The 112,853-nt window shown below is 52.8% G+C and overlaps 1 protein-coding gene and 1 long non-coding RNA gene across 7 annotated transcripts; one reads left to right on the top strand and one right to left on the bottom strand.

Moving 5' to 3' along the window:
- Nucleotides 1–26,892: 26,892 nt before the first annotated feature.
- On the top strand, nt 26,893–37,236 carry LOC129528832 (uncharacterized). The gene is made up of 3 exons (XR_008674108.1): nt 26,893–26,989; nt 31,036–31,281; nt 36,991–37,236. It is a non-coding gene; the product is annotated as an uncharacterized lncRNA (long non-coding RNA).
- Nucleotides 36,914–111,338, bottom strand: CELF5 (CUGBP Elav-like family member 5). 6 transcript variants are annotated; one of them, XM_055371218.2, is made up of 12 exons: nt 110,981–111,337; nt 83,209–83,291; nt 60,497–60,545; nt 58,436–58,564; nt 56,201–56,280; nt 52,974–53,120; nt 52,051–52,192; nt 51,820–51,966; nt 49,343–49,405; nt 48,284–48,367; nt 43,621–43,764; nt 36,914–40,658 (listed from the first exon to the last, which is right to left on the bottom strand). In XM_055371218.2, exons 1-12 carry the CDS (start codon nt 111,237–111,239, stop codon nt 40,531–40,533), a joined length of 1,455 nt encoding a protein of 484 aa, XP_055227193.1. In that variant the 5' UTR covers nt 111,240–111,337; the 3' UTR covers nt 36,914–40,530. The 6 variants fall into 6 exon arrangements, with proteins under 6 accessions (XP_055227193.1, XP_055227192.1, XP_055227190.1 ...); XM_055371217.1 differs by having other exon boundaries at nt 60,494–60,545; nt 110,981–111,336; XM_055371219.2 differs by lacking the exon at nt 36,914–40,658 and adding an exon at nt 40,668–40,773 and having other exon boundaries at nt 43,621–43,723; nt 60,494–60,545; nt 110,981–111,338.
- Nucleotides 111,339–112,853: the final 1,515 nt, after the last annotated feature.

The following is a 112,853-nucleotide window of genomic DNA, read 5'->3' as shown; positions in this document are numbered from 1 at the left end:
GGGAGGGAAGGAGGGAGGGAGGGAGGGAAAGGAGGAAGGAAGGAAGAAAGGAAGGAAAGGAAGTAGCGAGGGAGGGAAGGAAGGAAGGAAAGAAGGAAGGAGGGAGGGAGGGAAGGCAGGCAGGAAGGAAAGAAAGAAGGAAGGAAGGAAAGAAGGAAGGAAGGACAGGAGGAAGGAAGGAGGGAGGGAAGGAAGGGAGGAAATAAGGAAGGAATGAAGGAAGGAAGGAAAGAAGGAAGGAAGCAAGGAAGGAAAAAAGGAAGGAAAGAAGGAGGGAAGGAAGGAAAGAAGGTAGGAAGCAAGGAAGGAAAGAAGGAAGGAAGGAAGGCAGGCAAGGAAGGAAGGAAGGGCACATCTATATACTGAAAGACATGCATGGAAATGTTCATATCAGTTTTATTTGTAAGAGCCCAGAACTGGAACTAAATGAAATGAACATCCACACTAGAATGGGTGGAAACAGGAATGAAAAAAAAAACCTACATGGACAACAGGGTGATTATGCATTGAATTGTGCTGCCCCCGAAATTCATATGTTGAAGTCCTAACCCCCAGGACCTCAGAAGGTGACTTTATTAGGATGCAGGGTCTTTACAGAGGTAATCAAAATAAAATGAGGCCATTAGAGGCCAGGCACGATGGCTCATGCCTGTAATCCCAGCACTTTGAGCGGCCGAGGCGGGTGGATCACAAGGTCAGGAGATCGAGACCGTCCTGGCTAACATGGTGAAACCCCGTCTCTACTAAAAATACAAAAAATTAGCTGGGTGTGGTGGCGGACGCCTGTAGTCCCAGCTACTCGAGAGTCTGAGGCAGGAGAATGGTGTGAACCCGGGAGGCAGAGCTTGAAGTGAGCCGAGATCACGCCACTGCACTCCAGCCTGGGTGACAGAGCGAGACCCCGTCTAAAAAAAAAAAAGAAAAAAAATGAGGCCATTAGTCCAGAAGATCCTAATCCAAACTGACTGGTGTCCTTATAAAAAGGGGGAAAATTTGGACACAGACATGCACTTAGGGACACCGTCACGTGTACATGAAGGCGTCATCTTACAGGTCAAGGACAGAGAAGGGTGGGACAGACTCTCCCTGCCAGCCCTCAGGAGGAATCAACCCTGCCAACACCTTGAATTTGAACTTCCAGCCCCCAGAACCATCAGGAAATACATTTCTGTTGTTTGAGCCACTCAAGCTGTGCTACTTTGTTAAGGAAGGCCCAGGAAACGAAGACAGATGATTCCAACATACGTTTTTTTCTTTTTCTTTTTTTTAAAGATAGAGTCTCACTCAGTTGCCCAGGCTGGAGTGCAGCAGGGTGATTCTGGCTCACTGCAGCCTCTGCCTCTGGGGTTCAAGTGATTCTCCTGCTTCAGCCTCCTGAGTAGCCAGGATTACAAGTGTACACCACCACACCTGGCTAATTTTTGTATTTTTAGTAGAGACGGGGTTTCATCATGTTGGCCAGGCTGGTCTCAAACTCCTGACCTCAGGTGATTCGCCTGCCTTGGCCTCCCAAAGTGCTGCAATTACAGACATGAGCCACTGTGCCCGGCCAAGATGGGGTTTTATGATGTTATTCAGGCTGCTCTTGAACTCCTGGCCTCAAGTGATCCTCCCACCTCAGCCTCCCAAAATGCTGGGAATATAGGTATGAGCCACTGCACCCAGCTTAAATGCATTTTTGAGTTATGATTTTATTTTTTTGAGATGGAGTCTCGCTCTGTCACCTGGGCTGGAGTGCAGTGGCACAATCTCAGCTCACTGTAACCTCTGCCTCCCAGGTTCAAGTGATTCTCCCGCTTCAGCCTCCTGAGTAGCTGGGACTATAGGCACACACCACCACGCCCGGCTAATTTTTTGTATTTTAGTAGAGGCAGGGTTTCACCATGTTGATTGGGGTGGTCTCGAACTCCTGAGCTCAGGTGATCCACCCGTCTCAGCCTCCCAAAGTGCTGAGATTACAGGCATGAGCCACCGCACCCGGCCGACTTATGATATTTTTAACTTATGAAGAGTTTATCAGGACATGGTCCCATCCTAAGCCCAGGAACACATGAACACTGGAGCTGTCAAACCATGGCCCCGGATCAAATCCAGACTGTGATGGTTGATTGCATGGGGCCATGGGGAGAGACCATGGTGCCCGGTTGTTTGCTCCAACAGGCATCTGCATGTTTTGCTCTGAAGGTATTCTGCAGATGTGCTGAATGTCTAGAGTCAGCTGCCTTTAAGTGAAGGAAACGACCCTCTGTAATGTGAGTGGGCCTCGTCCAATCAGTTGAAGGATGTAAGAGCAAAATTCAGGTTTTCCCAGAGAAGAAGGAATTCTGCCTCAAGACTGGGACATAAAAATCCTCATTTCGCCAGGCATGGTGGCTCATGCCTGTAATCCCAGCACTTTGGGAAGCTGAGGCGGACGATTGCCTGAGCTCAGGAGTTCGAGACCAGCCTGGGCAACACAGTGAAACCCCGTCTCTACTGAAACACAAAAAAATTAGCCGGGCGTGGCGGCGTGTGCCTGTAGTCCCAGCTACTCGGGAGGCTAAGCTGGAGAATCGCTTGAACCCGGGAGGTGGAGCTTGCAGTGAGCAGAGATTGTGCCACTGCACTCCAGCCTGGGTGACACAGCGAGACTCCATTAAAAAAAAAAAAAAAAAAAAAAAAGGTCCTCGTTTCCAGACTGCGGGGACTGCCCTACGGTTTTTGGACCCAAGACTGCAAGACTGACTCTCTTTCTGTTTTTGTTTTTTTTTTTTTGGTTTTTGTTTTTCTTTTTTTTTGGAGACAGAGACTCATTCTGTTGCCCAAGGTGGAGTTCAGTGGTGCAATCTCGGCTCACTGCAACCTCTGCCTCCTGGGTTTCAAACAATTCTTGTGCCTTGGCTGCCCGGTTAATTTTTGTATTTTTAGTAGAGACAGGGTTTCGCCATGTTGACCAGGCTGGTCTTGAACTCCTGACCTTGTGATCTGCCCGCCTTGGCCTCCCAAAGTGCTGGGATTACAGGCGTGGGCCACCGCGCGCGGCCTGCAACATTGACTCTTACCTGAATGTCTGGCCTGCTGCCCTGCTCTATAAATTTTAGACTGGCTAGCCCCCATATCAAGTGAATCATTTTTTTTTTCTTTTCCTTTTCTTTTCTTTCTTTTTTTTTTTAGACGGGATCTCGTGCTGTCACCCAGGCGTGAGTGCAGTGGTGTGATCACAGCTCACTGCAGCCTTGAGCTCCTGGGTTCAACTCTGCCTCAGCTTCCCAACTAGCTGGGACTACAGATATGTACCACCACACCTGGCAAATGTATTTTATTTATTTATTAATTTGTTTGTTTGTTTGTTTGTTTGTTTTTAGAGATGAGGATACCATGTTGCCCAGGGTGGTCTCAAACTCTTGGGCTCAAGAGATCCTCCTGCCTCAGCCTCCCAAAGTGCTGGGATTATAGGCGTGAGCCACTGCACTCAACAATTCCTTAAAATCACTCTCTCTCTGTCTCTGTGTCTCTCACACACACAAACACTCCCCATTGGTTCTGTTTGAGAGCCCTGACTAATACACAGCCCATCACTTATTTTTATAACTAAGTTTTATTGGTATACACACCACACCCACTCACTCACATATTGTCTGTGGCTGCCTATTGACTACACGGACAGAGGTGAGTAGCTGCAACGGGGACTGCCTGGTCCACAAAGCCTAAAATATTTACGATACGGCCTTTTACAAGAAAAAAGTTGCTGATATTCAACCTACAAAAACATTTAACAACACAGATGAATCTTACAAGCTTTCTGTTGAGGACAAAAAGCCTGTCATTACGGGATTTAGTGTAATGTAGTTCACAGTGGGCAGTACTGATTGATTAATTTACTTTGTTATTTATGTTTGAGATAAACATATGTTCATGTTTTGGGTCTCACTGTGTTGCCCAGGCTGATCTTTAACTCCTGGCCTCAAGTGATCCTTCTGCTTCAGCCTCCCAAAGTGCTGGGGTTACAGATGTCAGCCACTGTGCCCTGTACTAATTTATGAAGACAGAAATCGGGCCAGTGCTTAACCATGGGAAAGTTAGAGACCAAGGGGGAGGATCAGGGTGACTTTGTGGGTGGTCGGGGAAGCAGAAATATTATTTTTCTTGATGAGTTCAGGGACCTGATTACACAAATCATAAATGTGTTTGGTTTGGGACAATTTTTGAGCTGTACCTTTATACTAGATATACTTTCCTATTTGTAGGTTGAATATCTATCAAAAGTTAATACAGGGCCGGGTGTGGTGGCTCACACCTGTAATCCCAGCACTTTGGGAAGCCAAGGCGGGTGGATCACTTGAGATCAGGAGTTCGAGACCAGCCTGGGAAACATGGTGAAACCCCATCTGTACTAAAAAATATAAAAATTCGCCAGGCATGGTGGTGTGAGCATGTAGTCCCAGCTACTTGGGAGGCTGAGGCACAAGAATTGCTTGAACCTGGGAGACGGAAGTTTCAGTGAGCCGAGATTGCACCACCGTACTCCAGCCTGGGTGACAGAGCCAGACTCCATCTTAAAAACAAAAAACAAAAGACAAAAAAAAAAAAAACAGTTAATATGGGCACGGTAGCTCACACCTGTAATGCCAGCACTTTGGGAGGCTGAGGCTGGGGGATCACTTGAGGTCAGGAGTTTGAGACCAGCCTGGACAACATGGCAAAACCCTGTATCTAGGCCGGGCGCGGTGGCTCACACCTGTAATCCCAGCACTTTGGGAGGCCGAGGCATGCGGATCACGAGGTCAGGAGATCGAGACCATCCTGGCTAACACGGTGAAACCCCGTCTCTACTAAATATACAAAAAATTAGCTGGGCGTGGTGGCGGGCGCCTGTGGTCCCAGCTACTCAGGAGGCAGAGGCAGGAGAATGGCGTGAACCCAGGAGGCGGAGCTTGCAGTAAGCCGAGATCGTGCCACCGCACTCCACCCTGGGCGACAGAGGGAGACTCCGTCTCAAAAAAAAAAAAAAAAAAAAAAAAATTAGCCGGGCGTGGTGGCAGGCACCTGTAATCCCACCTACTCCGGAGGCTGAGGCAGGAGAATCGTTTGAACCCAGGAGGTGGGGGTTGCAATGAGCCAAGATTGCACCATTGCACTCCAGCCTGGGAGACAGAGTGAGACTCCGTCTCAAAAAATAAAAAAATTTAAAAAGAAAGAAAGAGAGAGAGAAAGAAAAAAGAAAGAAGGAAAGAAAAGAAAGAAAGAAGAAAGAAAGAGAAAAAGAAAAAGAAAAAGAAAACGGATAGAAATGCATGGGGTAAATAAAAGGGAAAAGAAAGGAACCGAAGAATGAAAATCACAGGATAAACCCTTCAATAATTTGAGACGGTCATAGAAGCTTTCATGGTCATGTGCTTCCCTCTAGTGACAACCACAAGCATCGCGGCCGTTCATCACTTAAATTTCAGAGGGCTGCCCATCAGAATGGCTGATACTCAAGCGCGTTTAAATGCTGCAGCGATTTATTGCACGGATGCATCGCTTACAAAAAAAAAGAAAAGTGCCTCTCAATGCTTATTCTGTTTATTTCCAGTCTTTTCCCACCACAAACTAGGTGGCACTGAATATTCTTTTTTCTTTTTTTTTTGATGGAGCCTGGCTCTGCCCAGGCTGGATGGAGTGCAGTGGTGCGATCCCGGCTCACTGCAACCTCCACCTCCCAGGTTCTAGCGATTCTCCTGCCTCAGCCTCCCGAGTAGCTGGGATTACAGGCGCCCGCCACCACACCCAGATAATTTTTGTGTTTTTAGTGGAGATGGGATTTCGCCATGTTGGCCAGGCTGGTCTCAAATTCCTGGCCTCAGGTGATCCGCCCATCTTGGCCTCCCAAAGTGCTGGGATTACAGGTGTGAGCCACAGCACTCAGTCTTAATATATATATATATATATATATATATATATATATATATATATATATATATATATATATATGTGTGTATATATATATATACGTATATATACAGATATACGTATATACACGTATATATATGGATATCCGTATATATACATTTATTTATTTATTTATTTATTTTATTTTGAGACAGAGTGTCACTCTTGTCACCCAGGCTGGAGTTCAATGGCATAATCGTGGCTCACTGCAACCTCTGCCTCCCAGGTTCAAGTGATTCTCCTGCCTCAGCCTCCTGAGTAGTTGGGATTACAGGTGCCCACCACTATGCCCAGCTAATTTTTGTATCTTTAGTACAGACAGGGTTTCACCATGTTGACCAGGCTGGTCTCGAACTCCTGACCTCAGGTGATCCACCCGCCTCGGCCTCCCAAAATGCTGAGATTACAGGCATGAGCAACCGCACCCCATATTTATAGAGCCACGATCTCCCTATGTTGCCCCGGCTGGTCTTGAGCTCCTCGCCTCAAGCAGTCTTCCTGTGTCAGTCTTCCAAAGTGTTGGGATTATCGGTGTGAGCCACTACACCTAGCCTTATTGTAGTTTTAACTTGAATCTACCTTCCTATGAATCAGGGTGAACATTTTCTCATATATTTTAATTAATTTATTTATCTATTTTTTATTATTTATTTTTGAGACAGCATCTCTCTCTGTTGCCCAAGACTGGAGTGTAATAGCGTGATCTCGACTTACTGTAACCTTCGCCTCCCGGGTTTAAGTGATTCTCCTGCGTCAGCCTCCTGAGCAGCTGGGACTACAGTCATGAGCCACTATACCTGGCTAATCTCTGTATTTTTTGTGGAGACAGGGTTTCACCATGTTGCCCAGGCTGGTCTCAAACTCCTGAGCTCAAGGAATCCTCCCAACTCGGCCACCCAAAGTGCTGGGATTATAGGTGTGAGGCACTGTGCCCAGCTATTTTCTCACAGATTTAAAGTCCATTTTTATTACTTTTAGGTATTTTCTGTGGTGATGTGTTCATATCCTTTGCATATTTTTTCAGTTGATCTTTTCTTATTGATTTGTAGGAACTCTTTACATATTTGTTGCCCAGTAAAATTCTTTTGCTAGTACGTTGCAAATATTTCTATAATGTTTGCTGTTGTTGAGGATATATATATAATGTGTGTGTGTGTACACATAATTGGATTAGAAACCAAAGTATAACATTAATCTGTACAAATCCATACTGATAGAGATTTTTTTTTTTTTTAGATGGGAGTCTCACTCTTGTCACCCAGACCAGAGTGCAGCAACACGATCTCGGCTCACTGCAACCTTCACCTCCCAGGTTCAAGTGATTCTCCTGCTTCAGCCTCCCAAGTAGATGGGATTACAGTTGCCTGCCACCACACCCAGCTAATTTTTGTATTTTTAAGCTAATTTTTGTATTTTTAGTAGAGATGGGGTTTCACTATGTTGGTCAGGCTGCTCTCAAACTCCTGACCTCAGGTGATCCACCTGCCTCGGCCTCCCAAACTGCTGGGACTACAGGTGTGAGCTACTGCGCCTGGCCCTTCAGTGCCAATTATGAGCCATGCTCTCTGATGTGGGGTGCTAGAGGCCCTGAGAAGGCTAGGACAGAAGTATCTCCCTCCCTGCAGTTGAGTGAGGAACAGAGACGCCTGCCAAGTCACATACAGCATGACTGCAATGTGTGTGTGTGTGTGTGTGTGTGTGTGTCTGTCTGTCTGTCTGTCTGTCTGTTACGTTCACAAGAATGGGGCTGGGTCAGACACCACAGCAGGAGGACCTCCTTTAGTTGGGGGAGGGGTGTTCTGGATGCCATTTGAGTTGAGGCCAGATGGAGGAGGCACAGCCAGTTTGTCTAAGGGGAGGTGGACGGGCATCTTGAGCAGAAGGCACAGCCTGTGCAAAGGCCCTGGGGCAGGACCATGCCTGGCATGTTGGAGGAACAGCAAGGAGGCCCGTGTGGCTGCAGCAGAGAGAGTTAGTGGGAAGAGAGGGAAGAAGGGAGGGCAGGGAGAGGATGGGGCAGGTCATGTGGACCATGGGGAGGACTTGGGCTTTGACCCTGAGGGAGGTAGGAGCCATGGAGGGTTGTAGGTAGAGGAGGGACAAGACCTGATCCAGGTGCTCACAGGTGCCCTCTGGTGGCTGCTGTGGGGAGGACAGACTGTGAGGGGTGAGAGCAGAGGGAACTGAACTGGTCCGGGCACACAGTGACGGTATTAAGTGAATTTGTCTCATTCCTAGGGGCCTCAGTGATTCCCTCCCTAAAATGGGGATGAACATCTTGCTGGCACTGATTGGCTTATTTTGAGAATTTGAGGATCAGATTCAACCCTGTGCCCAGTACATAATAAAGGCTCAGTAAATACCAGTTTACCCACAATTGTTCGTTTAATCCTCCCAACAGGGGCCCAGCGAGATGGCTCATGCCTGTAATTCCGCCCTTTGGGAGGCCGAGGCGGGAGGATCACTTGAGGTCAGGAGTTCGAGACCAGCCTGGGCAACATACTGAGACCTCCCATCTCTACTAAAAAATTAGCCAAGCATGGTGGCATACACTTGTAGTCTCAGCTACTTGGGAGGCTGAGGTGGGAGGATCGCTTGAACCCAAGGAATTTGAGGCTGCAGTGAACTGTGATCGTGCCACCGCACTCCAGCCTGGATGACAGAGTCACATCCTGTCTCTAAAAAAGAAAAAAAATTCTCCTAACAGCCTTATTTTACAAATGAGGAAAACAAGGCACAGAGAGGGAAAGTGACTTCTCCAAGGACACACAGCTAATGTGGCAAAGTGAGGTTTTGCTCTCAAGGCCTCCAGGCAAATAGGAGTATAGATAAGGGTGGTTGGATACTTCTGAGGGGATTTGACCTAGTCCAGGAGGGCTTCCTGGAGGTGGTGACATTGGACCTGAGACCTACAAGATGAGCTGGAGCCATCTAGCCAAACTGAGGGAGAAAGGACATCCCAGCAGGGGCCACAGGGGTGCAGGGGTCCAAGTGGGTTCATCCCCGGGGCTCAAGGTCATCCCTTTCCCTACCTAAGCTCTTCCCAGCCTTGCCATCACTGCCACCCTCTGGCTTTGTGGGCTGCACCCCCTCTCCCAGGGACCACCCCCTACTGCTCAGATTGGGTGGCTGGTGAAGACCCCCCACCCCCCACCACCTCCAGCTGGTAACAATCCCCAGAAAGGGATCATTAAGTGCCCGGCTGAAGCCGCCGATCACCAGTGCACAGGCACTATTTTAATTTTCCACTGATTTGTCTGCGGTAGGCCCCCCAGAGCTGAGCCATGTGTGTGTGTGGTGGGGTGTAGGGGGGCGGGGATTTCAAGTCCCAAAGCCATTTCTGGGGAAGAGGGGTAGAGGAAAGGACTTGGGTGGGGAGGCCTCACAGAGAGGCAGTTACAGGGGGAACTGGCACAGTTCCTGCTCCCTCCCCAAATCTCCTCTTCCTGGCCCTGATGTGGGGGCTTCCCAGGGCTGTGCCTTTGCCTTCACACTCAGGGCAGCCACTTCTGTCTTCAGGCTCCACCTACCCATTGATCCACCCACACATGCAGCCAACCAACCATCCATCCATCTATCAACCACTCCCTTCAGCTCTTTATCCATCTATCTATCCACCTTCCCATCCATTCACCCATCCACCCATCCATCCGTCTATCCATCCATCCATCCATCCATCCATCCATCCATCCATCCATCTATCCACCACTCACTTCATCCCTTTGTCCATCTATCCATCCACCTTCCCATCCATTCACCCATCCACCCATCCATCCATCTATCCACCACTCCCTTCATCCCTTTGTCCATCTATCCATCCACCTTCCCATCCATTCACCCATCCACCCATCCATCCCTCTACTCATCCATCCATCCATCCATCCATCTATCCAACACTCCCTTCATCCCTTTATCCATCTGTCCATCCACCTTCCCATCCATTCACCCATCCATCCATCCATCCCTCTACTCATCCATCCATCCACCCATCCATCCATCCCTCTACCCATCAATCCATCCATCCATCCACCCACCCATCCATCCATCCATCAACCCATCCATCCATCCACCCATCCATCCATCCCTCTACCCATCAATCCATCCATCCATCCACCCACCCATCCATCCATCCATCAACCCATCCATCCATCCATCCCTCTACTCATCCATCCATCCACCCATCCATCCACCCATCCTTCCAACACTCCCTTCATCCCTTTATCCATCTATCCATCCACCTTCCCATCCATTCACCCATCCTTCCCTCTATTCATCCATCCATCCATCCATCTATCCACCACTCCCTTCATCCCTTTATCCATCTATCCATCCACCTTCCCATCCATTCACCCATCCACCCATCCACCCATCCATCCCTCTACTCATCCATCCATCCACCCATCCATCCATGCATTCGTTCATCCATGCATCCATGTACCCATCCACCTACCCATCGATTTGCCCATTCGTGTGTCCATCCACCCATCCATGCATCCATCCATCAGCCCATCCATTCATCTCTCCACTCATCCATTCACTCACTCAGCCATACACTCATCCATCCTTCCATTCATCCATCCATCCATCCATCCATCCATCTATCCATCCATCCATCCACCCACCCATCCATCCATGCATTCATCCATCCATTCATCCATGCAACCATCCACCTACCCACCCGTTTGCCCATTCATCCATCCATCCGTCCATCCATCCAGCCATTGATTCATCTCTCCATTCATCCATCCACTCATCCACTCATCCATCCATCCAACCATCCAACCACTTATCAATCCATCCATCCATCTCCCTCCCATTCATCCACCCACCCATCCATCCATCCATCCATCCATCCATCCATCCATCCATCACTCTACTCATCTATCCATCCACCTGCCCACCCATCCATCCCCTCATCTAGCCATCCACTCATCCATCTGTCCACCCATCAACCCACCCACCTATCGACTCCTCCCTCCCTCCCTCCATCCAATTCACAAGCAGTTACTGATCGCAGATGTTCTAGTCATTATCTTAGACTCCAGCGATCTCTCTCCCTTATTCAGCTTCTTCCAGGACATTCCTCAAGGTCTCCAGACTCAGCGTCTTCCTCAAACCCCCTCCTCCTTCCATGTCCCCATCTCAGGGACAATTCCACCATCACTTCCCATCCCTGAGGTAGGGATCTCTGGCATCAGCCCCATCTTCTCCCTCCTCCTGGCTCCCCATAGTCTGTCCATCCCAACATCTGCTCACTCTCCCCTTAGATCCTCTCTCCCATCTGTCCCCCTGGTCCTGTTCGCTCAGACACCTCCCATGGCTCCCTATTACCCTGGAGAGAAAGCCCCACCTCCACAGCCTGGCATTTGAGACCCACCCATCACAGCCTGGCTTTACATGTCTCTCTTACCTGCCCCCGCTCAGGCCCCGTTTTAGCTCTGTCACACGGGGGCACATTCGCACCACCACACCTTTGTCTGAGCAGTTCCTTCTGCCAGGAATGCCCTCCCTGCTACCTTCTTGTGTTGAAAGCTTTAGCATCCCTCTGGGCCTGGCTCAAATGCCACCATCTCCAGGGAGCCCCTAGCCAGTGGCTTCTCCCTGCCCAGTGGGTTTCTATCAAAGGACAAGGTGCCTCCGCCCTGCTAGGGGTTTCATGGAACCTTGCAAAACCACCAGCTGCAAAGGTGGGCAAAACCACGTGGCCAGGCAGCTATGAGGACCTAGCGTGTGGCTGGGGTAGACACACGACACCTGGGTGATATGACCCCTGGCAGCCATGGCTTCATATCACCCCCATCACAGGTGGCAGAGTAACAAGTTGGTCCCTCTGCTCAGCTGATCCAGAGAGTGGCCACATTACCCTGGTCGCTTCCCGGCCACCTCCTGCAGTGGCTGCCCCTTGCCAAGCCTCAGTTTCCCCATCTATAAAATGGTGATAATAATGGTTCCTTCCCTATCAACTTGTTGGGAGGATTGAAGGAGATACAACATGGGAGGCTCAGCCGGCCGTGACTCTAATTGGGCGTCATCTCAGGAATCGTTCAGGGCTCTGACGTTACAAGAATTTGCTGTGTGACCTTGGGGAAAGTACTGCCCCTCTCTGAGCCTCAACTGTCCCTTCCCCAGTGACTTCCGGGGTGAGCAGTGGCTGGGCTCTGCCCTTCTCCTGGAGGGACAGACTCAGCGGCTTGCAGGGGAGGGTGTGAACGCCTTGCCATTTATCTGCCCTGGAGAAGAAGAGAGTGAGGAAAGATCTAGGTCGGATACAAGGAGGGACTTCCAGATGGTAGTGGGAGTGGTGGGAACTGGAGGCTGGGGGCTGGTGTGTTTCAGCATGTTCTGCTTGGTCTGTGGCTGGGGTGGGAGGCCTGGCTGGGCGGAGTGGATGAGCCTTCATTCACTCACTTACAAAACCCATTCATTCATTCATTTATTCATTCACTGAGTTGCCGCTGACCTCTTTGCTGTGGGTTAGTGGGCAAGCCCCTGAGGTCTGTGGCCAGGAAGTCTGGGTTCGAATCCCAGCGCTGCCTCTCCCAAGCCCTGTGGACATAGAAAGTCGCTTCGCCACTCCGTGCCTCAGTTTCCCCATCTGTAAAGCGGCGGCATCGTGGTGGCCCCTCTCTGGGGTTGAGGGTGACGATGATTCTGCGTCCCTCGCGTGGCAGTGCCCACTGCCCCGGCCCATCTCTCTGGGTCTCCCCACCCTTCCCCTCCTCACCGCCGACATTCCCGGCCCGGCGCTCCGGGAAACATTCCGTGGTTTGCGGCAGACTGTCCGGCTCCTAGGCGCCTCAGATGTGGGCAGAGTGGGCGGCGGCCGGGCGGGCGCGGGCCAGGGGGCTGGGGAGATGAAGCATCTCGCGGCCCCCCACCAGCGCCGGGCACACAGAGGGGGAGGTGGCGGGTGGCACTCACGGATGGGCACAGGGAACAACTCAGTGGATGGGGGAGGCCCTCTCTGCCCACAACCCTCCATGGCTCCCTAGGGTTTCTGGTCCCAAACACCACATCCACCCCGGAGGCCACAGTGCCCTGCACAACCTGCCCATCCCCTCCCTACCCTCCCCTTCTCCCTCTCTCTCCCTCCTCACTCTGCTCCAGCCACATGGGCCTCCTGGCCATTCCTCTAACGCACCAGCCCAGTCCTGCCTCAGGGCCTTTGCACGGGCCATGCCCTCTGCCCCCCCCAAGACTTTGGGTCCCTTGAGATGGCTCAGGCCGCAACATCACCTTCCCGGCCCACCGGCTGCCTCTTCTAATTTCTTCACCGTCCTCCTCTCAATTTAAAATTATCTCATGCATTATTCATTTTCTCTTTTACTGTTCTCCATGCTGGGCCAGGAGCCCAGGAAGGGCAGGGCTGGGTCTCTCTGGTTCACCGCGGACTCGTAATAGGCACTCATGGCGCATGTGGAGCCACCACGGAAGTTCTTCTGGAATCTAACCACAATCTCTGTCGCTTTATCTTTGTGACTACTACTCAGTTCCTGACCTGGGCAGAGCCCTTAACAGTTTGCAAGATACCTCCGTGGTCATCAGCATATTGGATTTCCCACAAAGACCCTACTGGGGAGAAGGGGGGGCTCTGCTGTGCATACCTCCGCCTGCTTTACAGATGAGGAAACTGAGGCACGGAGAGCTGACGTGACTTGTTCTTTTTCTGTTTTTTTTTTCTTCTTTTTTGAGATGGAGCCTCGCTCTGTCACCCAGGCTGGAGTGCAGTGGTGGGATCTCGGCTCACTGAAACCTCCGCCTCCTGGGTTCAAGCGAGTCTCCTGCCTCAGCCTCCTGAGTAGCTGGGACTACAGGCACCCACCACCACCCCCGGCTAATTTTTGTATTTTTAGTAGAGACGGGGTTTCGCCATGTTGGCCAGGCCGGTCTCGAACTCCTGACCTCGTGATTCACCTGCCTCAGCCTCTGAAAGTGCTAGGATTACAGGCATGAGCCACCGTGCCTGGTCTCTTTGTGTGTGTGTGTGTGTGTGTGTGTGTGTGTGTGTGTGTGTTTGTCTGTTTCTAGAGACAGGGTTTCACTCTGTTTCCCAGGCTGGAGTGCAGTGGCACAATCATGGCTCACCATGGCCTCAACCTCCTGGGTTCAGGCGATCCTCCCACCTCAGCCTCCTGAGTAGCTGGGATTACATGCATGCACCATCACGCCTGACTAATTTTCGTATTTTTTTGTAGAGATGGGGTTTTGTCATGTTGCCCCGGCTGGTCTTGAACTCCTGGGCTCAAAGGATCCTCCCATCTCAGCCTCCCAAAGTGTTAGGATTAAAGTTGTGAGCGACTGCCCTGCCATGACTTGTTCTTGGAATGAATGAACAGATAAATGAATGAACTTAGCTACATCATGATTTTCCCAGGCCCGGAGAACTTTTGCTTTTGTGGGCTCTTTCCTTCATAAAAAATAGAATTGTTTAAAATGATCTTTTATGGGCTGGGTGCAGTGGCTTATGCCTGTAATCCCAGCACTTTGGGAGACTGAGGCGGGTGGATCACCTGAGGTCAGGAGTTCAAGACCAGCCTGGCCAACATGGCGAGAACCCATCTCTACTAAAAATACAAAATTTACCCAGGCGTGGTGGCGGGCGCCCGTAATCCCAGCTACTCGGGAGGCTGAGGCAGGAGAATCGCTTGAACTTGGGAGACAGAGATTACAGTGGGCCAAGATCGCGCCACTGCACTCCAGCCTGGGTGACAGAGTGAGACTCTGTCTCAGAAAGAAACAAACAAACTTATCTTTTATGGCTGCATGGGCACACAGATGAATAGAATCCAGACGGGATGCATAACCATGTATTCATTATTATCATAGTTATACGATACATTAAAATGGAAATATTTCCATGAGCCCTAAAGGTCTCAGGAGCCCTGTGCTGTGCCTCCTGTAGCTCTGGGAGATGTTAACTCTGCCTTGAGATTTAGAGGCTAAGGTTGAACGCCCGCCCAGTATCCTCTCTCTCCATCCAGCCCCACATTTTGAATCCTTCGTGGATCCTTCATTCGCCTTGGGAGCCTGGCTGCTCTGAGTGTAAAGGCATCTTTTGAAAATCACCTGGTCCACTCTATTTAAAAGAATGGAGGCTGGGGCTGGGTGCGGTGACTCACGCCTGTAATCCCAGTACTTTGGGAGGCTGAGGTGGGCGATCAGCCCACCAGGTCAGGAGTTCGACACCAGCCTGTGGTGTGCTGGCTAACATGGTGAAACCCTGTTTCTACTAAAAATACAAAAAATTAGCCGGGCGTGGTGACAGGCACCTGTAATCCCAGCTACTTGGGAGGCTGAGGCAGGAGAATTGCTTGAACCCGGGAGGCGGAGCTTGCGGTGAGCCGAGATTGTGCCCTTGCACTCCAGCTTGGATGAAAAGAGCAAAACTCCGTCTCAAAAAAAAAAAAAAAAAAGAATGGAGGCTGGGTGCAGTGACTCAGGCCTGCAATACCAGCACTTTGGGAGGCCAAGGGGGCAGATCACCTGAGGCCAGGAGTTCAAGACCAGCCTGGTCAACATGGTGAAACCTCGTCTCTACTAAAAATACAAAAATTCACCAGGCATGGTGGTGCATGCCTGTAATCCCAGCTACTTGGGAGGCTGAGGCAGGAGAATCGCTTGAACCCAGGAGGCGGAGGTTGCAGTGAGCTGAGATCGCACCACTGCATTCCAGCCTTGGCAACAGAGTGATACTTCATCTCAAAAAGAAAAAAAAAAAGAATGGAATTTCCACCAACAGAGGCTTGCATGCCTCCTGTGACGGATGCCTCATTACCTTTCACACACTCAGGAGAAAGCACTTACGGAGGTCAAGCTGATCCCTGCAGAGGCCGGGCTCTGCCCTCTGCCCTCTTTAGCTTCTTCTGCCCTAGGGCAGCCCTGCCTAGGGAGATTTTGAGACCTGAATCTTGGGTCCTGCTGCTTCAGCTCTTGTGTTTGGGAACGCCCTGCATGTGCGGTTGATCCTGTGGGAGGGTGCAGGTGACCCAGCTCTGAGCTAATGCCAGAGAAATGTCAGGGAGAGCTTGGAGAGCTGAACTGAATTCCACCCCTAGGCATCTTCTTTTCTTGGGCTAAAGCCCTGAGTCTCTCAGTCTTTCCCTGAAGGCTGCCCTATCCGCTTTCCCTGTCTGGACATACTCCGGTTTGATACCTCCCCTTGACTAATGAGTGGGTCCATAACCTCCCCTATACTGGGGCTTCTACCTCTATTGATAAGACCTCAAGTTTGCGCTGAAATGTTCTCCTTTTCTCAAACTGCCAGTTCTGCTTGGCTCGCTAAGGACCCAGGAGATGGAGATGAGGAAGGGCTCCCCACCTCCCCCGCCTCTGACCTCTGACCTCAGGCCCTTCTCCCACTCCCAGCTCTGTTCTTCACTTGCTGGGTGACTTTGAGCAAATCACTCAACTTCTCTGGGCCTTCAGTTTAATTGCCAAGTCCCAGCCTTTTTTCATCTGAAACCCGCTCCCTTCCCTGCACCTCCAAGTCCCCATCATCCCTCGCCTAGAAGCTGCCTCAGCCTCCCCTGGTCTCTGGCTGCCACATTAGCCCCAGCCACCCTTTCTCCCCACAGAAGCCCAAGGAAGCTTTAAAAATATAAAATAGGTCCCGTCCCTCCTCTGCCCGCAGCCCTCCATGGCTCCCACCTTCCTCAGTGTCACAGCCCAAGTCCTCCCAGAGGCCATCAGGTCTGCATAACCTGCCCCATCCCTTCCCTGCCCTCTCCTCCTCCCTTTCTCCCCCTCCTCACTCTGGTCCAGCCACACAGGCCTCCTCGCTGTTCCTCCAAGAGGCCAGGTGTGGTCCTGCCCCAGGGCCTTTCCACATGCCACGCCCCATGCCTGGAACTCTATTCCCATTTCTCTTATCTGAATGAATTCTGTCATCCACCAGGTCTCAGTTCAGATGTCACCTCCTCAGGAAAGCCCTCCCAGATTGCCTGGGCTCACTCAGGACCCCAGCGCCTTCTCACTGCTTCCTCCTACAATCGTAGTTCACTCCTACTTTGTGCACAGATATTTTTATCCTCTGTCTCCCGCTCTGGGACATTGGCCCCAAGAAGGCAGGGACTTTTTTTTTTCTTCCTGTCTGGGTCACTGCTGTGTCCCCCGTATGGAGAAATGGGGCCTGGGGTACAGCGAGTACTCAAATGTTGGTTGTATGAAGAATGAAAAGTGAAACCAATGCAGGACACTCCCCAGGGCTATGGGAAAGGCCTCTCTGTCCTTGTAAACCCCAAGACTTTGGTGCTCAGAGACTAAGGAAATGACCCCAGAGGCTCTGACCCCACCTGAAGCAGACACACCCCAGAGACAGCAGCTATGAGAGGTCACAGCAGGTCATGAGGTGCCATGTCCCACCTCGAGGCCCAACTTTCCTTGGCGACCCACAGAGCACCTGCCATGAAACCCGAGAAGTCTAGGCCGCTCATCATTTCCCTGATGGGAGAACCCGCGGGCCAGAGAGGGTGAGCCACTGTCCCAAGGTCACACAGTAAGCCCAGGTTGAAACACACATGTGTGTGATACAGAACTGTGTTGACGGGTTTTCAAGTTCCCCACGGATCACCGGCCAGCTCCCAGACAGCTGGATGGACTGACAGACTGAGAGGCGGACAGTGTGACGGTCTCGCGCCGACCCCAAGGGCCGTGGACACTGGCCTCCAGCCAGGCTCCATAACTGTGCCCTGTCTTACACCCAGAGCTGCCCCGGAATTGCTTCTTACCCCATCCGGCTGGGTCCCAGTTTCAAGGGACGTGGCCTTAACCGCCCCCCACCACCACCACTGGAAGCTTCCGGAAGGGTGCCCAATCTTAGGGGTGATGCCATAGTCCTCCTCTGGGCCAAAGCAGGCGACAGCCCCACCCCACCTTCCCTCGGCCCTTGGCCATCATCCAGCCAGAGCGAGGAGGGTGTCCACCCCGTTTTCTGGGACCACAGGGCACAGAGGCAGGCGGGGGCTTGGCCGGGGTCACACAGCAGCCCAGTCCCTGGGCCTCACACTCCCCAGCCCGCTGAGACCTCCCCACTCTCAAAACATCCCATCATAGGCCCTGGGCCCAGCACAAGCATCTCCAGGACCACTGATCCTCTGCAAAACCGTCCAAGGGAACGGCCACCCTGGTGCCCTCGTGGGCCACAGAAACAGGCACTTTCGGGCCCTTAGCGGTGCCTGGGCAGCCCCGGACTCGTCTCCAGGTGGAAGATGCAGGAATTATTCTGCTCTCCATGATCTGGGCTCGGTTTCACCACCTCTGACCACCTTCCCCGACTTCACAGCTCCCCGGTGGGGGGGTCACCGCCGCCCCCAACCACGCCTGGCTGGAGAAGCCTCCTCGGCCGGCCGCCCCCTCCTGCCCCCGGCCCCGGGCCACGGCGGGCCCCGCTCCACTCACCATCCACCACATTTTAGCCGTCGTGTCGTAGCACAGTTGCCATTTGACCGAGGTCTCCCCGGGCTTGCTGGACACGGGGGGCCCGGGCACCTCCATGCTGGGGCGGACGGCGAGGGCGGCCCCGAATCGCCTTATGGAGACCGGAGTGCGGGCTGGGCCGGCCGCCTGGGAGGCAGGTCCGGGCACCCGGCTTCCATGATGCCGTCACACAAGCAGCTTTTCTCTGGGGAGTCGGAGGAGGGTGCCGGGGACACTGGGAGCTGGAGAGCATAGACGAGAGAGTGAGAGAGACAGCGAGAAAGAGAAAGAGAGGCAGAGAGAGGAGAGAAGAGAGAGAGAAGAGAGTCAGGAGGGCTTGGGATGCGTTAATCTCAGACACACCAGGCCACTCTCAACTGAGTGACCACCCACAGCCCGGCAAGGCTGTCACAGGCCGTGTGTGTGTGTGTGTTTGTGTGTGTGTGTGTGTGTGCAGCAGCCGTTGGTGCAATCAGACGGGGCCATGGATTTGTGAATGAAGCTCAAGCTCTGATTGGAAAATCCCCCCTCCCGCCCCCCGGAAGGAGCGTGGCTTCTCCCGCCTGCCCACCACCTCCATCAGGGACAGACGGATGCGCAGGACCCGGCAGCCTGGGGCGGGAGGGGGAACGCCCCCCCCAACCGACCCCCCCCCCCACACCCACCCACCTCCCCTTCCCAGATGCTAGCCGGGAGGGTGCCCCTGTGAGCGTGCTCCAAGGCCTCCGTTAGCTCCGGGCAGGGCTCGGCTGTCTTCATGGGACCCTGGAGGGGTAAGTCTTTTTTTTTTTTTTTTGAGACAGAGTTTCACTCTTGTTGCCCAGGCTGGAGTGCAGTGGCGCAATCTCGGCTCACTGCAACCTCCGCCTCCCAGGTTCAAGCAATTCTCCTGCCTCAGCCTCCCAGGTAGCTGGGATTACAGGCACCTGGCCACCACACCTGGCTAATTTTTGTATTTTTAGTAGAGATGGGGTTTTGCCATGTTGGCCAGGCTGGTCTCAAACTCCTGACCTCAGGTGATCTGCCCGCCTCGGCCTCCCAAAGTGCTGGGATTACAGGTGTGAGCCACCACACCTGGTCAAATCAAGGTACAAAGGGTAAGTCTTGAGAGATAAGATAGGAAAGGGTCTCTCTGCATGCAGGAAAGGGGTGGGGTATGAAGCCCCTGGGTTTGGAAAGAGGACGCCTGGTGTTGGTGTTCTGGCTGTGTGATCTCAGACGAATCGCTAGATCTCTCTGGGCTTCAGTCTCTCTCTTGAAAATGGTAAGAAGGCCAGGTGCAGTGGCTCATGCCTGTAATCCCAGCACTTTGGGAGGCCAAGGCGGGAGGATCACTTGAGCTCAGTTTGAGACCAGTCTGGGCAACATAGCAAAACCCCTGTTGCTACAAAAAATAAATGTATAGCTGGGCACAGGGGCTCACGCCTGTAATCCCAACACTTTGGGGCAGCCAAGGCAGGCAGATCATTTGAGGTCAGGAGTTCGAGACCAGCCTGGCCAACCCATCTCTATTAAGAATGCAAAATAATTAGTCAGGCATGATGGCGCTTGCCTGTAATCCCAGTTACTTAGGAGGATGAGGCACAAGAATCATTTGAACCCGGGAGGTGGAGGTTGCAGTGAGCCGAGAGTGCGCCACTGCACTGCAGTCTGGGTGACAAGAGTGAGACTCTGTCTGAAAAAAAATTATAAAATAAAATAAAAATAAATAAATAAATAAATAATTTTAAAAAGAAGACAGCAAATAATTGCTGAGAACAAGGGTGGGACAAGATGTAAACCTCACAAAGGAGATATGACTGTTACTATTTTTTTTTTTTTTTTTTCCTGAGGTGGAGTCTCACTCTGTCTCCCAGGCTGGAGTGCAGTGGTACGATCTTGTCTCACCGCAACCTCCGCCTCCTGGGTTCAAGCGATTCTCCTGTCTCAGCCTCCTGAGTAGCTGGGACTACAGGAGCCCGCCACCATGCCTGGCTAATTTTTGTATTTTTAGTAGAGATGGGATTTCGCCATCTTGGCCAGGCTGGTCTTGAACTCCTGACCGCGTGATCTACTCGCCTCAGCCTCCCAAAGTGCTGGGATTACAGGCGCGAGCCACTGCTCCCGGCGTGACTGTCACTATTTTATCTTCTCCTTCCTTCTCCTGGCCTCCAAGCAGAGACAAGTTGGGGGGTTTGGGTGGTGGGGGGTGGGGGGGATTCCTTTTGTTTCATAATGTAACAGTCCCTGTGCATTTATGGAGCATGAAGCGTATGCCCAGGCGAGGCGAGAAGGGGCTGGTCACTGGTGTGTGTGCGGGGGCTGGATGTCCTGGCCGGCAGGTAGCAGGAGGGACTGCAGATAGACTGCAGGAAGAACTTCCCTGGGGAGGGACTGCCCCTTAGCTCTGAAATGGCAATGACAGGGCCTGCCCGGAACTCCTCTGGCCTCCGCTTTTCTGTGTCCTCTCCGAGTGCTCGGAGGGAAGTGGAGGCTGAGCAGCTGGCGCAGGACATGAATGGGGACCAGGCACCTCGCTGTGTCATTGGGGCTGAGGACGGGGTGGCGTGCTGGGGAACGTGCCCGCCCCAGTCTCGTCTCCTCTGCTCAGTCCCCGGCACCGTGGGGGAATCTTCCTAAAGTGCAGCTGTGGCTGGTTCCCTCCTCTCTTGGCCTCCCTTCGTGGTCTCCAACGTAAGAACCCGACGGAGACTGGACCTGGCTTCCCACTCATCCCCCCTCTCACTAATGCATCTCACCGTCCCACTTCCTGATGACACCACGTTCCTCTACAGCTCCGGGCCTTTGCTTCTGCCTGGGACGCCTTTCGTCTTTGCACCGCTGAGCAACTCCTATGCATCCGTCAAAACCCAGCCCCGACATTGCCCCAACCCTTGAGGACAGAGACAAAGGCAAACAGACACAGAGACAAATGGAGGGACAGAGATGGGGAGAAAGTTGGAGAGAGACAGAGAGAGGAAGGCGAGACACCCAGCCACGCCACGCCCACTGTCTGGACCACAGGCTCTGAGTTTCCACCCTGAAAAGCCTGGATTAGCAGCCACATTCTGCTCAATAGGAAGGTTCCCACAAGACCCAGCCCTAACCCCAAGGGATTGAGATTGTCTGCATCCAGTACAGCCTCCCCAGCATGGGGGGCTCCTGGAGGGCAGGACCCGGGTCTGAACCCTCACCGGGACCCCAGCATCCCCTGGGACTCAGCTGTGCACACAGTAAGCACCTACGATGCTTGACAGGGCAGGTGTATGGGAGAGACCCTATCATTTGAATCATCGATATTAATAGCAATGGCTTGGCCGGGTGCAGTGGCTCACACCTGTAATCCCAGCACTTTGGGAGGCCGAGGCAAGTGGGTCACTTGAGGCCAGGAGTTCGAGACCAGCCTGGCCAACATGGCAAAACCCCATCTCTACTAAAAATACAAAAATTAGCCGGACGTGGTGGTGCACGCCTGTAATCCCAGCTAGTCGGGAGGCTGAGGCAGGAGGATTGTTTGAATCCAGGAGGCAGAGGTTGCAGTGAGCCAAGATCGTGCCACTGCACTCCAGCCTGGGTGACACAGCGAGACTCTGTCTCAAAATAAAAATAAAATAAAATAGCTGGGAGTGGTAACTCAAGCCTGTAATCCCAGCACTTTGGGAGGCCGAGACAGGCAGATCACGAGGTCAAGAGACAGAGACCAACCTGGCCAATATGGTGAAACCCCATCTCTACTAATAATACAAAAATTAGCTGGGTGTGGTGGCATGCATCTGTAATCCCAGCTACTCAGGAGGCTGAGGCAGGAGAATCACTTGAACCCAAGAGGCGGAGGTTGCAGGGACCCGAGATCGCGCCATTGCACTCCAGCCTGGCGACAGAGTGAGACTCCGTCTCAAATAAATAAAATAAAATAAAATAAAATAACTCCCCTGGGCCCCCAAGGTCACTTTCCTGCTTTTTCTTCAAAGCACTGATGACTATTCCCTATTTCTTGCCTGTCTCCCCCAGTGGGGTGTTGATTTCAGGAGGGCCGAGAATTGTGTTGGTCTCATTCACTGCTTTGGCCTCAGTGCCTGGAACAGTGCCTGGCTCAGAGTAGGCGCTCAGTAACAGATCTGTTGAATGCAGGAATGTACGCATGAATAGAAAGTCAGGGTTTTGCAAATATTGGAGTTTCCTGCTGATTTTTGCAGAAGGCATTTTCATCCTGGCACTAAAGATGGAGGCCTGGCAAAGGACTGGCTGGTGTGTGGGGAGGGGCGAGGGGAAGGGCTGGGCGTGAGCTTTCCTGGCCCTAGTGGGGCCATGCCTCGGCCATCCTGCCCAGCTGAGGCCGGCAGAGCCCGGCCCAGCGGACGCAGTTCGCCCACATGGAGGCCCCCGCCCCGTAACTATAATTTGCCTCAGTACCTTGTGGTCGTAGGAGACAATTACCCCACAGATGTGCGGTTGGAGTCAGGCATTCAGACGGCGGGTCAGAGCCCGGGCCTTGGCGGAAGGCAGATGTGGGAGGCAACCTTCAAACGGGAAGGGAGAGAGAGAGAGAGAGAGAGAGAGAGATGGAGAGAGAGATGGAGAGGGAGATGGAGAGATGGAGACAGGGAGATAGAGAGAGATGGAGAGATGGAGAAAGAAAGATGGAGAGAGAGATGGAGAGAGGGAGAGAGAGAGAGATGGAGAGAGGGAGGGAGAGAGAATGAGACAGAGGGAGAGACAGAGATAAACGGAGGGAGGGAGAGAGAGGGAGGGAGGGAAGGGGAGAGAGAGATGAAAGGAGGGGGGGAGAAGGGGGAGAGAGAATGAGAGAGTGATGGGGAGAGAGAATGAGAGAGTGATGGAGAGAGAGATGGAGAAATGGAGAGAGAGAGATGGAGAGAGAGATGGAGAGAGGGAGGGAGAGAGAGATGGAGGGAGAGAGAGATGGAGGGAGGGAGGGAAGGAGGGAGACAGAATGAGAGACGAGATGGAGAGAGGGAGAGAGAGATAAAGGGAGGGAGGGGAAGAGAGAGGGAGGGAGGGAAGGGGAGAGAGAGATGAAAGGAGGGAGGGAGAAGGGGGAGAGAGAAAGAGAGATGGAGAGAGAGATGGAGAGATGGAGAGAGAGATAGATGGAGAGAGAGATGAAGAGAGAGATAGAGAGAGAGATGGAGATAGATGGAGAGATGGAGAGAGAGAGAGATGAAGAGAGAGATGGAAAGAGGGAGAGAGAGAGGGAGAGAGGGATGGAGAGAGAGATGGAGGGAGGAAGAGAGAAAGTCAGGGAGATGGAGAGAGGGAGAGAGAGATAAAGAGAGGGAGGGGGAGAGAGAGGGAGGGAGGGAAGGGGAGACAGATGAAACAAGGGAGGGAGAAGGGGAGAGAGAATGAGAGAGAGATGGAGAGAGAGGAAGAGAGAGATGGAGATAGGGAGGGAGGGAGAGAGAGATGGAGGGAGAGAGGGGGAGAGAGAAGGGAGGAGAGAGAGATGGAGGGTGGGAGAGAGGGATGGAGAGAGGGAGGGGGAAGAAGGAGAGAGGGAGAGGGAGAAAGGGAGAGAGGGAGGAAGAGAGAGAGAGGGAGAGAGAGAAGAGAGAGAGAGAGGGGGAGGAAGAGAAAGAAACAGAGACATCACGGAAAAAGACAGAGATGAGAGGCAGAGAAACAGAGACATGCACAGAGAGGCAGGGAAAGACAGAGACACACAGAGACATGCAGAAAGAGTGAAAGAGAGAGATAGAGAGAAGACAGACAAAGATACAGAGACAAGGAGAGACAGCAAGATTTAGAAGGAGATAAACAGTGATAGCGAAAGACAGAGATATAGAGATAATGAGACAGAGAGGGAGAGAGTTAGGGAGAGAGAGAGACAGTGAGAAAGACAGATGGGAAAGACAAGCCACCAAGCCGTGCCCAGTCAACAGGGTGGGCTGTGGACCGTCCACTGTGTAGCACAGCTTATGCCCCCACCAGAGACACCCGATTGACCAGCCACATTTTCCACTCTGAGAACTGAGGCCCAAGAGGGTCAGCCCAGTGATCAAAACTTCAGCAGCTGCTGAGCTGGGCCAGCACCTGGATCTTCGTGAGGATCCTCCATCTGCACCACACCCCCAACCCCAGTTCCTGTCCCCCAGTACCAAGGACAGAAGGCCCAGGTCTACACATCTCTTTTTGTTTTTTAGATGGAGTTTCACTCTTGATGCCTAGGCTGGAGTGCAATGGCGTGATCTCAGCTTACCGCAAACTCCACCCCCCAGGTTCAAACGATTCTCCTGCCTCAGCCTCCCAAGTAGCTGGGATTACAGGCACCTGCTGCCACGCCCGGCTAATTTTGTATTTTCAGTAGAGACGGGGTTTCGCCATGTTGGCCAGGCTGGTCTCAAACTCCTGACCTCAGGTGATCCACTTGCCTCGGCCTCCCAGAGTGCTGGGATTACAGGTGTGAGCCACCACGCCCGGCCTGGTCTACAAGTCTTTACCCACTCCATGCCTCAGTTTCCCTAGCTGAAAAACCAACAAGCCAGATTAGGGCAGCCTCTCAATGCTGTCACTCACAGACCACCCTTCTCGTTTTATCTGTGTCCAAGTATTAGTGAAGATTTTTCTTTGGATCAAACTGTTTGTTTTAAAAGACTTAGATATATTTAAAGAGAAAAGAATAACGCCTCCCCCGCACTACAGTCTGCCGTGAATTGAGGGCAGGTCCAAAGAGAAATGCAACAAAAACCTCCTCAACCTTATCATAGTCTAACCAAACATCAAGCCCGAAGCCTGCTCTGTTTGTAAAAAAGAAAAGCAAGAATTAGAGAGGTGTTAGACAGGTTAAGAGCATCCCAGAGCTGCAGGTGAAGAGCAAGTGATCTAACACAGGTGTAATTGGAATCCCAGAGGAGAAGGAAGACTAGGGCAGCTGAATGTTTTCACAGAGAATAGCCAATAATTTTCACAGATCCATGAGGCTCAGAAAACACCGAACAGAATAAATATCCTCTAAGAGACATACCCAGACATACATTCAAAATGCAGAAAATTGGCAGGGCGCGGTGGCTCACGCCTGTAATCCCAGCACTTTGGGAGGCTGAGGCGGGCAGATCACGAGGTTAGGAGATCGAGACCATCCTGGCTAACACAGGGAAGGTCTTGCCAGCCTTATAGGTCACAGGGAGGCTTTGAGCCAGAGGAAGGTGGGAGCCTTGGAGTGCTGTAGGCAGAGGAGGGACAGGCCTTAACTCGGGTGCTCACAGCCCCCCTCTGGTGGCTGCTGCAGGGAGGACAGACTGTGTGGCAGAGGGTGGAGCCTAGGACCAAGGCAGAGGCAACTGCGCCAGGTCCAGGTGGGCAACGATGGGGCTGGACCCAGGCAGAGGAACAGGAAGAAGTGAGCGTTTGAGGATGGAATAGTGAGGGCAGGGGCGACAGGACCTGCTGATAGATTGGAGTTGAGCAAGAAACAAAAGATCCAGGATAGCGTCGATGTTCGGCTCCAGCACCCGGAAGAATGGAACTGCCAGGCCGGGCGCGGTAGCTCACGCCTGTAATCCCAGCACTTTGGGCGGCCGAGGCGGGCGGATCACGAGGTCAGGAGATCGAGACCATCCTGGCTAACACGGTGAAACCCCGTCTCTACTAAAAATACAAAAAATTAGCCAGGAGTGGTGGCGGGCGCCTGTAGTCCCAGCTACTCCGGAGGCTGAGGCAGGAGAATGGCGTGAACCCGGGAGGCGGAGCTTGCAGTCAGCCGAGATCGCGCCACTGCACTCTAGCCTGGGCGACAGAGCGAGACTCCGTCTCAAAAAAAAAAAAAAAAAAAAGAATGGAACTGCCATCAGCTGAGATGCAGACGACGAGGGAGAAGGAGGATTGGGGACCAAGGACAGAGTTTTGTCCTTACTAGCAACCCCTTAGCTGTCAGAGATTAGGGCTGAGTTCATTTGAGGATTTGATGGAGGACAGACAGGCAGAGAAAGCTCAGACCCTTGTCCCCAGTCATCCTGCATGGGAGCCCCTGCGACCAGAGCCGGGAGCTGTCCGCGACCCCCGGTGCTGAAGCTCCCATTCTAAGCAGGAACTCCGGAGCCCCCGCTGGAGTAAAGTGTCTGGCATGGAGTGCACGCTCAAAACGTATCCCTGAATTTCACCCAAGGTGGCAAAGCGATTTCAGCGTCATCGTACTGCGCTGGTTTCTATGTCCCGCACGCCCCAACCTGTATTTTACGGATATGCAAACTGAGACCATGAGAGGTTGCTGCACCTTTAAAAATCACGCAATGCATCACTTTATTATTATTATTATTATTTTTGAGACGGAGTCTGGCTCTGTGGCCCAGGCTGGAGTGCAGTGGCACGATCTCGGCTCACTGCCACCTCCGCCTCCTGGATTCAAGCGATCCTCCTGCCTCAGCCTCCTGAGTAGTTGGGATTACAGGCACTCGCCACCACACCCGGCTAATTTTTGTATTTTTAGTAGAGACGGGGTTTCACCATATTGGCCAGGCTGATCTTGAACTCCTGACCTCAGGTGATCTGCCCACCGCGGCTTCCCAAAGTGCTGGGATTACAGGCATGAGCCACGGCGCCCGGCTACATAATGCATCACTCTTGACGTCACAATCAGCTAGGCTCTGAAGACAAATCCGAGTTCAGGCTGTGGATTGGCTGATCCCTCATGAATATGTAGATTACTCTCAACCTTCACCTCGCTCTGGTAGGTTCAGAAAAGTGAGGGGGTGGAGAGGAGGCGGGGCTGGGGGCGGGGCTGGAAACTGTTCCTGTGACGGTTGGGGCAGGTAGTGGGGCGGGGCCAGGCACTATGGACGTGGTCAGAATTTTTGTACATTTCGTTCCCTGCCTTCTCCCCAGTACCTTTCTACAACAGCTCCTAGTACCCAGTAGGTGCTTCATAAATGTTTATTGACTCTGGAATCCAGTAGGAGTGATGCTGAGAGTTCACTTTTCTGACCGGGGAGAAGGTCCTATTTTGCCTAGAATGTGATAGTATCATTGGTATCATTCATCTTGATCTGCCCAGTTCTGGATGTTTGCATAATAACCTGAGCCCAGGCCGGGCGTGGTGGCTCACGCCTGTAATCCCAGCACTTTGGGAGGCCGAGGCGGTTGGATCAGGAAGGCCGAGGCGGGCGGATCAAGAGGTCAGGGATTCGAGACCAGCCTGACCAATATGGTGAAACCCTGTCTCTATTAAAAATACAAAAATTAGCCGGGTGTGGTGGTGCGCACCTGTAATCCCAGCTACTCGGGAGGCTGAGGCAGCAGAGTCTCTTGAACCTGGGAGGCGGAGGTTGCAGTGAACTGAGATCGCGCCACTGCACTCCAGCCTGGGTGACAGAGTGAGACTCCGTCTCAAACAACCAACCAAAAATTATGTGTATACACACACACACACACACACACACACACATACATATATACACACATATACATTATATGTATATGTATATCATGAGCCCCGTCTTACAGATGAGGAAACTGAAGCTTGGAGAGAGAATGCAAGGCTTAAGGGCATGCATGTCTTAGGTCAATCAGCAAATATTGAGGACCCAGAGGTGAGGAACTCCAGCTCCCTTGGTCGGGACTCAGCTCCTATTTGGCCCTCAGTTTTACCCCCACACACCCTGCTTCAGTCCTCTGTGTGGTTTCGAGGCCACAGTTGAGGGGCTCTCTGTTTTCTAACTCGGACCTAGGTAATTCCTACTTTTTTTTTTTTTTTTTTTTTTTTTTTTTTTTTTTTTTTTTAGACGGCGTTTCACTCTTGTCGCCCAGGCTGGAGTGCAGTGGCGCAATCTCGGCTCACCGCAACCTCCGCCTCCCAGGTTCAAGCGATTCTCCGGCCTCAGCCTCCTTAGTAGCTGGGATTACAGGCATGCACCACCACACCCGGCTACTTTTGTATTTTCAGTAGAGACGGGGGTCTCTCCATGTTGGTCTGGCTAGTCTCGAACTCCCGTCCTCAGGTGATCCACTCACCTCGGCCTCCCAAAGTGCTGGGATTACAGGCGTGAGCCACCGCGCCCGGCCAGTAATTCCTACTTCTACCCCCACCTTTGCTAACGCCATGCCCTGTGCCTAGCAGGTCACGGGTGTCTCCATCCCAACCCAGCATCTCCGACCTCCAGGGTGGGAACAGAGTGTTCCAGGCTAGGGAAACCGCACGTGCAAAGGCCTGGCAGCCAAACCACATTCAGTTACTGGAGAGAAAAGGGGAGGAGGAGCGGGGCCGACCTTGCAGGCTAGAAAGTTTGCACGGGGCAACTTTTGCGTCCCAGGAGAGAAGCCAGGGAGTCCCCTCACAGTCTCCCTCCGAGCTCAATAAATCTTGCACATTTCAAGCCAAGGCACAGAGCCTGAACGAAGGCATGGGTTTTTGCTGCCCCCTGCTGGTTGCTGGAGCAAAAGCATCCGGAAAGTAATTTTAAAAAAAAGTCTCGTTCTGTCGCCCAAGCTGGAGTGCAGTGGCGGGAACTCGGCTCACTGCAACCGCCGCCTCCCGGGTTCAAGCGATTCTCCTGCCTCAGCCTCTCGAGTAGCTGAGATTACAGGTGCGCACCACCACACCCGGCTAATTTTTGCATTTTTAGTAGAGTTGGTGGTGGTGGGGGGGGGGTTTGCCATTTTGTCCAGGCTGGTCTCGAACTCCTGATCTCAAGTGATCCGCCCGCCTCGGCCTCCCAAAGTGCTGGGATTACAGGCGTGAGCCACCGCACCCAGCCGGAAAGTGAATTTTTAAGGGTTGATTTATTTTAAAGCTTCTGCAGTGCTTTCTCCGGGCCAGGAAGGACTTTATACATATTAACGCTTTGTGAGCTGGATTGGCCTCGTTTTCCAGAAAGAGAGAAAAACTGATCCCCAGAGGATTCAGCTGCTGGCTCAAGGACACACAGCCATTCAATGTTATAACCCGGTTTCAAACCTGGGACAGTCTGGTTCTAAACTCAACCATTATGTTTTCAGTGCATTTATTAATGGTAAGCAGGTATCATGTGCTAGGCAACAGGGAACAGAAAAACAAAATTCAGCCAGGTGTAAGGGCTCATGCCTGTAATCCCAGCACTTTGGGAGGCCAAGGCAGGAGGATCGCTTGAGCCCAGGAGTTTGAGACCAGCCTGGGCAACATAACGAGTCCCCGTCTCTACAAAAAATACCGAAAAAAATTAGCCAGGTGTGATGGTATGCATCTGTAGTCCCAGATACTTGGGAGGCTGAAGCAGGAAGATTGTTTGAGCCCCGGAGTTGGAGACTTCAGTGAGCTATGATTGTGCCACTGCATTCCAGCCTGGGTGACGGAGACCCTGTCTCAACATAAAAACAGGCTGGGCGTGGCGGCTCAAGCCTGTAATTCCAGCATTTGGGAGGCTGAGGCGGGTGGATCAGCTGAGGTCAGGGGTTCGAGACCAATCTGGCCAACATGGGGAAACCCCATCTCTACTAAAAATACACACACACACACACACACACATACACACAAAAAAATTAGCTGGGCATGGTGACCCATGCCTGTATTTTCAGCTACTCGGGAGGCTTAGGCAGGAGAATTGCTTGAACCCAACAGGTGGAGGTGGCAGTGAACTGATACCACACCACTGCACTCCAGCCTGGGCGACAGAGTGAGACTCTCTTTCAAAATAAGTAAATAATTAAAAAAAAAAAACCCATAACATTAAAACAAAGCCAAACACACTTACTGTGCACTCATACCATCCTGTCATGAAACCCGCCATAAGGTTACGCTGGGTAGACAGACATCAAACAAGCCAGCGCATACATAAGCAGGGGGTTATAACTGTGATCCCTGCAGTGAATGAGAAGGGAGGGGAACCGAGGCAGGAGTTAACGGGTCACAGTTTCAAATCCTGGCTCCACCACGTACCAACTGTGTGGCCTTGGGTTTTCCTCTCCACAAACCTGCCCTTCCGTTTTCTCATCGGCAAAGTGAGAATTATAATCGAAACCTACGTTGTTGGTTGGTTGTGGTGAGGACAAAAAGAGTTGATCACAAGCTGCACATAGCAGGTGCTCAATAGACGTAAGGCTTTACTGTGTGGCTGTAGCATGCTTTGGGGAAAAGGAAGCTACCAGAGTTGTAAAGAGTAAATGTTTCCAGTGGGCACAGTGGCTCATGCCTGTAATCCCAGCACTTTGGGAGGCCCAGCGGGGAGGCTTGCTTGAGCCCAGGAGTTCGAGACCAGCCTGGGCAATAGAGAGAGACCCCACCACTACAAAAAAATAAAAGAATTTGGCGGTGCAAGATGTGCTTTGTTAAACAGATGCTTGAAGGCAGCATGCTCGTTAAGAGTCATCACCACTCCCTAATCTCAAGTACCCAGGGACACAAACACTCTACCTAGGAAAACCAGAGACCTTTGTTCACTTGTTTGTCTGCTGACCTTCCCTCCACTACTGTCCTATGACCCTGCCAAATCCCCCTCTGCGAGAAACACCCAAGAATGATCAATAAAAAATAAAATAAAATAAAATAAAATAAAAATAATAATACTATGATAAAAAATAAAAAAAAGAAAAATAAAAAAAAAAGAATAAACTGGGTGTGGTGACGCACACATTTGTAGACCCAGCTACTCAGAGGGATCTCTTGAGCCCAGGATTTCAAGACTGGACTGAGCTAGGATGGTGCCACTGCACTTCAGCCTGGGCAACAGAGCGAGACCCTGTCTCAAAACAAACAAACAAAAAGTCAGTGCAGTCTCTCTCTCTCTCTTTTGGATCACACTCCAGGAAAAACCAGCCACCATGTTGTGAGGATGCTCAAGTAGCACTATGGAGATTCACACGTGGCGAAGAGCTGAGGCCTCCCACCAACAGCCACATGAGGGAGCCAGAGTGGGAGTGGCTCCTCCAGCCCCAGTCGAACCTTCAGATGTGACAGCCTCGGCTGCTGACAGTTTGCAATCTCATGAGACCCTGAGCCAGAACCACCCAGCTAAATCAGTCCTGGACTCCTGATCAACAGAAATGGTGTAGGTCAGATAATAATGTATGTTTTAAGCTGACAGACTGGGGGATGGGTAAATTGTTATGCAGCAACACCTAACTAATGCACCCTGCATGTCACTTAGCCTATGCCTCAGATGAGCACTTATAGCATAGCTAGTGTTCCTCTGTCCTAAGCACATCCTTGCTCATTCTTAAGGAGACACTCAGTGGCGGAATTGGTGTATTTTATTTTATTTTTATTTTTTAATATTTATTTATTTATTTGAGATGGAGTCTTGCTCTGTTGTCCAGGCTGGAGTGCAATGGCACAATCTCGGCTTAATGCAAACTCCACCTCACAGGCGCAAGAGATTCTCCTGCCTCAGCCTCCCAAGTAGCTGGGATTACAGGTGCCCACCACCATGCCTGGCTTACTTATTTATTTATTTTTTGAGATGGAGTCTTGCTGTGTCACCCAGGCTGAAGTGCAGTGGCGTGATCTCGGCTCACTGCAAGCTCCGCCTCCCAGGTTCACGCCATTCTCCTGCCTCAGCCTCCCGAGTAGCTGGGACTACAGTCACCTGCCACCACACCCGGCCAATTTTTGTATTTTTGGTAGAGACAGGGTTTCACCATGTTAGCCAGGATGGTCGCGATCTCCTGACCTCATGATCCACCCGTGTCAGCCTCCCAAAGTGCTGGGATTACAGGTGTGAGCCACCATGCCCAGCTAATTTTTATATTTTTAATAGAGATGGGGTTTCACCATGTTGGCCAGACTGGTCTCGAACCTCCTGACCTCAAGTGACCTGCCTGTCTTGGCCTCCCAAAGTGCTGGGATTACAGGCGTGAGCCACTGTGCCCAGAATTGGTGTATTTTAAGGGTGCACGTTCTAAATGTTTAACAACATTGGGTTAAATTTTAAAAGCTTAAATTGGCCTATTTCAAACAATAACCTGAATTCTAATCTAATACATTTGACTTTGGGCCACTACACAGCAGCTAAGAGAATGCCAGAGAGCCAGGGTTCAAGTACTGCTGTGCAGCCTCAGGCAGGTCCCTTAACCTTTCCGGGCTTTAATTAACTTGTAAAGTGGGGATATTATTAACAGAACATACCTCAGGGAGTTGGGGCGGGTTAAATGAGTTGAGTCATATAAAATGCTTAAACCAGGCTGAGTGCGGTGGCTCATGCCTGTAATCCCAGCACTTTGAGAGACCAAGGCCAATGGATCACCTGAGGGCAGAAGTTTGAGACTAGCCTAGCCAACATGATGAAACCCCATCTCTACTAAAAATACAAAAATTAGCTGGGTGCGGTGGCACGCGCCTGTAATTCCAGCTACTCAGGAGGCTGAGGCAGGAGGGTTGCTTGAACCCGGGAGGCAGAGGTTGCAGGGAGTTGGAGGTTGCAGTGAGCCAAGATTGTGTCACTGCATTATAGCCTGGGTGACAGAGCGAGACTCTGTCTTAAAAAAAAAAAAAACAAAACAGAAAAAACCCCTGCGGGGCGCGGTGGCTCACGCCCGTAATCCCAGCACTTTGGGAGGCCAAGGCGAGTGGATCACGAGGTCAGGAGATGGAGACCATCCTGGTCAACATGGTGAAACCCTGTCTCTACTAAAAATACAAAAAAATTAGCCGGGCATGGTCATGGGCGCCTGTAGTCCCAGCTACTCGGGAGGCTGAGGCAGGACAATGGCATGAACCCGGGAAACGGAGCTTGCAGTGAGCTGAGATCACGTCACTGCACTCCAGCCTGGGTGACAGAGCGAGACTCCATCTCAAAAAAAAAAAAAAAAAACCCAAAAAATAAAACATAAAATGCTTAAACCAGTGTTATATGATTGAACATTCTTTTTTTTTTGACAGCATCTTGCTCTGTTGCCCAGGCTGGAGTGCAGTGGCGTGATCATAGCTCACTGCAGCCTTGACCTCCTGGGCTCAGGCGATCCTCCTGTCTCAGCCTTCTGAAAAGCTGGGACCATAGGCATGCACCACCACACCTGGCTAATTGTTTGATTTTTTTTTTTTTTTTTTTTCGAGTTGGAGCCTTGCCCTGTAGCCCAGGCTGGAGTGCTATGATGCAATCTCGGCTCACTGCAACCTCCGCCTCCCGGGTTCAAACGATTCTCCTGCCTCAGCCTCCCAGGTAGCTGGGATTACAGGCGCCTGACACCATGCCCAGCTAATTTTTGTATTTTTTTAGTAGAGACAGGGTTTCATCATGTTGGCCAGGCTGGTCTCAAACTCCTTACCTCATGATCTGCCCGCCTCAGCCTCCCAAACTGCGGGATTACAGGCGTGAGCCACCGCACCCAGTCTGTTTGATTTCTTTTTGTAGAGACAGGGTCTCTCTTTGTTGCCCGTATGGTCTTAAACTCCTGGGTTCAGGCAATCCTCCCGCCTCAGCCTCCCAAAGGGCTGAGATTACACGCATGAGCCTCGGCGCCCAGTCTGGTTCAACACGCAACACAGCAAGACCCTGTCTTTACAAAAAAAATCTAAAAAATTTTGTGGAGGATGGTGGCGCATGCCTGTAGTCCCAGCTACTCGGGAGACTGATGCAGGGAGATCACTTAAGCCCTAGGAGTTCGAGACTGCAGAGAGCTATGATTGTGCCACTGCACTCCAGCCTGGGCAGTAGAGCAAGACCCCGTCTCTAATCAGTCCATCAATCAATCAATCAATCTATTGTGTAGCAACTGTGGGTGAAGGTGTGAACCAATCAGAACCCTCATGAACAGTGTGTGGGAATGTAAAATGGTGAAAATGCCGCTGTGAAAAACAGTTCGGTGGCTGGGCGCAGTGGCTCACACCTGTAATCCCGGCAATTTGGGAGGCCAAGGTGGGCAGATCACCTGAGGTCAGGAGTTCAAGACCAGCCTGGCCAACATGGCAAAACCCAGTCTCTACTAAATACAAAAATTAGCTGGGTGTGGTGGCGTGTGCGTGTAATCCCAGCTACTCGGGAGGCTGAGGCAGGAGGATCGCTTGAGCCCGGGAGGCGGAGGTTGCTGTGAGCTGAGATTGTGCCCCTGGACTCAAGCCTGGGCGACAGAGCGAGACTCCATCTCAAAAAAAAGAAGAGGAAGAAGAAAGAAGAAGAAAAGGAGAAGGAGAAGGGGAATGGGAAGGGGAAGGGGAAGGAGAAGGAGAAGGAGAAGGAGAAGGAGAAGGGGAAGGGGAAGGGGAAGGAGAAGGAGAAGGAGAAGGAGAAGGAGAAGGAGAAGGAGAAGGGGAAGGGGAAGGGGAAGGAGAAGGAGAAGGAGGAGGAGAAAGAAGAAGAAGAAGAAGAAAAAGAAGAAGAGGAAGAGGAAGAGGAAGAAGAAGAAAAAGAAGAAGAAGAAGAAGAGGAAGAATTATTTGGCAATTCCTTACAAAGGTCAAACATGGAGCCACCATTTGACCCAGGAATTCCACGCCTAAGTGTCTACCCAGGAGAACTAAAAACACACACGTCCATGCAGGGACCTGTCCATGAAGCTCAGAGCAGCAGCTCATAATAGCCAAGACATGGAGGCAACCGAGGTATCTACCGAAGGATGGATCAGGACAGCATGGTCCATCCACACACTGGAATATTACTTAGCCATGAAAAGGAAGGAGCCTCTGACCCAGGCCACAGTGTGGATGACCCCTGAGGACCTCGTGCTCAGTGAGAGAAGCCAGACACGAAAGGCCACGCAGTGTGTGAGCCCATCTTTCTTTCTTCTTTCTTTTCTTTTTCTTTCCTTCTTTCTTCCTCTTTCTTTCCTTTCTTTTTCTTTCTTTTTCTCTCTCTCTTTGTTCTTCCTTCCTTTCCTTTCCTTCCTTCCTTCTCTCTCTATTTCTTTCTTTCTCTCTTTCTTTCTTTTTGAGATGGAGTTACACAGTTTCACTCTTCTTGCCCAGGCTGGAGTGCAATGGTGTGATCTCGGCTCACTGCAACCTCCACCTCCCGGGTTCAAGCGATTCTCCTGCCTCAGCCTCCCAAGTAGCTGAGATTACAGGCATGCACCACCACGCCCGGCTAATTTTATATTTTTAGTAGAGGCGGGGTTTCTCCATGTTGGTCAGGCTGGTCTTGAACTCCTGACCTCAGGTGATCCACCCGCCTCAGCCTCCCAAAGTGCTCAGGTTACAGGCGTGAGGTACCACACCCAGCCGTGTGATCCCATTTCTATGAAATGTCCAGGACAGGTGGACCCATAGAGACAGGAAGGGGATGCGTGGGTGCTGGGGGGTGGGGAAGGGGGTAGGGAGTGACGGCTGATGGGGACAGGATGTCTTTTGGGGTGATAGGCTGTTCTGGAATTAGAGGTGGTAGTGGCAACACACTGTGAATGCACTAAAAACCACTGAAGTGCACACTTTTAAATGGGTAAAATGGTAAATGCTGGCTGGGCACAGTGGCTCAAGCCTGTAACCTCAGCACTTTGGGAGGCCGAGGTGGGTGGATCACTTGAGGCCAGGAGTTCAAGACCAGCCTGGCCAACATGGCGAAACCCCATGTCTACTAAAAATACAAAAATTAGCCAGGTGTGGTGGTGCTCACCTGTAATCCCAGCTACTTGGGAGGCTGATGTAGGAGAATCGCTTGAACCCAGGAGGTGGAGGTTGCAGTTAGCCAAGATCGTACCACTGCTCTCCAGCCCGGGCAACAGAGTGAGACCCTGTTTAAACAAAACAAAACAATAAATAAAATGGTAAATTCTGTTATGTGAACTTTACCTGCATTTTTTCAAAATTGTATAGTTTATTCTATAGTATCTCTCTGCCCCACTGGACTATCTCCATGAGGACAGAGACCAGAGCGATCTTAGTTAAACAACTGCTGGCTGTGGGCGGCAGCTCACATCTGCAATTCCAGTGCTTTGGGAGGCAGAGGCCAGATCACTTGAGCCCAGAAGTTCGAGACCAGTTTGGGCACCATAGTGAGACTCCATCTCTACAAAAAATATAAAAATTAGCCGGCTGTGGTGGTATGTGCCTGTAGTCCCAGCTACTCGGGAGGCTGAGACAGGAGAATTGCTTGAGCCCAGGAGGTTAAGGCTGCAGTGAGCTGAGATCATGCCACTGCACTCCAGCCTGGGCGACAGAGCAAGACTCCATCTCAAACAAACAAACAAACAAACAAACAAACAGCTGTAATATGATCAAGAAATGCATCTGGCTTCAGCAGACAGATCCCAGATACCCGATCATTAGAGCTGGTATCTTTTTTTTTTTTTTTGAGACAGAGTCTCACTCTGTCACCCAGGCTGGAGTGCAGGGACGCGATGTCAGCTCACTGCAAACTCTGACTCCTGGGTTCAAGTGATTCTCATACGTCAGCCTCTCGAGTAGCTGGGATTACAGGTGTGTGCCACCAAGCCTGGCTAATTTTTTTGTTATTGTTTTTTTTTTTTTTTTGTATTTTTAGTAGAGGTGGGGTTTCACCATGTTGGCCAGGCTGGTCTCGAACTCTCAGCCTCAGGCGATCCACCTGCCTCGGCCTCCCAAAGTGCTAGGATTACAGGTTTGAGCCACCACGCCTGGCCCCTGGTATCTATATCTACATTTGGTTTCTCTGAATATCCCCTCCTTCAACCCCTCACCCTAAACCTGAATTTCTCTCCAGCCCAGGCGCTGGATGGGGCCAGATACACTTGGTCTGTGTGGATGACAGAGAGAGGAAAGGAAGAGAAGAGTCAGCCCTTTAGCAAGTAAAACTTTTATTAAATAAATTTTTAGTTGTTTTTTTTTTTGTTTGTTTGTTTTTGTTTTTTCTCCAGACCAAAGAGAGGCATTTTGGACATTAAGACGCTTTGCTGCTTCTCACCTGAAACACGTAACAGGAACACCAACCTCTTCAGCCATGGGAAATCTTCTTTGACACAAAACTCAAACCAAGTCAACCCAAAGTTCCAAGTTCTTTGCTTTCTCTTCTGTGTGTGTGTTGGTTTGTCCCAAAAGTCAGTTTGCAAGTTGAAACTTCATGAAATTACTCGTAGCAGAAATAAAGTACATTGTACAAATCACGCAGGTCTGCGATGTGGAGTATAAAAATGGTATTTACAGCCAGTAAACATGGACCAGAAAGACACGTACAACTGCACACCGGCACACACTCCCAAGCAGGCCCTCGGGGGCCTCGGCGGGCGCCGCGGACACGGGTGGGGCCCCCTCGAGGCAGGTTGGCACACACTTGCACACGGGGACACACGGAACACAGGCACACTAGAGGAGAGTCTCGAAACAATTATCAAACTCTGGAATATCGAAACAAGTTGGTTCAGAAGATTTTTTTTTTCTTTTCTATTTTTTTTTCTTTTCTCTTTTTTTTTTTTTTTTTTTCTGTGTGGTTTCCCCCACCCCACCGCCCCCCTTCCGGGTCAGTCAACACATTTTGGTAGAAAGAAAAGGAAATGCTTGGTTTTTTTTTTTTTCTTTTTAAATGTTTTTTTCTTTTGAGCTTATTAAGTTATCTGGCGCCTCATTTGGTAAGAGGCCTTGCCGGATGTCCAAACGAACTTGATTCTGTGCTTTGACGTGGGTGTCGCGGATTGGGCAGCTGTACAGAGGCATCCCCACAAAGACCCCCCCACCCCACCCCACTCCCAACTAGGAAACAAAAATCCATTGTGGTTTGATTTTCCCCCCCATCTTTTTCTTCTCTTTTCTTCTTTGTACCTGCTCAGAAAGACCGGAAAAAAAAAAAATCTCTGTAGAGGTATGAAGGTCATTATCAAGTTCATCTCCAGTTAAAGGGGTGCTTGGCCGGTCCAGGTAGGGTCTTCCGCTACGCTTGGCAATCCTGGTTACAAGACCTTAAATTCGAGGCTGGTGATTCGAAGGCAGGGACGATGGCTGCCTGGCCTTGGGAGGGGGTGGTGAGGGGCAGGGGGGCTCCCCCCAACCCGGTCCGCCCCCCTCTCCGACGGAAAGCTAAGGGCTATTGGTCACATGAGTAAGGCTATGACTCGGGCAGGGGAGCAGAGAAGGGCTGAGGCAGGCCAGAGCGTCTCTGTTGTACCTATATCCATCCGGGAGGGCAGGGCTCTGGGACGAAGGGGCGAGGTGGGGTCTGGAGGCTGCAGCTGGGACCAGGGACACTGAAGGTGGCAGAGCCCAATGGCCCTGGAGAATCGGTGGTGGGGGGTGCCAAAAGTCCTGGAGGTATGTTGTGTTGGTGGGTTCCTGGTGGGATGTGCCAGCCAGGAGGTGGTGGGGGTGGGGGTGGGGCATCTCGTATGTGTTGCCCGGGGTCCCGCCAACCTCAGCCCTTCCTGTGTCCCCGCTGAGTGACCGGCCCAGGGTCACTCTACTCAGATGGAAGGAAGTTGGAAAAGTTTGGTCCCATGATCCATACTCAAAATATATATATACTGTCTATAGATCTATATATATATGCATATATATATATATATAGGAAAAGGTGTGATTTAGTTTGGGGAAGTCACCAAGTTTTGTGGGGAAGAAGCGAGAGCGTTTCCCCAAGAGGGGGCGTGTGAACACTTCTGCCCCCGATTCAGGAGCCTCCCCCACCCCCGCCCCTGCCCCAGGACAGACCCCAAAGGCCCCTCGCCACTCCAGGTGGCCTCCAGTAGAGGGGCAGGGCAAGGGGAGAAGAGGGGAGGAAAGGGCTGGTGTCCAAAGAACGGTTGGAATTTATGGGAAAGTCCTGGATCGGTTGGAAGCAGAAAACCCTCCTGGGATGGGAAGGCCCCTCACCTGGGGGAGAAGGGACGGGCGTTAGGGAGTGAGAACGGGGCCACACAGGTGGACACCACCTCCCCACCCTACTCCACCCGGCCAGGCTGGGATCTAGGAACACAGGGGTTCCCATCTTTTCCAAAAGAACAGATCCCACAAAGGCCAGAGTTCAGAGGCCAACAAACTCAGCTTTCAAAGAACTTAATGTCACCATCACCAAGCCCGTTTCCTCCTCCTCTGGTAGCTGGGGACAGATATTTCTGTTTATTTTCTGTCTCTCCTTCCCCACCCCCTGCCATCTAAGGCCCGTGAAGGGGGTTTCTCCCCTGTCCTCCATCCCCCGTTTCCGTTCATTCACAGCTGCGTCCCCGAGCACTGGGACAGTGCCTAGCACATAATAGATGCTCAGTTAAAAAAAAAAAAAAGTGCAGACTGAGAGGTAAAAGTGAAGGGATCGCAGAGAGCAGCTTTGGATTTTGCTTCTGGTTGGCAGTTCCTGAAGGTGCGTTCTGTGCAGGTAAATACTCCCAAATCTGTGTGTGCTGACCCGGGAGAAGGTGAAAAGGCCAGACAGCTTCTAACTGAGCGTCTACTCTGTGCCAGGCCCCAGGCGAGACTCTTTGATGACAGCGATGGTGATTTAAAAAAAAAAAAAAAATCACAACGAATCATCCAGAACTCTTTAGGTGGTGGGTTCTGGGCTTGGCTGCAAAAAGATGCCCCACTCTGTTCCCTAGGTGGACCGTTTCCGCCGTCTCTGGGGAGATGACTTTCTTGCACCCATTTTACAGATGAGGCTCATCAAGGTTTGAGACCCACGGTTAAGTTTCCACAGTGGCCCCACAAGGTTTACTGTTCATTCCCCCACAAAAAAATGTTGAGAAAGTGGTTTGCCCTGATGGCAAACTACAGTCTGGGTTTCGTTTTGCTTGTTTTTCTTGCGTGATGGTGGGTGGGGCACGAATCCCACTTTTCCATCAACTCATTGGGTAGGAATGACACCCAGTGAGGGGCCGCTTGTCCCAGGGGAACTAGTGGAAATGCAGCGGGGACACTGGAAGCTGTCAGTGCCAACTGGACTGGGCCCTGAGCACTGTCCCCACCTTCCACGCTCCACTCCTGGTTCCGAGTTGGGGTCCAACCTTAGGGTTTGGGGTCTGGGGTGGGCACTTGGCATTTCCGTCTGGTGTTGGGTTTTCAGCAGGGAAAACAGACTCATAGGACAGGACAGAACTCCCTCCCCACCGCACCCCCACCCCCAGAGCAAACCTGGCCTCTCAGGTGAACTTCTATTCAGCCCTCAAAGCCTTCTCCGGGAAGGATTCCCTAACCAACCTCACTGGGCCCTGGCTCACCTCAGTCCCTACCCCACTCCCACCCTCTGCTCCAGCCCCAACCACAGCAGGATTGGGGGTGTCTACATCCAGCTCTGTCCCCGCCAACCCAACCCGGAGGTTTCTTGTAGCCTCTCGAAGCATCACCCCACCTGGGGAGGGTTTGGAGCATGAAGTGGGCCGCAGGAGGGGGTTTCAGACAAGACGGGGGGCTTGGGCGGGGGTGGGGCCGCCTGGCGGCTCACCTGGGCCATGCCTACAGCCTCAGGGCGGCTGTGGGCGCGGTCAGTAGGGGTGTCCCGGGTCTTTGGGCCGCTTCAGCTGGACTTTGAGCCTCTTCATGCCGATCTGGAAGCCGTTCATGGCCTGGATGGCTGCCTGGGCGCTGGCCGGGTTATCAAAGCTCACGAAGCCTGCAGAAACCAGGGTGGACCTCCGTGGTTGGCGCTGCGGGTGTCCTCGGCTTGTTCCTATGCTGTGGCCCTGGCTTCCCGGCTCACGGGGTCCTGAGCAGGCCTGCGTGCACACCTGCACAGGCCAGGGTGTTTGTGGTGGAGGACACACAGCAGCCCTGGCTTTGTTCTGACACCTCTGGACTTGTATACCTCTGAGGACGGGGCACTCACTCCTTATCTTGGGGTCGGCTGTGCTGAGACTTCCCAGCTGGTATGGGGCCAGGTGGGGCTTCCGAGGGTCCTGGAGGGCCACCTTCTCCCCACCTTCCCTCAGGAGGATGCCTGCCTCCTTCCAAGCCCTCTGTCCAGCCAGGATCTGTGTCTCCAGCTGAGTCTGTGTGTCCACATCCTTGTCTCTCTCTTTTTTTTGCAGAAGGGAGAGGGGACAGGGTCTCACTCTGTCACCCAGGCTGGAGTGCAGTGGCGCAATCTCAGCTCACTGCAGCCTCGACCTCCTTGGCTCAAGAGATGCTCCTGCCTCAGCCTCCTGAGTAGCTGGGACCACAAGCCCATACCTCCAAGGCCAGCTAACTGTCTCTGTTTCTCTCCCCCTCTCTCTCTTTCTCTCATTCTCTATCTTGAGTCTTTTCTTCCTCTCCCTCTCCTTCTGTCTCATCTCTGTCTCTTTCTCTCCATCTCTGTCAGTACCTCTGCTCCAGTCTCTGTCCAGAGGCCATCAGAAATACTCCACCCCATGGCCAGGCGTGGTGGCTCACGCCTGTAATCCCAGCACCTTGGGAGGCCAAGACGGGCAGATCACCTGAGGTCAGGAGTTTGAGACCAGCCTGGCCAACATGGTCAAACCCCGTCTCTACTAAAAATACGAAAATTAGCTACGCATGGTAGTGTCCACCTGTAATCCCAGCTACTCAGGAGGCTGAGGCAGGAGAATCGCTTGAGCCTGGGAGATGGAGCTTGCAGTGAGCTGAGATCGCACTGATGACGCAAGACTCCATTTCAAAAAAAAAAAAAAAGCAAAGCCAAGGGCTGACCCTTTAAACAGGGCAGTGTGAGGTTAAGAGTCTGGTCTTTGGCCGGGTGTGGTGGCTCACGTCTGTAATCCCAGCACTTTGGGAGGCCGAGGAGGGTGGATCACCTGAGGTCGGGAGTTTGGGACCAGCCTGGCCAACATGGTGAAACCCCATTTCTACTAAAAATACAAAAATTAGCCAGACGTGGTGGCGGGTGCCTGTAATCCCAGCTACTCGGGATGCTGAGTCAGGAGAATCACTTGAACCCGAGAGGCAGAGATTGCAGTGAGCTGAGATTGTGCAATTGCACTCCAGCCTGGGCAACAAGAGTGAAGCTCTGTCTCAAAAAAAGCCAAAAAACAAAACAAAAAAAAAGAGTCTGGTTCTACCCCAGGTTCTTCTACCTCTTTCCTGCTGTGTGACTTTGAACAAATTGCAGCCCTTTTCAGAGCCTTAATGTCCTCTGTCTTTGGGTACAAGGAAGTCCTCCCTGAGGCTCACAAGGCCCTGGTCACCCTCCCCTGTCCCCTCTCCATGTTCCCCCTCCTCCCTCTCTCCCCCTCCTCACTCTGCTCCAGCCACATGGGCCTCCTCACTGCTCCTCCAACACGTCAGGCGCGGTCCTGTCTCGGGGCCTTTGCACGGGCTGTTCCCTCTGCCTGGGACACTCTTCCCCCAGATTTCCCACGCCTGGTGCTCCTCATTCAGGCCTCAGTTCTTTTTTTTTTTTTTTTTTTTTTTTTTGAGTCGGAGTCTTGCTTTATTGCCCAGGCTGGAGTACAATGGCGCGATCTCGGCTCACTGCAACCTCCACCTCCACCTCCTGGGTTCTAGTGATTCTCCTGCTGCAATCTCCTAAGTAGCTGGGATTACAGGCGCACACCACCATGCCCGGCTAATTTTTTTGTATTTTTAGTAGAGATGGGGTTTCACTGTGTTAGCCAGGATGGTCTCGATCTTCTGACCTCATGATCCGCCCACCTCAGCCTCCCAAAGTTCTGGGACTACAGGCGTGAGCCACCGCGCCTGGCCATTTTTGTTTTTTTGTATGAGACAGGGTCTTGCTGTGTTGTCTGGGCTGGCATGCAGTGGTGTGATCATAGCTCACTGCAGCCTCGACCTCACGGACTCAAGGGATCGTCCTACCTCCATCTCCCAAGTAGCTGAGACTACCAGTGTGCACCACCAAGCCTGGCTAATTTTTTTTTTTTTTTGTATTTTTTGTAGAAATGGGGTCTTGCTATGTTGCCCAGGCTGGTCTTGAACTCCTGGGTTCAAGCGGTCCTCACACCTCAGCCTCCTGAGTAGCTGGGACTACAGGCACACGCCACTAAGCTCAGCTAATTAAAAACGTTGTCTTTTGTAAACACGGGGTCTCATTATGTTGCCCAGGCTGGTCTTGAACTTCTGGACTCAAGCAATCCGCCCACCTCAGCCTCTCAAAGTGCTGGGATTGGCCAGGCGCGGTGGATCACGCCTGTAATCCCAGCACTTTGGGAGGCCGAGGCGGGCAGATCACGAGGTCAGGAGATGGAGACTTTCCTGGCTAACACTATGAAACCCCGTCTCTACTTTAAAATACAAAAAAAAAAAAAAATTAGCTGGGCGTGGTGGCGGGCACCTGTAGTCCCAGCTACTCAGGAGGCTGAGGCAGGAGAATGGCGTGAACCCGGGAGGCGGAGCTTGCAGTGAGCCGAGATCGCACCACTGCACTCCAGCCTGGGCGACAGAGCGAGACTCCGTCTCAAAAAAAAAAAAAAAAAGAAACCAAAACCAAAACAAACAAAGTGCTGGGATCACAGGCGTGATCCACTGTGCCCGGCCACAGGCTGGTTCTGATTGTGATTGTGATTATTTCAGCACAGCCCTGTCCCCAGGCTGACCAAAACCCTCCCATTCCCTGTCAGGGGGCAGGCGAGGGAGGTGGATGGGGAGGGGCGGCCACTCACCGAAACACTTGCTCTGGTTGGTAGCTCGATCCATAAACACCTTGGAGGAAATGATATTGCCGAAGGGTAGGAACATCTGCGTCAGCTCCGTGTCTCCAAACTCCTGGGGGAGGTGGTAGATAAACAGGTTACAGCCCTCGGGACCTGCAGGTGGGGGAGAGAAAGACATAAAGCCCCCAAGGAGAGGAGGCGAACCCCCCCGGGGGAGGGGCACAGGTCTGGAGCCCGCATCTGGCTTCTCCAGCTGTCGGGAGAGGGGTGCCTCAGACACCCAGAAAGAAGGGGCCTGGCCACGGGCTGGGGAGGGAGATGGGACACACCCACCCCTTGCCTGCACCGTACGCTCTCACACGGGGCTACTCCGCACCAAAATGGTCCTCAGACTCCAGAAAACTGACAAGACCCAGGGGATCCCCTGCTCCCCAAAGCCCAGATCAACCCTCAATCTCTGACCCCAGATACCTGAAAACCCCAAGGAAGGCCACCCTCCAGAAAATCCCTCCCTAAACTTCAAACTCTGGATCATTTACAAAAGTCAGATGAGCTGGGTGTGGAGAATAAGGAAACTTGGTAATATCTTTGCAATAATAATAATAATAATAATAATAATGTCTCTAAAATAAAACTCATTTGTAAAACTCTGTTGTTCAGCCACCATGCGTTGCTAATTTTTTTTTTTTTTTTTTTTTTGAGATGGAGTCTCGCTCTGTCGCCCAGGCTGGAGTGCAGTGGCGCGATCTAGGCTCACTGCAACCTCTGCCTCCTGGATTCAAGCAATTCTCCTGCCTCAGCCTCCCAAGTAGCTGGGACTACAGGTGCCCACCACCAAGCCCGGATAATTTTTGTATTTTTAGTACAGATGGGGTTTCACCATGTTGGCCAGGCTGGGCTCGAACTCCTGACCTCAAGTGATCTGCCCGCCTTGGCCTCCCAAAGTGCTGGGATTGCAGGCGTGAGCCACTGCACCCAGCCTGGCTAATTTTTGTAGAGGTTTCGCTATGTTGCCCAGGCTAATCTGGAACTCCTGGGCTCAACTGATCCTCCTTCCTCAGACTCCCAAGGTGCTGGGATTACAGGGGTGAGCCACTGCATCTAGCCAAAAAAAAATTTTTTTAATTTCCCTTTCTCAAACCCCAGCTAGGGATAACTCCCCAGACCTTGGATAATTTTCAAAACTCAGATGATGCAGCAACAAAATCAGGTGAAATAAAAAGATAATTCTCTGGTCCCCAGTCCCAGATATCCTAAAACTACAGATAATTAAACTACAACATAATATACCAACCATAAATAATTATTTTTAAGTTACAAATAATCCTCTAAATTGTCCCCTCTCCAAATCCCTGATGGATGGCTAATATAAAAACTATAAATAACAATAGCATTTAAAACCTTGTTCATCTGAAGCCTTAAACAGTCCCTCAAATCTGCTGCTAATCCCAAACCTAAAAATGACCTTCTTCCATTCCCACCCCACAACAAGAGGAATCCCTGCCCTTGCCAGCAATGGATTTTTTTTTTTAAGGGACAGGGTCTCTTTGTTACCCAGGCTGGATTGCAGTGGCACAATCATAGCTCACTGCAGCCTCTAACTCCTAGATTCAAGCAATCCCTCCACTTTGGCCTCCCAAGTAGCTGGGACCACAGGCACGCACCACCATGCCTGGCTAACTTTTAATCTTTTTGTAGAGATGGGATCTCACTATGTTGCCCAGGCTGGTCTTTGAACTCCTGGCCTCAAGCGATCCTTCTGCCTTGCCCTGCCAAAGTGCTGGGATTACAGGTGTCAGCCACTGCACCTGGCCAATGCTTGTTTTCTTTTCTTTTGTTTGTTTGTTTGTTTGTTTTGAGATGGAGTTTTGCTTTTGTTGCCCAGGCTGGAGTGCAATGGCGTGATCTTGGCTCATCGCAACCTCTGCTTCCCAGGTTCAAGAGATTCTCCTGCCTCAGCCTCCTGAGTAGCTGGGATTACAGGCATGCGTCACCATGCCCGGCTAATTTTTGTATTTTTAGTAGAGACAGGGTTTCGCCATGTTGTCCAGGCTGGTCTCGAACTCCCAACCTCAGGCAATCTGCCCGCCTCAGCCTCCCAAAATGCTGGGATTACAGGTGTCAGCCACTGCACCCAGCCAATGCTTGCTCTTGAAATGTAAGTTTGTTCCAATGTGACTGAACAATTTTGAGCATAACCCGAATTTTGCATTTGTTCGTGCACTGCTTCATCCCCACCAAAACTGTGGGCGACCGCTGAAAACCGCATCCAGCTGCACTGACCTTCAGAAGAAAATACACGCTGCATGCCACACACCCTCCCAAAGCTCCCCCAGTGTGCTGTGAGCTGCACCTTCCCCATCCGGGGTCATGCTATCTGTCTGATTTCAGACAACCCTCCCTCCACCGTTTCACAGTCACATGCAACAACCCTTTCGATGCCGTTTCCACGTGCACATTCTAGGTCTTCTCCAAGGCCAAGCACGGTATTTATTGTAGTCTCATGCATTTCTAAACCACGTAACATGTAGAAAACAGTGCTACCATTTCTACTACGTTCCCATCTTTCTTTTCTCTTAACATGTCACTGATAAAGATTTTTGATTTTGTTGTTGTTGTTTGTTGTTGTTTTGAGACAGGGTCTCCCTCTGTTGCCCAGGCTGCAGTGCAGTGGCATGATCTTGGCTCACTGTGGCCTTGACCTCCTGGGCTCAAGTGACCCTCCTGCCTTGGCCTCCCAAAGTGTTGGATTACAGGCGTGAGCCACCACACCCAGCCAGCTTTCCCCTGTTTTTATTTTTTTAATTTAATTAATTTATTTATTTTTGAGATGGAGTCTCGCTCTGTTACCCAGGCTGGAGTGCAGTGGCGCAATCTTGGCTCACTGCAACCTCCGCCTCCTGGTTCAAGAGATTCTCCTGCCTCAGCCTCCCCAATAGCTGGGATTACAGACACACGCCACCATGCTTGGCTAATTGTTGTATTTTTAGTAGAGACGGGGTTTCACCATGTTGGCCAGGCTGGTCTTGAACTCTTGACCTCAGTTGATCTGCCCACCTCAGTCTCCCAAAGTGCTGGGGTTACAGGTGTGAGCCACTGCACCTGACCATATTTTTTTAATTTTTATTTTTATTATTTTTTTTTTGAGACAGAGTCTTGCTCTGTCACCCACACTGGAGTGAAGTGGCATCATCTTGACTCACTACAAACTTTGCCTCCCGGGTTCAAGTGATTCTTGTGCCTTAGCTTCCCCAGTAGTTGGGATTACAGGCACACACCACCACGCTCGGCTAATTTTTTGAATTTTTAGTAGAGAAACGGTTTCGCCATGTTGGCCAGGCTGGTCTTGAACTCCTGAGCTCAGGCAATTCACCTGCCTTAGCCTCCCAAAATGCTAGGATTACAGGCTTAAGCCACCTCGATTGGCCTACTGTTTTAAAACTTCATTTAAGTGAAGTCTTTTGTATCTGGCTTCTTTCACTCAATATTCTGCCTGTGAAGTTACTCCATGTTGTTGTGAGTATTGGCTACTTATCCTTTTTCACTGCTGTATAGTGTTCCATCGTGCAGCTCCATCCTAATTTATTTATCCATTTACCTGCTGATGAACACTTGGGTTGTTACCAGCTTGGGATTTTTTTCTTTTCTTTTCTTTTCTTTTTTTTTTTTTTTTTGAGACGGAGTCTTGCTCTGTCGCCCAGGCTGGAGTGCAGTGGTGCGATCTCGGCTCACTGCAAGCTCCGCCTCCTGGGTTCACGCCATTCTCCTGCCTCAGCCTCCTGAGTAGCTGGGACCACAGGCGCCCGCCACCACGCCCAGCTAATTTTTTCTATTTTTAGTAGAGACAGGGTTTCCCCGTGTTAGCCAGGATGGTCTCGATCTCCTGACCTTGTGATCTGCCCGCCTCGGCCTCCCAAAGTGCTGGGATTACAGGCGTGAGCCACCGCGCCCGGCCTTTTTTTTTTTGAGATGGAGTCTTGCTCTCTCACCCAGGCTGGAGTCCAGTGAGGAGATAGTAGCTCACTGAAGCCTTGACCTCCTGGGCTCAGTGATCCTCCTGCTCCAGCCTCCTGAGTAGCTGGGACTACAGGTGCACACCACTACACCTGGCCAATTTTTAATTTTTTTGTAGACATGGGGTCTTGCTAAGCCAGGCTGGTCTTGGACTCCTGGGCTCAAGTGATCCTCCCACCTCGGCCCCCAAAACGCTATGTAATTACAGGCGGGATCTACCGCACATGGCAAGAACTGTATGGATTTGAACCCTCACTGTCAGACTCCAGAATCGAATCCCTCCCTCCTTCGACAGCCTTGGCTTTACTGGGGAGGCCTCATTACCTGATACCTCATCGTGCCATGCCCCAGCCTCAAAAAGGGTTTCCTTTCCAAAAAATCCAGAGAATCACTCTTGGTTCTGGAGAGGGCTGGTAGGAAGTCACTGCTATTCCTACGGGGTCGGGGCGAGCACGGTTCTCTTTTCGGAGGAGGAAACAGAGAGGGAGATTCCCAGGGGTCAGCGGCTGCACCGGGACTCAACTCTGGCCTGTCCAGCCCCCAGGCCGCACTCTCAGCCCCGCGGGTCCCAGAGGCCCGGGCCAGGCACGGAGCCTGCAGGTGGACAGGGCGGGCAGAGGGTGGGGCTGGCGCCCAGGGGTGGTCGCGGCCGCCTCACCTTCTCGCTGCTGCTGCTGCAGGAGGGGCGGCGGCTGGGGGACGCTGTGCGCGATGGGCGTGATGGCCGCGGTGGGGTACATGGCTGCGGAGACCGGAGCGAGACACAGGGCGAGGAGGGGCGTGAGGCCACGTGGGCGGCCTGGGCCGCTGGGCGGGGAGGGGGCGGGGCCATAAGAGGGTGGGGCCAAGGCAGGAGTGGGTGTGATCATGGCCTTTGTGGGGAGGGTTTGGGGGCGGGGCCAGGCCAGAGGGCGGGGCCAGATCACAGACGAAATGGGGCGGGGCTATTGCCTGAGGGGCGGGGCCATGGTGGAGGGCAGGGCCAATACCGAGACGGGGCGGGGATGGGGGGTGGGGGCGGACCCCATGGCGTGAGGGGACGGGTATAGGGGTTGGGCCACAGTAGAGGGCGGGGCCAAGGCTACAGGACAGTCCAGAGTGGGCGGGACCATTGCTTGAGGGGTGGGGTCACAGTGGAGGGCGGGGGCAAGACTGGGATGAAGGGCATGAGTGGGGCGGGGCCGTGACTTGATGGAGGGCTATGTGGGCAGGACCATGAGTTAAGGGGCGGGGCCGCAGCAGAGGGCGGGGTCACAGCCAGGCCTTAAGAAGTAGAGCCAGCGGTAGGGGCGGGGCTTTATCAGAGAGGCGTGGTCAGAGTAAAGGCAGGAAGTGAGGGGCGGGGCTAGGAGCTGCAGGAGGGAGGGTAAGGGGCAGGGCCGAGAGCTGGGGTTGGGTCAGAGCTAGAGACGTGGTCAAGGGGAATTCCCTCTCCCCAACACAGAACATGAGAGGGTAAGGCCATGGGTAAGCGCTGTCCTTAAAGGACAAGGGAAGGTCCTGTTTGCGGGTATAGGTGGTGGTGGGGTGGGACCAGTAACAGGGCCCGGGGTTGAATACAGGACAAGGGGCTCAGAGTGGGCCCTGAGGGGCGGGGCCAGAGGTAGGAGGCGCGGCTAGGCACAGAAGAACGACACGTCCGGGGCGGGCCCTGGGGGCGGGGCCCTAGGCGGGGGCGGGGCCAGGGCCCAGCGCGGGCACGCGGGCTGCTTCCTACCTGTGTACTGCTGGACTCCGGAGAAGGCAGGATGCAGTGTCTCGGCCACAGTCGGGCTCTGAGCTGCGGGCAGACAGAGGGGCTGAGTGGGGCGGGAGCAGCAGAAGTCTTCCATCCACCCCCGATCCTTAAGAGCCGGAAGGACAGCAACAAACACCCCGCCCAGCTTCTCCTCTGTGCTAAACCCTCTGTAGGACCAGGAAGCTGAGGCCGAGGAAGGTGAAGCCACTTGCACAGGGCCACTCAGATAGCAAATGGCAGAAGCTGAACTGGAATCCGGGTTTCTCGGACTCCAGAGAGAGATCACCATCGTCCCCATCTCCCTCTCCCTATCCCAACTCCGTTGCCTCCCAAGGGGGACCCTTCACTCCTCTCTACTCCCTGGATTCACCAGGACTTCAGCCTCCACCTCAAATCACCACCTGCCCCCATCCCCTGCCCCGTCTCCCTCTCCACATGAGTTTGCTCATCAGACACCCTGTAGCTCCCCCATCTAGCTGTAGCCTTCCTGCTACCGCTAGGTAAAGGGGTAGGGGGAGGGAAGAAGTTGTCCAGGCCACCAAAGCTGATGATTCTGGGGAAAAATTCAGCCAAACAATTCTGCTAGAATGGAGAGCGTGCTAGAGGGCAGGGGATAGCGGTGGTGACTGTGACTTCAAAGGGGTGGCAGGAAGGAGTTCACTTTGTGGGCAAGAAGCAGTTCTGTATCTTCACTGTGGGAGATACACAAGTCTGCATCTGTGACAAAATGGCAATTAACTGCCCCTGCACACACACACATACACGTGCACAGAGTGCATACAAAAAGTCGTGAAATCAGCTGGGTGTGGTGGCTCACACTTGTGATCCCAACACTTTGGGAGGCCGAGGAAGGAGGATCGCTTGAGCCCAGGAGTTTGAGACCAGCTTGGGCAACATAGCAAGACCCTCATTTCTTAAAAAATAAAATAAAATCGAAAATTAGCCAAACATAATGGCACGTGCCTGTAGTCCCAGTGACTTGGGAGGCTGAGGTGAGAGGTGAGAGGATTGCTTCAGCCCAGGAGTTCGAGAGTTCAAGGCTGCAGTGAGCTATGATCACGCCACTGCACTCCAGCCTGGGCGACAGAGTGAGACTCCGTCGCTAAATAAATAAATGGTGAAATTTGAATACCATCTGGAGTTGAATTAATTGTATGGTGCCAGTGTTAGTTTCCTGGGTTTGACAGTGACCTATGATTAGATAAGCTGCTGGCATCAGGGAAGCTGTGTGAAGGGTACCTGGGACTGCTCTGTGGTATTTTGGTAACTCCCTGTGAACCTCCAATCATTTCAAAATAAAATGTTAAGGCCAGTCGCAGTGGCTCACACCTATAATCCCGGCACTTTGGGAGGCCGAGGTGGGTGGATTGCTTGAGCCCAGGAATTTGAGGCCAGCCTGGGCAACATAGCAAGATCCCGTCTGTACAAAAATTTAAAAATTAGCCGGGCGTGATGGCGCATGCTTGTAGTCCCAGCTACAAGGAAGGCTGAGGTGGGAGGATTGCTTAAGCCCCAGAGATGGAGGCTGCAGTGAGCTGTGACGACGCCACTGCACTCCAGCCTGAGTGACACAGTGAGACACTGTCTCTAAAACTAAATAAATAAAAAAATTAAAAAAATTAAAAGTTAGAAACAATTCTCCTACATGGTGGAAAGACAGATAACTTACTTCACATAAATTAGATGTTGGAAGATGTTTGCCCTAAAATTGTAGGTGTAACATAGAGAAAGGAAGGACCTCTGCTTCATGAAAGCAGGTGCAGCCTAAATCAGTGGGTCATTCATTCTGTATTGAACAGATAAATGAATGAATCCAGGCATTGATATCTCCCCAAATGACACAGATGAATAATTAAGATTTATGGGCTGGGCGCAGTAGGTGAATCACCTGAGGTCAGGAGTTGGAGACCAGCCTGGCCAACATGGTGAAACCCCATCTCTACTAAAACTACAAAAATTAGCCAGGCATGGTGGCATGCGCCTGTAATCCCAGCTACTTGGGAGGCTGAGGCAGGAGAATCACTTGAACCTGGGAAGCGGAGGTTACAGTCAGCCAAGATTGTGCCACTGCAATGCAGCCTGGGCGACAGAGTGAGACCCTATGTGAAGCCTTTTGCACACAGATTAAATTGTCAATGCAACCCCCTGAGGCTACTGATGTTATCTGCCCTATTTTCCAGATGAGCAAACTGAGGCTCAGGGATGTAAAGAGCCCATCCAGCGTCACTGAACTGGAATTTAAGCTCAGAAACATCCAGATGCACCGTTTTAATGTGTTATTACCCTGCCACGGCCTCCCTTCCTGTGTCCACAGCTGTTATCTGCTCAGCGGAGACACCCTTTTTCCTGCCCTTCTGTTCCCTGGGCACTGTGACGTAGGGACTCATACTTGTTCCAGAAACACCATCTTTATTCCCCACCACTCTCCTAGGCCCCAGAGGACGACCCCAATTTACCTGGGTAGGGCACAAGGCCATTGGCATAGACGGTTTCCAGGGCAGGGTGCCCACCTGGAAAGGGCACGACACCTGCAAAGCCATTGGTGATGGGAGCCACGAGGCCAGGCACGGCGGTGGTGCCCAGCAGCGGGGGTGAGTGCAGCCCTGCAGAGCGGAAGAGGGTCATGGGGAGGCCGGTTCTGGCTCCGGCCCTGCCCACCCAACCTTGGGTGCCTGGAGGAGGCTCACCAGAGGCAGGAGCGATGGGTGTGGCAGGCAGCCCGTTGAGGCTGACGGCGCCTATCTGCTGGATGTGACAGGGTGAGAAGGCCACGCCGGGACTCAGGTAGCTGCCCGAGGTGGACAGGACTGTTGTCTGCTGTTGCATGAGCTGGGGGTGAAGACATGTCACAGTTGGGGTGATATCTGCCCTGAGATCATGGCTTATGAGGGGAGGCTTGGTACCCCAGTTACTAGTGAGGAGGTCAGGCTGGGTATCTTGGCTCAGGCTGAGATCAGAATTGGAGCTCAGACTGGGATCAAGGCTCAGCCTGGGAGCAGGGATCGGTTAGGAAGTGAGGCTCGGGCTGAGATCAGGGCTCAATTTAGTCAGGAATTGGGGCTCAGCCTGGGATCAAGTCTCAGCCTAGGATCAGGGCTCAGTTAGAAAGTGAGGCTCAGCCTGGGACTAAGGCTCAATCTAGGATCAAGGCTCGGTTAGGAAGTGAGGCTCAGACTGAGATCAAGGCTCCATCTAGGATGAGGGTTTAGTTAGAAATTGAGGCTCAGCCTGGGATCAGGGTTCAGTCAGGAGCTGGGGCTCAACTTGGGATCAGGTCTCAGCCAGGGTGGAGCTTGATCAGGTCAGGTCTCAGTTTGGGATCAGTCTGGATTCGGAGGTTCAGCCAGAATTGGGCCTAATTTAGATGTGGGGCATAGCCAGGTTCTGGGGCTCGGTCCAAGATTGGGTGTTAATGTGAGATTAGGGCTCAGTCTTCTGGATTTAGGGGCTCGGTCTGAGCTTGGTCTCAATTTCGAGTTGGGGTTCAGCCACGCCAGGACAGGACCCCGAGTCAGGGAGATGGAGGGAGAGGCAGGAGCCCCTGACAGAGAGTAGACAGAGACTGAGAGAGACGGAGCCGGAACCCCGAAGCTGTCACTGGGTCACTCACAGCCTGGGCGTAGGCACTGTAGGGGCTGAAGGGCAGTGTGAGGGACGGCGTCAGGATGCCCAGCTGGCCCACCATCTGCTGCATGCGCCGGAGCGTCCGCTCCTTGTCCGTGTCGGCGAACTTGACCACCAGGCTGGAGGAGGCTCCCTGCAGAGGCAGCGGCGAGCAGGGAGGGAAACGGGCTGGGAGGTAGCCAGGACTCTGGGGTCCCTGGATTCCTGTTAGCTCAGGCCTCCTGGGTGAGGGGCGTAATGCCAGTGGCTGTCAGCCATGTCCACGGGCCCCCACCCCAGGAGCCGGGGCCACAGCGAGGACCGCGTGGAGATCAGCATCCTGGGCCCAGCAGCATCTGCACAGGTGCAGCTCCCAGGCCTAGGAGGCTGTGATGGGGCACAGGTGGGGGCCCTGACTGTCAGCCACACACTCAAAACAGATGGAGAATCCCGCCGCTGGAGAACAGGGAGGTACAGGTGGAGGCACCTATGACTTCCGCTCACCTGAGAACAGGTGAGAAACCAGCTTCCGAAGGAAAACAGTGGGCTCAGGTGGATGAACCTGCCATTGTCACCCCACACCTGAAACTCCAATCCCCAGAGAGGAACAACTGGGGCACAGATGGGTGAGCCTCCAATTCTCACCCACACCTGAGAACAGGTGAGACTCCAGCCACAGGAGAGGAACAAGGTGGGACAAGTAGATGATCCTGACTCTGTCCTCCATGCCCTGGAGCTAGCAGGCAGTTCAGACCCGGATTTTTTTTGTTTTGTTTTGAGACGGAGTTTCGCTCTTGTTGCCCAGGCTGGAGTGCAATGGCACGATCTCGGCTCACTGCAATCTCTGCCTTCCAGGTTCAAGTGATTCTCCTGCCTCAGCCTCTTGAGTAGCTGGGATTACAGGTGCCCGCCACCACGCCCAGCTAATTTTTTTTTATTTTTAGTAGAGACGGGGTTTCACTATGTTGGCCAGGCTGGTCTCTAACTCCTGACCTCAAGTGATCCGCCCGCCTCGGCCTCCCAAAGTGCTGGGATTACAGCCACCACGCCCAGCCCCAGCCCCAGATTTTTGTGCCCTTTGCAGGCAGATGAACCTGTGGCCCATCCACCCAGTGGACAGCGGACAGTAGCCACTGGTGGGGACTGGGGGCCCTGCTTTGCTGGAGCACAGACAGAAACCCATGTGACTGCCGTCCCACTCCATGGCTGTCCAGGTGCCACAGGGCTGGGCTGAAATCCACCAACAGGCAGCCCTGGGCAGTTGAAGCAGCGGTGAGCCAGGGAGTGTCTGTCTGTGCAGTCAGGACGCTGCAACAGGTCCTGATATCGGTAACAAGAGAAGCCTGGTGGCCGGGCACAGTGGCTCATGCCTGTAATCCCAGCACTTTGGGAGGCCAAGGTGGGCAGATCACCAGAGGTCAGGAGTTCGAGACCAGCCTGACCAACATGGTGAAACCCCCGTCTCTACTACAAATACAAAATTTAGCCAGGTGTGGTGGCGTGTGCCTGTAATCCCAGCTACTTGGGAGGCTGAGGCAGAAGAATCGCTTGAACTCGAGAGGTGGAGATTGAAGTGAGCTGAGATTGCCCCATTGCACTCCAACCTGGGCGACAGAGCGAGACTCTGTCTCAAAAAAATAAAAAAAGAGAGGCCTGAGGCCAGGGGCCCAGGAGGCCATTCCCACCCCTCCCAAACCAGCCCACACCCTGACTCTGGGGCTCAAGAAGGAAAATATCTTCCCCTTCGACCAGCTCCTCCCTGGTGAGCTGGCTCCCACAGGATGCACCCTGTAGCCTCCCTGTCTTCGCTGACATGCCCCCTCTGATAGAGAACTCACTCCTCCAGACGCCTACCAGCCCTGTCCTGGGACATCTCTGAGCTTGGGAACACTTGCCCTTGTGCTGAACTAAGCCCCTCCCCTGGGTTTTAAGAGCTGAGAGAGGTGGCTTGTTCCTCTCAGGTCCCATCTTCCTTGTAGCAGATTCGGAGATGTGTGTGCAGGAACAATGGCTCCTGGGGACTCCTTCCTCAGGGGAAGGGCAGTCCCCAGTGCCTCCTTGGTCCTCCCCAGCCTCTCACTGCTGCAGACCCTGAGACCTGTCCCCAGTCCCCACCCCTCCCTCAACCAGTGAGTCAACAGGCCCCCCATCCATTCTCACCCTAATGTCTGTTTTCTGATCAGCCCTCCTCCCTGTCCACCTGGCCCCAGCTCAGGCCTCCTCCTCCCTCAGCTGGACCTTGGCCTAGCCTCCTCTTTGGCCTCCCAGCCTCTAGTCTTGCAACCTGCCCATCCTCTACATTAGCCCCAAAGGGATATTTGCAACCGACCTGGCCTGTCTCCTCCCTTGCTCTAAACCGTCTGTGGCTCCCCACTGCCCTAGGAGAAAGTCCAGGCTTCTCAGCCTCGCATTGTGGCCCCATCTTCTATGGCTCCTCCGGGCTACCTGTTGCCACCTCCCAGCCTTTCTTCTTGTCAGGGCCTCTCCTGGCCTCAGCAAATCCAACCCAGGTGTCATCCCCTTAGGATACCCTTACATGTACACACATACACACTCACACACTCACAACCTATACTCACACAGACCTGCATATACTCACAAACGTGTACACAATCACCCACAATACTGACACACTCACAGTCATGCACACACACAAACACACACACACACACACAAACCTGCCCACAAATGCACCTGCAGATGCACACACATGCGCTTCCTCCCCCGTGGCCCAGGCATACACACACGCTCACACACATAGAAACACACATGTACACTCACATACACACACATGCACTAGTATCTACACTAGCACACAATGGCGCACTTATCCATACATATTTACGCACACCCCTCATGCACACAGCACTCACATAACACTCGCCTACTAGTAATGACACACTCAAACACTCACACACACACATGCATGCAGTCTCGGGCACACTCACACCCAGACATGCACACTCACCCACACATACACACTTGTAATACATCCATGCACACACATACACTTCGCTTGCATACTCACCTCCACATCTGCACACACACACATGTGTATACCCACTCCAGGGACCACAGCCAGGGACTGCGCCTCTTTCTCCACCTGTGCCCCCTCTGAAGGACAGCCAGGGGCTACTGGATGACAGCGACGGTAGGAATATGGCCTGTTTCATCCCTGTCCCCCTCACCCCTTTCCCACCCCCACCCCCACGGCCAAGGGCAGCTCCAACTCACCGGCATGGTCTGGCTCCCATGCAAGGCGTGGATGGCCGCCTGCGCCTCCGTGTGGGAGGAGAACTTCACGAAAGCACAGCCTGCTCCAAGAGAAGAAGAAGAGGTAGAGGGTGATGCGGTCACAGGACTGGCTGAGCGGGGGCCACAGGAGAGGGGACACAGAGACCTACGTGGCCAGCGTCAGACACATGCAGCCAGAGAGAATTGATAACAGAAAGACAGCCAGCCATTTGCTCAGACGGACAGCTGGACAATCAGCCAGATCAAGGGTCAGAATGGAGGAGAATCACACAGGCAGACAGCCACAGTTAGACAAAGAGCTGGTCACCCACACAGCCAGCCAGGCTAATGCAGACAGACAGCCACACACACAGAGACCACCAGACACAGGTGAATGGAAACACAGTCCCACGGACAAAGTCCATAGAACATACAGAGGCCACTGCACCTGGCTCCAGACTGGTAGAGTACTATGGAAGGGCCAGCCATATTGTGGGGGGAGGGGGTGGAATGTTCTGGAATTACATAGTGGTGATGGTTGCACGGTTTTATGAACAGAAAATAAAAGCACTTCATTGTACATTTTTAAAGGGTGAATTTGGTAGGATGTGGAAGACATCTCAATTTTTTTCTTTTTTTGAGTCAGAGTCTTGCTCCGTCACCCAGGCTAGAGTGCAGTGGCGTGATCTCGGCTCACTGCAACCTCTGCCTCCCGGGTTCAAGCAATGCTCTTCCTCAGCCTCCCGAGTAGCTGGGATTACAGGCGCCTGCCACCACGCCCAGCTAATTTTTGTATTTTTTGTAGAGACGGGTTTCACCATCTTGGCCAGGTTGGTTTTGAACTCCTGATCTCGTGATCCACCCGCCTCAGCCTCCCAAAGTGCTGGGATTACAGGCGTGAGCCACCGCGCCCAGCCCTCAATTTTAAAAAGGAAGAACCAGGTAATGGTCTGAAACCGTCGGACACATTCAGTTCTAGTAAGGTAAGAAAGACCAGAGTGGAGTCGGTCCCACATGATGAGCTCTGTGGACAGAGACCGCCAGACACCGTCATTTGGACTCTCAGGCAGGAAGACAGTCAGACAGACAGACACAACCAGAGACCACCAGTCAGTCATATGGACAAATCACATAGACAGAACCTGGAGGAAACAGTTTTACGAATAGTCAGGTGGAGGAATCTGAGACCACGGGGCACAGGTAACTCTGTCCCTGGAGAAGCCCCGCCCCTCCCCAGACCCCGCCCCATCACAAGGCCACGCCCCTGCATCCCTACTCACAGGCAGCACCTGGAGAAGCCCCCCTCCCCCCCAGACACCGCCTCCGCCTCATCCCAAGGTACTGTCCCTGCATCCCCATCCATAAGCAGCCCCTGGAGAAGCCTTGCCCTTCCCCAAGACCCCGCCCCATCCCAAGGCCACGCCCCTGCATCCACATCCACAAGCAGCCCCTGGAGAAGGCTTGCCCTTCCCCAAGACCCCGCCCCATTCCAAGGCCACGCCTCTGCATCTCCGCCCACCCCACCGCAGCCCCGCCCCTCTTCAGGGCCCGTCCCCACAGCCAGCATGCAGAGAGAGCATGCAGGTAGGATCAAGCGGGACCAGTCTCTGCTCCACCCAAACCCAACCCCTGTGAACCAGCCTCTCCCAGCCAGCCCCAGCCTCCTATTGGCCTGGCCCCGCCCCACCTGGCCAGCCCCACCCCCTATATGCTCAGCCCCGACCCTTCCCAGGGCCTCTTGCCCTGGAGCCAGTCCCTCCTAACTCTACGTATTTCACCCCTCCCTGCAGTCCCTCCCCTACCCAAGACCCCACCCTTGCAGCCTCACCCACAGACTTCACCTCTGGAGAAGCCTCGGGCCTCTCCAGGGCTACATCCTCAGAGCCAGCTCCTCCCCACCCCTGCAGCCACACCTCTCCCCAAGGGCCCACCCTTGGAGAAGCCCCTCCCCTCCCCAGGGCCCTGCCCCACAGGCCCCGCCCTCAGAGGCAGCTCCTCCCCACCCTGCAGCCCCATCCCCTCCCCAGGCCCCGCCCCTGCAATTCCGCCCCTCTCCAAGGCCCCGCCCCTGCAGCCTCACCCACAGACTCCACCCCTGGAGAAGCCCCGCCCCTCCCCAGGGTCCCACCCAGAGCCAGCTCCTCCCCATGCTGCAGGCCCCACCCTCCCCACAGGCCCCGCCCCCAGAGCTAGCCCCGCCCCTCTCGCAGTCCCGCCCCGGCCCCCGCCCGTCACCTTTGCTGCTGCCGTCAGGCCCCCGGAGCACGGTGCACTCGTCAATGACCCCGAAGGGCTGGAACAGCCGCAGCACGTCCTCCTCCGACTGCTGCTTGTTCAGCATCCCCACGAACAGCTTCCGGTCCCCTGTGGGCGGCGACACCCACCTCAGCCGAGTCCCCGGCCTCCGGGAGGGCCTCCGGGATTCCTCCCTCCCTCCAGCAGAGTGGAGGCGGCAGGGCAGGAAGACGCGGCGCCCGGGCCCTGCCGGCTCCGGTTCTGCGCGTGCGAGGGAGTACCCAGCCGCGCCCTTTCCCTGCCCCGGATCTCTCCACCCTCCCACGGGCCTGCACGCTCCCATCTCCCGGCCTTTGCCCAGGTGGCGCCCCCGCCTGGAATGCCCTCCCTGCAGTCTTTTGGGGTCTCTGCTCCACTGCTCCCCCTCCAGGCGGAGATGACCTTTCCCTCTGGTGCACTCAGAGAGCCCGCACCGAGTACTAGGGCTAGGAGCTGCCTCGCCGGGCCTAGGTCCCTGTCTGTCTGTCTGTCTGTCTTTCTGTCTGCTCCCCGGACCTGCCAGGCGGAGGTGGGCACTGATGGTCCCCGCACTTTCATGGTGCCCAGCAGAGGCCCCTGCCCAACTTTGTCGGGATCAAGAGGGGCCAGGCAGTCACCATCTGTGGAATGGAGTGAGGGTTCACGTGCTCAGTGGACCAGGGGCCTTGGCAGGCTGGACCCCCCGCTGGGTGGGGCTGGGCTGGAACCTGGTCTGAGGCCGGAGCTGGGCCAGCCTCTCCTGTGTGAGCTCTGCCCCCTTGGGTAACTGCATGCTCCCTGGTAATGGGGAACGTGGTGGCTTCATCTCCTAGGGACGGTGAGCTGGGTTACTATGGAAACCGCTCTCGGCAGCTGTCACTCATGGAGGTGGGAGGGAGAGAGAGAAACCAGCAGAGAGACTGAGAAATCAGGGAGAGAGAGAGACAGATCAGAGAGAGCGCGCGCGCGAAAGAGACTGTGAGAGACAGAGAGAATAAGAGGGATGAAGAGACAGAGAAGAGAAAAAGGAGAAGGAGATACAGAGGGAGATGGAGAGAGAGACAGAGAAATAGAGACAAAGATGGAGACATACAGACCCCACCTCGCTACTCCCTGTCCCACGCTGGCAGCCAGGGTGGAGAGTGTGAAAGGGGCTCCCATCCCAGAGGGCCTTTACCGGACTCCTACATATACCTAGGTATCCTAACACTCCTGCCCCACGCCTCCACTCAACCAAATCTGGCTGCCCTCCTTCAATCTCCACTTGAGATGGAGAGGAAATATACAAATTTCCAAGAATGACTAGATTTGGGTCCCACGGGAACAGCTGAGTATGCCCCCACCATGGGCACACCCTGACACCAAGGTCCAGCCCCACACAGACACCACTGGCCCCAGCCTGCATGTCTGCCCACATGCCCAGCCTCCAACAGTCAGGCACACATATGCAAACACACACACCCATGCGCAGGCTGGGCACACGCACATGCACACAGGCAGGAAGGCATCCCCACCGCATACCACACGTGCGCTTATGTGCACCAGCTGCAGAAACACAAATGCACATGTGCACGTACTCACACACATCTGCACACAGGCATGCCAGGTGTGCAAAGTCATATACACACACATTTAAGCATGCACACATGAACACACACATTTTCACACGGAGACCCCAGAGAGCAATCCACAGCCCTTCAGGCCCCCATTGTCTGTGTCTGAAGCCCCCCAGTTATTGCACCCTGAAGGGAGTGGAGTATTTCAAACTCAGGGGAAGGCAGCTGGACCTGGCTAGACCCCCCATCCTCCCTTGGGGCCTACGGACATAGCCCCTTCTGCTCTCTGGAACCTGCCTCTCCCCCCACCAAGAGGTGTGTGAGCAGGCATGCGACTACTGCATGCTTTGGGGCAGGGAGGCCAGTTCCAGATCCACAGGCCTCGGCCACTGCCCCTTTTGCAGGAGAGAGGAAGGAAGAGATTTTCCTTCTTCTCCCATTCCTCCGCCAACCCCCAGCCTGGCAGCCACGGAGAGATGACAACTACCTCCGCGGCTTTCACTGTCCGCAGGCTTCACCTGGATTGGCCGCGCCATCTGCAGAGAGAGGGGGAAGGGAAAAGTCAAGCTCAGCAGTGGGGGTGTGGCGGGCGGGGGGTTTTGCCTGAGCTCTGCAGGGCAGCCCTGCCCACCTCCCACCACCAGCCCTCAGCACCCCACCACCCCACTAACACCCCAGTCAAAGAAATTACACACTGTCCCACCTACAGCGGAAACTGTGTGGCGAACTCTTACCTCTCAAAACCCAACAATATCCCTTCCTCCAGGAAGCCTCCTTGCTTCCCCAAATGTGATAGGCCCAATTCCTCCAGTCCCTTTATACGATGTGACTTTGCAGTTCCTACCATCAAGAACTAGAGTCTATTTTCCCACTCCTGGCACCTGAACTTGGCCAAGTGACTTGCTGTGACCCATAGAATGTGGTGGAAGTTAAGTTGTGGGAGTTCTGAGCCTAGGCCTCAAGAGACCTTGTAGCTTCCACTCTTGGAACTCTGAGACTGCCAGGTGGATAAGCCCAGGAGGAGGAGGCCCCTCCTCCTCAGTAGGGGAGAAGGAGGCCCCTCCTCCTCAGTAGGGGAGAAGGAGGCCCCTCCTCAGTAGGGGAGAAGGAGGCCCCTCCTCCTCAGTAGGGGAGAAGGAGGCCCCTCCTCAGTAGGGGAGAAGGAGGCCCCTCCTCCTCAGTAGGGGAGGACGAGGGGCCTCATGGAGACAGAGGCCTCTCTGACAGCCACCTCAGGGGAGTGAGGCCACCCTGACCCAGCTAAGCCCAGTCAAGTCTCAGCTGACTGCAGCTGCTTGAGCGACCCCAGGAGAGCCCAACAGAAGAACCGTCCAGCTGAGCCCAGACCAAGCTTCGCAGAATCGAGAACAAATACAATGACTGGAGTAGTTTGTTACTCAGCAGTGCTGACTGATACACCACAGTAGCTACATTTGGCCACATCTCCCAGGAGCTTTGGGTGGGGTCATGCCAGGAGCTTTGGGTGGGGACATACCTGAGTGGACCAGCCTGCCATCTGGATTCATTGTTCTAGACACTTTTGTCCCCCACCCCAGGCATTGAAAATGATATTTAATGAAAAAAAAAAATTCTCACTTGCACCAACTCTCACAACATACCAAGTCCTAGGTATGAGCTATTTTGGATATTTGAGAACAGGCTCCAGGGATGTGAGAGTTGGGGAGGCATTTGCATCTCCACTGGTCCTGGGACACAATCCTTCTCCCAACCTGATGTCTGTGGCAAACTCCCACTCAACCTTCAAAACCCAATTTACAAGCCCCCATGCAGGGACTCTTCCCACTCTTCTGCGCTCCTTCCTCCCCCTCCCTCAGGCTGGAAGTGTCTATGTCTTGCTCTGTCTCTCTCCAGACAGGGAACCACGGCATCTCCCCACATGGGGAAGGACACATGGAGGAATTGGAGAAACCTGCTGAACAGAACGGGCCAGAAGGAAGTGGCCAACTTCCACCAACACAGAAAGGCGTCTGGAATGGGAATGAGTGCTACTCTCAGACCTTTTTCCAAGTCAGACAAACTTGAAATAGATCCCCACATCCCCTGAGCCCTATGGGTTCCAAAGTGCTCTTTCTGATCTTCTGACTTTTGAGTTTCAGCAGAGAATACACTTGAAAAAGTGCCAGGTTTTCTTTTTTTTCTTTTCTTTTTTTGTTTTTTTTTGGGACGGACTCTCACTCTGTTGCCAGGCTGGAATGCAGTGACGTGATCACGGCTTACTGCAGCCTCCACCTCCTAGGTTCAAGCAATTCTCCAGCCTCAGCCTCCCGAGCAGCTGGGACTACAGGCACCCACCAATAGGCCCAGCTAATTTTTTTTTTGTATTTTTAGTAGAGATGGGGTGTCACCATGTTGGCCAGGATGGTCTTGATCTGCTGAGTTCGTGATCTGCCCACCTCGGCCTCCCACATTGCTGGGATTACAGGCATGAGCCCCTGCGCCTGGCCAAATGCCAGGTTTTCTAATCACAGCATAGCTGCCCAACAAGCTTCAGAGAGAGGTGCAATTTTCACCCCATTCTACAGATGTCAACATTGAGATTTCTGTTATTTGTCTAAGAGAGAAGTTATTTGTGTAATGCCATGGTGAGTGAAGAGTTTCTGGACTCCAGATTCAGTGATCTGTCCACCCACTCCCATAAATAAGGCCTCCTCCCCATTTTTGGACCCCCAAAGTCTCCCCACTGAGCTCTGTCCCTCGTGATCTGACACCTTCTCTAAGATCCATTCCAGCTCCATGCCCACTCTTCCACCCTGAGCAACCCCTTATTTTGCACTCCCTTCCTCAGAGACCCTTCTGGATTTCCACCTCCCACTCCCTCAGCTTCCCTCGTCTCGCTGAGCCTCTCCTGCTTCAGAGGCCCTTCCTCATCTCTGGGTCCCCTCCCCTCTCTAAGACCCTCTCCCATTCTGACACCCTCCTTCCTGAGTGTATGTCCCGGGCACATATGCTTTCCTCAATTTGAAATCAGTCTTTGGGGCCCCAGAAACCGAGAGGCCCCTGCCTCTCTGATCCTGTGCCCCCAATCCTCCCAGCCCAACCTTCCTGCCGCCCAGCCGCACCCTCAGAAGGACCCTGACCACCTAGGAGAGGAAAACCTCCATGCTCTTCCCCCACCCAGCCAGCTGGACCCCTTTCCCACCCCACATCACCCATGCATACACACCGGGGCCCTTTCCACCTGGGTACCACACCCTGCTAGGCTGGAGGCAGGAGGGGAGATGGTTTCAACCAGATGGGACCAGCTTCTGGGCTGGAAGCGGGGGGGTGCCAGGGGAGGTGGGGAGAGATGGGGGGGCACCTGCAGGAGCTCCAGACTCCTGCTCCCCCCACCCCTCCCACCCCACCTCCGTGGGCCCTCACCTCCTCCCCCCTCCCAGCACCTTGGGCAGATGAGGATGGGGTTGCCATGGCAACGCTGATTCACCACACGGAAGCTGGCAATTGTTGTTGCCATGGAAACCGCCTCTTAGGGGCGAGCCCAGCTCCTGCCTTGCACAAAAGAGATATTTAAATATAATCTTCTGGAGATGGACGAGGGAGGGAGGGAGGGGCGGCCGCGGGGAGAGAAGCTGCCCCCATCACCGAACCCTCCACCCCCACCTTGTTCTGGGGTTGGGGGGCTGGTGTACCTGCTCCCCATCTCCCCACCCGCCACAGAGCCTGGGACCTTCCGCCTCCTACGGGGAGGTCCCTTCCCCCCACCGCTGGGTCAGCTCAGGGAGAGGGTCGGCCGGGGAGAGGGGGTCCTGGTCTGGTCCAGTGAAGCCAGTTGGGTAGCCCCCTCCTCTCCAGGCCTCCACTCTAAAGCCGAGCTCCGCGGCCCGGCCGTCCCCACCCCGCGGCCCGGCGCCCGCCTTACCCACCGGCCTGGAGACGCGCGCCAGGCTGGCATCCACGTGCCGCCGCCCGCCCGGCCGCCCCGGGCGCACAGGCGCGCACCCGCCGCACTGCACGCTCGGGCCCCGCGCCGCGCGCCCTGCGCCCGACGCCCAGGCGGGCCCTGCCCGCGCTGCCCGCCTGAGCCGGGAGGAGGCGTGCCAGGCGGGGATCTGGGTCTCCCCACACCCCACCCCTCCTGTCGCCCCTGCCCGTCCATCTGGCTCTGCCCACCTCCTCCCGGCTCCCTCTCTCCATCTGTCCCACCGAGGTCTCTGCCGAGTGCACTCCCTCCCTCCTCCACCTTCTCTGGCTCCCCATGGCCGCGTCCCTTCCCTGACCCTTCCCTTCCTCTCTGTTTCTTCAGCAGTATTCCTGCTGTGCCCCATGCCTCTCTGGTTCTGGGGCCCCCAAGGCTGAGTTCAATTTTGGAACTCCAGGAAGGACCCTTCACCAGCCTGGTGGAGGGGGAGACAGAGCCAGACACAAACTCTCCCATGGGGTCAGGGTTGGAGCTGGGAGAGCTGAGGGTAGAGGAAAGTGAAGAGCCAAAGGCTATCCTGGGCCTGCACTGAAGATGGAAAATTCACTGTGAATTTTGGAGTAGGAGTCGGAGTTTGGAGCGGTTGGAAACAATTTTTCATGTTGGAGCAATACCCATATCTGCTGACCCGTTTAGTCTTAAGACAACTTAATGAGATGAAAACATGCATTTCCATTTTACAGATGGGCAAACCAAGACCAGAAAGAAGGGAGAGGTCGGGAGGCCAAGGAGGGAGGATCGTTTGAACCCAAGGAGTTTGAGGCCACAGTGAGCTATGATTGCCTCCATTGCACTCTGGCGTGGACGACAGAGCCAGACCCTATCTCCAAAAAAGGGAGAGGGGGAAGGGAGAGGTGTCCTAAGGACCTAGACATCCCTCCAACCAAGGGGTCCTGTGGGCTGGGGAGCGTTTTGGCACTGTGGGCATGGGTGGGCTTGCACTGGCTGGCTGAGAAACAGTCCTTTCTGTCTGACCTGTGTATGCTAGAGATGGGGAAACTGAGGCCCCTTGGGGGGTGGGGAATGGGAACGACTGCAGGAGGAGTGTCTTGCAGTGAGGCTGGGGCAGCCAAGGAGTCTCTGGGATCTGCAAAGTTGTGCCTTTGGAAGAGTAGAGGTTCAGAGGAGGGGCCGGGCGCGGTGGCTCACGCCTGTAACCCCAGCAGTTTGAGAGGTCGAGGCAGGTGGATCATCTGAGGTCAGGAGTTTGAGATCACCCTGGCCAACATGGTGAAACCCTGACTCTACTAAAAATACAAAAAAATTAGCTAGGTGCAGTAGTGCATGCCTGTAATCCCAGCTACTCGGGAGGCTGAGACAGGAGAATCACTTGAACCCGGGAGGCAGAGGGTGCAGTGAGCCAAGATTGTGCCATTGCACTCCAGCCGGGGCAATAAGAATGACACTCCGTCTCAAAAAAGAGATTTAGTGGAAGCCCCAGATGGGTTATTTCCAAATGGTGTGGAGAGAAGGAAGGAAGGTGGACCCCTTATCTGGGCTGCCCCAGACACCCATTGACCTTCCTCCTCTCCCACCTAGGCCCCAGTCCAGCCTCTCTGAAACACCCAGGCCAAGCCCCTCCCCTGCTCTAAATGCTGCTGTGGCTCCCTATTGCCCTCTGGGTAGAGGCTCAGCCCTTGATCCTGGCATTTGAGGGCTGTTTGCTGCTCAGCCCCAGTCATTCCTCCCCACTCCTCCTGCCATGGCCCCCTGAACGTGGCTGGTGACAGAATGCACCCCCGCTGCACCCCATCCGTACCCCTCAAACGCCACCTCCTCCCTGAAGTCTTCCGTGCTCTCTCTCCATCTGCTTCCATTGCCTTGCCCAGGTGTTACCTCGATTACAACCCCTCCCCACTAAACACACACACTGCCCCTCACTCGGGGTAGCTCCGGTGCGAGGCAGGGGCAGAAGGGCACTGGGCTTTGTGACCCTCCTTTCCCCACCAAGACCCTTAGCCCAGGGTCCACAAATGACAGCGGAAATGATACAAGGGTTTGTAGACTCCTCGGAAAGCAAAACCCAGGCTCCATCCCCATCAGCCAAGAGCATGCCGGGCACAGTGCCTGGCACGGGAAGTCACCCAAGAGCTGGTGCCAGGCAGTGTCTTACAATTTGGTGTCTGCACAGGCCCAGAAAGATGACACGACGCCCCGAGTCTCACAGCTTGACGTGCCCAGGATCGTTCATTCATTTATTCATTATTCATTCATTTATTCTGTGCCTGTGTGCCGATCTCGGGTTCTGCGTTCAGCACCTGACAGGCTTCACCTTACAGAGTCCTCCAAACACTTCTAGGGGCCGGGTGTGGTGGCTCACACCTGTAACCCCAGCACTTTAGCACTTTGGGAGGCTGAGGCGGGCGGATCACCTGAGGTCAGGAGTTCGAGACCAGCCTGGCCAACACGGTAAAACCGCATCTCTACTAAAAATACAAAAAGTAGCTGGGCGTGGTGGCGGGCACCTGTAATCCCAGCTACTCCGGAGGCTGAGGCAGAAGAATTGCTTGAACCCAGGAGGCGGAGGTTGCAGTGAGCTGAGATCAAATCACCGCACTCCAGCCTGGGCGACAGAGCGAGACTCCATCTCAAAAAAGCAAAACAAAACAAAACAAAAATCTACTTCTAGGGCCCCGTTTTATAGATGATGAAACTGAGGTCCGGGGAGGTGAAACTGTCACACTGGGCATCTTAAGGCCCCTTGCCCATTCTCAGGTTTGGTTTGACTCTGGGCCAAGTCCTGCAGCGTGGAGGTAAGCAGGGGAGGTAGGGGTCCTGCCAGGGGACCACCTCTGTAACCCCTGTGTGCACAGAGAGGGGTTTCAGGAGGGCAGCATTACTCAAGGCAGCTGCCACGTCTGAGCAGTGAAGGACACGCAGACACACAAATTCATCTTTTTCCAGGGCAATCAGATGAGCAGCAGGGTGGCTGAGGGTGCTGGGATGTACCTCAGCCCCCAAGACTCTTGTAAAGAAAGAGACAGCAAAGTTCCAAAGGTCCTGGCCCCTCCCTCACTGGCCAAGGGACAGAAGCTGGACCCTCTGCCCCTCCCCACACTGTCCCAGTGTTGGGGGGCTCTCTGTCTCCAGGAACCCCAGGCTCTGGCTTTGGGGATGGGAAGTGGCGTCCGGGGCTGTGACGGCCCAGCCAGCAGCTTCCCCTGGAATCTAAGCCTCAATTCCAGGGTCCCACGGTCCATTCCAGGATCTATTCTGGGATTCTGTTATTCAATTTCGGATCCTATTCCAGAATGCTGAGAGTTGATTAAACTACGTCCCCCATGGACACTGCTGTCACACTTGTGCGGGAACCGGAAAGCGGGGGGTCGCCCTCTCTTCAGAAAGCAGCAGTATTGGGCCGGGCGGTTGGTAGGGGGGGCTCCCCTGTGCCAGGATGAGGGGGTAGAAGTGGAAAGTCAAGCAAATGACCTGGATCACTCCCCTCCTGGCTTATAAAGAGACAGAAGGGTCCACTCGTACTGTCCCCCAACACACGCACACGCACACGCACACACACACACAGAGGTGTTTTCTTGGGTGGGGGAAGCAGGGCACAGGAGAGATGGTGGCTGTCTTGGTGTCTCACGTGACCCAGCTCCTCCCCGACTCCCAGGCTGTGCTCGTGCGGGCGTGTGCAGGCACGTGAGCCGCCTGGGTGGGCTTTTCCAGCACAGGGCGAACCTCGTGCTTCAGCTCCCTGCAGAGGAGCTGTCAGCAAGAGCTCAGATGAGCGAGCGTGCTCAGACGTGGCTGGCAGGCCGGGGGGTCTTCCTCCCCCGCAGCCCCCATCTGCCTCTCACCAGCCTCCCATTCTCACTCCAAATGGCTGGCTCTATTTCTGCAGGCATTCCTGGGAAAAGGTGGCACACCCCACAGGTCTCACCTTTGCCAAGCGGGTGGGTGTCAGCCACAGAGGCTGATGATCCTGGGGATACACTTGAGAGAAGTGTGACGTGTGTCCACCAAAAAACACCCTTGAGGATCTCTATTTGTCTCAACAGACACTGGAAACAACTGAAGTGTCCCCCAACAGGGGAACGGATGAGTAAATGACGTATTTGCATCCTGGAATACTAGACAGCAATGAAAACGCCCAAGGCGCTGATACACACAGCAACACACGTGATTCTTTCTTTCTTCTTCTTCTTTTTTTTTTTTTTTTGTACTGGATCTCGCTCTGTCACCCAGGCTGCAGTGCAGTGGTGCGATCATAGTGAGGTAGGAGGTGAGACTCGACTCAGGAGGCGGGGCTGAGATACGGGACCAAACTGAAGACTAGCTAAAACAGGGATGGAGTCGAAGCAGCTCTCCCTGAGACATGCCCACCGGGGTGCCATGTCCGTTTACCGTTGCCACAGCAACACCTAGAAGTTACCGCCTTTCCATGGCAATGACCCAATGACCTGAAACTTCCCACTCTTTTCTTAGAAATTTCTGCATAATCTGTCCCTTAATTTAAATGTAATAAAAAGTGGGGGCCGGGCGTGGTGCGCTCACGCCTGTAATTCCAGCACTTTCAGAGGTCAACATGGGCAGATCACCTGAGGTCAGGAGTTCGAGACCAGCCTTACCAACATAGTGAAACCTCGTCTCTACTAAAAATACAAAAGTTAGCTGGGCGTGGTGGTGGGCACCTGTAATCCCAGCTACTGGGGAGGCTGAGGCAGGAGAATCACTTGAACCCGGGAGACAGAGGTTACAGTGAGCTGAGATCATGCCATCACACTCCGGCCTGGATGACAGAGTGAGACTCCATCTCAAAAAAAAGAAAGAAGAAAGAAAAAAGAAAAAGAAAAGAAAAGAAAGGAATCAAGAATGGCTACTGCATAGAGCAGCCGCCTGGGCTGCTTGTTGGCAATTTTTATGGTTACTCCTTGACCATATGCTAAACAAGGGATGGATGATTCATGAGCTTTCCGGGAAAGGGGTGGGCAGTTCCTAGAGCTGAAGGGTCCTCCACTTTTAGGATAATTTCCTGACATTGCCATGGCGTTTGTAAACTGTCATGGCGTGGGTGGGAGTGTCTCAAGATACTGCCTCAAAAAACAGCGAGACTCTGTCTCAAAAAATAAACAAAAAACAATACCAAGTGGGTACAAATATACCTGCAGAACTGCCTCTGAACTGCTGCTCGGGGCTCACTGCCCATGGGGTGGCCCTGCTCCGCAGAGAGCAGGACCTCCACTGCCGTTTACACTGCTGTTGCAATAAAAGCTGCTAACATCACCAGCTCGCCCTTGAATTCTTTCCCGGGTGAAGCCAAGAACCCTCCCAGGCTAAGCCCTTGTCTGCTTTGCATCAATAGCTCACTGCATCCTCAACCTCCTGGGCTCAAATGCTCCTCCCACCTCACCCTCCTCAGTAGCTAGGACTCCAGGCACAAGCCACCACACCTGGCTAGTTTTCTTATTTTTTTTGTAGAGATGGGGTCTTGCTATGTTGCCCAGGCTGGTCTGGAACTCCTGGGCTCAAGCAATCCTCTGGTCTTGGCCTCCCAAAGTGCCAGGATTACAGGTGTGAGCCACTGCGCCAGGCCTTCCACAGATAAATCTCGTCATCATTAAATTAAGTAAAACAGGCCAGGCCCAGTGGCTCTTGCCTGTAATCCCAGCACTTTGGGAGGCCGAGGCAGGCAGATCACTTGAGGTCAGGAGTTTGAGACCAACCTGGCTAACATGGTGAAACCCTATGTCTATTAAAAATACAAAAAATTAGCTGGGTGTGGTGGCAGACGCCTATAATCCCAGCTACTTGGGAGGCTCAGGCACAAGATTTTGAATCAGGGAGGCAGAGGTTGCAGTGAGCCAAGATCACGCTACTGCACTCCGTCCTGTGTGACAGAGTGAGAGTCTGTCTCAAAAAAGAAAAAAAAAAGTCCAGGCGCGGTGGCTCACGCCTGTAATCCCAGCACTTTGAGAGGCCGAGACGGGTGGATCACGAGGTCAGGAGCTCGAGACCATCCTGGCTAACATGGTGAAACCCCATCTCTACTAAAAATACAAAAACATTAGCCGGGCGTGGTGGCGGGTGCCTGTAGTCCCAGCTACTCGGGAGGCTTAGGCAGGAGAATGGCGTGAACCCGGGAGGCCAAGCTTGCAGTGAGCCGAGATCGCGCCACTGTACTCCAGCCTGGGTGACACAGCAAGACTCCGTCTCTTAAAAAAAAAAAAGAAAAGAAAAAGAAAAAACAGTGAAACAAGAAGGCACACATAAAAGATGACAGACTATTATCCCATTTATGTTAGGTTAAAAGGAAAACAGGCAAAAAAAAAAAAACACCACCTAGTGCTTTAGGGACATATTTATAAATGGCAAAACCATAGAGAATTTTGTTTTTTTTTCAGATGGGGTGTCACTATGTTGCCCAGGCTGGTCGCAAGCTCCTGGGCTCAAGCGATCCTCCTGCCTCAGCCTGTTGAGTAGCTGGAATTCCAAGGGCACACCACTGTACACAGTAAAACCATGAAGAAAAGCAAAGGTGTGTTACCGACAACCAGATATTGGCTCCTTCAGCAGAAAGAAAAGAGTTGGGCTTAGTAATACGGCATGGGGTGGATTCCAGAGGACCGGCTGTGTAGTGGTAATCAGGATGTTTGTTTTGTAAGTATTTATGTTTCATGCACTTTTCTGTAAGTGTGTGTACTACTTTTATTTATTTATTATTTATTTATTTATTTTTGAGACTGAGTCTCACTGTATCGCCCAGCCTGGAGTGCAGTGGTGCAATCTCGGCTCACTGCAGCCTCCATATCCCAGTTTCAAGCAATTCTCCTTCTTCAGCCTCCCGAGTAGCTGGAATCACAGGTGCCCACCACCACGCCCGGCTCATTTTTGTATTTTTAGTAGAGACGGGGTTTCACTATGTTGGCCAGGCTGGTCTTGAACTCCTGACCTCAGGTGATCCACCCGCCTCAGCCTCCCAAAGTGTGGGGATTACATGCGTGAGCCACTGTGCCCGGCCGCGTGTAGTACTTTTAAATAGTTTAAGAAATATTTGTTTGTTTCTTTGTTTGTTTGTTTCTAGAAACAGTGTCTTGTTCTGTCGCCCAGGCTGGAGTGCAGTGGCACAATCTCGGCTCACTGCAACCTCCGTCTCCCGGGTTCAAGCGATTCGTGTGCCTCAGCCTCCCGAGTAGCTGTGATTACAGGCACGCGACACCATGCCTGGCTAATTTTTTGTATTTTGAGTAGAGACGGAGTTTCACCATGTTAGTCAGCCTGGTCTCGATCTCCTGACCTTAGGTAATCCCACCTCTGCCTCCCAAAGTGCTGGGTTTACAGGCATGAGCCAAAGCACCCAGCCTGGTCGCCCCTCCCCGCTTTTTTTTTTTTTTTTTTTTTGAGACGGAATCTTGCTCTGTTGCCCAGGCTGGAGTGCAATGGCGCAATCTCGGCTCACCGCAACCTTCGCCTCCTGAATCCAAGCCAATCTCATGCCTCAGCCTCCCAAGTAGCTAGGATTATAGGCGCCTGCCACCATGCCCAGCTAATTTTTTGTACGTTTAGTAGAGACGGAGTTTCACCATGTTGGCCAGACTGGTCTCGAACTCCTGACCTCAGGTGATCTGCCCACCTCGGCCTCCCAAAGTGCTGGGACCACAGGCGTGAGCCACAGATTTATCTATTTTTTTAATTTTAAAAAATTTTTTGAGACAGAGGCTCACTCTGTCGCCCAGTCTGGAGTGCAATGGCGTGATCTCCACTCACTGCAACCTCCACCTCCTGAGTTCAAGTGATTCTCCTGTCTCAGCCTCCCAAGTAGCTGGGATGACAGGCATGTGCCACCATGCCCGGCTAATTTTTGTATTTTTAGTAGAGATGGGTTTCATCATGTTGGCCAGGCTCCTGACCTCGGGTGATCCACCCCCCTCGGCCTCCCAAAGTGCTGGGATTACAGGAGTGAGCCACTGCGCCCGGCCCTTAAGTGTAAATTTAAATCTTGCCTTTCTCTTGCTTTAGATTCTAGACTCTAGATTTGTGCTGTCCAATATGATCCAGACCCTGGGTCTAGAATATTCTAGACCTATGCTGTCCATGATACAGTATTTGACCTCTCTGGTCTAGAACAGTCTACGTCCCATATGGTAGCTGGGCTCCAGTCTAGAACACTCTGGATCTGTGCTCTGTAACCCAGCAGCTGCCCCCGGTCTAGAACATGCTGGATTGCACTGTCCAATATTGTAGCCATTAGCCACATGTGGTGGTTTAAGTTTAAATTTCAAATTACTAAAACTAAGTAACATTAAAAATCAGTTTCTTGGCCGGGAGCGGTGGCTCATGCCTGTAATCCCAGCACTTTGGGAGGCCAAGATGGGCGGATCACCTGAGGTCAGGAGTTTGAGACCAGCCTGGCCAACATGGAGAAACGCCATCTCTATTAAAAATATAAAAATTAGCCGGGCGTGCGTGACTGTAATCCCAGCTACTCGGGAGACTGAGGCAGGAGAATGGCTTGAACCAAGGAGGCGGAGGTTGCAGTGAGCCGAGATCATGCCACTGCACGCCAGCCTGGGGTACAGAGAAAGACTCTGTCTCAAAAAAATAAAATAAATAAAATAAATGAATTTTAAAAATCAGTTTCTGAGTACACTTGTCCCAATTCAAAGGCTCAACAGCCTCACGGAGCTAGTGATCAGCACACTGCACAGCACAGGCAGAGAACGTATGCACCATTGCAAATGTTCCATGGATAGTGCTGGCCTAGAACAGGCTTCAGCAAACTTCAGTCCATTCTGGCCCCTCCTGTTTTTGTTTTTATTTTTGTCTGAAACAAAAAATAAAACTCCATTGCCCAGGCTGGAGTACAGTGGTCTCACTCCATTGCCCAGGCTGGAGCACAGTGGTGCAATCCTAGCTCACTATATATAGCCTCAACCTCCTGGGCTCAAGTGATCCGCCTGTCTCAGCCTCCCAGGTGGTTGGGACTACAGGTACATGCCACCATGCCCAGGTAGTTTTTTAAATTTTTAAATCTCTCTATGTTGCCCAAGTGGGTCTCAAACTCCTGGGCTCAAGCAATTCTCCTGCCTCAGCCTCCTGAATAGCTGGGATTACAGGCGTGCACCACCATGCCTGGCTAATTTTTGTATTTTTAGTAGACAAGGGGTTTCATTATGTTGGCCAGACTGGTCTTGAACTCCTGACCTCATGATCCGCCTGCCTCGGCCTTCTAAAGTGCTAGGATTACAGGCATGAGCCACTGCACCCGACCTGGACATTTAATTTCTAACAGCAACCCTTGATCTGTAGGTGCATTTTGTAAAACTGATGAAAAAGTAGAGTCATGGCCAGGCACAGTGACTCACACCTGTAGTCCCAACACTTGGAAGGCTGAGGCAGGAGGATTGCTTGAGCCCCAGAATTTGAGACCAGCCTGGGCAATGTAGCAAGACCTTATCTCTACAAAAAAATTAAAAATTAGCCAGGTGGCCAGGCGCGGTGGCTCACGCCTGTAATCCCAGCACTTTGGGAGGCCAAGGTGGGCAGATCACGAGGTCAGGAGATCGAGACCATCCTGACTAACACGGTAAAACCCCGTCTGTACTAAAAATACAAAAAATTAGCCGGGCGTGGTGGCGGGCGCCTGTAGTCCCAGCTACTAGGGAGGCTGAGGCAGGAGAATGGCGTGAACCTGGGAGGCGGAGCTTGCAGTGAGCTGAGATCACCGCACTGCACTCCAGCCTCGGCGACAGCGTGAGACTCTGTCTCAAAAAAAAAAGAAAAATTAGCCAGGTGTGGTGGCACACACCTGTGGTCCCAGCTTCTTCAGAAGCTGAGGCAGGAGAATTGCTTGAACCTGGGAGGTGAAGGTTGCAGTGAGCCATGATCTTACCACTGCACTTCAGCCTGGGCAACAGAGCAAGACCCTATGTCTAAAAATAAAATAAAATAAAATACATATATATATTTAGCCAGTCTTCGGTGGCTTACACCTGTAATCCCAGCATTTTGGGAGGCTGAGGCAGGAGGATCATTTGAGGTAGGGAGGATCACCTGAGGTCAGGAATTCGAGACCAGCCTGGCCAACATGGCGAAACCCCATCTCTACTAAAAACACAAAAATTAGCTGGGCGTGGTGGTGGGTGCCCGTGATCCCAGCTACTTGGGAGGCTGAGGCAAGAGAATTGCTTGAACCCGGGAAGTGGAGGTTGCAGTGAGCCAAGATCACGCCCCTGCACTCCGGCCTGGGTGATGGAGACAGACTGCCTCAATAAATAAAAAAATAAATAGAAATCTATAGACTGCATGTTAAAATGGTAAGAATTGGGATATATTGGGTTCAAATGAAATATATTATTAAAATTAATGTCACCTGTTTCTTTTTTACTTTTTAAATATTGCTCCTGGAACATGTTAAATTATATATGTGGCTCACATTCTCTTTCTATTAGATAACACTCTTCCAGAACATTACTTGCTCCTCATCTTCCTAGGCAAGATCTCTCCCACCCGGGCACTGTGGACATTGGGGCCGGATCGTTCTCTGGAGTCGGGCCATCCTGGGCACTGCAGGGTGCTGAGCAGCGTCCCTGGCCTCCACCCACTCCATGCCAGCAGCACCCCCAAGTCGTGACAACCATAAATGTTCCCAGACATTGCTCAGTGTCCCCTGGGGGCTGGATCACCCCTGATCGAGACTCCCTCCCCAGGTTAGGGGATTCCACAGACCCCCAAGAGACTCTATGTCCCATGACCCGCTCCCCTGCTGAGGTCCCAGGAGGCTGCACACATTAAAATCCGCACCCTGAGTGGGGAGGGAGAGAGGAGGTGAGTCCCAGGAGCTGGGGTCCTCCTGGTTTCTACTGTCTACCCCATCGGGAGCTTATTCTGGTGTCTGATGTGAGCAGGGAGAGGATTCAACTTTTTCCCCAAAGTAATGAACACAGGATCTCTCCCCCTGGGCACTGTGGACATTGGGGTTGAATTGCTTTCTGGGGTGGGGCCGTCCTGGGCACTGCAGGGTGCTGAGTAGCGTCCCTGGCCTCCACCTACTCCATGCCAGGTGCATCTCCTCCCCAAGTCGTGACAACCACAAATGTCCACAGACAGCAGCCAGTGTCCTGGGGCGGGGGCAGGATCACCCCGGTTGAGACCCCTCCTTACCTAACCTGACCCCCTTCGTTAGCTGACAGAGGCTCCCATGAGCTGCCACTCAACAGCACACTGGGCATGTTCTGGCCTCCAAATCTTGGTAAGTTTTGTCCCCACTCACCCCCATCTCCACCTCCATCTGTGAAAATCCTTCCATCTCTCGACTCATCCCAAACATTCCCTCCTTCAAGAAGCCACCCTGTCCACCCTTCACTAAATCGTCCACGCAGGCTGCCTGCTTCTCCCTCAGGGTGCTGTCCCTGGGTCACCCTGACATTTGGTCATTGGTTCTGTGGTCACCCCTGGAGTGAGTTAGATGGTGGCTCCCCAAAAGATAAATCCAGGCTAAGCACAGTGGCTCACGTCTGTAATCTCAGTGCTTTGGGAGGCCGAGGCGGGAGGATCGCTTGAGCCCAGGAGTTCAAGATCAGTTTGGGCAACATAGCAAGACTCCATCTCTGCAAAAAATAAAAAACTAGTCAGGCGTGGTGGCATGTGCCTGTAGTCCCAGCTACTCAGGAGGCTGAGGCAGGAGGATCGCTTCAGCCTAGGAGGTCAAGGCTGTAAAAAGCTATGATTGCAACACTGCACTCCAGCCTGGGCGACAGAGCAAGACCCTGTCTCTAAAAAAAAAAAAGAAAAAAAAAAAAAAGTATATATATATATATCCCCAAATCCTAGCCCTGGGGATCTGTGGATATGCCCTTATTTAGAAAAGAGGTCTTTTGCAGATGTAATTAAATGAAGGATCTTGAGATAAAATTATCCTGGATGTAGGCTGAGCCCTAAATCCAATGAGAAGTGTCCTTCTAAGAGAAAAGCAAAGGGACACAGACACAGGCCGGGCACAGTGGCTCATGCCTGTAATCCCAGCACTTTGGGAGGCCAAGGCGGGAGGACTGCTTGAGGTCAGGAGTTCGAGACCAACCTGGGCAACATAGGAAAACCACTGTCTCTACAAAAAAAAAAAATTAAATCAAAAATTTAAAATTTAAAAATCACAGGGCTGGGCGTGGTGGCTCATGCCTGTAATCCCAGCACGTTGGGAGGCCAAGGTGGGAGGATCACCTGAGGTCAGGAGTTGGAGACCAGTCTGGCCAACATGGTGAAACGCCATCTCTACTAAAAATACAAAAATTATCCTGGCTTGGTGGCGGGCACCTGTAATTCCAGGTTGGGAGGCTGAGTCAGGAGAATTGCTTGAACCCGGGAGGTGGAGGCCACAGTGAGCACAGATCGTGCCATTGCACTCCAGCCTGGAAAACAAGAGCAAAACTCTGTCCAAAAAAAAAAAAAAAAATCAGCCAGGTATGGTGGTGTGCACCTGTGGTCCTAGCTACCTGGGAGGCTGAGGTGGGAGGTCAAAGCTGCAGTGAGCTATGATCGCACCACTGCATTCCAGCCTGGGCAACAGAGTGAGATTCTGTCTCAAATAAATAAATAAATAAATGAATAAAAATGGAGGCTGGGCACGGTGGCTCATGCCTGTAATCCCAGCACTTTGGGAGTCCGAGGCAGGCGGATCATCTGAGCTCGGGAGTTCGAGACCAGCCTGACCAACATGGGGAAACCCCGTCTCTACTAAAAATACAAAAATTAGCCGGGCACAGTGGTGCATGCCTGTAATCCCAGCTACTCGGGAGGCTGAGGCAGGAGAATCGCTTGAACCCGGGAGGCAGAGGTTGCAGTGAGCCGAGATTGCACCACTGCACTCCAGCCTGGGCAACAAGACTGAAACTCGGTCTCAAAAAATAATAATAATAATAACTAATAATAATAATAATGGAAACAATCAAACCAGATCGTTCCTCTGCTTGCTACTCTCCCCTGGTCCCAGTCACCCTTGGAACAAAATTCAAGCTGCTCACTGTGGCGGTCCTGTCTCTGCTTCCTCTTCCCCCTCTCCTCCATCTACTCTCCCCCTCACTCCCCGTCACTCACTCTTCTTCACTCCTCTGACCTCAGTGGTCCTCACGTGCTTCGGGCATGGTCCAGCCTCAGGGCCTTTGCACTGGCCGTTCCCTCTGCCAGAAACGCCTCTCCTGCAGAGAGTGCACGGCTTCCTCCTCTCCAGGCCATCTCCTCAGAGAGGCCTTCCCTGACCATCCTGTCTAAATGGAACTCCCAGCCAGGCACAATCTGGTGGCTCATGCTTGTAATCCCGGCACTTTCGGAGGCTGAGGTGGGAGGCTCGCTTGATCCCAGGAGTTTGGGACGAGCCTGGGCTACATAGTGAGTCCCCCATCTCTGCAAAAAGTTTAAAAATTAGTGGGACGTGCCATGAGCTATGATCGTGCTATGAGCTATGATTGTGCCACTGCACTCCAACCTGGGTGACAGAGCAAAACTTTGTCTCAGAAAAAAAATAATAAGGCCAGATGCGGTGGCTCACGCCTGTAATCCCAGCACTTTAGGAGGCCGAGGCGGGTGGATCACTTGAGGTCAGGAGTTTGAGACCAGCCTGGTCAACATGGTGAAACCCCATCTCTACTAAAAATACAGAAACTAGCATGGCATGGTGGCACATGCCTGTAATCCAGCTACTCGGGAGGCTGAGGCAGGAGAATCGCTTGAACCCAGAAGGTGGAGGTTGCAGTGAGCTGAGATCGCGCCACTGCACTCCAGCCTGGGTGACAGAGTTAGGCTCCGTCTCGGAAAAAAAATTAATAATAATAATAATAATAAATGAAACCTCCATCCTGAGTCATTGCTCTGAAAGTCACCCCATTTCTTATCTCAATGTTGTTCTCACTGGCTTGCTTATTTTCTGTTTGTACTGTATCCTCATTCTGCCATAAGTCAGATGCTCAGTAAATGCTGAATGAACAAAAGGGTTTGGAGGACTCAGCCCGGGGACCGCCCTTGAGGGGCTCCCAATCTGGGGGAGTCAGAGCCAGACACAGACACCCCCAGCCCTGAGAGGTCAGGGATGAGCAGAAGGAGGAGACGGCCAGCTGTTACCTTGAAAGTAAGGTAGAAATTCTCCAGGCGGGAGAGGCAGTTACCCACGAGTACTTTAGGGGTGGGAACCCTGGCTGGGTCGTCAGTGTCTGGGGAGTGAGAAATTTTTAGAAACTAAGGATGGCCAAGGACCAGAATATAAGGGCTTAACAACTCCAAAAATAGTATCCACTTCGCACCTTTCCTTTTTTTTTTTTTTGAGACAGGGTCTTGTTCTGTCACCCAGGCTGGAGTACAGAGGCGTGATCTTGGCTCACTGCAACCTCTGCCTCCTGGGTTCAAGTGATTCTCCTGCCTCAGCCTCCCGAGTAGCTGGGATTACAGACCCCTGCCACCACGCCCAGCTAATTTTTGTACTTTGAGCAGAGATGGGGTTTCACCATGTTGGCCAGGCTGGTCTCGAACTCCTGACCTCAGATGATCTGCTCGCCTCGGCCTCCCAAAGTGCTGGGATTACAGGCATGAGCCACCTTCACGTCTTTAAATCTTCTCTGCAGCCTGTTAGGTGGAGAAAGTGTTACCCATATTGGAGATAAGGAAAACTGAGGTTTGAGGGGAAAGATGCTTGTTGAAGATTACACAGCTTGGGAGAGGGGAAGCTAACATTTGAACTCAGGAGAACACAGAGGTGGAAGCAGAGAGAAGGCAGCAAATGAGAGGGCAGGACGTGGGGGCCATGAGCTCTGGGGGCGAGGAGGAGGGAGGAGAAGAGGCTGATGCCCAGGGACTGAGGGAGAGAAACTGGTTCAAAAAAAGCAGTCAGGGGGCAGTAGGCTCAATGGCTCACGCCTGTAATCCTAGTACTTTGGGAGGCCGAGGCAGGTGGATCACTTGAGGTCACGAGTTCAAAACCAGCCTAGTCAATATGGTGAAACCCCGACTCTACTAAAAATATAAAAATTAGCCAGCGTGGTGGCTCATGCCTGTAATCCCAGCTACTCAGGAGGCTGAGGCAGGAGAATCACTTGAACCCGCGAGGCAGAAGTTGCAGTGAGCTGAGATCAAGCCACTGCACTCCAGCCTGGGTGACAGAGTGAGACTCTGTCTCAAAAAAAATTGGGGGGTGTGCCATAGCCAGTTTGAGCCCCATTGGGTCTAGGGGGATGGGGACTGGGGGATGGCCACAGGAGTCACTCAGGAGGTGACCAGTCACAGAACTGATGATGGGAGTTTAGCATAGCGTGGGGTAAATAGTAGGTGCTTGATAAAAATTTGGTGGATGGATGGAAAGAAGTGTAGATGGGTGAATGGATGTGTGGGTGGATGGGAGGATAGATAGGTGGATGGAGGTATACATGAATTAATAGATGGATGGGTGGAAGAGTGAGTGATGAATGGATGGATGGAAGGGTAGATGGATGGACAGATGAATGGATAGACAAGTGGGTGGATGAGTAACGGATAGATGGATGGATGAATGGATGGATGGATGGGTGGATGGATGGATGGATAAAAGGGCAAACGGGTGAACAGATGGATGGATAGATGAGTGGATGGATAGATGAGTGAGTGACTCAATGGATGAATGGTAGATGGATGGATGTGTGGGTGAATGGATGGGTGTGTGGCTGGATGGGAGAATGGAGGGATGCATAATAGATGTGTGGGTGGGTGGGTAGGTAATGAGTAGATGGGTGAATGAATGCGTGGATGGATGGACAGATGGATGAATTGATGGGTGGATGGGTGGATGGATGGGTGGATGAATGGATAGAAGAATGGATCAGTGTGTGAATGGATGGATGAAAGGGTAGATCAGTGGATGGATGGATAGATGGGTGGGTGGATGGATAGATGGATGGATGGATGGATGCGTAGATGGATGGACGTGTGGCTGGATGAGAGGATGGGTGGATGATGGATGTGTGGGTGGGTAGGTGGATGAGTAGATGGATGAATGAATGAATGGATAGGCAGGTAGATGGGTGACAGGTAGGCAGGCATGTAGACACATGGGCAGATGGGTGATGGGTGGATGGAAGGGTGCATGGATGGATGGAAGCTATGAATTTATGGGCTGACCCAGGGAGAGTAGGCATGGAGAGAAGGACAGAGTCCCCTCAAGATGGATGCAGAGGAGGAGCTGCTGGTGATTGCGGCATCTCCTCATCTCAAAGTGGACTCAGATCCAGCACACCAGCCTGGCAAGAAGGGCATGAGGTTTCGTGGCTCTTGGTCCTTCCACCCTCTTCCATCTTCCCTCCTGGCTGCCAACAGAGTGCAGAGCTCAGTTTTGGCCCCCAACAGGAAAAGAACCAGTTCCAAGGTCCCTAAGGCCTCAGACAGTGGAATAGAGACTGGGTTTGTGTCTCAGTTACCTTCATCAGGGAAATGAGGACAAAGGAATGGGGGAGAAGTGCTTAGCTGGGAGGACTCCTTAGAAGTGTTGGTAAATCTCCATCTATGTACAGATTTCTCTGGACAGAAGGACCAGAGCTTCCACCCAGGACCTGATGCCATGCAAAAACATGGTTCACTAAACTTAGATGAATTAGGCAACAGCACAGGGTCTGGAGTCAGACTATGAAGGTCCAAATCCCCACTCCGCAGCTTGCAGGCTGCCTAACCTTGGACAAGTCCAGTATTGAGCTGGTTTGTTCCTTGAGTTCCTCCCTCCACCTTTTCCCACCCTGCTCTGCACCCCTGGGCTCCTGGTGCTAGAATGTGGTGGAAATGATGGTGTGTAATTCCGAGGCTAGGGCTTAAAGGGGACTGTGGCTTCCTCCTTGATCACTCTTTGGTTACGTGTGCTGGGGGAAGATGCCATGTTGTGAGGAAGCTCAAGCAGCACTGTGGAGAAGCCCACGTGGTGAGAAACTGAGGCCTCCTGAACAGTCACTAGAGGGAGCTAGCTTGGAAGCAGATTCCTCAACCACAAACTCCTGCTGATATCTTGACTGTAACCTCCCTGAGCCAGGATCATGCAGCAAACTCAGTCCCAAATTCCTGACCCCTGGTAGCTGTGAAATAACAAGTGCTTATTGTTTGAAGTCTTTATTTTGGGGATAATTTGTTATGCAGCAATAAATAACTAATATGGTCCCTAGAACTCTGCTGTGCCCCTGGGCACTAATCTGTATGGACTGACCTGCCCTCCAGCTTCTGGTTGGTTTGATTTTTTGTTCGGTTGTGGGGTTTCTTTCTTTTTTTTTTTTTAACGTACTTTTTTAGCTTCTGGTTGGTTTGGGTAGGCACCAGCAGAAGGTCCAAGATGAAGAGTGAATTCAGGGAATTTACCACAGACTCTAGATCACTTTTGCACATGCTGTTCCTTCTGCCTGGAGTGCCCTTCCATGCCATCTTTCAGGTTTTTTCTCAAATGTCACATCCTCAGTGAAGCCCTCCATTGAGCACCTTCTTTATAGATTGCTAGCCCACCCTGCCCTGTTATTCTCTTCCAGTGCTGAAGATTAGAGAGGTTAAGTCACTGGCTCACTGTCACACAGCAAGGATGGAGCTGAGCAACGAGCCCACAGATGTGGCTGCCGGACCCCACACTCTAACTTGCATCACATCACACCCAAAAGAGGGGCTCTCTATTCTTCAAGACCAAGCAGAGGGCACCCCCAGGCCCAGAACCTTCCAATGCTCATGGAGAATCAAGTCAAACTCATGCCATGACCTCAGGTCCCTGGAAGGCGCACGTCAGATTTCCTACAGTCAGCCAAGCACGAAGGCTACGAATGCCCTGATGTCCCTGGAGGCTGAAAGGTCCCTGAGAATTCCGGAGGGAAGGGTGAGCTCCCTGCCCCAGAGCTCACAAGGTGGGGCGCCATGGCTCACTGTGGTTCCTTCAGTCTCCATCAAGAGGCATGGTCTGGGGACCTGGATTGACTGGCTCAGGGAGACCACTCATCCTTCACTGGGGGCAGGGGCCTCCTGCCCACCCAAAGAGGACAAAGCTGACCAGGAGAGACTCATCAGGCTGGGCGTGCTGGCTCACACCTGTAATCCCAGCACTTTGGGTGGCCGAAGCAGGAGGAGCGCTTGAGCCAGGAGTTCAGGATCAGCCCGGGCAATATAATGAGACCCCGTCTCTACAAAAATTAAAACATTAGCCAGGTGTGATGGCATGCACCTATAGTCCCAGCTACTCAGGAGGCCGAGGTAGGAGGATCACTTGACCCCAGGAGGTGGAGGCTGCAGTGAGCCATTGTACTCCAGCCTGGGTAACAGAGCAAGACCCTGTCTCAAAAAATAAAAATAAGGAGAGACTCATCAGAAACAGCACCCAGGCCAGCCTCCTCTGCAGACAGAAATTATGATGAAGAAGCCCCTGTGTTGGCCGGGCCTGGTGGCTCGCACCTATAATCCCAGCACTTTGAGAGGCCGAGGTGTGCAGATCACTTGAGGTCAAGAGTTTGAGACCAGCCTGGCCAATATGGCAAAACCCCGTCTCTACTAAAAATACAAAAATTAGCCAGGCATGGTGGTGCATGCCTGTAATCCCAGCTACTTGGGAGGCTGAGGCAGGAGAATCACATGAACCTGGGAGGCGGAGTTTGCAGTGAACCGAGATCATGATACTGCACTCCAGCCTGGGTGACAGAGCGAGACTCCATCTCAACAACAACAACATCAACAACAACAACAAAAAAAAAAAAAAAGAAAAGAAAAGAAAAGAAGCCCTTGTGTTAAGGAACTGTGGCTCCGTTTGCACCATAAAGACAAGCGAGGAAAATCATTTTCCTTTTTATAGTGAGAAGCAAGCATGGTCTATGCTTCTCCCCATGGTCCACACAGCCTTCAGCAACCAGCCCTGTCACCTCCCCTGCCCTTCCCGCCTTTCTTTCTCCACCTCCTCACTCTGTTCCAGCCACACGGGCCTCCTCCCTGTTCCTCCAACACGCCAGGCATGGTCCTCCCCCGGGCCTTGGCATGTGCTGTGCCCTCTGCCTGCTAATGCTTCCTTATCCTTCAGGTCTCAACCCAAAGACAACGACACACTGGGCCAGGTGCCCTTGTGCAGTATACAACCTGCACAACCACACACAACCACTCTGGTATAAAATATAGAGCATGGCACACAGTAGGCACTCAATAAATGCACACTCTTATGATGATTTCTATCCCTCTGCTCCTCATACCTCTTTCTGAGTCCCGAGACACACAGAATTCACAGCCAATCTCAGGAAGAGCCTTGGCTCCCACCCCAGACTGAGAGCCATCCCCTGTCCCCTCCTCCCCAGACACCACACATGACTCACTCCGGGCAAGGTCTTCTGCTCGTGCAGGGCAGTCTGAGCTTTGATGGCGGAATCCCTGGCACAGTAGGTGAGGAAGGCACAGCCTGGAAGGAAGAGAAACGGGGGTGTTAAGAGAGCACAGGCACACCCATGGTCACAGCAGCACCACCCACAGTGGCCACTAGGTGGAAGCAACCCAAGCTTCCATCCACAGATGCATAGATCTACACAACCTGGTGCATCCACGCAACTGAATATTATTCAGCCAAGAAAAGGAAGGAAATTCTGACACAGGCTGCAACATGGATGCACCTTGAGAATGTCACTCTCAGTGAAATAAGCCAGACACAGAAGGACAAATCCTGTGTGATTCCACTCCTAGAAGGTCCCTAGAGTCATCAGATTCACACAGACAGAAAGTAAAATGGGGAGGTGCCAGGGGCTGGGGAGGGGAATGAGGACTGAGTGTTTCATAGGGACAGAGTTTCAGTTTGGGAAGATGAGAAAGTTCTGGAGATGATGGTGGTGATGGTTGCACAACCGTGTGAATATGCTTAATACCACTGAGCTGTGCAATTTTTATTTTTATTTATTTATTTTGAGACGTACTGTCGCCCAGGCTGGAGTGCAGTGGCGCGATCTCGGCTCACTGCAAGCTCTGCCTCCCGGGTTCATGTCATTCTCCTGCCTCAGCCTCCCGAGTAGCTGGGACTACAGGCGCCCGCCACCATGCCTGGCTAATTTTTTGTATTTTTAGTAGAGGCGGGGTTTCACCGTGTTAGCCAGGATGGTCTCGATCTCCTGACCTCGTGATCTGCCCGCCTCGGCCTCCCAAAGTGCTGGGATTACAGGCGTGAGCCACCGCGCCCGGCCTGAACCATGCATTTAAAAATGGTTAAGATGGTGCATTTGAAGTTGTGTATATCCTACTACAATCTCAAAAAATAAAAAGAGAAGAGGATGCTGAAGCCACCGTGTTTTGGGAGGGGACAGTCGAAGTGGCTCAGTGTTTTCCACCCCTTCCACCCCTGCACACACATACACCCCCGCAAAGGGTGAGACCAGGAAGAGGGAGAGGAGGTCCAGCCATTAACAAAGTCAGTGGCTGAGCTCAGAAAAGAGACGCTGAGAACCCTGGACAAGGTGGGGTGAGGGGAGTGGGCAGAGGGGCTGCCCAGCGGGGAGGATGGGGAGGGCACTAGTGGTCCCAGAAAGATGGAAGAAGGCCTGGCCCTGGGATAGGGAGCAGTGGGCTCTGCCACTGACCAGCACTGTAGCCTTGGATCATGCGCTCCCCCTCTCTGGGCCTCACCTTCCTCTATCAGAGGGAGAAGAGATGGTCTGAGAGGACCACAAGTTGGACCAGCCAATGGATGGGGGTGGAGCTTGAGAGGGTGTGGCATGGTGGCAGAAATCAGGACCAATCAGGAGAGGTGAGGGGCGGGGCCAGCCCCAGAGTGGCCCAGAGTGAGACTGGGATTGGATGATATTAGGGATGGGAGGCAAGGGGCGGGGCCAGCCCATATAGTGGCCCAGAGTGAGGCTGTGATTGGGCAACATTAGGGATCGGAGGGTGGGAAGCGAGGGGCGGGGCCAGCCCTCTGGTGGCCCAGAGTGAGGCTGTGATTGGGCGACGTTAGGGGTGGGAGACCAGAGACGTTGACAGAGACAGAGACAGGAGACAAGCAAGTCAAGAGAACCCGCCCTCGCCCTGAAAGCCTAATTAGATCAAAAGTATTTTGAAAGACGTTTCCCGGAGGTGGGGTAGGGATTGCACACAGGAGGTCACGGGTCCTGGGATGGATACTGGGGACTGAGTGGTCCTGTCTGGGGACCTGTGAAATGAGACCATCGTGGGCTGCTCCGATGTTGTCAAACCCTCGGTTCCCCCTCAAACCCCGCCCCCTATGGTCCCTGGTCTCCCAGGGACACGCTGTACGGAGCTCCACGGTGTCCACTTCTCCAGGCAGGAGCTAATTAAAGTGGCCACCTGCTGGTCGCTCCTGCCAGCTGGGCTGTGTGGCGGGGAGGGGGTAGGGAATCTGAGGGAACCCACCCCAGGTCCAAAAAGTCCCCTGGAACCCTGGGGGTACCAGGCAGAGCTGACAACAGTTTCCAGCATTAAGAAAAGAAAGAAAAGAAAAGAAAAGAAAAGAAAAAGAAAGAAAGAAGGAAAGAAAGAAAGAAAGAGAGAGAAAGAGAAAGGAAGGAAGGAAGGAAGGAAGGAAGAAAGAAAAAAGTTTGTAGTAGGAATGTAAAATGGTACGGCTGCTGCAGAAAACAATTTGACAGTTCCTCCAGAAACGAAACACAAAATTACCATGGAAGCCAGCAATTCCACGTCTGGGTGTATATTCAGAAGAATTGAAAGCAGGGACTCGAACAGAGATATTTGTATAACAATGTTGACAGCAGTAAGATTCACAGTGGCCAGAAGGCGGAAGCAACCCAGGCGTCCATTCACAGATGAAGGGATCAATACAATACGGTCGACCCACACAGTGGAATATTATCCAGCCACAAAAAGGAAGGAAATTCTGATACCTGACACAACGTGGGTGAACCTTGAGAACACCACGCTCGGTGAAATAAGCCAGACACAAAACGACAGACAGAGGTTTCATAGGAGGACCACAGAGCCATCAGATTCACAGAGATGGAAATCAGGATGGGGGGTGCCAGGGGCTGGGGAGGGGGATGGGGAATGAGTGTTTCACAGGGATACAGTTTCAGTTTGGGAAGATGAGAACGTTCTGGAGGCCAGGCAAGGTGACTCTCGCCTGTCATCCCAGCACTTTAGGAGGCCAAGGTGGGAGGATCACTTGAGCCCAGGAGTTGGAGGCTGCAATGAGCTATGATAGCACCAGTGCAATCCAGCCTAGGCAACAGAGTGAGACCCTGTCTCTAAAATAAAGTAAAATAAAAGTTCTGAAGATCAGATAGTGGTGATGATTGCAGAACAATATGAATGTACTTAATGCCACTGAACTCTATGCTTAAAAATGGTTAAGATGGGCCAGGTGTGGTGGCTCACACCTGTAATCCCAGCACTTTGGGAGGCAGAGGCCAGTGGATCATCTGAGGTCAGGAGTTCAAGACCAGCCTGGCCAAAAAGGCGAAACTCCATCTTTACTAAAAATACAAAAAAAATTAGCCAGGTGTGGTGGTGGGAACCTACTATTCTAGCTACTCGGGAGGCTGAGTCATGAGAATCGTTTGAACCCGGGCGGCAGAGTTTGCAATGAGCCGAGATCACGCCACTGCACTCCAGCCTGGGCAACAGAGCGAAGTGCTTTCTCAATTAAAAAAAATTTTTTTAATGGTACATTTCATATTATGCATATCACCACAATAAACATTGTAATTGGGATATATTACCAACATACCCCTCTGAAAAGTGCAGAACACGTAAGCGTGCAATGTAACAAATGATTATAAATCCATACAACCATCTCTATGTCTCGACCCAAGACAACTATGTCTTGGGTCGAGACATAGAAAGAGAGACCGGGCGCAGTGGCTCATGCCTGTAATCCCAGCACTTTGGGAGGCTGAGGCGGGAGGATCGCTTGAGTTCACAATTTCAAGACCAGCCTGGGCAACATGGCGAAAACCCATCTCTATAAAAAATACAAAAATTAGGCCGGGCGTGATGGCTCACGCCTGTAATCCCAGCACTTCGGGAGGCCGAGGCAGGTGGATCACGAGGTCAGGAGATCGAGACCATCCTGGCTAACACGGTGAAACCCTATCTCTACTAAAAATACAAAAAATTAGCCGGGCGTGGTGGCAGGCGCCTGTAGTCCCAGCTACTCGGGAGGCCAAGGCAGGAGGATCGCTTGAGCCCAGGGTGGGGAGGTTGCAGTGAGCTGTGATTGTGCCACTGCACTCCAGCCTGGGTGACACAGTCAGACTGTCTCAACAACAAAAGTAGAAAGTGGCAGCCACCATGAAGCCACCAGAAGTCCTAGTGTCCCCCACCCCAGCACAACCCCCTCCATCCTGCAGGGGTAACCACCCCAGCTCTTGTGTATGCCTTCACGATGGTGTCCCCACCGTGTGCGCATCACGTATCAATGTGATTGAGTGCTTCCTGTTTTTGGACTTTTATAAACGAAATCATAGCATAGGTCCGCCCTTGTGTCTGGCTTCTTTCATTCAATATACAGTCAATAGCATGTGGTTGTGTGTATCAGGGGTGAGTTCCTTTTTGTTTCTGGGTAGTATTGTGTCCTATGAATGCACTACAAATTGCTTATCCATTCTCCCGTGGGTGGGCATTGGGATGTTTGCTATTTGGGGCAATTATGAATAAAGTTGCTCTGCAACAGTCTTGTCCAATTTTTTTTTTTTTTTGAGACAGGGTCTTGCTCTGTTGCCCAGGCTGGAGTGCAGTGGTGTGATCACAGCTCACTGCAGCTTCCACCTCTCGGGCTCAAGTGATCCTCTGGCCTCAGCCTCCCAAGTAGCTGGGACCACAGTTGCATGCCACCACACCCAGCTGTTATTATTATTACTATTATTATTAGAGATGGGGTCTTGCTATGTTGCTCAGGCTGGTTCTGAACTCTTGGGCTCAAGTGATCCTCCTGCCTTGGCTTCCCAAAGTGCTGGGATTATAGGCATAAGCCACTGCACCCAGCCTTGTCCATATATATATATACACACACACACACACATATGAGAGACAGAGAGAGAGAGACTGAGTCTCAATCTATCGCCCAGGCTGGAGTGCAGTGGCGCAATCTCAGCTCACTGCAACCTTCCCCTCCTGGGTTCAAGCGATTCTCCTGTCTCAGCCTCCCAAGTAGCTGGGATTACAGGTGTCCGCCACCACGCCCGGCTAATTTTTGTATTTTTAATAGAGACAGGGTTTCACCATGTTGGCCAGGCTGGTCTCGATCTCCTGATCTCAAGTGATCCACCCGCCGTGGCCTCCCAAATTGCTGGGATTATAGGCGTAAGCCACCGCACCCGGCCAATTTTTGTATTTTTAATAGAGACAGGGTTTCACCATGTTGGCCAGGCTGGTCTCGATCTCCTGATCTCAAGTGATCCACCCGCCGTGGCCTCCCAAATTGCTGGGATTATAGGCGTAAGCCACCGCACCCGGCCTTGTCCGTATATTTTAATGCAAAAAGCATACCCAGGAGGGAAGTGCTGGGCATAAGACAGGCGTGTGTTTAACTTTCATCGATTCCTTCAAATCGTTTTCTGAAGTGGGTTGTGCCTATGTCGGGCTCTATTAGTGCTTCATCTTCACTAATGCTTGGTTTTTGCCAACCTTTTAAATGTTAGTCATTAAGGTGGGCGTGCAGTTGTATTTCATTGAGCTTTTAATGCACCTTCCAAGAACTATTAATGAAGCTGGGCACCTTGTCACTTTGGGGGAGCTCTTCACAGAGTCTATGTGCTCATCTTTCCTGTTGTCGTTGTTGTATGTGACGGTCTATTCTTGATGTTTGTTTTCCGAATTTTATTCCCCAAGCTCTTCAAAAGAACTACACTAAGACAACGCGCCCTAAGGCCTGAGAGAAATCAGGTTTAATCGGCAAGAAATTGGGCTACAGGCAGATGTAAAATAAGGGTAAAAAACCTTCTTCCTAGGTTCCTTTTTTTTTTTTGCCTGTGGACTCCTTGTCTGCAGGGTTTGGAGGGTGGTGGCCCTAGGAGGGTAGGGAGTGGGTAGGTGCCCTGAGCAACATTTAAGGCCATCAGCCCCAGGGTCTGGGAGCTCTGCAGTGAAAGGGAAAGAAACACCACACACACACACACACACACACACACACACCACACACACACGCACACACACACAGATGCATACACACACCACACACACACACGCACAGATGCATACACACACACGCACACACACAGATGCATACACACAAACACATGCACACACACACAGATGCATACACACACCACACACACACACAGATGCATACACACACCACACACAACACACAGATGCATACACACACGCACACACACAGAGATGCATACACACGCCACATACACACGCACAGATGCATACACACATCACACACACACACATACACAGATGCAAACACACACCACACACTACACACACACACGCACAGGTGCATGCACACACCAAACGCTACACACACACAGATGCATACACACACAACACATACACACACGTGGACAAGATGCATGCACACACCACACATGCACACACACGCACAGATGCATATACACACCACACATGCACACACACGTGCAGACAAGATGCATGCACACACCACATACTACACACACACGTACAGATGTCTGCACACACCACACACACATATATGCAGACAAGACACATACACACACCACACACTACACACACACACGCACAGATGCATACACACACCACATACGCACACATATACGCAGACAAGATGCATGCAAATACCACACACACACGCATAGATGCATGCACACACCACACACTACACACAAGGCACGCACAACACACCACACACACATGCACAGATGCATACACACCACACACTACACACACAATGCACGCACAACACACACTATGCACACAGATGCACACACACACCACACACGCACACACACGCAGACAAGACACATATGCACCACACATAGATGCATGCACATACCACACACATCACACGCAATGCATGCAAAACACACTACACACACACGCAGACAAGACGCATGCACACACACACACAGATGCATGCACACCACACACACAGATGCATGCAAACACCACACACACATACACACAATGCATGCACACCACACACACTACATACATACAGATGCACACACCACACACTACACACACGATGCAATAATGCATGCACACCATATACACTACGCACACACACATACTGAATGCATACCATACACACACACACTCGCACGCACAGGCCCATGCACACGCCACACACAGACGCGTGCTCACAAAAGCCCGCCCTGACGCTGTCCCTGGTGCTGAAAATCTTCCTTATGGCTTCCGTGATCTCTTGGCCCAATCTCTTCTTGGCCTCTTTGCTTGTCGTTTCTAGCTGGTGAAAATGCGTAATGTTTACCCACCCCTGGATAAATAGAGCTTTGATTCACAGTTCCTGTTATGGGCTGAATGTGCTTCTCCCCCTCTCCAAATTCATCATTTGCAGTCCTAATCCCCAGGACCTCCGAATGTGACTTTATTTGGAAACGGGGTCATTGCAGATGGAATTAGTCAACATGAGGTCATCAGGGTGGGCCCTGATCCAATAAGACTGATGCCCTTATAAAAAATGGAAAAATAGACACAGAGACACGCACAGGCAGGGGGACGTGAAGGGGGACAGGAGGCGGAGATGGGACGATGCCTTTACAAGACAAGGAACGCTACAGGGGAACGGCCTGGAATAAACGCTCCCTCACAGCCTCAGAAGGAACCAGCCCTGCCAACACCTTGATTTCAAACTTCTGGCCTCCAGAACTGAGCAAAAATAAATTTCTGTTGTTTAAGCCACCGTGTCTGTGGTGTGTGGTTACGGCAGCGCCTGCAAACTCGTACAGTTCCCCATCAGCACAGACGTGCAGTGATGTTAATAAAGTCCACTGGGCCAGGTGTGGTGGCTTACCCCTGGAATTCCGGCACCTTCAGAGGCTGAGGCAGAAGGATTGCTTGAGCCCAGGAGTTCGAGACCAGCCTAGGCAACGTAGTCAAATTCCATCTCTGCAAATAATTTTAAAAATTAGCTGGGTGTTGTGGCATGTGCCTGTGGTCCCAGCTACTCAGGAGGTCAAGACAGGAGAATCGCTTGAGCCTGGGCAGTCGATGCTGCAGTGAGGCATGACTGTGCCACTGTGCTCCAGCCGGGCTCCAGCCAAGGTTTTGCGACATAGCAAAACCTTGTCTCAAAAAAACTCCATTGATATTTAATGTTAATAAGCTTATACTCAGAAAAAATTAAAAAACACACACATACACAAATACCCCAAAACAAAAAAATTAAAAACCAAAGAAAAAAAGAAAAAACTGAAAAAGAAAAGAATAAGCTTATACTCTATACTAACTCATTTAATACTCATAGTAGCCCCTATGAAGTAGCTGCTGGCATTGTTCCCATTTTACAGATGAGAGATGGGGGCACAGAGAGGGGAAGTGGCCTGCCCAAGGTCACACAGGTGGTAAGTAGAATGTCCAGGCTTTATTATTATTATTATTATTATTATTATTATTATTATTATTATTTGAGATGGAGTCTCGCTCTGTTGCTCACGCTGAAGTGCAGCAGCACCATCTCACCTCACTGCAACCTCCACTTCCCAGGTTCAAATGACTCTCTTTCATCAGCCTCCTGAGTAGCTGGGATTACAGGTACGTGCCACCAAGCCCAGCTAATTTTTTTTTTAGATGGAGTCTTGCTCAACAGAGCAATCCCAGCCCAGGCTGGAGTGCAATGGCACAATCTCGGCTCACTGTAACCTCCGCCTCCCGAGTTCAAGCGATTCTCCTGCCTCAGCCTCCCAAGTAGCTGGGATTACAGGCGCCTGCCACTATGCCTGTCTAATTTTTGTATTTTTAGTAGACACAGGATTTTCACCATCTCGGCCAGGCTGATCTTGAACTCCCGACCTCATGATCCACCCACCTCAGCCTCCCAAAGTGCTGGGATTACAGGTGTGAGTCACTGCGCCTGGCCATTTTTTTGTATTTTTAGTAGAGATGGAGTTTCACCATGTTGGCCAGGCTGGTCTTGAACTGCTGACCTCAGGTGATCTGCCCGCCTTGGCCTCCCAAAGTACTGGGATTACAGGCATGAGTCACTGCACCCAGCCAATTTTTTGTATTTTTTAGTAGAGACGGGGTCTCACCATGTTGGCCGGGCTGGTCTTGAACTCCTGACCTCAAGTAATCTGCCCGCCTCGGCCTCCCAAAGCACTGGGATTACAGGTGCGAGCCATCGTGCCTGGCCAAATGTCGAGGGCTTAAATCTAGGTAGTCTAGCTCCGCAGACCATGCACTAACCACTGAGATCCACTGCCTGGCGTTCGCATCTTTTCCAAAATTCTCCCCCGAGTAATATGAGGAAGAACACAGCCTCTTGCCGTACCTGCTTCCCTAGAAATAACCTTAAAATAGTGCCACCTGGGGCCGGGCATGGTGGTCCATGCCTGTAATCCCAGCACTTTGCGAGGCCAAGGCAGGTGGATAACCTGAGGTCAGGAGTTTGAGACCAGCCTGCCCAACACGGTGAAACCCCATCTCTACCAAAAACACAAAAATTAGCTGGGTGTGGTGGCGCGCGCCTCTGGTCCCAGCTACACGGGAGGTTGAGGCAGGAGAATTGCTCGAACCCGGAAGATGAGGTTGCAGTGAGCCGAGGTCGCGCCACTGCACTCCAGCCTGGGCAAGAGGGAGACTCTGTCTCAAACAAACACACAACAATAACAAACTGGTGCTGCCTTTGTCAGAAACATGGCGCTGGATCAAATGCTGAGGGCCCTGTGGATCCCATTTCCACTGTGAGAGCTCTGGTTGGTTGCATCCTACACCCAGAGGGATCCCCTGAAGGAAGCCTCAGCCTGAGCCACAGCTTATCCCCCACCCATGCCAGGTGAGCCTCTCACCGTGTCTCAGCCCCAGCCACTCCCACCCCACACACCTGCCCCAGATGGCAAGGGCACCAGAGGCAGGTGTGCAGCTTTGCTGCACACCTGGAGAGCCTTGGGGTTCTGGAGGGGGTAGACAGGAAAGTCCCACCTGGGATCAACGGTTCAGAATGCTCAGTGATTGGCAATCTGCACCCACCCTATTTTCAAAGCCTGGACAAGAACTGATCTTTAGGCCGGGCGCGGTGGCTCACGCCTGTAATCCCAGCACTTTGGGAGGCTGAGGCGGGTGGATCACAAGGTCAGGAGACTGAGACTATGCTGGCCAACATGGTGAAACCCCATCTCTAGTAAAAATACAAAAAAAAAAAAAAAAAAAAAAAATTAGCTGGGCGCGGTGGCTCGTGCATGGTGGTTCGTGCCTGTAATCCCAGCTACTCGGGAGCCTGAGGCAGAAGAACTGCTTGAACCGGGGAGTTGGAGGTTGCAGTGAGCCGAGATGGTGCCACTGCGCTCCAGCCTGGTGACAGAGCAAGACTCCGCCTCAAAAAAAAAAAAAAAAAAAAAAAGAACTGATCTTCAAGTTCATAGACAATGCAGTGCACACAAATCTCTCGAGACCCAAGGGTACATTGGGGATCAAGGTGGGGGATCCTTGGGGAACATGAGATCTGTTCAATGGATAAGTTTCTCCAGCCCGGGCAGCTGGGCACCTCAGCCCGAAAGGACACTCCAGTCTCCAGCCCAGGAAAATGCTCTTTTTTGGGAAGTGATTCTCTGTGATCCTCCTGCTAGGAGGAGGCAGAGCCTGACACTCCTGTCCCCTCCACACCCTGTGTGGTCAGCCCAGGCCAAGAGAAGGGCAGGGCTGGGGACGCTCTGAGGCCATCCTGGTTCTGCTTGGAGAGGGCTTCCTGAAGGATGATTCTTGGAGCTGGGGCCATAGAAGAAGAGCCTGCCTAGTGTGTGGGACATAGGCTTTCAGAAGTGTGTGGTAGGGCCGGGCGCGGTGGCTCACGTCTGTAATCCCAGCACTTTGGGAGGCCAAGGCGGGTGGATCACCTAAGGTCAGGAGTTCAAGACCAGCCTGGCCAACATGGTGAAACCCCCTCTCTACTAAAAATACAAAAACTAGCTGGGTGTGGTGGTTCATGCTTGTAGTCCCAGCTATGTAGGAGGCTGAGGCACGAGAATGACTCTTGAACCCGGGAGGCAGAGGTTGCAGTGAGTCGAGATTATGCCACTGCATTCCAGCCTGGATGACAGAGTGAGACCCCGTCTCAAAAAAAAGAAAGAAAGAAAAAGAAAGGCCAGGTGCAGTGGCTCATGCCTGTAATCCCAGCACTTTGGGAGGCAGAGGCGGGCGGATCATTTGAGGTAAGGAGTTCAAGACCAGTCTGGCCAACATGATGAAACCCCGTCTCTACTAAAAATACAAAAATTGGCTGGGTGTGGTGGCATGCGCCTATAATTCCAGCTACTGAGGAGGCTGAGGCAGGAGAATCAGTTGAACTTGGGAGGTAAAGGTTGCAGTGAGCCGAGATCTCGCCACTGCACTCCAGCCTGAGCAACAGAGCAAAACTCTTGCCTCAAAAAAAAAAAAAAAAAAGTGTGTTGCAGGAGATGGGGGATGCCATTGGAGGGGACAGATGAGGGTGAAACAGGCAAAGAACTGCTGGACTGATGTCAAGGGCAGTGGGGAGCCATGGAAGGTGTTTGAGCAGGGGTTGGGCATAGTCAGAGGCATGTGTGGGAAAGAGCCTTCTGGGGCCAGCATGAAGAAGGGACTGGAGTGCAGGACAGAAGGCTGGAGGCCAGTGAGGGGGCAGAGTCAAGGTAAGGATGGGAGAAGGTGAAGACTACCCCAGTGGGCCGTGGGGACAAAGACAGGAAAATCTAAGGTAGGGCTTTGGTGGGGGACGAGGGGAGGGGAGGGAGGAGGCAAGGATGGCTGGGATGCGCTTGGATGGTAGGGTGTGAGGATGTAATGGGTTGAATGGTGGCTCCCTGAAAAAGAGCTACATCCATCCTGAGCCTGGGCAACATAGTGAGACCCCAACTCTACTGAAAAAAAAAGTTAGCCGGGCATGGTGACTCACATCTGTAGTCCCAGGTACTCGGGAGGCTGAAGTAGGAGGATGGCTTGAGCCCAGGAGTTTGAGACGAGCCTGGGCAACACAGTGAGACCCCATCTCCAGTAAAAATTAAAAACAATTAGCCGGGCATGGTGGCGCACACTTGCAGTCCCAGCTACTTGGGAGGCTGAGGCGGGAGGATTGCTTGAGCTCAGGAGTTTGCACCAGCCTGGGCAATGTAGTGAGACCTTCTCTCTAATAAAAAAAAAAAAAAACAGCTGGGTGTGGTGGTTCACATCTGTAGTTCCAGCTACTAAAGGGGCTGAGGCGGGAGGATCCCTTGAGCCTGGGAGGTCGAGGCTGCAGCAAGCTATGATCATACCACTGCACTCCAGCCTGGGTGACAGAGTGAGACCCTGTCTCAAAAAAATTAAAATTAATTTTATAAAATTTTTAAAAAGATATAGCCACTCTGGAACCTGAAATGTGACCTGATTTGGAAAAAGAGACTTTGCAGATTTCAATAAGGAACTTGGGATGAAGTCATGCTAGATGAAGGCGGGCCCCAAACACAAGGACAAGCATCCTTAATTTTTATTTTTTATTTTTTTTTGAGATGGAGTCTCGCTCTGTTGCCCAGGCTAGAGTGCAATGGTGTGATCTTGGCTCACTGCAACCTCCGCCTCCCGGGTTCAAGCAATTCTGCCTCAGCCTCCTGAGTGCTGGGATTACAGGCACCCGCCGCCACACCCTGCTAATTTTGTATTTTTAGTAGAGACAGGGTTTCGTCATGTTGGCCAGGTTGGTCTCGAACTCCTGACCTCAAGTGAACCGCCTGCCTCAGTCTCCCAAAGTGCTGGGATTACAGGCGTGAGCCACCACACCCGGCCTCAAGTGTCCTTATAACACAGAGGAGAGGAGACGCAGACGCAGAGATGATGGAGCAGAGACCACAGTGATGCATCCATCAGCCAAGGACACTCGGAGTCCCCAGAAGCTGAAGAGGCAGGAAGGACCCTCCCCTTGGAGAAAGTGAGGCCCTACCCACACCTTGATAGCTGATTTCTGGCCTCCAGGACTGGGAGAGGCTGTTCCAAGCCCCCCAGTTTGTGGTCATTTGTTACAAAAGCCCTGGGACAACAAACCCAGGTAGGAACCCAGGAGGAGGTGCACTTTGGAAGAAAGACATGAACCCTGGTTTGGGCCCTGCGGGATCTCAGGGTTTGGGGGATATCAGAGGGAAGTACTGTCAGAAGCGTTTGAACCAGAGCAACTCCATCTTGAATAGGAGCTTGGTAACTGGGATTACAACTCGTGCCACTACTGCCCGGCTAATTTTTTATTTTTAGTAGAGAGGGGGTTTCGCCATGTTGGCCAGGCTGGGTCTTGAACTCCTGACCTCAAATGATCCATCTGCCTCGGCCTCCCAAAGTGCTGGGATTACAGGCGTGACCCATGGCGCCCGGCCAAGTTAGATATTCTTTTTTTTTTTTTTTTTTTTTTTGAGACAGAGCCTCTCTCTTTCGCCCAGGCTGGAGTGCAGTGGCAAGATCTCAGCTCACTGCAAGCTCCGCCTCCTGGGTTCACGCCATTCTCCTGCCTCAGCCTCCTGAGTAGCTGGGACGACAGGCGCCCGCCACCACGCCCGGCTAATTTTTTGTATTTTTTAGTAGAGACGGGGTTTCACCGTGTTAGCCAGGATGGTCTCGATCTCCTGACCTCGTGATCCACCCGCCTCGGCCTCCCAAAATGGTGGGATTACAGGCGTGAGCCACCGCGCCCGGCCTCAAGTTAGATATTCTTAATGACGAGATGAGATAAGAGGTTGGCAGAACGGTATCAAAAGATACAGGTCATAAAGACTCTGCTTATAAAACAGGATGTGGTAAATAAGCTGCCAAAACCCACTCAAACCAAGATGGGGGTGAAAGTGACCTCTGGTCATCCTCACTGCTCATTACATGCTAATTATAATGCATTAGTATGCTAAGAGACACTCCCACCCGCGCCACGACAGTTTACAAACGCCATGGCAACGTCTGCAAATTATCCTAAAAGTGGAGGACCCTTCAGCTCCAGGAACTGCCCACCCCTTTCCCGGGAAACTCATGAATAATCCACCTCTTGTTTAGCATATGGTCAAGGAGTAACCATAAAAATTGCCAACAAGCAGCCCAGGCGGCTGCTCTATGCAGTAGCTATTCTTTATTACTTTCCTTTTTTTTTTTTTTTTTTGAGATGGAGTCGTGCTCTGTCACTCAGGCTGGAGTGCAGTGGCGTGATCTCGGCTCACTGCAAGCTCCACCTCCCAGGTTCACGCCATTCCCCTGCCTCAGCCTCCCGAGTAGCTGGGACTACAGGTGCCTGCCACCATGCCCGGCTAATTTTTTGTATTTTTAGTAGAGACGGGGTTTCACCGTGTTAGCCAGGATGGTCTGGATCTCCTGACCTCGTGATCCACCCGTCTCGGCCTCCCAAAGTGCTGGGATTACAGGTGTGAGCCACCACGCCTGGCCGGAGTAGCCATTCTTTATTACTTTACTTTTTTTTTTTTTTTTGAGATGGAGTCTTGCTCTGTCGTCCAGGCTGGAGTGCAGTGGCGCGATCTCAGCTCACTGCAACCTCCGCCTCCCGGGTTCAAGCGATTCTTCCACTTCAGCCTCCCGAGTAGCTGGTATTACAGGTGCAGGCCCACCACCACACCCAGCTAGTTTTTTGTATTTTTAGTAGAGATGGGGTTTCACCATGTTGGCCAGGCTGGTCTCAAACTCCTGGCCTCAGGTGATCACCCACCTCGGCCTCCCAAAGTGCTGGGATTGTAGGCGTGAGCCATCGCGCCTGGCCTAGATTCATTTTTGTCCTTCCCCTCCCTGCCATGCCTAGCTCAGAGTCATTCAATATTCCTGAGCACCTACGATGCACCGATGGTGGTGGGGAAACAGAGACAAGGAATACATTGCTGTTCATCCTCTTCTTCTCTCCCCAGCCAGGATCCCCCCTCCCATCTCAACCCCTTTGATCCCGAACCCCCTGCATGGCAGGGGTCCCCAAGTTTTTAGTCTTTAACTCAGTTCTGTAATCTAGTGATTGGAGATAAGGATCAAAGCCAGCTCAGTACCTTTCTGCTGTGTGCTCTTGGGCCAGCCACTTAACCTCTCTGAGCCTTCACAGTCTCATCCACCAAATGGGAACCACGAGGCCACACATGCACTGAAAAGGACACAGGACCCTCCCTTCTCCACCTACTCAGCTTTGCTGCTCATCCTCTCCACTTCCTCCTCTACCTTCCCAGCCCAAAGTTCTCCCCAACTTCACTAGGAAAACCGAGACAGACGGGCTCTCTGCCCCCTTTTTACTGTCCCTCAATGCACGCATAAATGCCTTGATTCCTGTTCTGAGGCCCTGGTGTCCTCCTCCTGGACCCTATGTCAACCACGCTGCCTCCAAATGAGGTTAGCCCTGCTGGCTGTGGCTCCTCAGCCTCCGTGCTGCCTGCTCCTCTGCACAGCCTGACATAGGGGGGTTCCTTGAGGCTCATTCTGGACCCCAGATCTCTCGCCCAGGCATCTTGACTCCTATGGCTTCAGTCCCCATCACTACACCAGAAATTTCCCCATCCATACACCCACCCAACTGTCCACCCATCCACTTGTCCATCATCCAATCAACCATCCTCCCACCTATTCATCCATCCATCCACCCACCCATCCACACATCCATCCACCCATCCACTCATCCACCCATCCACCCACCCACCTATTCATCCACCCATCCATTCATTCATCCATCCACTCACCCACCTATTCATCCATCCATCCATTCATTCACCCATCCACCCACCCACCTATTCATCCATCCATCCACTCATTCACCCATCCACTCACCCACCTATTCATCCACCCATCCATTCATTCATCCATCCACCCATCCACACATCCATCCACCCATCCACTCATCCACCCATCCACCCATCCACACATCCATCCACCCATCCACTCATCCACCCATCCACCCATCCACACATCCATCCACCCATCCACTCATCCACCCATCCACCCACCCACCTATTCATCCATCCATCCATTCATTCACCCATCCACCCACCCACCTATTCATCCATCCATCCACTCATTCACCCATCCACTCACCCACCTATTCATCCACCCATCCATTCATTCATCCATCCACCCATCCACACATCCATCCACCCATCCACTCATCCACCCATCCACCCATCCACACATCCATCCACCCATCCACTCATCCACCCATCCACCCATCCACACATCCATCCACCCATCCACTCATCCACCCATCCACCCACCCACCTATTCATCCATCCATCCATTCATTCACCCATCCACCCACCCACCTATTCATCCATCCATCCACTCATTCACCCATCCACTCACCCACCTATTCATCCACCCATCCATTCATTCATCCATCCACCCATCCACACATCCATCCACCCATCCACTCATCCACCCATCCACCCATCCACACATCCATCCACCCATCCACTCATCCACCCATCCACCCATCCACACATCCATCCACCCATCCACTCATCCACCCATCCACCCACCCACCTATTCATCCATCCATCCACTCATTCACCCATCCACCCACCCACCTATTCATCCACCCATCCATCCATCCACCTACTCACCCAAATATGCACCCATTCACCCACCACCCACCATCCACCCATCCACCCACCCACCTATCCACCCACAATTCATTCACCAATCCACGCATCCATATATCCACCCACTCACCGATCCACCCATCATTCATCCACACATCCACACATCCACCCATCTATCCATCCACCCATCCATCCACTCATCCTCCTACCCACCCTTCTATCCATCCATCCATCCATCTATCCATCCATCCATCCATCCATCCAACCACACACCCATCCATCCATCCACCCATTCATCCACAAACCCTTCCATCCATCCACCCATTCATCCATCCACCCATCCATCTGTCCACACATCCATCCATCCACCAATCCATCCATCCATCCATCCATCCATCCATCCATCCATCCATCCTCGCGTGATGTTCAAAGCACTCTTTTAGGCACTGGTGACACAGCAGTACACACAAAGGTGAAAATCTCTGTGCTAATGAGGCTTACAGTCTATTAGGAAGGAGAAAAAGCAAATAAAATTAAAAGTGATATATATAGTACGTTAGAGGTCTTCACTTGCACAGGAAAAAAAAAAGGAAAGCAAGAAAAAGGAACTTGGAGTTCTGGGAGGGACTAGATTACAAATCCTGCCATCACAGGGGTTTCACAAAAAAAGGTGAAGCTTACAGAAGAGAAAGGAAGGAGCTATGTGAGTATCTGGGGGAAGAACATTTATGCAGAGGGCACAGCCCATGCAAAGGTCCTGGAGTAGGACCACGCCTTGCCTGTTGCAGAAACAGCAAGGAGGCCAGTGTGGCTGGAGCAGAGGGAGTGAGGAGGAGAGAGGGGGCAGGGGATGGTATGAAGGGGATGGGGCAGGTCACGCAGGACCCTGTGAGCCTCGGGAGGACTTGGGCTTTGACTCTGAGGTGGGAGCCAGGGAGGGCTGCAGGCAGAGGAGGGACGGGTCCTGACTCAGGTGCTCACAGGCGCTCTCTGGTGGCTGCTGCGGGGAGGACAGACTGTGGGGCGAGAAGGTGGGAGCCAGGGACAAGGGCACAGGGACTGCACTGGTCCAGGTGAGGGATGAGGGGGCTGGACCAGGTGAAGGCAGAGGAGAGAGAAGTGGGCAGATTCTGGAGAGGTTTTGAAGGCAGAGCCATCAGAATCTGCTGATGGAGGGACAGGAGGTGCGGTTGTTCTTGTGAGAGAGGGAAGTCAAGGGCATTGCCAGGTTTTGTCCTAGGTACCTTCAGGCCTCATCCCCAGGACACTGCACTGTGCGCCAACTGCCCAAGCCAGGTCACTGGTGTACCCTGGACCAGGGTTTCTCAGCTTCTGCACCGCGGATGCTTGGGGCCGGATCATCTGTCACCCTGGGCGCTGTGGGGTATTGAGCAGCATTCCTGGCCTCCACCCACTCGACACCACTCGCAGCCAGAAGCACCCCCAAATCATGACAACCACAAATGTCTCCAGACATTGCCAAGTGTCCTAGAATAACTCCCATTGAGAACCACATCATGGCTGGGCGCGGTGGCTCACACCTACGATCTCAATGCTTTGGGAGGCCAAGGCGGGAAGATTGCTTGAGCCCAGGAGTTTGAGACCAGCCTTAGCGACATAGTGAGATGCTAATCTCTTGAAAGAGGGAGGGAGGGAGGGAGAGAGGGAGAGAGAACGAACCACATCACTAGATCCCTTCCTCTTCCTCACCTCCCTTGCCAAGAGCTGGTGAATTGACCCCTCCTGTACCTGGGCCTCCATTTGCCTATGTGTACAAAGTTCTTCTGGTGGCTCTTAGCTCTGCTAGAGGCACGCCCTCTGGTCCTTCCCCCTAGTGGAGGGTCAGGGACAAGAATGCAAATCCTCTTGGATATAAAGACCCCACCCTCAAAGGCTGCTGGGAGAATGGGAGGGCACTGAGGGGCCTGCTCCACTCTGTCTTCCAGCTACCTCCAGGCGCCGCCGTCTTCAGGAGCTCCTCAGAAGAGCCAGGCATAAGCCTAGTGGCAGAAGCTTCCTGACACATTCTAGGGCCTTCTGTGCCTTAGTTTCCCCATCTAAAAAATGGAGGACCCAGAATCCACACTGTCCAGATTCCCCTAAGAGACCCTATCCCTCCCCTGCCACAGGTCTCCATGGCTCCACCTCTCTTGGGGTAAAAACCAAAGTCCTTCCAAGACACACAGAACCCGCTCAACGACCTGCGCCACTCCCTCTCTGCCCTCTTCTCCTCCCTGTCTCCCCCTCCTCACTCTGCTCCAGCCACAAGGGCCTCCTTGCTGTTCCTCCAACACACCAGATGTGGTGGTCCTGCCTCAGGGCCTCTGCACTCTTCCTGGCACGCCTTTCCCTTGGTTGTAGAATAAGAGCCTTCCCATCTGTCATTCAGGTCTCGTCTCAAACGTCACCTCCTAGAAAGGCCATCCCTGGCCCCCAAGGAAAGCTGTCATCTCCCAACACACATCTTTAGTTTGTTCACAGCACCTCACACCTATTTCAACTTTATTTGTTTCCTAGTTTATCGTCAGTCTGTCCTATCCCCTGAATTGCTTTATGTCCTCAAGCCTCACTCAATGGCTGGCACACAATACAGACTTAATAAAGTTGTTGCCTTTTTAATTTTGCGACAGGGTTTAGATCTGTTTTCCAGATTGGAGTGCAGTGGCATAATCATGGCTCACTGTAGCCTCCACCTCCCCAGGCTCAAGCCATCCTCGCACCTCAGCCTCCCAAGCAGCTAGGGCTCTAGGCACATGCCACCACGTGCAGCTTTTTTTAAAACTTATTTATTTATTTATTTTTTATTTTTATTTTTATTTTTTTTGAGACGGAGTTTCACTCTTGTTGCCCAGGCTGGAGTGCAATGGCATGATCTCAGCTCACCACAACCTCTGCCTCCCGGGTTCAAGTGATTCTCTTGCCTCAGCCTCCCAAGTAGCTGGGATTACAGGCATGCACCACCACACCCGGCTAATTTTGTATTTTTAGCAGAGATGGGGTTTCTCCATGTTGGTCAGGCTGGTCTCGAACTCCCAACCTCTGGTGATCCACCCACCTCAGCCTCCCAAAGTGCTGGGATTATAGGCGTGAGCCACCACGCCGAGCCTAAATTTATTTTTTGTAGAGAAGGGGTCTTGCTATGTTGCCCAGGCTGGTCTGGAACTCCTGGGCTCAAGCAATCCTCCCACCTCAGCCTCCCAAAGTGCTGGGATTACAGGCGTGATGCACTGCAGCCAGCCTGTTGACTATTTTGACTGCCTGACCATTTATGGAGAACACACAATATGCAAGTCATTATTCAGGTTAATTACACGAATCACACCACGTTTTTTTTTCTTTACAGACTCACTCTGTAAAGGGCCTCACTCTATCACACAGGCTGGAATGCAGTGGTGCGATCATAGTTCACTGTAATCTCTAACTCCTGTGATCAAGCAATCCTCCCTCCTCAGCCTCCTGAGTGGCTGGGACTACAGGTGCACACCACCACACCTGGATATGGTTTTTATTTTTTGTAGAGCTGTGTTGCTCAGGCTGGTCTTGAACTCCTGGCCTCAAGGGATCCTCCCACCTCAACCTCACAAAGCAATGGGATTACAGGTGCGAGCTACCACGCCTGGCCACATCATATAAATTAGTTCCAATTTTGACAACTGCTCTGTGAACTAGCTATCTGCATTACTTCTCTTTTACAAAGTAGCTAAGGTTCAGAAAAGATGAGGTGACTTTTTCAGGATTACACAGAAATTAAAAAATGGAGCCAGGATTGGAACCAAGCCTGTCTGAGAGCAAAGGTTATGAACATTCGTATTCACCAGGTGAGGAGGAAGGTAGTAAAGGTTGAGGAAGCATCCTTCCATCCTTCAGTCTGTCCCATCTTCTATCCATCATCCATCCATCCATTCATCCATGCACTCACCCATCTATCTAGTATTCCATCCACCAATTACCCATCCATCTTTTCATCCATCCATCCAACCATTAATTTCTCCATCTACCCATCATCCATCCATCTATTCATTCACTCATCCACTCATTCATTCATGCATCCATCCATCCACCCATCCACCCATCCATCCACTCATCTATCCACCCACCTACCCATCCATCCATCCATGCACTCCTTGACCCACCAACCCACCCACCCACCCATCCATATGCCCATCCATCACTCCATCATCCACCAATCTATTCATCCGCCCATCCATCCATCCATCCACCCACCTGCTCATCCATTCACCCACCAATCCATCCATCCATCCATCCACCCATCTACCATCCATCCATCTATCCACCCATCCATCCATTCATCCACCCATCCATCCATCCATCCATCCATCCATCCACCCATCCATCCATCCATCCACCCATCCATCCATCCATCCATCCACCCATCTACCATCCATCCATCTATCCACCCATCCATCCATTCATCCACCAATCCATCCATCCATCCATCCATCCATCCATCCATCCACCCACCCATCCATCCATCCACCCATCCATCCATCCATCCATCCACCCATCTACCATCCATCCATCTATCCACCCATCCATCCATTCACCCACCAATCCATCCATCCATCCATCCACCCATCTACCATCCATCCATCTATCCACCCATCCATCCATCTATCCACCCATCCATCCATCCACCCATCCATCCACTCATCTATCCACCCACCCACCCATCCATATGCCCATCCATCGCTCCATCATCCACCAATCTATTCATCCGCCCATCCATCCATCCATCCACCCACCTGCTCATCCATTCACCCACCAATCCATCCATCCATCCATCCACCCATCTACCATCCATCCATCTATCCACCCATCCATCCATCCATCCATCCATCCATCCATCCACCCATCCATCCATCCATCCATCCACCCACCCATCCACCCATCCATCCACCCATCTACCATCCATCCATCTATCCACCCATCCATCCATTCATCCACCCATCCATCCATCCATCCATCCATCCATCCATCCATCCATCCATCCATTCACCCATCCATCAATCCATTCAAACCTTCCACTGATCTACCCACTTTTCTATCCATCAAATCCACTCATATCTAGAGTCACTGTCACCCATTCATCCATCCATCCATGTCTGTATCCATTGATTCACATATCTATCTCTCCATCCGTTAGCCAGCCCATCCATTCTCCAATCCCCAGATTGTCTCATTTCCTCATGCCCTTGTTCATCCACAAGCTCACTTCCAAATGGCAAACAAGACACAGTTTCTGCCCTCCTAGAGCTTACATATCACTGATGTTGACTATGACTCCAGACCAACTGGACTCCTGCTAGGCCAGTGTCTTCCAAACCTAACAGCCCCTCCCTTTGGCCCTGATCATCTTAAGTTCAAGGACAGCCAGCCTCCCTGGATGGCTCTGACCCTGGTCTATGTTTCCAAAATCATGTTTTTTTTTTTCCTTCCAGAGCGGGTCAAAGCTCAGGCTGGGAGGCGTGAAGCCCAGCTGTACTGCTGTATGACTTGGGCTGGGTGTTGCCCCTCTCTGGGCTCCGATCTCCTCCTGTGGTTCACATGGAGGAGGGGAACTTGGTTCTCTAAGAGCCAATGTAATCGGAACACACATCTGCTTCTTTGTATTTCTCTCTTCCCACACTGTGGGCCTCACCCCAACTGGAAGCTTCTATTTTGTCCATCCAGGTGTGAAGGAAATGAGCATATTTTGAGCAAGGCTGGGAGGCTGGGAAGAGGCTGGTGGTGGCAATGGGAGTTAATAGGATGTGAAGCCCGCTTCCCATGCAGGTCTGCCTGAGTTCCTCCCTGCCCTAAACTCTTCCATGGCTCCCCAGTGCCCTCAGGAAAGAGTCCAAGCTCAGTCCAGCATCAGAGGCTTTCCTGGTCCAGCCCATGCTGACTCTCCAGTCTCATCTCCCACGCCTCACCTAATCCGTCCTCTACCCTAGCTGTGTAAATTCTTCATGCCTCCAGGCCTTCATAGATCCAGTTCCCTCTCCCTATATCCAGGAAGTCAAGACATGTACCTATCTTGTTCACTGCTGTGTTTCATGCCCATCATAGGGCCTGGAACACAGTAAGTGTTTCTGTGAATGCATAAATAAAATGCTTTCTCCACCTGGAAAGCTCCTGTCGATCCTTCAAAGCCCCATTTCTAATGCCCCTCCTCCAGGCAGAGCTCCCGCTTCATTATCCAGTTCCCTCAATCCTGCATCCCTCCCTCTGACCCAAGCCAGATCACTAGACTATAGGTGCCAATGTCTAGCTCTGGCCTCAGGCCCCTCTTGCTCAGTATGAGGTAAGGCCACAGAGGGTTTTCAAGAAGTGTTGTGTGAATGAATAAATGAATGGATGAATGAATGAATGAATGAGTGTGGTCCTACCAGGTGTTTCCAATGGCCAAGGCCTCACTTGCCAATTTGAGGGGTGAAAGAGAGAGACACAAGCCCACTTCAGAGATAACCTCCCGGGTCCAGCCCCAAACTAAGACCCCTCGGAAGAGCCTCAACAGGTGAGCCCCATAGAAGAAGGGGACCCTGAGCTCCCAAGCCCCTCTGCTCCTTTCCTACCAGGGCAAAAACTCCATCCTCCCTGCACCTGAGCTTCCCTGGAGTTAGTGCCCCTCTGGGCCCTCGCACATTATCAGGAACACCTTTCCCCGTCAGTGCATCCTCCTCACGCTTCGGGCCTCAGCGTAGTCATGTAACAAGCCCGCTCCCATTGACCAAGCACATACTCTGTGCCCGGCCCCATGCCAACAGCCTCTTCCGTTCTCTGCTCTCCCTGCCACTTCTGCTCTCACCTCCCTCATTTCCTCTGAAACGGGAAGACCCACTGCAGCTTGGAGGGATGAAGACATCTGCCCAAGGCCACAAGATGCAGGGAAACCAGACTCATCTCATCTCCAAGCTCTCAACGACTCTCCTACACTAACTGCCTCCTCCAGGCAGCCCTCCTGGCCTCCACTCCTGCGGGGGCAGGGCCCCCCTCTGGGCTGTCACTGCTGGTGTGTGTTTTGCCATCATATTCCTGAGCTCGGTGCCTTGTAAGCCCAGTTCCTCAGCTGTCTCCGTCCCCTAAACTGGAATCTGGTGGGAGGGGAGGTCTGGATGGGGGATGGAGATGGCAGATTTTATCTGTTTTGCCCAACCCAGTAGCCCAGGGTCTAGAACAGGGCCTGGTACACAGCAAGCTCTCAATAAATGTTGGTCATACAGGTAGACAGATTAACATCTAGCCCACTCCATCATGAATCCTATAAGGAATTCTGTTCACACCAAATGCCCAGCTCTGCATAAATGCTGGAAAACAGTAGGCGTTCAATAAATGCTCTTTGCCTGAAGCGGGGGGCGGGGGGAGGGAGGTGCAGAAACGATGTCACAGTCACAGCTGTGAGGCTCCGGGGCCTTATGAAAGTCTGTTAAATAAATGAGAAAATATGCAGTAGGGGAAAATGAGGCACAGAGAGGGGCGCGCCCAGCTTGAAGCCACACAGCACCCTGGCAGGAGTCGTTCCCAGGCGTGCGCCCGCGTGCACACACACACACACACACACACATACACACATGCCGGCCAACCCTGCCAGCCGCCCCCAGCCCCCTGCCGCTGTCCCCACCACCACCAGGAGTGCCAACTGCTCCCGCGGTCCCCCCGCCGGGCCGCCCAGCCCGCCTTCTCCCTGGGGCTGGTGCGTCACACGCGGAATCTCACGCCTCAGAGCTCAGCCTGCTACAGCCTCCTCCTCCCCCCCTCCCGAGTCGAGCCGGCAGCTGGTGCTCCCATGGAAACCGCGGGCCCCCACCCGGGCCCCCGCCGGGCCCCCCCCCCACCTGCACCGTCCCCCAGCGCAACCTCCGCTTTAAGACAAATATTGTCATTAACATGCAAATGTATATGCGATTACCATAAACGGGGGGCCCAGTGGCAGCGGCGGACCAGTACCACCGTGGGCACCTTCCCCTGGCAGGGTGGGCACCCAGGCAGCCACCATCCGTAGACAGGGGCAGCCACAGCTCCAGAGGTGCCTGCCTTGGAGGGAGGGTCCCCGGGGCAGGAACTGCAGGGGGGCCAGCGGGAGCCCCAATCCCAGCCTCCAATTCTTGGCCTGAGCCCCTGGCCTGGGGTGGGGGTCCTTCCTGGGGGAGGTCCCCTGGCCTGGGGTGGGGGTCCTTCCTGGGGGAGGTCCCTGCTCTCTGGATGCGGAGTTCTGGCAGGAGCAGGCTTGTGGTCTTCCTGTGGGCCTGCATCTCTCTGCAGCCCCCTCCCTGTCTGTGTCTCTCTGTCTCTGTCTCTCTGTGGGTCTCTCTGTCTCTCTTTCCCTGCGTGTCTCTCTCTCTCTCTGTGTGTCCTCATCTCTCTCTCTCTCTCTTAAAAACAAACCCAGCGCCCCAGGGCCTGCCCTCTTTCGGAAGACCACCACGACGCATCCCTCTCCCCCTACCCCTGCCCCGCTCCTGGATGAGGCCTCCTGCCTTTCTCTGAGTCTCAGCATGGCCTCTAGGAATCTGGCTGCCCCCACGCCACCTTCGGCCAGGCCAGCTGTGGCTGTCAGGTGTCACGGGCCCCTCCGTCCCCAGCACCATCTCTGGGGGCCTCACTCTTGGCTTTGGGGAAACTGTCACCCCTATGTCACACAGATACAGGCACAGCTGCTTCTCCTGGCCTGGGAGGAAGGCAGGGGGGGTAATGGGGGCCTAGCTCTGGTAAATGTGGGACCGAGGGTATGTCTCTCCAGCCCTCAGTTTCCCAGAAATGCGCTGTCACTCGGAGCCCACCTCCATGGCGATGGCTTCCATGGGGAAATCAAACAAGTCCCTGCAGCCTGGACACCAAGGAAGGGCTAGAGGTGGTACCAGCTGACCCCCTCTGGGCTTGTACCAGGAGCCGGGTGCACCTCCAGGGTGTTCTCATCCCACCCCACTCCTTACAGATCTCCTGTGCCCAGTCTCATGGGCCCCGCGGGGCATCCAGGGAAAGGGATTTCTCTCCAGGCCTGGGGTCCATACCCCCAAGGCCCTGCCACTCTGAACAGGCACACTATACCACGTCAGGGCTCCCAGAAACAGCCCTAATAAGGTCATGTTGGTGGCAGGTGTCTGAACTCACTCCTCTCCCCAAAAATCCTGACTTCCCATTCACCATTCCACCTCCCTTCAGCCAAAGCCCAGAGAGGGCCCAGAGAGGGGCAGTCACTAGCCAGAAGTCACACAGCTGAGCCACAAACGCAAACCTGGATCACAGATGCTGATTCTGAAGACACCCCCCCACCCCTTCGTGCCAAGCACCTGCAGGCAAAGACCAGGTGAAGTCCAGCCAGGCCCCATGCAGGTGGGGATTCACTTCCCCGAGGGTACTGGACCCATTTTCAACACGAGGTGAAGCCCCTGTATCTCACACACAGACAGACCTGGGACCCCTAAAAAGTGGAGGGTGATTGCCGGCTGTCGTGCACACGGCTTCTCAATTCTCACCCTCCAAGGAAAGCCCGCAAATGGGAAATACCCCCGCGGTACCCCAGGGACCCCAACATTCTCCAACCTGTAAAAAAAGAACTGGGGATGCGTCATGGTCCTGCTCTGTTGACAGCAGGGAAACTGAGGCTCAGGGCCAGGTGAAAACCCAGCCCCAGCCCCTCCTTCACCCCTCACTTCTCCCGTGCCCAGGTTTCCCAGAGATTTAAAAATAAGAAGGAAAAAAAAAAGATGAAGAAGAATCACCAGGATGCTCCAGTCCCTGAACCCCCACCTGTCTCTCTGACCTAGAGCTCAACCAGCGGCCTTTCAATGCAACCGTTTGGGGGGGCCACGTGGACTCCCCCATTCCCACGGGAATCTTTCTAGAAATGGGTGCTCTGGGTGTACCCAGGGGTGGGGGCTTGTGAGAAAAGCCCACCTATCACCTCTGGACTCCAGATACTGACTTACGGGGGCCGCATGGGAGCCCCTCTGCCCTCCTAGGCCACACGGAGGAGTTAGATTTTTCAAGCCCAATTTTGTGTGTGTGTGTGTGTGTGTGTGTGTGGTGTGCGTGTGAGATGGTTGGGTTTGAAAAGAGATGGGGAATGGGGAGGGGTTTCTTTCCTCCCTCAAGATAACCAGCTGGAGGGTCTAGCTGAAGTGACAGGCCGGGCCCCATCTCACCAGACCCTCCCTAGGGCCTTCTTGAACCCCTTCATTCATTCATTCATTCATTCATTCAATTCATTCATTCAATAAACATGCATTCATGCTTACCAGGCACGCAGCGCCGGGGAAAAAGTGGGTGTAAAATAGGTCATGGGCCCCGGTCCTTCCCCAAGGCCTCTCCAGGGTCTTCCTGGAGGATGGGAGGGGGAGGGCCGGGGGTGTCCAGCACAAAGCCTTTGAAGTGGCACCCCCAGTCCCCAACACCTGACCGGAAGGCTGTCAAAGCCACCCCAATTCAGACGCTGGGCCCATGATGGGAACCAAGGGCTGGGGATACAATTGCTGGACACCCCCACCCGGGATGCCATGGGAGGGAGAATCCGGTGGGAGGGAGGCAGACAGGCCTGAGGCCGCCCACGCCTCCCTCCTCCTCCCTGTCCACCCCAGAATTTGGGCTCTGCCCAGATGGACACGTCCAAGCTCATTGTCTTGGGCCTGAGACCCCAACACATTGCTAAGAGGCTCGGCCAGTTTCAACTTGAGCCCAAGGTGGAGGCGGGGGAGGGGGAGGGCAGAGAAATGGAGGAGAGAATGCTGATCCACGCGGAGGTGGTGGGGCCAGGGGGTGGGCAGCGACGGGAGCCTCTCCGCCACCCGAGGCAGGCGAGGCGGGCGCGTTCCCCCGAGCCGGGCGCCCCCAACCCGTCTTCCTTTGTAGTTACCGATTAGCCTGGGGTCCTGGGCATCCGTGTCCCCCGCGGCCGGACCTGCCCCGCCGGCCTGGCTTTGTGAAAATAACCAAAGCAATGGAGTCCGCAGGTGCAAACTTCCCCGACGGGGCCTGGGGAGGCTGAATGAATGGGGGTGGGGGGGCAGGGAGGGGTGCCGGCGTTCCCGAGGCTCCCCTGGCAAACGGGCAGGAAAGAGTGGGGTGAGGGAGGGAGGAAGGGGTGGGGGTCTGGGGGATGGAAGGGTGAGGGAGGGAGGGAGGGAGAGAGAGGGTGCTGTGGGGGGAAGGATGAGAGGCCGAGGGAGATGGGAGAGAAGAGAAAAGGAGAGAGAGAGGGAGAGAGAGAGGGAGAGAGAGAGGAGATGCCGGAAGGTGGGGAGGGAGGGAGAGGGGGCGGAGGAGGGGAGGGGGCCCGCTCGGATCTGTCAGCTGCACCCCCAGAGAGGGGAGGAGGGGTGGGTGGGAGGGAGGGGGTAAGAACCGATGCTCCGGCAGAGGCAGGCAGAGGAGGGAGGTGAGCAGAGGAGGGATGGTGATGGGGGAGAGAAGATGCCGGAAGGTGGGGTGGGAGGCGGAGGGAGGGGGAGGGGGGAGGGGGCCGGGCGCCCACCTTTGTGCATCCCCGTGTAGGGGTCTTTGAGCACCGTGAGCTCGTAGATGCGGCCGAACTGCTCGAAGAGCGGCTTGAGGTCCTTCTCGTCCAGGTGCCGCGGGATCTGGCCCACGAAGAGTTTGATGGCGTCCAGGTCCTTCATGCCGTCGGGCTGCCCCCCGGGGGGCTCGGGCCCGCTGCTGCCCACGGGCGAGGGCCGCGGCTGCAGGAGCTGCTGCTGCTGCCGGCGCGCCTCGCTCTCCGTCAGGCGGGCCATGGCGGGCGCGGGACCGAGCCGGCGGCGGCGGCGGGCGGCGGGCGGACTCGCAGCTGGAGCGGCGGCCGCGCCTCCCGCCTCCCTCCCGGGCCCCCGCGCCCTCCTCCCGCCCGCGCCCGCCCCGGCATCGGGACCACAAAGGCGGCTCCGCAGCGGCCCCTGGCGGCCGCGCCGCGCGGGGCAGCCGGCGCCTCCCCGCATCCCCGGGCCGCGGGGGGAAACTGAGGCCGGAAGGCCCCGAGCCCCGCCTACGGGTGGGCGAGGGCGGAGCTGCGGGCGGGACGGGACTTAGCCGGCTTCCCAGGGGACCCCGCCGGCTCCCGCGGAGGGCATCGGCCGGAAGAATGTCAAAAGTTGCTGGGGTAATGTAGGGGGCTTGTCGTTGAAAGCGCCCGTGATCCTTCAAGTAGGTAACTCATCAATAATATTAATAACACTAATAATATGGCTGGGCGCGGTGGCTCACGCCTGTCATCTCAGCACTTTGGGAGGCCGAGGTGGGTGGATCACTTGAGGTCAGGAGTTCGAGACCAGCCTGGCTAACACGGTGAAACCCCGTCTCTACTAAAGAATACAAAAATTAGCTGGGCTCGGTGGCGGGGGGTGCCTGTAATCCCAGCTACTCGGGAGGCTGAGGCAGGATAATCCCTTGAACCCAGGAGGCGGAGGTTGCAGTGAGCCAAGATTGTGCCATTGTACTCCAGCCTGGGCAACAAGAGTGAAACTCCGTCTTGGTAAAAACAAAAACAAAAACAAAAACAAAACTAATAATAACAACACTAATAATAATTAATCAAGAGCAAGACAAAGTGCTTTAAGTATGTAACTCATCAATAATGTCATCAACAAGGAGGGAGACTGGCTCGCACTGATAATGACAGGATAGGAGAAATACTGAAGTATCTCCCAGCTCTAAAGTGCCCGTGATCCTTTATGTATGAAACTCATCAATAATATTAATAATAATAATACGTGCTGGCCGTGGTGGCTCACACCTGTAATCCCAGCACTTTGAGAAGCAGAGTCAGGAGGACCACTTGAGCCCAGGAGTTGGAGACCAGCCTGGGCAACATAGTGAGACGCCATTGCTGTAAAAAATAAGAAAACAGGCCAGGCACGATGGCTCACACCTGTAATCCCAGCACTTTGGGAGGCTGAGGCAGGTGGATCACCTGAGATCAGGAGTTCGAGACCAGCCTGATCAACATGGAGAAAACCCTGTCTCTACTAAAAACACAAAAATTAGCCAGCCATGGTTGTGCATGCCTGTAATCCCAGCTACTCAGGAGGCTGAGGCAGGAAAATCGCTTGAACCCTGGAGGCGGAGATTGCAGTGAGCCGAGATTGTGCCATTGCACTCCAGCCTGGGCAACAAGAGTGAAACTCTGTTTGAGAAAAAAAAAAAAAAAAAATCAGCCAGGAGTGGTTGGTGTGCACCGTTGGTCCCAGCTACTCGGTGGCTGCGGTGGGAGCATCGGTTGAGCCCTGGGATATTAAAGCTGCAGTGAACCAGGATCGCACCACTGCCTCTGGTCTAGGCGACAGAGTGAAATCTTGTCTCAAAAAAAAAAAAAAAAACTTCCCGAAGATGTCCCATAATTAAAGCCCAAGTCC

This window comes from Gorilla gorilla, chromosome 20 (genome assembly GCF_029281585.2).
Source record: "Gorilla gorilla gorilla isolate KB3781 chromosome 20, NHGRI_mGorGor1-v2.1_pri, whole genome shotgun sequence".
Lineage (NCBI taxonomy): Eukaryota > Metazoa > Chordata > Mammalia > Primates > Hominidae > Gorilla > Gorilla gorilla.
Note: the sequence above shows the minus strand (reverse complement) of the source record. Positions and strands in the feature narration are given on the sequence as shown.

Bases quoted from the DNA above. Each gene is read 5' to 3' on its own strand.
- CELF5 (XM_055371217.1), bottom strand. From the start codon at position 111,239: ATGGCCCGCCTGACGGAGAGCGAGGCGCGCCGGCAGCAGCAGCAGCTC. The intron at 83,292-110,980 runs GTGGGCGCCCGG...TCTTCCTTCCAG, and splicing joins CTACACGGGGATGCACAAAG to GCTGTGCCTTCCTCACCTAC. The intron at 58,565-60,493 runs GTTGTCATCTCT...CGCCGCCCACAG, and splicing joins CAGTGAAAGCCGCGGAGGTA to GGGACCGGAAGCTGTTCGTG.